This window comes from Callithrix jacchus, chromosome 3, assembly GCF_049354715.1.
Source record: "Callithrix jacchus isolate 240 chromosome 3, calJac240_pri, whole genome shotgun sequence".
In the NCBI taxonomy this organism is placed as follows: domain Eukaryota; kingdom Metazoa; phylum Chordata; class Mammalia; order Primates; family Cebidae; genus Callithrix; species Callithrix jacchus.
The window spans coordinates 191,397,333-191,536,543 of record NC_133504.1 but is presented as its reverse complement, the minus strand read 5'-3'; the positions used below and the strand labels follow the sequence as shown (position 1 = coordinate 191,536,543).

Below are 139,211 nucleotides of genomic sequence, written 5' to 3'. Positions count from 1 at the left end.
GTGGATGGGTGGGTGGTGTGGTGGGTGAGTGGTGAGTGGTGGATGGGAGAGTAGAGATGGGCGGGGACCTGGGCACCCAAGAAGGGGCCAGGGGCTCCTGTTAGCTCTGCAGGGGAGGGGCTCCCAGACAGAGCCGGAGGCGGGTGGTGGGGGCATGTGGAGGGGCCAGTGGACCAAACAGCAGAGACCACAGGTGGTGGTTAAGAAAGGCGCCGTGGCTGTGGCCAGTACACCTGGTCCCTCTACACTGCCCCGCCTGACCACTTTTTTTTGGGGTGGGGGGCAGGATCTCGCTTTGTTGTCTAGTCCGGAGTACAGTGGTACGATCACAGCTCACAGCAGCCTTAGCCTCCAGGCTCAGGCGATCCTCCTGCCTCAGCCTCCTGGGCTCAGGCGATCCTCCTGCCTCAGCTTCCTGGGCTCAGGCGATCCTCCTGCTTCAGCCTCCTGGGCTCAGGCGATCCTCCTGCTTCAGCCTCCTGGGCTCAGGCGATCCTCCTGCTTCAGCCTCCTGGGCTCAGGCAATCCTCCTGCTTCAGCCTCCAGGCTCAGGCGGTCCTCCTGCCTCAGCCTCCTGGGCTCAGGTGATCCCCTCTCCTTCCACCCAGCCCTGACCACTTTCCCATGGCCGTGTCTTCCGTCTTAGCATCTGCTCTGCTGCGTACGCCCTCACAGGGCCAGGTGGCCTCGGAGGAGACGGCCCCTATCAGGCCCAGGCTGTGCAGGCTGGACCTCAGAGACACAGGGACCAGCCCTGCCCTGCGGCCCAGCCCTGGATCGAGGGGCCAAGAAGATCAAGGCTCCTTGATCAGCAGCCAGAGGCCCCCAGGGCCACACCCAGGGTCTGCCATCTTATGGCCTCCATCCCAAGAGCACCCCCTGCCCAGCCCTGCCTGGCTGCCAGAGTAAAGGTGGCGGTGGGGGGTGGGATAATCCTCCAGACCCTGCTCTACTGGGTCAGACCCCACCTCATCCCAGGCTGCCCACGGGCAGGGCTGGAGACCCTCCAGGGGACCTCTGGAGCCGTGCAGGCCTGACACCGCCTGGGTCCAGGACGCAGGGAAAACCTGCACTTTCCTTCGCACTGCTTTCAGGGGGGCCCTTACAATGGGGACAGCAGACAGTGGCCTGGATCTTCCAGCTGCTCTTCCCACCACACTTTGGGAAGGGTCCTTCCACCATCCATACAGCCCTGGGATGAGCAGTCAGGGCGTGTCGGGAGGAGATCTGAGGGACCCAGCCCGTCCCCCAGCTCCTGGGCCTCCTCCTGCCCCCCTATGCCTTGCTGCCCTCTTCCAGGTGCTGCGCCCCCGCCCCTGACCTGGAAAAGTCTGCAGAATAGCCTGAGCCCCATCTGCAATGTGCAACCCTCAAGGCCTGCCAGGAGCCACCGTTCCCCAGGAGCAATGCTTGTCTCTCCTGCCCTCCCCTGGTCACCCCACCCCTGGGCTGCAAGCTCCTTGGGGGTAGGATGTGTCCCTCCTGGGGCCCCAATATGGCAGGGGCTGAGCTGCCTAACCCAAAATGCCCGATGGGGAGGAAGTGCCAAACTAGATGGGTGGGGCCAGTCCAGCTGAGGGAGGACAGGTGGGAGGGTTGGGATGGTGGGTGCCACCCTGGCATCCCAGGGCATCGGGGCTGGTTCATGGTGGTACCGGTGGCTGCACCCAGGGCCAGGCCTGCCCCAGGCACGTCTGGTGGCGGCATCCACAGAGCGGCTGGGCAGAGAAGCGGGCCCTGGCATAATTGGATAATTCCATTTTAAGGGACCTGGAGCAAGACGCTCCAACAGAGGGACTGGGCCCCCACCTTCCAAATTGCCTCCAAATGAAAGTCTGTTTAGGTGCCTGCGGGGGCAGGGAGAGGGTGGGCGCCAGGACGGGCAGAGGTGCTGGCCTCGCCGTCAATTCCCTGGCCAGGAAGGAGGCGACGGGCTGGGGTCTCTGGCCCACAAAAGGCTGCGATGAATGAAATGGTGTCTGCCTGCTTATGTGAAGAGTGATGCTGACCTTTCTGGAATGACAGGTGACCCGAGAGATATCTGAGGTGGGTATCGGCAGCGGCCTCGAAAATTGCTGCTGCTGCCCGAAAATAAACAATAAGAGAATAAATGTGGTTTGAAAAATTGACTCGCTTCAAAGCTGGAGGGAGAGAAAGTGAATTATTTCAGGTCTGCGCCCCGCCGCCCCCCTCCCCGCCAAGCAGGAGCTGCGAGGCCAGGCTGAGCAACACTCCCGTAGGGTGGGTGTGACCGTCCCGGGCCCCCGGGGTCTCGGCCCACCCACTGTGGGAAAGAGGTGCCACTGGAGCCACAAGAGGGGTCTGAAGGCAGCAGGAGCCGGCTCCAGCGGGAGGGGCTGCTCGGAAGCCAACCCACCGGGGCCAAGGCTCACACCACTCCAGGACACCCCTCTGTTCACCGGACAAGCCAGCCACGGCACTCCGGTCAAGGGGCCACTCCCTGGCTGTTCCATACTCCATCATCTCCCTTCTCCTGGCCACCCCGGACACATTTCACAAGGGGGGCGCAGAGTTCAGAGGTTGCATTTCCTGGAGCCCCGTGCAGAAGCTGCAGCTCGGCAGGATCCCAGATGTGTATGAGCAGGTGAGCCAGGTAGTGAGGAGCCTCTCTGTGCCTCAGTCTCCCTGGAGGAGTAGGGGTGTCAGAGGCCCAGGGGAAGATGAGCATGGGAGAGGGATGCCCCACATCAACCTTGGAAAAGCTGTTCAGCCACAGTCGCCCTCTGGCCGCAATTCCCATGCCTCTCCCTACCAGTCCAGTGTGGATGCGGCTTCTCGGGGTGCCTCCTCTGCGCACCCCAGAGACCCAGGCTCCTGTCATCCCTGCAGGGTGAGCTCTGCCCAAACCCGGCACTCAAGGGTGGGGCAGCCTGGGGCATCCACAGCACTGCCCACCATCCTGCAGTTCTTCAGCAGTTCCGAAACCCCATGGCACAGCTTTTGAGGCCTCTGCCTGGCACACCCCTTTTCCCACGCGTCCTGGTGGCTCCCATGCCTGGCCCAGCCCTCAGAGTCACCTTCCCTTTCCGTAAAATGGAGCCTGTCTGTACTACAAAAGGATTTTCTTGCCTTGCCTTTCCCCACCAGAGTTCAGGGGGACCCTCATCCTGCTCCTGTCCTTTCAGCCAGACCCGGAAATGCGCTCTGCTTTTTGGGCGGCGTGACTGACGTTAGCCGGCCTAGCGGGGCTGTGCCGGGAATTATCTCCAAAATGCTGCGGGTTCCTGTGACTCTGACTGGGGTCTGTGCCACTAGACAAAAGCCACGCTCCCAACCCCTCCGCGGTAAGCTCTTCCCCGCCACGGGTTCCTTGTCGGGCTGCTAAGACGGCCGAGAGCTGAGGTCCTGAAGATTCTGGAAGCCCCACTGTCTCGCAGAGAGGATTGAGGCAGACCCCCAGACCCGCAGAGTCTGTGAGGTGCACCAGCAATTCACAGGGTTCTCTCACGATGGCATATTCACTCAGCAGGTGTCCTGAAGGTGGGCCTTCTCCAAGTGCATCAAAGAATCCCACTCTTTTCATGGCCGAATAATAGTCTACCGCATGGCTGGACCACTGTGTACCACCCCTGCCTAGGGATGCGGCGGCCACACCTCCCAGCGGTGCTGAAACGTGCTGCTGTGAATGTGGGTTCCGGCCGCCGTCCCAGCCCCTGCTTCCGACTCCCCTGGGTACATACCGGAGGCGGAATTTCAGGATCACGTGGCGGTTCTGTTTAATAATTTGGAAGCTGCCACGCTCTTCCCCACGGCAGCTGCACCACCTGGCATTCCCACCAACAGGGCACGAGGGTTCCTGCCACTTTCTGGGTTTTTATTTTAATGACAGCTATCCTAATGGACGTCTCATTCCAGTTTTTATTTTATTATTATGGAAACATTGGAAACATGCATGCGTACACAAAAGAAGTGAGACCTGTACCATGGGACCTCGTGCCTCACCCGTGGACTTCACTCGTCAGCTCAGGAGCAAAGTGGCTCCATCTCCCCACCGGCCCCCCAGAGCACCTTGAAGTGAATTCTCCACAACACATCCTTTCATCCGTCCGGCCTAAGTGAGGCCAGCTCCCCCAAACCTCCCCCCTGCCCCGACCACCACTGGTGTTCCCTAAGCCACTTCCCTCCTGTGGAAATGAACTCATGCCAAGCCCTGGCTTCACCCTCCCAGGCTGGGCGCGATGGCTCATGCCTGTAATCCCTGCAACTTTGGGAGGCTGAGGGGGGCGGATCATCTGAAGTCAGGAGTTTGAGACCAGCTGACAGACCTGGAGAAACCCGTCTCTACTAAAAATCCAAAATCAGCCAGGCATGGTGGAGCACGCCTGTAATCCCAGCTACTCGGGAGGCTGAGGCAGGAGAATTACTTGAACCCTGGAGGCAGAGGTTGCTGTGAGCCGAGATCTCACCATTGCACTACAGCCTGGGCCAGAAGAGGGAAACTCCATCTAAAAAAAAAGCCGGACACAGTGGCTCACACCTGTAATCTCAGCACTTTGAGAGTAGAGGCCAGCAGATCACCTGAGGTCGGGAGTTCGAGACCAGCCTGATCAACATGAAGAAACCCTGTCTCTACTAAAAATACAAAATTAGCCAGGTGTGGTGGTGCATGTCTGTAACCCCAGCTGCTCGGGAGGCTGAGGCAGGAGAATCAAATGAACCTGGGAGGTGGAGGTTACGGCGAGCCTAGATCACGCCACTGCACTCAAGCCTGGGCAACAAGAGCAGAACTCCATCTTAAATATATATATACACACACAAATTAGCCCAGCATGCTGCTGCGTGCCTGCAGTCCCAGCTGCTTGGGAGGCTGAAGCAGGAGAATCACTTGAACCTGGGAGGTGGAGGTTGCAGTGAGATGAGATTGAGCCACTGCACTTCAGTCTCAGCGACAGAGCAAATCTTTGTCTCAGAAAAACAAAAGCAAAACCAGAAATTCACCTTCCCAGGACACAGAGAACAAAACCCCAGCTCAGTCACTTGGTGGTGCCCCCATGGCCCCTCCCGGCCTCTGCGGTCTCCTATGCATTCCCCACCCAGGGTCTCTGCACCTGCCGTGCCTGCACCCTGAGACCCCCCTCCAGACCTCCATGTAAACATGGCCTCCTGAGAGAGCCCCATCCTGGGTGCCCCCAGCCCCATGATTCCCTCCACAGGGGTGATGGTGGCCTGAAACTGCGTGGATCTGCTGTTTCCATGTCATGGGCCCCTCCCCATCCAGGCGCCAGCCCAGTTGCTCTCTGCTGTCCCGGGGCCTGTCCTGCTGGCTCCTGAGAGGCTCTGTGGCAAGTCAGGGCCCCTGGTGGGAGGGCACAGTGGTGGGTGAAGCTTGGATGCAGTGAGGTCAGGACGGCTGGTGGCTGAAACCCAAGGAGAGTCCTGCTGCCGCGACCCACATTCGGCTTAGTGACAGCTCCAGTGCCCACCAGAGCCTGGCCTCAGCCCCGTCCATCGCTCCCCGTCCTTCACCCATCCCTGCTCGCCGGAGGGAGAGCCGTTTGGATCTGCCCAAGCTGAACAATGCAATGCTTCTGCTGAGCTGTGAGGTTGATTAATAATTTGGAAATGAAATCAATATGGGCTCTGCTTTTCATTCCTAGTGAATCCTCGTATGCTGGGCAGGCCGAGGGCACACAGGACAGAGGGACCAGGCACCAGGGACCGGGACCATGCAGCTTTGGAGGCGGGGCCCACAGAGGAGCAGGAGGGAGAGACACAGACGGCCGCGGGCTGCACCCCTAAGCAAAAGGGATGGCGGCCGAAGCAGCTCAGGTTCAGCCTTGAATCCCCCCCGCCCCAGAACCGAGCCCAGCGGCGCTGCAGACCCGAGCCTGGCTCCTGCTCTAGAGCCCCCCGAGGCCTGGGGAGAGAGGCCGGTCCAGGTCTAGCCTCATTGCCAGTCTCGGGGTGTGGGTCAGGCAGGGCTGTGTTTCCTGCCTGGGTTCCCCAACTCCCAGGTACAGAGCCCAGGGCCTGGGGTCCATGGCCAGCCCCTCACCCCCTTCGCTCACCAGCCCCCTCAGGCCTCCTTCTGGCCCCCCAGGTCCTGACAGGCTTTGGGGCCTCACGGCTCCCATGGGATGCCAGGCCTGCACCTGCCCCAGGGCCTCGGAGAGGGTGTGGCCGTGTCCCCACCTGAATCTCATCTTGAATCACGATCCCCATAATCCCCACACACCGTGGAGGTAACGGAATCTCAGGTGCAGCTGTTCTGGTGATGGCGAGTGAGTTCTCACGAGATCTGATGGTTTTATAGGAGCTTCCCCTTTACCGGCGGCATTTTCTCCCCTGCCGCCCGGTGAAGAGGCACCTTCCACCGTGATCCTAAGTTTCCTGAGGCCCTTCGGCCACATGGAACTGTGAGCCAGTTAAATTTCCTGGCTGGGCGTGGTGGCTCACGCCTGTAATCCCAGCACTTTGGGCGGCCAAGGCGGGTGGATCATCTGAAGTCAAGAGTTCAAGACCAGCCTGGCTGCCATGGTAAAACCCTGTCTCTACTCAAAATACAAAACTTAGCCATGCATGGTGGTGGGTACTCAGGGAGGCTGAGGTGGGAGAATTTCTTGAACTCAGGAGGCAGAGGCTGCAGTGAGCTGAGATCGAGCCACTGCGCTCCAGCCTGGGTGACAGAGACTTTGTCTCAAAATAATAATAATAAGAAGAAGAAACCTCTTTCCTTTATAAACGGCCCTGTCTCGGGCAGTTCTTTATAACAGCTTGAGAACACACTGATATGGCCTCCCTGGAAGCCAGGGCTTTGTGGTGGCCCCGAGACGGGCATCTCAGCCCCTGTGGCTTCCCTAGGCTCCTGAGCACCCATAACCCCCATAACAAATACTGAGCCCCCTGCAGCTCAGTGCCGAGGGGGCTGGGCATGTCCACAGCGGCTCCTCCCCCTTCCCCACCCCTCCCTATGCCCCTCACTGAGCTGCCCCCACACCAACAGTTTCTCCTGCCCTGGCCCCCGGACCCCTTTGACTGTGGGAAGACCAACCACCTGCCTCCAGACACCCCCATGCAGGTGAGCCCAAGGGGAGACAGAAGAGGGAGGGATGAACAAATGAGCGCCTCTCAGATGCCCAGGCATGGTGCAGGGCTGCAGACACGGTGCAGGGCTGTGGACACGGTGCAGGGCTGCGGGCATGGAGACTAGGGGCCAGAGCAGCAAGAGGTGCCCAACACTGGGAGAGCCGGACCAAGGCCTGGTGGACAGCAGGGAGGGCGGAGGGGACGGCCTGGGGTGGGGATACTGCCAAGTCCCCAGGCAGGGCACGCTGGCTCAGGAGGGACTCCATGACATGAGGGGCGGCCTGGGGCAGGGGATGGAGGCCTAGGCACCCAGGCTGGGCCGGCGGCCAAGGCAGCTATAACCCCAGGCTGAGCTAAAGCGGCATCTCACAGGGTCTCTCCCACTTCGAGGCCCCCACAGGGTGGGGCAGCCAGACACCCCCACCTGCCCTGCCAGGCTCTGCGGCCACAGTCAACACACTGGCCCCTGCCCCCAGCCCAGACCCCGCTGTCCTCTTCCTGCCCCCACTCATCCCTGAACAAGCACCTGCCTGTTGCCGGTACCTGCTGGCCACACAGAGGTGGGCTGGACCACATGGCTTTGAACCCTGCCTGGTGACCCCCGGCAGATCTTGGGGCCCCAGCTGGCAAGTGGGGGCATGGACAGGGCCTCTGGGCCACTCTGAGGTGCATCTCGACCGCCAGACCCAGCCTGACTCACAGGAAGCAGGAGCGCAGTGGGCAACGTCCTTGCTGGGCAGCGACACCGTGTGTGGCCCTCACTTCCCCTGCTCAGCTCAGTCCCTGCAGCACTGCATGGGCCAGGATCTGGGGGTGTGGAGTCTATCCCCGGGCCCTTAGAGACACCCCTGGCTGGAGGGGGGCACCCGCCACCTCAGTTCGAAGCCTTGGTGTTCAGTGGTCAGTCTGCCCCCGCCCTCCTGGTCTGTCCTGCAGAGCAGCCCGCAGACCCAGCTCAGGCCACTAGGGCCGCTCAAGTCACAGAGGCTCCTCACCAGCCCCAGGGCAGGGGCCCGAGCTGATCTACGCTGGCTGGCAAAGCCTCTCCCGAGGTGCCCCAGTGCACAAGTAGACGAGCAGCTCTGGGATTCAAAGGCCTCATGTAGCCCCTGCTGGACCTCCAGACACAGGCAGGCACCACGGCCTGGGCAGGCAGCACTGTGCCAGGCAGCTCCATGCCAGCAGCAGAGAAGCCCCCGTAGGGATCCCGGCTCCTGAGCCCTGCAGTCTCTGTCCACTCGGTGGGCAAGGGGCCCAGTATAGAGAGTGAGGATCCCCACCCCGGCCATGCCCAGGATTCTCAGCGCAGGCTGGAGGCAGTCCCTCTGCCAGCAGGTGGACGGTGGATGGCGGCACCCGCGGAGAGAAGGGATGACTCTGGCCTAGCCCTGCCGTCTGGCCGAGCAGCTCCCCGAGAGCCAAAGTTCCGTGACCCGTGCCGGGCGGGGCAGGCGGTTTTATAGGAGCCATTGACCAGCGGCATTGATCCCCGAGAATGTATCGCACAAATCATTTTGCACTAAACTGCGGAATCGATGGAGAAATCTCCCGGAAAATTTATATTAAAAGTCTCTGTTTGCCTAAATGAGTTCCCTGTGCCCATATTGAATATTTGGCTGATGAATTGAATGGGTTTGAATTTGAACATTGCAGACCCATTAAAGAATGAGTTCTTAAATCAAACCCTGCCATTTATGATTGAAATGAGATTTCCTCTGCGATGGGCCAGCTGCTGTATAAATCAGCTGTGCGTTTTATACTGAACCATAAACAAGATATAATTCTTTTAAATACACAACAGGTGCCTTAAATCTTTTGATGCATCTTGTATTTATCCGAAGTGTGGATTGCCGTATTCACACCGGGTCGTGCGGGACCTCTCACAGTGCCACCAGTGCCGCAGAGCTTCCCGAGACGCCCAGCCAGGGCCGAGTGCTCTCAGCCAGCCCGCTCGGAGGGTGAGCCCCGCGCCCCACAGACACACACACACATCACACATGTGCACAGAAACATGCACACACGGCCATGCCTGCTACACGCCACACGCTTATGCTCACACTGACACAGCACCCACATGCACACAGCATGCACAAGCAGACACACCAGCAAATCACACACAGTGCACACGTGCACCCACTCACCTGCACAAACGTGGGTGCTCGCATGCTCACAGGCATATGATCACACACTCAGTATACACACGAGCGCACAGACACACACAGGCACATGGCACCCACCTGCACACACATGCCAACACACAGGAGATGGCCTGCTATGCGTGTGTGCCTGTCTGTGCAAATTCACTAACACATCTGTGCACACACTTGCACGGCCTCCCACCCTCCCCAGTGACCAAAGCATCAGCGGAGGCAGCTCCTGCTGCCCCCACCCAGCAGGGACCAGCTACTCCAGAAAACAGAGAACAGAAAGCACGGCTACTCCCACGTCTGCGCGCAAGGCACGGCCAACTCCTGCCCTGGTCCTGGCCCTGCTGCTGTAACAAAATGCGCAGACCAAGTAATTTACAAAGAACAGAAACATACCGGGGGCCGGGAGCCCAGATCAAGGAGCCGGCAGGTTGGTGTCTGATGAGGGCCCAGGCTCTGCTCCCACAATGCCGCCCTTTCACTTTCGCAGGTCCTCACCCTGTGAAAGAGCAGAAGTGAGTGACCCAGGCCCTCAGAACCCTTGTGAGGGCCCTAATCCCAGCCAGGGGCAGAGCTCTGAAACCTGACCGTCTCCCAAAGGCCCCTCTCTTCATCCTGCCATCGGGGCTTACATTGGAACATGAACGTGGTCGGGACTCCGGAACCCGGATGACAAGATAAAGCTCTCCAGGCAGCACGAGAGGAGAGCATCCTGGACACGCGTGAGGTGCACACCGGCGTGGGTGGCTGTGCGTGGGCGTGTCACAGGCAAGCTACCGACTGAAGTAAACAGTGCACCTTCAGTGACGCTGTGCGAGGCGGCCGGGCGGCCGGGAGGGCTGCACGCCGGAAGACCCCCCTGTGGCTAGTTCTGCCAGGAGCCACAGGAGGAAAACGGCACGATTGTCTCAGAAGACTTGGAAACGCTTCTCATAAAGTTCACTGGCTACTCTTAAACAACTCAAAAACCAGGAATGAAAGGTCATGGGATCGTTATACGGAGAACAGTACAGCTGCACCTGCACCCCAGGCCCCACAGATGGAGGGGCTGACAGCACATCAGCAGGCTTCAGAAACCCATAGGAAAATGTCAGCAGAGAACCCGGTGATTCTCAGAAGGAGGGCACCAGCTGCCTGGCACGCTCCCGAGGCCGGAGTCGGATGAACGCAGCTGTCCACACTCAGTGTGGAGGAGCAGACGCTGGAGGGACAGGGCACAGCCACTGCCGGCGGGGAAGGGAGGATCGGGGCCCTGCAGGCTGCCCGAGGCCCATCCCAGAGGCCCACCACGGGACTTGCAAAAAGGGTGTCTGCAGACCCTGCCCCACGGCCCCACTCCAGGCCACACGGCTGAGGTCAATGTGCCTGCCGAGGAGCACCCAGGCATCCCCCGCTGGCAAAGGGCTGAGGGGGACGCAGGGACACCAGAACACGAGAAGAGGCACGGCCCCGGGGGAGCGTCACCACAGCAGCAAGAGGACAGGGCGCCGGTCAGCCCTCACTGCCCCCAGGCCTGTCTAGGAAGCCTCTGCACAGGGAGCCGCTGCTCCTGGGGGTGGCGCCGGGAGGTTCCTGCTGCCTCCGGTCACAACAGCTCCATCCAGATCAATACCCAGCCCTGCTTTATGCGTGGCCCTATTCCGAGACACTGTGCTGAGCGTGTTCTATTGATCCCGCAGCATCGAGCTCACAGCTGGCGGTGCCAGAGCTCCCGCCCGGAGGCAGGTCGCCCACACGCATTCTCCATGGGGCACCCCATGGCCGTCCTGTGCTGACCACAGGATGGTGTCTTGGTCCCAGGCACAGGCGCCGCTTCAAACAGCAACATCACCGAAAGGGACACAAGAGCAAAAACAACAGCACACGGAAACCACACAAAAGGGCATATACAGGCTGGGGGCAGTGGTTCACACCTGTAATCCCAGCACTTTGGGAGGCTGAGGTGGGTGGATCACGAGGTCAGGAGTTCAAGACCAGCCTGGCCAACATGGTAAAACCCCGTCTCCACTAAAAATACAAAAAAATTAGCTGGATGTGGTGGTGGGCGCCTGTAATCCCAGCTACTCAGGAGGCTGAGGCAGGAGAATGGCTTGAACCTGGTGGGGTGGAGGTTGCGGTGAGCCAAGATCTCACCTTTGCACTCCAGCGTGGGTGATAGGGTGAGACTCCGTCTCAGGGGGTGGGAGGAAGCATGGACGTTTACAGAGTTTACAGATGAGCAGAGACAGAACACAGGACATAGCCACACCCACCTCCCCTGGGCACACATGGAAGACAGGACACAGGCACACCTACCTCCCCTGGGCACACATGGAAGACAGGACACAGGCACACCTACCTCCCCTGGCACACACATGGAAGACAGGACACATGCACACCTACCTCCCCTGGGCACACATGGAAGACAGGACACAGGCACGGACCCACCTCCCCTGGCACACACATGGAAGACAGGACACAGGCACACCCACCTCCCCTGGGCACACATGGAAGACAGGACACAGGCACACCCACCTCCCCTGGGCACAAGGAAGACAGGACATGGGCGCACCCACCTCCCCTGGCACACACATGAAAGACAGGACACCGGCACACCCACCTCCCCTGGACACACAGGGAAGACTGGACACAGGCACACCTACCTCCCCTGGCACACACAGAAGAGAGGACATGGCCACACCCACCTCCCCTGGCACACATGGAAGACAGGGCACAGCCACGCTCACCTCCCCTGGCACACATGGAAGACAGGACACGGCACGCCCACCTCCCCTGGCACACACATGGAAGACAGGACACGGGCACGCCCACCTCCCCTGGACACACAGGGAAGACTGGACACAGGCACACCTACCTCCCCTGGCACACACAGAAGAGAGGACATAGCCACACCCACCTCCCCTGGCACACATGGAAGACAGGACACGGCACGCCCACCTCCCCTGGGCACACACAGAAGACAGGACACGGGCATGCCCACCTCCCCTGGCACACACAGAAGACAGGGCACGGCATGACCACCTCCCCTGGGCACACACAGACAGGGCATGGCATGTCCACCTCCCCTGGCACACATGGAAGACAGGGCACAGCCACGCCCACCTCCCCTGGGCACACACAGAAGACAGGACACGGGCATGCCCACCTCCCCTGGCACATATGGAAGACAGAACATGGCACGCCCACCTCCCCTGGCACACACAGAAGACAGGGCATGGCATTCCCACCTCCCCTGGGCACACATGAAGACAGGGCACGGCATGCCCACCTCCCCTGGCACACATGAAGACAGGGCATGGTATGCCCACCTCCCCTGGACACACACAGAAGACAGGGCATGGCATGCCCACCTCCCCTGGCACACGTGAAGACAGGGCATGGCATGCCCACCTCCTCTGGCACACACAGAAGACAGGGCATGGCATGCCCACCTCCCCTGGCACACGTGAAGACAGGGCATGGCATGCCCATCTCCCCTGGCACACACAGAAGACAGGACACAGCACGCCCACCTCCCCTGGCACACACAGAAGACAGGACACGGCACGCCCACCTCCCCTGGCACACGTGAAGACAGGGCATGGCATGCCCACCTCCCCTGGCACACACAGAAGACAGGACACAGCACGCCCACCTCCCCTGGCACACACAGAAGACAGGACACGGCACGCCCACCTCCCCTGGCACACACAGAAGACAGGGCACGGCATGCCCACCTCCCTTGGCACACACGGAAAACAGGACACGGCATGCCCACCTCCCCTGGCACACACAGAAGACAGGACACGGCATGCCCACCTCCCCTGGCACACACAGAAGACAGGGCATGGCATGCCCACCTCCCCTGGCACACACAGAAGACAGGACATGGCACGCCCACCTCCCCTGGCACATATGGAAGACAGGACATGGGCATGCCCACCTCCCCTGGCACACATGGAAGACAGGACACGGGCATGCCCACCTCCCCTGGCACACACGGAAGACAGGACACAGCACACCCACCTCCCCTGGCACACATGGAAGACAGGACACGGGCACGCCCACCTCCCCTGGCACACACGGAAGACAGACACAGCACACCCACCTCCCCTGGCACACATGGAAGACAGGGCATGGCATGCCCACCTCCCCTGGCACACACAGAAGACAGGACATGGCACGCCCACCTCCCCTGGCACATATGGAAGACAGGACATGGGCATGCCCACCTCCCCTGGCACACATGGAAGACAGGGCATGGCATGCCCACCTCCCCTGGCACACACAGAAGACAGGACACGGGCACGCCCACCTCCCCTGGCACACACGGAAGATAGGACACGGCACGCCCACCTCCCCTGGCACACATGGAAGACAGAACATGGGCACACCCACCTCCCCTGGCACACATGGAAGATGGCACAGCCTTGCCCACCTCCCCTGGCACACATGGAAGACAGGACATGGGCATGCCCACCTCCCCTGGCACACATGGAAGACAGGACACGGGCACGCCCACCTCCCCTGGCACACATGGAAGACAGGACACGAGCACACCCACCTCCCCTGGCACACATGGAAGACAGGGCACAGCCATGCCCACCTCCCCTGGCACACATGGAAGACAGGACATGGGCATGCCCACCTCCCCTGGCACACATGGAAGACAGGACACGGGCACACCCACCTCCCCTGGCACACATGGAAGACAGGGCACAGCCATGCCCACCTCCCCTGGGCACACATGGAAGACAGGACACGGCACGCCCACCTCCCCTGGCTGCTGCTCCTCACGTGTCTACGAATGACGGTGAAAGCACCACAGGTATTGATTCGGGGGTTGCCACTTTACCAAGGAGGCCAATGTGCAAATGCGGGATCTGAACGAGGGATCAGCTGCACCACAGATGCAGGGCCACGCACTTTTCTCAAAAGCCACGACGCTACAAAGACTTAGCATAGCCACGTTAGGCAGGGCTGGGCAGGGCTGTGGGTGGCGATGTTTCAACAGAGACCAGCCTGCCACAGCTCGAGGGACAGCTGCTGGGAGCCCCTGCCTGTCATCACCCCTGGGGTGCTTGGCCCCAGGCTGACCAGCCCACCGCACAGGCCCAGGCCCTGGCCAGCCTCCCAGCCCCAACCATGGGGCCAGGCCACCGGTCCAGCCACAGCACGAGAGATTCTGGGATTCCAGGAAGGGAGGATGGGGATGTGGGATGCAGTAAGCAAGTTCTCGTGCAGGACACCAAGACAATGGCAAGACGGAGGGGCGGCCCGGCAAGGGAGACCATGGAGCCACGTGAGATGCAAAACCACACACAAAAGAAAACCACAAAATAAAAAAACAAAGCAAATCACAACAATCACAGCAGCTCCAGCGCTGCCAGCGAACAGTGTCAGGAGCCCAGGAGCGGCCACTCGGGTCCCCACAGCCAGAGTTGGAAGTGGGGAGGCTTCGTCCCTCCCTTCAAGCCCAAAGGCCATCTAGAGGGGCCAAGCAAGCTGGTGCCCCCCAGGCTGGGTGATTCGGGAGCCAAGCCACAAGGAGGGACAGGTGAGGGGCACCCACACTAGGGGACAGGCGGTGGAGGAGGGGGAGCCAGTCACCCGTCCCTCCTGGGCCCCTGCCTGAGCCCCTGCTGGGAATGCTCTTCAGACGAGACCCACAGCGGGACTCCACCCCACGAACCCTGAGCCAGGGCCCTGCTAAGCCACATGCAGATCCCTGACCTGGGAAATGGGGTCATAATCGCTGTGGTTTGAGGCAAACGAGGGGGCTAATTTGTAATGCAGTGATAGGCGACTGAGGAATCCACAAAACAGCCACTGTATTTAGCAAGGCCACGGGATGCAAGGTCGATATACAAAAATCAGTTTCATTTCTATGAGCTCGTAGTGAACACTTAGGAAATGAAAAGAAATTAAACCTTTAAAATGAGCACCCAAAAATAAAAGACCTGGGAACGCATCTAACCAAACATGTGCAAAGGCCAGGCTCACTCCTGCAATCCCAGCACTTTGGGAGGCTGAAGCAAGTGGATCACCTGGGGTCAGGAGTTTGAGACCAGCCTGGCCAGCATAGTGAAACCCCGTCTCCACTGAAAATACAAAAAGATAGCCGGGTGTGGCGGTGCATGCCTGTGATCCCAGCTACATGGGAGGCTGAGGCAGGAGAATCACTTGAACCCGGGAGGCGGAGGTTGCAGTGAGCTGAGATGGCACCATTGCACTCCAGTCTGGGCAACGGAGTGAGACTCTGCCTCCAAAAAAAAGGTGCAAAACCCCTCTGCTGATAATTGAGAGAATTCAAGAAGACAGGGAAATGGGAACGAGGACCGCGTTCGTGGATTGAGAAACTCAATGGCGTTAAGATGGAAATCCTCCCCGAAATTAGCATATGGATTTAACACAATCCCAGTCAAACCACCAACAGCCTTTTAAAAAAAAAAAAACTTGCTGGGTTCCTAGATGTAGAAACGCAGAAATTCTAGAACGGCCTAACATTTCGGAAAGGGAGGAAAAAAGTTGGAGCACTAACCCCACCTGACTCCAAGACTTCCTATAAAACTACAGTAATCAAGAGTGTGATGCAGACAGACCAACGGACCAGCAGAACGAAACACACAATCCAGAAACCTACTTCTGTGTGATTGTGTGTCAAAAATAAAATCTAATCATTTTTGAGAAGACAGCAATGCTCTTTAACGGGGGAAGGACAGTCTTCAAAGACGGTGTTGGGACGACTCCATACCTAGGTGGGAAGAAATGAGCCCCAACTCCTGCTTCATAACACACCCCAAGATTAATTCAAGGTGGATCACAGACCCAAACCTAAAAGGCAAAATGAAATTATAAAGAGTTTATTTGAGCAAATACATTCTTTGAATAGAGCAGCTGCAAACCAGAAGAGGTTCAAGAGCTCCGAGGAGGGAATGCAGGTGGAGGCTTTGAGAAGACGGGCGCAGAAGGAAACCAAAGTGGATGGTGACACCCTGTTCCCTGATCTGCTCTGTCCCACTGTAGGCTCAAGTTAAGTTTCACTTATGGGCGGGTTGTGGTGGCTCATGCCTGTAATCCCGGCGCTTTGGGAGTCCGAGGCAGGTGGATCACTTGAAGGCAGGGGTTCAAGACCAGCCCTGCCAACACATTGAAACCCCGTCTCCACAAAAAAAAAAAAAACATAAAAATTAGCCAGGTATGGTGGCACATGCCTGTTGTCCCCACTACCAAGGAGACTGAGGCAGGAGAATCACTTGAACCCGGGAGGCAGAGGTTGCGGTGAGCCGAGATCACGCCACTGCACCGCAGCCATATACCCCACCGCACTTCAGATGACAGACTGAGACTCCATCCTAAAATTTAAAAAAAAAAGGTTTCAGCCGGGCACAGTGGCTCCTGCCTGTAATCCCAGCTCTTTGGGAGGCCGAGGCAGGCGGATCACCTGAGGTCAGGAGTTCAAAACCAGCCTGACCAACATGGAGAAACCCCTTAGCCGGGCGTGGGCTGAGGCAGGAGAATTGCTTGAACCTGCAAGGCAGAGGTCGTGGTGAGCCAAGATCGTGACATTGCACTCCAGCCTGGGTGACAGAGTGAAACTCCGTCTCAAAAAAAAAAAAAAGTTTCACTTATATTTGCAAATGAAGCAAGACTGCCATCACTCATGAGTCCTATGAGGATGTGTCTGCTCAGGATCTTTTAGACTCAGTCTCCATTTTAATTAGCTTCAGCAAACAGGAGAGTGTCTTCATGGCGTGGGATCGTTTGTTGGGTTATTGGTGGTGTTTTGAGTGTATCTCTTCACACCCTGTTTCAGTTGCTGCTCCAGGTTGTCACTTACACGTGGCTCACGACGGTTCACCGATGTCGGCGTTCCACCAGTTTAAGGGAGAGTCGAAGCCTCCCCTCCTAGGGTCCTTTAGTTCTCCCATCTACAACACGCCATAAACATCTTTGCATTTATCGAGAATCACATCAATCAGTATCCTGATTTAGAAAACTCGCAAGGAGAAGGAAACCTGTTACATTCACCCCTAATTCTGCGTGTTCTTTCTTCCTTACCGACGTTCCACGGTTTTCTCTTCCATTGTTTGCATTTCTGCCTCGAGACCTTGCTTAGCCACTCTTCTGGGGAAGGTCCACCAGTGACAAACGCACTTGGTTTTCCTTCATCCGAGAACGTCTTGATGCCCCTTTCATTTCTGAACAGTCTTCTCACTGGGTATAGCATTCTGGGTTGACACTTCTCTTTCAGCAGTGAGGACGGCAGAGCCTCAGGCCTGAGGGTGCCCGTGCCCACCCCTCGAAGAGAGCAGCTGCATGTCAGGCACACCCAGGAGCAGTCAGCAGCTTCCTGGGAACAGCAGAACCCCCTTCACCAAGAGGGAGGTCACTGCGATGGTGCCACCACAGCCAGCACTGACGTGCGTCGAGTCTGCTCGGCATGGAGCCAACCAGTGAGCAGACAACTGAGACACCCCGAAGGTGGGAAGACAGAGGGCTGTGCTACGTCACAGCAAACAGTCCGTGAGGCAACCTGGAAGGAAGACGGGGCAGGTGAGCGCTGCCTCTTGGGGAAGAAGAGGACAGGTGCTGCCTCGCAGACACACAGTAAGGCTAGCCTTGAGCCTGAAGGCCAATCACGGTGGGGGTGCGTCCAGGCTGTGGCCTCCAGGTGGCCACCCTCAATGGGGATGGCCTGAGGGTGGGCAGGTGAGAGAATGGGCAAGGAGCCGGCCAGAATCCCAGGAAAACTAGGCCCGGGCTGGAGCACCAGTAACTGGTGGGGCCTAACCACAGCTCCAGGCCCAAATGTCCCTGCATGGGAAGTGGGCTGGCAGCACAGCCTGGCCCCTCGTCCCCTTCAGACAGCACCGGACATGCCAACAGGGAGGGGGGCCAGGATCTCCTGGCCCTGCCGTGCCCACCTGGAAGTGTGGGCTGGGAGCCGCATGGGGACGGCGGCTCTGGGCTGGCTCCCCTGGGGAAGGAAGATGGGAGTGGAGGCTGTTTGGCAGCCGGAGAGGTGGACTGGGGCTCGTGGCTGTGGCCACCAAAGACGCCCCTCCCCCCGGGCCGAAGCAACTCCATGCTGCCAGCCTCCCAGGCCATGGGGTGTGGGCAGGAAAATGGACCCAACCACAGAACCAGCCACGAGGGCCTGTGTGTGCAATTCCAGCACCACCCCAAAAGGGAACACTGCCACCACACAGGATGAGCCAGCCCCAACTCCCTGCCCCCAGCCCACAACCCTCTCACTGGGCTGGGCTGAGGCGTCCATGGGCTCCCGAGGGCTCAGGGTTTATCTGCAGCAGCCACAGCTCACCTCAGTGAACACAGCACGGAAACACATGAACCTGTACCCAAAACCCAGCAACGCTGCTCCACACTGCAAGCCAGAGGGGGAGGGGATGCCACAGAGGCACCTGCAGCTGAGAGCTGGGGGTCCACTGAGCACCCATGCCAGAGCCGCCCACCTCACGGCCTGAGCTCTCTTCCTCCTGGCGTCAAAGACAGGCAGGCCCGGGGGCCCCACTGCTCACCCCATCCTCCCTGAGCTCCGACGCCTTCCCAGCAAAGCAGGCCACTAATGAGTCACTGAACTTTGTAGCCACAGCAGAGGCTGGGCTGCAGGATCCCACCTCATGGCCTCTCACCCCTGCCCCGGGCTGAGCATACACGGAGCTGGAGAGGGAAATGGAGGCACCACCAGGGCGGCCACTGACCCAGCCTCACCAGGGCAGGCAAGGCGGAGGGCAGAGGCCAGGGCCAGCTGGGGGCACAAGGGGAGGGTGTGGCAGGCAGGGCCTGGGCTTCCTCCGGTGCCCAGCTCAGCATCTCTGGGGTTGGCCCACTTCGAGGCTGGCCAGCCTTCCCGCCCTGTTCCCAGCCTCCCGCACCTGCGGACACCGGCAGTCTCCTCCAAGCTGCCTCGCCCCCCTGCGCCGGGCTCCGGCCTGACCGTGCGTCTAGACCCTGCAATTAGCTGCTTCTCAGGCCTTCACCACCCGGGGCTCCTGAGACCACCCAGCCTCACGTGTCCAGCATCTGTGACGCACGCTCCAGGCACTGGCCTCGCACTCTGTCATTACTGCAGATCTGAGCTCTGCCGGGCATGAGAGCTGCATCTGTGCCACTCGGTGCCCTGGCAGGAACAGGAGCTCACAGGCCCGAACACCCAGGCCTGCCCTGCGCACGTCTGGCCCCTGCGTCTGCCTCATCTCATCTGCCCTGTGATCATCTACGCTCTCATCTCTTCATCTCTCGTCTCATGGTCTCCACATTTCCTTACACTTTATTAAAAAACAAGTTGGCTGGACACAGTGCTTCATGCCTGGATTCCCAGCACTTTGGGAGGCCAAGGCAGGTGGGTCACCTGAGGTCAGGAGTTCGAGACTACCCTGGCCAATGTGGCAAAAGCCTGCCTCTACTGAAAATACAAAACCTAGCTGAGTGTGGTGCGTGCCTGGAATCCCAGCTACTCGGGAGGCTGAGGCAGGAGAATCACTTGAACCTGGGAGGCAGAGGCTGCAGTGAGCTGAGATTGTGCCACTGCACTCCAGCCTGGGTGACAGAGCAAGATTCTGTCTCAAAAAAGAAAGAAAGAAAGAAAAACAAGTCCATGCTTTAAAAAATGTCATCTAAGCCAGGTTCGGTGGCTCACGCCTGTAATCCCAGCACTTTGGGAGGCTGAGGCCAGCAGATCACAAGGTGAAGAGTTTGAGACCAGCCTGGCCAACATGGTGAAATCCCACCTCTACTATAAATACAAAAATTAGCTGGCATGGTGACAGCTGCTTTTAAGGGGTCTTCTGAAAGTCCTGCCCAACACTGTCACTCACATCTCATCAGACAGAAAGTCACGTGGCCACACTCCACGGCCAGTAAGACTGGGAGGTGGGGCCCGGCAGCTTGAGGTGGGCGGACCAGGCTGCACAGCAGGGAGAGAAGATGGTGAGGGGATCAGGATTAGCTCTACCAAGTCCTGGCCCAGGATGCTGAGGCAGCGCCAGCCCCTCCCACCAGACTGGGGTGGTCCCAGCACCCAAGGCTGTTACAGGGTCCCTGCCCTCTCCAGCTCTGAGACCCCAGCCTGGGTCTGCAGGAACTAGCAGGTCACACTCAGCATGCTGAACATCTGTCCCCATGCCATCCCTGGCACTGTGTGGGGAGTATCCCTGCTGCCACGGGGCTCCCACCCACTGTGGCGTGAACGTGTTTCCGGAGGCTCATGTGTTGGAAACCTGATCCCCGCTGTGGTGGTGCGGGAAGTGGGGAACCTCCTGGGAAGTGTTGGGGTCTCAGGGCTCCGCACTTGTGAACGTGAACGGATGGATGCCACCGCCTCGTGGGTGGGGCCGTATTCAAGGGCGGTTCCAGCCCCACCTGCTCTCTTGCCTTCCCCCTTCCCCTCTGCCCTGGGCCACCTGATGGCACAGCAAGGGGCCCTCACCAGATGCAGCCCCACAATCTGGGACTTCCCAGCCTCCAGAACTTTCAGCCCGCCAACCCCGTTCACAATCAGTTAGCCAGTCGGGGTGCCGTCACCGTGAGGACGCCAGCCTCAGCGCGCATCCCCCACGGTGGGGTGACAACACGGACGGAACAAAGGTGGCTCCTTCCCTGAAAGTCACTGCACAGGCCCCCAGGCTGAAGGATCTGGCTGGGGCAGGCACCTTCCCTGAGGACTCCATTGTGGCCCTGGGGACTCCGTTGTGGCCCTCCGGCTCCCAGCCCAGCCATCGCCCCACAGCCTCTCCCATGACCTTCTTCCACTGGGCTTCCCCTCCCCCCAGGGCACTGCGCCGAGGGACCCCCTCTGCCCCATGGCCGGCAGTACAGCCGGTCCCCAGTGCCCACTTTAAATGGCCTCAGACACACACACGGGTGGAGGGGCAGGGTCTCTGGGCCTGCATGCCCGTTTGGGGGTCGAGGGGAGGGCAGGCCTCTCTCTGGGCTGGCTCCTGCGGGTAGGGAGGTCAGAAGCAGCAGCTGTTCGGCTTGGCCCAGGCTGGAGTCCAGTCCTGCCTGCAGCCATCTCTGCCACCCTCACACTCAGGGGCCACATTTCCAAGCCCTCCAAGGGTCTCCCGAAGCCCCCACCAGGCCCGAGGCCAGCAGCAGCCACCCTGCTGCCTCTCTCTGGGGCTGGGCAGCACCGGGGGAAGGAGAGGCCACACGCACGTGCGCAGCACAAACTGCACGATTTGCCTGGGCTGGCCTGCGTGTCCCTCCCTAAACCACAGGTGGAGGCACCAAGGAATCGCTGTCTTGTGCATAGGGAAACCGAGGCACAGGCGAAGAAGCCACCCCCACATCACGCAGCTGAGAGCAGCGCCTGAAGCTTCATGCCTCCCGCTGTGGCCACCAGCCTAGCATCCAGTGACCATGCTGAACAGCAGAGAGTACAGCAGGCCCAGCCCTCTGACGGCCCATGGCCAGGGCCCTGGCGTGCCGGCCCCAGGACAGGGACATCGGCTGTAGAGGAGGCTACGTCCAGCTGCAGGTGGATCCTGAGGCGGGCCCAAGCTCCCCCTGGGTGAAAGGCAGCACTCCGTCCTGGTCAGCGCCTTCCCCACGAAGAGGCCAGGCTCCTGCCACCGCCCCTGCCCTGCCCCCACTGTGGCCCCAGCAGAGGAGGCTGTGGTGGCCTCAAGCAGAGGTGGATTTCCAAGCCCCCAGGGACAGTGGCTGTGAGGCTTGGCCACAGGCCCCAGGGCTCGCCCGTGCTTCCACCAGATGGCCACCGGCTGGACAGTTCTTGGGAGCCCACCCAGCCACCTGCTTCGGAGCTGCCCACCTTCCCCGGCCACCTAGCTGGCCCCTCCTGCGGTGGGTGGCGGCTGCACGGTGACCTTGCAGTAACCCAAGTGCCATCCGTCAGCGGCCAGCCGCCTGCTCGGGAACACGGCGTCAGCTCATCTGAATTCAAATTAGCCCAGGAGCCGCGCGGTGCCAGCCATAACTCAGCCTGCGGAGGAGTACGGCCGCTGCAGGTCGGACGTTACCATACATCCCCGGGGCGTCGGACAGGGCTGCTAATGAAAATATCAATCAAAAACTCGGCTGACTTAATGGTCAATTTAAATTAATTAATTGGGGAGGAGACAAAAGTTGAGGAGGGTGGCGTTGATGGGCTCCCTCTCTGGCAGGCGGGGAGGAGAAGTGGGTGCCCGGCTGGGCACAGCCCCCGGGCCAGGAGATGGGGCCAAGTCTCCCCGGGGACCTGGGGCTTACCTGAGGGCCCAGGGGCCGTGCCTGCCTGGGGCGGGTATGAGGCCTGAGATTCCGTCCCACAGTTCCTGGCTGGCTGTGAGTGGCCTGTCCTGCTCCCGCTGTGTCGCCTGCAGAGACCACTCCTGGCCAAGTGACCGCCACGCAGCTGCAGAAAAGCCCCTTGCTCAGTGGATCAGGGAGGGCTGGCACTGTGGCATGAGTGTGGGCAGCCACTGACTCAGGCCCCTGGGCCTCATCATGTCTGTGACATGGTGGCCATGTCCACCGCCCAGGACACCGCAGGGCCCAAGGCAGGCGGGGGGCAGGGGCTGGGCGCGGGATTCACTAGGGATGCCCCCAGGTCAGGCTCTGCGTCAAGGGAGACACAGGTGCCCCTGCCTCACAGTGGAGAAACTGAGGCTCTGAGGGGGGCAGTGGTGCCTCAGGCAGAAAGCGCTGTGATCCCTCCAAACCCCAAAGTGACAATGCAGAGGCTGACAGGTCATCCAGGAGCCAGAGAGACAGGAGCAAGGGCCAGAAGGACAGCAGGGGCGACAGGGCAGGGCCCCCAGGGCCCCCATTCCAGGCAAAACCTGGTGGAAGAGTCCCACGCAGCCCCGCTGGGAGACATTTACATACTCAAAGGCAATAACAGAGCCCTCCACACTCACCAAGGTGAGGGCACAGGAGCCCGCACCCCTCCTCTGCCCACCTCCACCCCCCCACAGCAGGCACAGCTGCACTGCAGGTCTGGCCGAGAAGGCACCTGGAATTCGGTCCCAGATGCTGACACTCGGGTGCACTGCAGGCTCCCCCAGGAGGCCCTCCTGGAAGAATCACTATAGGACCCAAGGGCCAAGCCCTGAGAGGCAGCAGAAGGGCCCGTGTTCCCACCCTGTGGTCAGGAGCCACACCAGGTGGAGCCTTGAGGGAGGCTGAAGCCACCACCCTGGCCGCCACGGGTCATGTCTGGGCAGCCAGGAGCTGTCCAGGGACCCCAGAGGCAGGTTCATTGGGTGGGATCTGGGCTCCCGACTCCTTCCTCTGGGCCCACCCGTCAGAACGCTACACAAGATACCCCGCAGAGCCTTCCAGAAGGCGGCTGGTGTGTTCTTCCTGCCCCAACTCCAGGCTCTGAGCCATGCCTGCTGGGGCATGAGTTGTGCTGAGCACAGAGCTGTGTCCTATGCTCTGCCCATGCCAGGAGCAGAGCAAGCCAGAGGCCAGAAGGAGGAGATAGGGGTCAGGCCAGAACTGACCTCGAGCCAGGCACCAAGGCCCACGGAGCCCAGGTGGCCGCAGCTGCACGGGGCAGAAACAGACGGCGGCCGTCAGGAGCCACCCAGCCGGGCTCTCCTTCCACAGCATCTCAGAGCAGCAGCTGACCCAGACAGCGGAGCCAGGGAGCCTGACTCAGACCAGAGGCCGCCAGACTCACAGCCGAACAGGAAGACTTGCATCACAAGACCCAGTGGGGGACCCGGGGAGGACCAGGGCAGTGTAGACTCTCCGCCACGGCCATGCCCTGGGCCCAGGGACTCAGCCTGGCAGTGCCAACACACAGCCCTGAGTCTCCATCACAAACCTACCCACTGGCCAGAGCTCAGTCACAGGCTCAGTGGCCTGTAAGTGGGAAGGGGCCAGCCGTCCCCCAGGCCTCCAGGTGAAGAGGATGGGGGCCTGGCCTGGAGGCTGCCGAGGGCAAGGGCTGTGGGACAGGACAGACTGAAGCTTGGCACAGTGACCACCATGGGCCCAGTGAGGCCAGCCAGAGCCACGGGACCAAGTGTGGCCAAGTGCACAAAGGGCAGGAGAAGGGTGGGGCTTCGCTCTGGTGCCCCAGAAGGTCGGCCCCCGGGAAGCCGTCCAGCTCGCCCTTGCAGCCTGACACACAGCCTCCCTGGGCCACCCAGGTCCCCACCAGCCCCAGCACTGGGCATTCAGGGCCCGCCCCAGCAGGAGGAGGGAGTGCCACCACCACCCTTTGACTCCAAGCCACCCAGACTGCTCGGACAGGGCCTGGTCCTGCTGAGGCCACAGCGGCCATTCGGCTGGTGCTTCTGTGCCCCTGAGCAGCTTACACCCTCGGGCGACAGACCAGCCATGAACTGTGACCCATGCACTCACCTCCCAGAACGCGTACTGACCGCAGCCACTCCAGTACTGCAGAGCTGCTCACTCGGGAGCCTCAGACAGAGGGACCCTGAGGTGCCACACACACCCAGCCCCATGCCTGGAGCCCACCCAGCCACAGCCCCTCTGCACACCCCTCCAGGCAGACCGCTCCCCACAGCCTGGTGGAGAGCTGCGGCACCCAGTGGCCCGAGGCCTCCCATCCTACCTGGGCCTGATCAGAGACAGTGTCCACACGGGGGCCCAGTGGCCAAGAGCTGCAGCTGAGGCCTGGAGGGGAAGGGAGGGAGGAACCCAGGGCCAGATGGTCCCACTGCCTCCCTCCGTCACCCTTGTCCCTCTGGTGCTGGTCCCAGCAGCAGCCCCACCTGGGGGTCTCCACTCAGCCAGCAGCCCCTCCTGAGGTCATGCAGGGGGCCTGGGGCTCCCGTGAGCCTCCCACCCACCACAAGTGACTCTGGGAGAGACAGGCTCTGTTTGTGAGCTGGACACCCTCAGCCAGGTCCCACCCACCCATCAGGGTCCACCTGTCAACTGCAGCACTCGGCGATAAGGGGTAGAGGATTCCACAGACACCCCTCGAGTACCTGGACAGGAGGGTGACATGGGGGAGGGTGAACACCTGGGTGGAGAGGATGGCACGGGGGGAAGGGCACACCTGCGTGGGGAGGGTGACACTGGGGAGGGTGGCATGGGGGGAGGGGTGCACCTGATATGGAGGGTGTCACAGGGGAGGGGAACAGCTGCACTAAGACTCCCAGGGCTTCACCCACTGCAGGGTCCCCTACCACAGCCCAAGATAAGGGGCTTGGCCTTGTAGCGCGGGAGTGTGAGTCCATTCTCCCCTGGGGCCCGCGTGCCTTCAGTCCGTGACAGTGCCCCGTGATGGCGTGGTCTCCAGGGGGCCGGGGCCATGGCGTTCTCGTCCCACCACGGCCACCCAGGATGTGCAGCACCTGGATCCCCTCCAGGCGGATACCTCGCCCAGTCCAGCTGGGAAGCGGAAGGAGCAGGGTCCCTGGGGACTGGAGCGGGCGGCACCCATGGCGGAGGGAGCCCGTCCTCACTGCACCCGAGACCCGGGGGTCTGCACTCCGGGGCCCACAGAGCAAGGCTGAGGCTGCGGCCACCACCGAGAGGCAATCTCTGCTGCCACCCAGCGGCCTCCGGGGGAACTGCGGGCAGAGCCTCAGGCCAGGCCGGACCACCAGGCAGCTCACCTCGCCAGGCTGCCAGGGAAAGCGGAGCCTCCGGCCTCGGTACCAGTCTAGGGTGGCCTGAGTCAGTCCTGGGCCTGGACTGTGCCCTGGAGGCCTGGCAAGAGAGCAATGAGGGACACGTCCGTCCTGAGGGCCACTGGCCACAGCCTTGCCTGGCTCCACCAGCTCTGCCCCCAACCCTCACCCCGGGGGAGGAAAGGCCGAGGCCCGTGCATCCTGCCTATGGCCGCTCTCATGGGCCTTCAGCAGACAGGAAATGCCCAGGGCTAAGGCAGAGCCTTACGAGTGCCCAGCTTCAGTGAAGAGTACAATGGGGGGGCTCCCAGAGAAGGCCCCTCAGGCCCAGACACAGCCCCTTAGGAAGAGGGACCCAGCCTGGGGTCCCTTTAGGATGCTGAGGCAGGAGGGTCATTTGAGTCTCCAAAGGCAGGTGGTCCCGGAAGCGGGGGACAGCCTGGGCCTGACACCCAGGTCAAAGCCGAGGTTTACTCAGGCCCTGGCCGGAGCAGGTGCAGGATGGAGCTTCCCCACTCCGGGCCTTCCCTCCTGCGCTCCCATCCTCCTCCTCCCCACATACACCACCCAGCACGGAGAGGCCTTGGTGAGATCCCACTGGATGCCTCACCCGGCTGCCTGCCTGCCAGGGGTGGTGAGGGGAAGGGTCCTGGACGAGGGCACCAACTCCTCACACACAGGGTATCAGTCATCCCTTCTGAGCTGCCCAGAGCTGCCCATGAGGCAGGTGCGCAGGGAAGCCTGGCCCTGGGGCCTCTTGCTGCAGGGGCCTGAGACAGCCTGTCCTCTGCACCACCTGTGACCCGGGAGACAGAGCCCAGCTCGGTGTTGTAAACGCATGATGTCTGCGGAGACCAGTCACCTCTGCGGCTGCAGCCAGAAGAGCCCCAGCCAAGGCCTACACGAATGCACACCCAGGAGTTCCCGTCAAACTCTCCAGAGACGGAGAGTCTGGGTGTGGCCGTGTGCAGATCCTGACCCACGAATCACACATAACGACTGGGTATGGGGACAGGTGGGCAAGAGCAGGGTCTAGAGAAACCCTCGCCGCGGGCCCCGCTTAGCCGGCCTGTCCTGCTCCGAGGCAGGCTCAGCAACTCCTGTCAGCCTCACTTCCACTCCCAAGACATGCCAGGAGCCTGCCTTCAACACCACCGAGGAAGCAGACAGAGAAGGCCCGCACTGCATGATCCCACACCTAGGAAATGTGCAGCTGCAGAGAGACAAGCAGAGGGAGGCCGGCAGGGCAGGGCAGGGTGGGGAGGGCCCACTCACAGGGAGGGGCCTGATTTGGGCGATGGGGAAAAATTGGTTTGGAATCAGATAGAGGTGGGGTCTGCACCACCTTATGAATGTACTAAATGCCGGTGAACTGAACGCTACATTTTATGTTGAGGCTGGGGGCCGTGGCACGGGCCTGTAGTCCCAGCACTTTGGGAGGCTGAGGCAGGAGGATCATTTGAGTCCTGGAGGTCAAGGCTGCAGTGAGGCCTGATCACACCACTGCACTCCAATCTTGGTGACGGGGAGAGATCCTGTCTCAAAAATAATTCATAATTAGCAATGATTAACAATAATTAATAATAAATGTATTAATACTAACAATAAAAAGGCTGTTTCCCATGAATTATTATAACCCTTAAGAGGAGAAAGGCTGGGGAAAGGGTGGCTCCGACTCCTCGGCCTGCAGCAAAGATGCACACGGCTCGGAGCAGGGCTCAGGCAGGCGGAGACCCCGCTCAGGGCTTCCCAGCCGCCTCGCCCCAGGAGCTCCGAGAGCAGCAGTGGACAAGCCAGGGCAGCCCCAGGCCTGCTGTCCAAAGCAGAGGTCTCTGTCAACCCCAGCTACAACTCGCTGTAATCCCAGCTACTTTGAGAGGCGGAGGCAGGAGAATCGCTTGAACCCAGGAGGTGGAGGTTGCGGTGAGCCAAGATTGTGCCATTGCACTCCAGCCCGGGCAACAAGAGCAAAACTGTCTTAAAAAAAAAATTGCTGGGCATTGTGACGGCACCTGTGATTCCAGCTACTCGGGAGGCTGAGGCATTGGTGAGCCCGGTAGGTGGAGGTCGCAGTGAGCCGACACGACGCCACTGCACTCTGAGCTGGGATACGCGGTAAGACGACATCTCAAAAAGAAAGTCTGGGCTCTCTACAGAGGTCATCAGGGCTAAATGAGGTCGTATGAGTGGGTTCTAATCCAGTCTAACCTGCGTCCTCACAGGAAGCGGAAGAAGAGGACACAGACACACACAGAGGGACAGACGGGGAGATGGTGGCCGCCTGTGAGCCGCAGAGAGAGGCCCCGGGAGAAAGTGGCCCTGCTAACACTTCCGTCGCCTACTCCAACCTCCAGAAGTGGGAGGAGAGACGGGTCTGCTGTTACAGCCCAGTGTGCCGAATTCTGTTATGGCCGCCCAAGAAGACGGACCCACAGACGACAGGAGAAATATCACACGACCATCTCAACAGACAAGTCACAAATAATAAAAGCAACACCCGTTTGTGAGGTTTTATAATCAGCACCCTCAGAACGAAGCCTGAGCCCTCTCACTACCATCCTTGACTAGACAGCCGTCTGAAGCCACAGAATGCTCCACACGTGGACACACACATGCGCCCACATGCACAGGCACGTGGGCACAATTTGCACACCTCTGTGTACACACACCACACAGGCTCACATGACACAGTGCTCACACATGTGTGGGTTACAGTTGTACAAGGTCACACATGCCCACGTGCACACAGACCCACCTGCAAACCCTGTGGGCACATACAGTTACCCGGGGACACACACGGGCACACTTATGCACAGACCCCATACAGACAATGCAGGCACATCTGTAGTTACACCTGCAGGCACATGCACACACATGCACAGACATACAGGATGTCCCCACAGGCACACACATGCTCAGGCATGCATTCATGCTCACACACACGAGCACCATCTCCCTAATGTCCCCACAGGCACACACATGCTCAGGCTCAGGCATGCATTCATGCTAACACACACGAGCACCATCTCCCTAATGTCCCCACAGGCACGCACATGCTCAGGCTCAGGCATGCATTCATGCTCACACACACGAGCTCCATCTCCCTAATGTCCCCACAGGCACACACATGCTCAGGCATGCATTCATGCTCACACACACGAGCTCCATCTCCCTAATGTCCCCACAGGCACACACATGCTCAGGCTCAGGCATGCATTCATGCTCACACACACGAGCTCCATCTCCCTAATGTCCCCACAGGCATGCACATGCTCAGGCATGCATTCATGCTCACACACACGAGCACCATCTCCCTAATGTCCTCACAGGCACACACATGCTCAGGCATGCATTCATGCTCACACACACGAGCTCCATCTCCCTAATGTCCCCACAGGCATGCACATGCTCAGGCATGCATTCATGCTCACACACACGAGCTCCATCTCCCTAATGTCCCCACAGGCACACACATGCTCAGGCATGCATTCATGCTCACACACACGAGCTCCATCTCCCTAATGTCCCCACAGGCACACACATGCTCAGGCATGCATTCATGCTCACACACACGAGCTCCATCTCCCTAATGTCCCCACAGGCACACACATGCTCAGGCTCAGGCATGCATTCATGCTCACACACACGAGCTCCATCTCCCTAATGTCCCCACAGGCATGCACATGCTCAGGCATGCATTCATGCTCACACACACGAGCTCCATCTCCCTAATGTCCCCACAGGCACGCACATGCTCAGGCTCAGGCATGCATTCATGCTCACACACACGAGCACCATCTCCCTAATGTCCCCACAGGCATGCACATGCTCAGGCATGCATTCATGCTCACACACACGAGCACCATCTCCCTAATGTCCCCACAGGCACACACATGCTCAGGCTCAGGCATGCATTCATGCTCACACACAGGAGCTCCATCTCCCTACATTCCAAACGGTGAAACACTTAAGGCTTCATTATTTAAACCATAATTTACACCAATGCAATTCACCTAGAAATTAGTGCAAAGATCTAAAGAAGTGGCCGGATGATGGGAAACTTCAGAAATCCCCTTCCAACAACTCTTGGGTCTGACGGGAAATACAATTGGCCACGAGAGACGATCTTATAATTACATGGAAAGAGAAACTGCACGTCCACGAAGCCAGATTCAGGAGGAGTTGCTGGAGAATTCACAACTTTAAATGCTTTTATTACTGAGCAAGAGAGACTGAAAATAAATGAACAAAACACTCGACACAGGAGGAAAAACATCCATAAACCAGATCCTCGGGCGGCAGGAAGGGCGGGACAGAGATAAAGCCGGAATTAATGAATTGGAAACAAGAAGAATGGGAGAGCCCATCCGTAAATCCAAGAGCCGGTTCTCCAAAATAAATAAATAAACAAACTAAGCAAGGCTCCGAGCACCTCATCAACAGAGCGGGAAGCCAGGGAGCCCGGGACGAGAGGGTCAGAGCCGCCCAGGAGATTGAAAGTGACAGCTCGTGCATTCCGTAGTCCTCAGAAAACTGACCATTCTCCAACACCATATAAATCACCAGAATTAACTTAAGGAGGTTTAAAAAAAAATCTATATCCGTAACAGCAGAGAGAGAGGAAAACGGGTGTGACTGGGAGGTTCTGGCTACAGGGCCTCACTTCCCGTTCAACACCAAGGCAGAACCCACCATTTGGAGCAATGATGCCGTGCCAGGGAGCACTCCAGGGGTTACAGGGACACACGGGAGGACCAGCCAAACACCGGGAGGGGCCGAAGGCCAAACCACAGGGCAGGGCAGGGCAGGGCAGGGCCGGGCAGGGCAGGGCAGGACCTAGGGAGGGGCTCTCTGGCAGTGGGTAGCGGGTGGTGGAGGGAGTGAGGGGCTTGCAGCCGGTGAGGGAACCAGGCCTCTTCACTGGGTGTGGGGGTTGTGGAGCGTACAGTGGACTCTGCCTGCCTGTGACCTTGCCCTTGGGGTGTGGCAGGACGTGTCTGAGCTGCTACATACAAACAGGACTCCCCTGTGTGGGGTCCGATGGGGACAGGGCAGGGTGGGCAGTTGGGAAGAGGTCTCTGCTGGGGGCCCCATTACCCTCTGAGCTGTATCCCTGCCCCCATGCCCCCTCCACACCCATCCACACACACAGGGGAAAGCAGGGGAGGGTGGAGCCAGCCCCAAGGTCTGATGTGGCTCTCAGGGCACCACCTCGGCCACCATGTTCAGCCGCCAACCAGCAGCTGCCTCCCCTGTTCCTGTCTGTTTCACATCATGATCATAGGTGACTGGGCCATAATTTGGAAACGGTCTTTTTTTTTTTTCCATTTCTCAACGGAATTTTGAGAGGCCAGAATTTCCTCCCTTAAGCATTTTGTGGAGGGTTGCCTATAAAATCATCTGGGGGCCGGACGCAGTGGCTCACTCCTGTAATCCCAGCACTTTGGGAGACTGAGGCGGGTGGGTCACCTGAGGTCAGGAGTTCAAGACCAGCCTGGCCAGCATGGTGAAAACCCTGTCTCTACTAAAAACACAAAAAAAATTAGCTGGGTATTGTGGCACAAGCCTGCAGTCCCAGCTGCTCAGGAGGTTGAGGCAGGAGGATTGCTGGAATCCAGGAAGCGGAGGCTGCAGTGAGCAGAGATCGCACCACTGCACCCCAGCCTGAGTGACAGAGCAAGACTCCATCTCAAAAAGAAAAAAATAAATCATCTGGGGCTGGGGCTTTCTCGAAGGCAGATTTAAACTACTTGTTCATTCTGGCAAGTGGCTACAGGACTATTTACAGGTTCTCTTTCTTCTTGAGTCAGTTTTTGGCCATATTTGTTTCAGGAATTTGTCCATTTCCTCTAAGTCATTCATCATATTCTCTCACTATCTTTACAATCGCTGCTGCGTCTCTAGTTCTGCCTCTTCTCATTCTTCGTAGTATCAATTTGCTCAGTCTCCCCTTTCCTCAAGCTAAAAGACTTGTGCCAATTATTTAGTCTAGCAAACAAATAACTCGTGGGTCTTCTCTGCTTTGGCTTTGTTGTCAGTTTCATTCATTTCTGGGTTTTGTTTTGTTTTGTTTTTGAGACAGGGTCTCGCTCTGTCATCCAGGCTGGAGTGCAGTGGTGTGATCATGGCTCACTGCAGCTTCCAGGGCTCAAACGATCCTCCCACCTCAGCCTCCTAAGGAGCTGGGACTACAGGCATGAGCCACCACACCCAATTAATTTTTTAATTTTTAGTAGAGATGGGGTCTTGCTGTGTTGCCCAGGCTGGTCCCAAACTCCTGAGCTCAAGCGATCCTCCCCCCATTAGCCTCCCAAAGTGCTAGGATTACAGGCATGAGCCACTGTGCTCAGCTATTTTTCACTCTTATTTCTTCTAATACAGAAATTGAGGGCTGTAAATTCCCTTCTACACACCACTTGAGACCCGCTGCACAAGCACGGCTACGCCGATCACCCAGTTCTGGGTCCTCTCATTTCTGTTGATTTCTTCTATATCCCATGAGTTACTACATGAAGTATATTTTTTGGAAGTTGTTAAACACATGAGGTTTTGTTTGCTTTTTGTTACTGAGTTGTGGTCAGAAAATAGGATCCATCCAACAGTATTTGAAATGTACCGGCGTTTGCTTTCTGGCCTATTAATGGTCCATTTCCTACAGGCTCCATGTGTGCCTGAAGCTAATGTGACTTCCCGGCTGGGTGAGGCCCATTCCGCAGATGCCCCTCCGCTCGAGCTCAGGAGCCAGCACCATCAAACCGCCTGTCCTCTTCTTGTTTCTTTTGAGTCTACTCGAAGGATTATCCACTAAGAGAGCATGACCGAGACCTCTGCCTAGGATAGTGGGCTTGTGAATTTCTCCTTGCGATTGGCTGGGTTTGCCATAGCGGTATCACTTTTGGAGACGGCTAACTTTGGCGTTGCCCAGTTCCCGGGAGCTCCCATCCGTCCTCACGTGTCACACTTCCTGCTGCGTGTGGCCTCACTCGCACACTCCCCACCTGAGCCCAGGGCCTCGGGCCCCTGGCTCACTCCTCCCTCTGGGCCTTCACACCAGCTGTCCTGAGTGAAACTCACCTCCCCAGATCCCATGCCCTCACCTCCTGAGTCTAGAGCAGAACCCAAGAATTGGTCAATCCACCTGTCAGAGGACCAAGAGCATGCCTGCCCAGCACCTGGGTTTTTCTGGATCAGAGGGGTCCATGTCTGCATCCACCAGGCCAGGCCAAGCATTGGGAGGCTACGGGGCTGGCATGGGGCTCAGGCTCTTCAAGGCAGACCTCCCTCCCTCCTCCCAAAGGCCAACCAGGAAGAAAGATGAAATTGCTGCTCTTGCTGGGGGCATCCCATCTGCAGGGCTGGAACAGTGACAGTCCCCTCCAGCGGTCACCCATGGCCCTGGCATCTGCCCCTCCTCCCCAGGGCACTGGCTGAGCTGCACACGGAGCAGCCAACGTGAGAATGAGGTGCTCCCACCGCTGCAGCAAAGGACAGACAGGCCCCTCTCCTGGGGAGTGCCACCTGGCGAGGGCCAGCACCTCAGCCACCACTGCTGTCTGGGCCTGGGGAGTTCCTGGGCAGACGAGCTCTCAGCAGAGGGAGGCCCAGGGCTCTCAGCTGGACTGGGCACCCATGACAAGGGACAAGAGGTTGGACAAGAACGGGCCCTGTGACTGATGGGGAATGGCTGGCCCTGAGGCCATAGCACACAGACTGCCACCCCAGACTGCCAGGGAGGCTCCCAGCCAGGCCATACCCTCCTCCCTGGGTCTTCAGAGGCTCTGGGTAGAGCCAGAGGGAGCAGCGGTGAGGCTGGTCCTCAAGGGGCAGAGGGAGCCTGGGAAAGGATGGAGGCGTATTTAGGAGAAGATACAGGGGTGGATGCCCAGGGAAGGGTGGGGAAGCCATCCCTCTCATCCCCACATCCCCACCCTGCCTCACCTCAGCCCCTTCCCCTCAGGAGCCCTCCACAGGGACAGAAGCCCTGCAGTGGGGAAGGCCCCAGGAGAGGGGGCAGGCTGGGGGTGGGCTGAGGCTGCAGGGCTGGGGGCTAGGGGCAGGGAGGGCCTGTTTGGAGCATCCCAGCCTGGGGACAGAGGAGTGGCCTCCCAGGCCCCCAGTGCAGGAAGGGAATTGCCCCAGGGGCCCAGGCACAACCCCAGCCCTCCTACCAGCTCTGCCCAGACATGGCCTAGCCCAATCTAGAGGATCCTGCAGAGGCTGACACTGAGGTGGGTGCCCAAAACAGGCTCCAGAGACCCAGGGGCTGTGCTGTGCTGCAGCCCCCCAAGTCCCCGCCTACCTGCCCATAGTGCTAAGGTCCCTCCAGAGGGCCCCGGGACCACCTGCCTGTGGCCGGTTGAGGAAGGACCAAGCCCAGGCCCTCCGTGGGGGGCACAGTTGAGCAGTCCCCACCCCACCAGCACTGCCTGCAGCTTCAACAGCAGCTTCTCTCCATCCCCGGGGCCGTGCATCCACCAAGGCAGCAGGCCGGCACCCCAGGCTGCCCCCGGCCTCAGCGAGGAGACCCCACAGGGCCAACCAAGGGACCCAGATGTCCCCAGTGAGGGTCCTGGCCACCATCCCAAGAGACACACAGACACTCCCAGGGAAAATACACCCTTGGGGACAAGCTCTGGGGTCCGGGCTGTGAGCTCACTCCCAGCACACACACGCCACCCTGTGCCAGGCAGATGGGGGGACCCAAGGGTGCCCTGGACCTTCCATCTTAGTCTCCCCACCCAGAGGACACAGCAGGTCTGCACTGCAGAAGAACTGGCCGCACTGCCCGCTAGGGGCCCCACCCCACCGACACCCCAGGTCCCAGACGACCTACCCCAAGGGCACCGAGGGGAACTGCCCTGGGCCTCAGCCTCACTAAGCAGCCAGCCAGGAAGGTCCTGCCCAGGAGAGATGGAGGTTTGGGGAAGGATGAGGTGAGCTAGGGTAGGAGGTGAGATGGGTGGGGAAGCCCTGAGGGTTTGGGGGGAAGGTGGCAAATCCAAGTGCTGTGGGCAGGACCAGAGCCTCATCAAGGGAAGGGGAGAGTCGGAGGGTGAGAGGTGGGGCGGTGACTCCACACACAGATGCCAGCTCACCTCACATCCCCTCATTCCCACACACCCAGGCCAGGCTCAGAGGTGTTGAGGGCCCCAAGGGCCCTGGCTAGGGTGGGAGCAGAGTCACGGGCCCCTTCCTCCTGCCTGTCCTTGAAGGGGACTCAGGTGGTGAGAGCCCCTGGGAACTGTTCTAGACTCAGGTGACAGAGTGGATATGACCCAAACCTGGGTCACCATCCAGCAGGAGGGGACGACGGGTGGCCTCACAGCCGTGCCCTGGAGTGACTGTAGGAAGAGGGCAGGGCCCCAGCCGCCCCAGAGGGTCCAGGCCCAGGTGGGGACCCCAGGCCCTCTGCAGTCACAGCCGATGCCCTGCTTTGTCTCTGACGCCCTCCCCGGCCGCAGCAGAGGGCGCAGCGGGACCCTGGCAGGCCTGACACCACCATGCCAGCCCCACAGCCCCGTCTCCACGGCTGTCCCGCAGGCCGGTGGCCAGTGCCCTGGAGGTCACCACGGCCCCACAGCCGGGCTCTGATCTGAAAGACCCTGCCCTTACGAAGTCATCTCCGAGCGCTGCTCACCTCACCCCACGTCCCATCGCCCTGGCTGGCGACCTGACTACACAAGCGACTGGCTTTTGCTCCATCACCCGGGGCTGATCTCCAGAAATTTACCCAAAACACAACTTCCCCGTGCAGCCTGGCAGCTGCGTCAAAGTCCAATGCCAGAGGCCTCCCTTCCCTCCACATGGGGCCAGGGGTGGCTCTGGGGAGCAGGTGACACCCTCAGGACCCCGAAGCCTCTCCACACTTCGGGGGCCAGCTGGCTCTGTCAAGCTCCTGCTCTGTCAGCCTCAGCACAGGAGCCACCCAGGGCCCGCCAAGGACAGAGGGGCTCCTGACCCCAAGCCAGCACAGCAGGAGTAGGCACTGCCCCAGCGGAGGAGGGCAGGGCCTGGCCAGGGAGGGGCTCCTGCTTGCCAAGGCCCCAGATCCCCCAGCCCCGTCCTCTGTCTCGCAGGGCAGAACCTCACTTTCACCAGAGCAGCTCGGCTCAGGAAGGCTGATCCAGGACCACAGCACTCGCCGCCTTTGCCCACCTTTGCTCTGCGGCCCACATCAGTTACGAAAGTGGCACTGGCCAACTTCAATACCTTTCCGTGAACTTTCCTGGGGGAGAAAAAATCAAGAAAATTCCCCCAAACTGTGAATGTTTTCTTTTGCTATTGCAAACCCGAAACCCCTATGATTTTGTTAAAAGTGCAGGAGGAAGAATGGAAGTCCCTTGCCCCGGCTGGTGCTGAGCCAGACCAGAGGCCCGAGGCGAAGCCAGGCCCACTTCAACTGGTGGAAATGAAAATTCATCAGTCACAGTGCGAAGCAAGCGCCTTTTATTAAATTCAGACTGGGTGCTGCCGGGTGCGGCCAGCAGGACGGCCTTCCCAAAGGCCAGGCACCACGCCCCACCCAAAGGCGCCCGGGCCTTCCCAGGCCACAGGAACCATGGACTCATGGCAGCTCGGCCTGCCCCAAACGGCCTCACTGCCACTGGTAGAAAGCCAGGCAGCCACAGCTGGCGTGTGGGTGACAGGGTGCACGGGCACAGACGTCCTGGTGCAAGTCCCAAGCATAGTGACCCTCTGGAGAGAGGGACGCACAGGGCCAGTGGGGCCCTCACCACCAGGCCTGGGGTTTCCCAGCAACTAAAGCACGCAAGGCGCCCTGCACGGCAGGCTTTTCATGAGGAATGCAGACCCGTGCTAATCTGTTTAATAGAACGCCCTTCTGAAATGCATCCCGAATAGAGAAGCTCTCTCCCAAACTGCAAAAGCCATAAAAATGCGAAATGCTTCTTTGGGAAAGCGGAATGAAAATCATGCCTCAGTGTTCAAAGCAGCGGGAGGCCTACTCTGTGCACCAAAGCAGGTGGGGCACCCGCAGCCCCAGCCAGCTCCCGCCAGCCTCAGTTCTTCTCGATCTGCTCCAGGTCCAGCTCCTCTCGGGCCCTGGGGAAGACGCCCTCCTCCCCGGAGCTGTCCCCGTCACTGGGGTCCCCGTTGCTCCTGCTGGAGCCATCACCGGCCACAGACTCCCTCGAGGCCCACCGGCCGGGGCTGGTCCTGCAGCCCATCTGGCTGCAGCCAGGCATGGCGATGGCCGGGAGGCCCCAGGAGTCACTTGGGGCAGGCAGAGCCGTCTTCACTGGGGAGTCATCCTCGTCGTCATCTTCATAATTGAGGGAGCAAAGGCTTTTTGAATTTTTTAAAGTCTGCAATAGAAAAGACACAGGCTTAAAGCATTTCCAGCAGGTCACCTGGGAGGCAGCGTCCCACCGACCCATCGAGGGCTCCGTGTGCTAGGGGTCTGGCCATCCCCAAGAGCATACAAAGCAGTTGTCCTCTCTACACCAGCCACAGCCCTTGGGGCCCCTTCTTCAGACTCTGCCCACGCCCACCCTGGCCCAACCAGCTGGTACCTCAGCTCTCCTCGGCCCCTGCCCAGCTGGTACCAGAGACACACAGCCTGGCCCTGCCCAGCCCCGACATACCAGGCTGGTGGGCACCTGACACCTGAGCAAGCCCCTCAGACACCCAGGGCTCACAGGTGACAGCCTTGTCTCAGCCAACGGTGGGCTGGCCAGGGAGGGTACCTAGTGCCTCCACTTCCGACAACAGCCTACCCAGGGGGCTCTCAGCAGACACCTCACAGACACGTCTGAGGCCCTGCGGTGGCTCTGTCTCTCCCCAACCTGTGCCCATCAGGTCCCTGGAGCCCCACCTCGTCCATGCCCTCAGGGGCCCGCCAGGCGAGGCTCCCACCTTCTCCATCCTCGCACCTACTCCCCTAATAGTTACACAAATAGAAATGCATGCAAATCATTCTCATCTCAAAACACATGCGACAGAGAGGTGCATAGACAGGGGCTCCCTGGGCAAAGCCCACCCTCATCCCAGGCTGGCAGCTTCAAGCCCCCCACGCCATGCCCAGGCCTGCCCACAGCAGGGCCCTGAGTATCAGGCCCTGGTGCTCCCTCTGCTCTCCAGAGGTGCTGCCACCACCCCCTTCTCACTCTGCCCCTGGCCAAATCTCAGCAGCCCCCTTCACGAGGCCTATTAGGGATAGGGGCTCCCCCAGGCTGCACCCTCCAACTGGAGTGCTCTGAGCTGCTGGCAGAGTCTCCACCCACCCAGTCATCTCCAGGGTCCTGAGACCCAGCAGGCGGGTCCAGTTGGGGCACGAGTCCAAGGCCATGGCCAGGGCAACAGCCCCTCAGCACGCCTGGGCCCTACCCCTGCCACCTTCTGGCCCTTGCCTAAAGGCCCCCATCTGCGGTGCCTAGCACCATCCACGCCACACGTCCAACTCCACCGTGAGCAGCCTTCCTACCGAGCCCCACTCCTGGGGCGCCTCCAGGCCCCTCAGGGTCAACGCTACCCTCCTGGACCACACCCACGCTGGCCTCAGACACCTCACTCATGGCTCAGGCTTGTGAGGGCACGTGGGTGCCAATGGTCACGCCTGCAGGGCATAGAGCACGATGATGCCAATGATGAGGCGCAGGCCACACTGACACAGCAACCCCGGCCACTTAAAATTATGACCTAGAGAGCAAGCTCGCCAACTCCACAGGACCCAAGAAACTCCCCAGACCACCTTCATCCAGAGCAAGAAAACGCTCCACAGACAGGAACCTAAAACACTTCCCTGCCGGGCACTGTGGTTCACGCCTGTCATCCCACTTTGGGAGGCTGAGGCAGGCAGATCCTCTGAGGTTGGGAGTTCAAGACCAGCCTGACCAACATGGAGAGACCCCATCTCTACTAAAAATACAAAAAATTAGCTGGGCGTGGTGGCGCATGCCTGTAATCCCAGTTACTCGGGTGGCTAGGTCAGGAGAATAGCTTAAACCCAGGAGACAGAGGTTGCGGTGAGCCAAGATCACACCATGGCACTCTAGCCCGGGCAACAAGAGCGAAACTCTGTCTCAAAAAAAGTTAAACACTTCCCGGCAACTGTTTTTTATAAAGGCACACGGCCCTTGGGGACAGAGCTACTTTTTTCTAAGGACATTATTGGGCTCTAAAAGACAAAGTGACATATTTTCTGTCTCTGTGGTTCTCCTATAAAAAGTGAATCACTGAGAAGTAAAATTCTAAAGAATAACATTTTTTTCTTTTTGAGACAGGGTTTCACTGTTTCCCAGCTAGAGTGCGGTGGTGCCACCACAGCTCACTGCTGTCTCCACCTCCCGGCTCAAGCAATTCTCCTACCTCAGCCTCCCGAGGGGCTGAGACCACAGGCACACACCATCAGGCCCGTCTAACCTTCGTAATTTTTTTGCAGCGATGGGGTCTTGCTTTGTTGCCCAGGCTGGTCTCCAACTCCTGGGCTCAAACAATCCTCCCACCTCAGTCTCCCAGACCTGGGCTCAAACAATCCTCCCACCCACCTCAGTCTCCCAGAGTGCTGGGATCACAACCATGAGCCACCAGGCCCCACCTCACTCAAATCTTTGAAGATATAACTGGCCACATGTTTTGGTCACAAAATAATTTCTTTTCCATTCAAATCAAAGTGAATTTTCCCATCAGCGTCACTGGTATGTGCAAGCCCCAGGCTCAGCCTGAGGATGTGGCCTCCCAGGCTCCTGCTGGATGGTATGGAGGCCGGGCCTCGACCATGACTATGCAGTCTGGGGCGCCACCAGGCCGAACCACGAATGCCCTGGAGGTGGCGGGGAAGTTACACACCTTCAGGGGCCAGTTTCCTTCCATTTCAAACCACGACAGTTACCCTCAGGACTGACGGTTCTGACCCAACAGATGGCGCAAGAGCCACATCGAGGCCTCGGACGCATGACTCGCCCTCGCGGGCACAAGTGCACACCTAGAGCCTGAAATGAGTGGGCTCTGAAAGCCTCTGAGGACACGGTCAGTGGAGGCGAAACCACGGCTGCCCAGATGCGGCAGCTGCAGAGCCCGCACCCAACACCGCCCGCCAAGGCCGCACAGGGCTGTAGAGACGGTGGGAACCGAGGCTCCTGGGCGGGTGCTGGCCTGGATTGTGCCGCCTGTCCGCCTCCACCCCGCCCCCGGGCACAGTCCCAGCCTCTGCTACCGTCACTGCAGTTGGAAGGTCACCTCCACCTGAGCAGTGAAACACAAAACTCTTGTTCAAAACACAAAGATCACACCTTCCAATTCTTCCAGGCTCCCAAGTGCAGAGGCCTTTCAAACCGTGTGCAAGGCCCTTCCATCAGTCTAGCGGGTGCAGTGGCCCCGGCTGACAGCCAGAGAGCCTCCGGCACCTGACGTGGGTTACCTCAGCCACTGGAAGCCAGTCAAACCCTGAAAGGTCAGGGAACCCTCCCACTCAGCAAACGCCCAGGGCCCCGTCTCAGCCACATCCGTACCTACTCCTTGCCAAGGCCTCTGGTTTTTGTCAAACTCAAACCCTGGTTTTCTCTTGCGAAAGCTCAAGTTCCATCCGCCATGTGGGAGGGGCTCACATGGTCCCCTCACAGCCAAGGTGGCCCTGGCCACTGGGTCACTGTGCAGCAGCCGGGGGTGGGGAGGGCTCCCCGAGGGCCTGGTGGTGCCTGGAACACAGCACAGCACGTGTGTAAACAGGCAGCCGGGCAAAGCCAAGCACCTCCCTCTTGCCAAAGGAGGACAAGGCCAGCCCGGCCGAGCCACAGAGCCACAGGGCATGGGCAGGGACAGAGACGGCCAGAGCAAGCTTCGGCGAGGGTCCGGCGAGGAGGCCAGTGTGAGAAGCACCGAGACCCGAGACCCCTTGCTGCCTCTGCTGAGCGCCCTCCCATCCCTGCAGGTTTCTTCTAAGGAAAGCATGGACAGAACATTCTAGACTGCTCAGACGACCTGCTCGGGCTGCGAATGAAGGGTATGCATATGAGTGAGAAATGAGCCTTGAAATTCTAGGAAGCCGGCCAGGCGCAGTGGCTCACACCTGTAATCCCAGCACTTTGGGAGGCAGAGGCAGGCGGATCACCTAAGATCAGGAGTTCAAGACCAGCCTGACCAACATGAAGACACCCCATCTCTACAAAAAATATAAAACTAGCAGGGCATGGTGGCGCATAGCTATAATCCCACCTACTTGGGAGGCTGAGGCAGGAGAATCGCTTGAACCCAGGAGGCGGAGGTTGTGGTGAGCCGATCTCGCACAATTGCACTCCAGCCTGGGCAACAAGAGCGAAACTCAATCTCAAAAAAAAAAAGCCAGCAAGCCAGAGACCAAAGATCCTCCCTAGCTCCCAGCCCTCCACTCAGAGGCAGGAGAGGGACTCTACCCCAACCGTGCAGCTGCTGATGGCACCGGCTCCTCACCCCAAGAGGCATGGGGCGGCTGGTGTCCCTCAGGAGGTGTGGAGGGAGCACCCAGCAGCACGCCCCCTGCCCAGCACTCGGCTCTGCCACCTCACTCACCACCTCTGACCACCCTGAGCGTGGCTCCTGGAGAGAAGGTCTGAGAGCAGCAGCTACAAGCTCCAGATCTCCAGTCTGTGTTGTCTCAGACACTCCGTATCCTGATGGTCCCTGCTACAGCTTGAGTGTCCCCTCCAAATCTCTACCGTGGCGTTGGGAGGCAGGGCCTTCCGGGAAGCGATCGGGTCCTGTGGGCCTGCACGGGACAGTAGAGCCTTGTAAAGGGCTGGAGGGAACCAGCTCAGTCCTCTGTGTCCTCCATGCCCTCCACCAGGTGGGGACACAGCAACAGGGGCCGACTTGGAGGCAGAGACCAGGCTCTCAGCAGACACCAGACTTACCGGGGCCTGGGTCTTGGGCTCCCAGCCTCCAGAACTCTGAGAAACACATTTCTATTATTTAGAAACGGCCTAGTCTGGGGTATTTTGTCACAGCAGCACAAAGTCAGTCCTTTTCTTGGTACCAGGAGCTGCTCTAAGCATTTGGCTTTTCAGTTTTCACACAGGGAACACGAAGAAAACGGCTCAGCAGGTGCAGGAGGGGCCCATGGAGGCCCCATCTGCTCAATAAACCCAAGACCTCCAAACACAGCGGTCTGACATGCACCTTGGCCTTAGGTTTCTGACCCCCGAGGTATCTGCTGACCCCGAAGCTGACTGCCATTCTGAAAAACTCCTCAGGTTCCAGGTGACCCTGCTGCAGGGCCACACAGGGAGCTGTTTCCAGCTCTGCAGCAGCCTCAGTCTCTCCAGAGATGGCTGACCAAGGTCTTTTTTACATTGCAAAAGCTTTTCAAAACCCTAAAAGCACATGCTTTTCTAGAAACCAGCAGCTGCTCCCACACTCTGCTAGAACCATAACTGATGTGCTTATTTTCTATGGTCATATTTTAATTTCAACTTTGAAATGCAGCTTTGCCAATAAAAGCAGAAAACGGAGCGTCACCAATAAAAGCCAGTTGCAGTGGCTCACACGTGAAATCCCAGAACTTTGGGAGGTCAAAGTGAGTGAATCACCTGAGGTTAGAAGTTCAAGACCAGCCTGGCCAACAGGGTGAAACACCGTCTCCGCTAAAAATACAAAAAATTAGCCAGGCAAGGTGGCGGACGCCTATAATCCCAACTACTCCAGAGGCTGAGGCAGGAAAATCACTTGAACCTGGGAGGCAGAGGTTGCAGTGAGCCAAGATTGCACCAGTGCACTCCAGCCTGGGCAATGAGAGTGAGACTCTGCCTCAAAAGAAAAAAAGCAGAAAATCCTCAATGTTTTCCTGTGAAAACATGCACTGGCTGCAAGGGCAAGGCAGGGAAGGTGGTGCCCCACACCCTGCTCAGTGAGACAGCAGCCCCCCGACAACTCGAGAGGCCTACACTCAGACCAGAAGGAGGGGGTGGCAGGAGAGGGACGATCACCAAACCGTCCCCATGTCATCCCTGACGCAGGAGTCCTGAGGGGTGAGCCCAGCCGCAGACCGCACAACACATGCCAGGGACGCCGACTGGAGCTGGGCCACCCTCGAGTCCTGCCAGGTGAGAGCACAGCACAGCAGAGGTACAGGTGTGAGCGAACGTGAGTGTGCACAGAAGCATGGGGGTGAGTGTGCAGTGGGTATGTGTGTCCACCCAGGGCAAGGACTGATTGTCCACACACACAATTATACAAGTTGTTGAGGACAATCAGAGCATTTATTTTTGGCCCTGAGGTGGAGAGGAGCGTGACACAAAAGGAACTAGGAAACACGCTATAATCCCAGTACTTTGGGAGGTGAGGCGGGACACCGGCTTGAGCCCAGGAGTTCGAGACCAACCCGGGCCAGTGAGGCTCTGTCTCTTAAAAAAAAATAAGAAAATCAGCTGGGCACAGGGGTGTGCACCTGTGGTTCCAGCTACTCAGGAGGCTGAGGTGGGAGGATCACTTGGGCCCAGGAGATGGAGGCTGCAGTGAGTTGTGATTATGCCACTACTGTCCAGTCTGGGCAACAAAGAGAAAGAGACCCTGTCTCAAAAACACAAAACAAAAACAGGAACTGACCGGTAACCCAGGCTGGGAGCCACCTATTCACCAAAGGTGCCACAGGTTCATGTGGGTGTGGGCACAGGCTAGGGGCAAGTGACGGTGGGCGCGGGCTGGGGGTGGATGGGAGTGGGCAAGGGCCAGGGACGGGTGGGGGTGGTGCAGACAGGGGGTAGGTGGGAGTGGTGCAGACAGGGGGCCGCTGAGGGTGGGTATGGGCAGAGGATGTGTGGGGGGTGGGAGTGGGCAGGGTTCGGGTGGCACAGGCAGGGGGCAGGTTCGGTAAGTGCTGGCAGGGGGTATGTAGGGGCAGACTCGGGCAGGGGGCAGGTTGGGGTGGGCTCGGGCTGGGGGCAGGTGGGCTGACAGGGAGGGGTGCACAGGTGGCAGATGAGGAGCGTGGAGAAAGGTGGGGCCCGTTTTCAGGTGGGCTAAACAAAGAGCTGAAAAGAGGGAAAAACACGCAGCCCTGGGCCCTTGGGAGCCCTGGCGTGGTCCTCTGCAGCCAAAGCCCACAGGGCTCTGGGTTTGCAGATGTGGCCCCTGAAGACACTGCCTGTCACTTCATGGGCTTTGCTGACATTTGATGAGGCCCCCTGCCCCATAAACCTGCTTTTTACCAGAAAGTGATGAGTACTGTCACACTGACGACACTAACGAGCAAGCAGACGGAAACGGCTAAATTTAAGGCGGGGCACACTCCAGGGCAAGCAGTTATCACCCAGCACCCACGAAGCAAATAAACAAAAGCTCTGATTTCACGTGAGGCTGAGTCCCAGGAGAGGAGTGGGGCATGCAATACCCATACTGTTCTAGCTCATTAAGAAAGTCACTGAAGGGCCGGGCGCGGTGCTCACACCTGTAATCCCAGCACTGTGGGAGGCCGAGGAGGGTGGATCACGAGGTCAAGAGATCGAGACCATCCTGGTCAACACGGTGAAACCCTGTCTCTACTAAAAAATACAAAAAAATTAGCTGGGCGTGGTGGCGCGTGCCTGTAATCCCAGCACTTTGGGAGGCCGAGGAGGGTGGATCACGAGGTCAAGAGATTGAGACCATCCTGGTCAACATGGTGAAACCCTGTCTCTACTAAAAAATACAAAAACTTAGCTGGGCATGGTGGCGCGTGCCTGTAATCCCAGCTACTCGGGAGGCTGAGGCAGGAGAATTGCCTGAACCCAGGAGGCGGAGGTTGCGGTGAGCCGAGATCACGCCATTGCACTCCAGCCTGGGTAACAAGAGCGAAACTCCGTCTCAAAAAATAAATAAATAAATAAGAAAACAGCTTGTGTGCACGTCACCAGCGACGAGCAGAAAACGGGAGTTTCAGCCCTCACAGGGCAGTGCACTAACTCCCAATCACAAGACATCAGCACCTTTCTTAAAACACCAAAATCTAGTGATTCTGCACACACACACACACACACACACACACAGTCACCGTAAGGTATGTGTAGCTACGCTCACCATGTAACGCCACACCTCCTCCTGGCCCTCTGTACCCACCTCACCACCTGCCTGTGGCCAACCAAACTCTAGCACAAGGGCCGGGGGGACACCAGAGCCAAGGTCAACACCAACACCATTCCACAAGCACTGTTCCTGACCGCACTCCTTACGGAGAAAGAGGTTTTAAAATCACTCCCTTCAAAAAGTGAAGCCCGATCCTCCTCCCACTGGGTAAGGGCTGGGCAGAGTCAAGGAGCAGACAAAACCTCGGCTGGTGAGGACCAGGTCACACAGGGCTCTGTAGGGCCCGCTCGTGCCCACTGGGGTCACCCACTATGGGAAATCCAGCTGCCACGTCGTGAACACGCTCAGGCTGCCCCTCAGAGAGGCCCATGTGGCGAAGAACTATGGCCTCCTGCCAAAAGCCACGTGGGTAAACTTGCCCGACCTGGGCAAAAAGAGCAAAACTCTGTTTCACCTCCAGGTAACGAGAGTCTGGCTGACTGCAGTCCCAGGGAGGCCTGAGCAGAGCCTCACCACTGGCCTCCCAGACCTGAGGTGGCACGGGCCGGTGTCTGACTGTGAGGTGGCACGGGCCGGTGTCTGACTGTGAGGTGGCACGGCCCGGTGTCTGACTGTGAGGTGGGCACTGGCCGGTGTCTGACCGTGAGGTGGGCACTGGCCGGTGTCTGACTGTGAGGTGGCATGGCCCGGTGTCTGTGAGGTGGCACGGGCCGGTGTCTGACTGTGAGGTGGGCACTGGCCGGTGTCTGACTGTGAGGTGGCACGGGCCGGGTCTGACTGTGAGGTGGCACGGGCCGGGTCTGACTGTGAGGTGGCACGGGCCAGTGTCTGACTGTGAGGTGGCATGGGGCCGGTGTCTGACTGTGAGGTGGCACGGACCAGTGTCTGTGAGGTGGCACGGGGCCGGTGTCTGACTGTGAGGTGGCACGGCCCGGTGTCTGACTGTGAGGTGGGCACAGGCATGGTTTGGGTTTTGGTTTTTTGTTTTGTTTTCGTTTTGAGACACAGTCTTGCTGTCACCCAGGCTGGAGTGCAGTGGTGTGCTCTCAGCTCACTGCAACCTCCACCTCCGAGGTTCAAGCGATTCTCCTGCCTCAGTCTCCCAAGTAGCTGGGACTACAGGTGCACACCACCACTATAGGTGCACACAAATTTTTGTATTTTTGTAGAAACAGGGTTTCACCATGTTAGCCAGGCTGGTCTCAGACTTCTTCCCTCAAGTGATCTGCTAGCCTAAGCCTCCCAAAGTGCTGGGATTATAGGTGTGGGCCACTGTGCCCGGCCGGTTCGGTTTTGTTTTTAACATAGACGTGGAGTTTTAAGCCTGGATGGTCTCGGGTTTGCTTGTCCAGGGAGAGGACTAGTGCTCATTGTAGAGAGTTCACTCTGCCAGTGGTATCAAGACTGAGGGTGGGCCAGGCCCGGGGGCTCGAACCTATAACCCCGCACCTCGGGAGGCCAAGGCAGGTGGATCACCTGAGGCCAGGAGTTCAAGACCAGACTGGACAACATGATGAAACCCCATCTCTAATAAAAATACAAAAATTGCCAGGCGCAGTGGCTCACGCCTGTAATCCCAGCACTTTGGGAGGCCGGGGCGGGTGGATCACGAGGTCAAGAGATCGAGACCATCCTGGTCAACATGGTGAAACCCCGTCTCTACTAAAAATACAAAAAATTAGCTGGGCATGGTGGCGCGTGCCTGTAATCCCAGCTACTCAGGAGGCTGAGGCAGGAGAAGTGCCTAAACCCAGGAGGCAGAGGTTGCAGTAAGCCGAGATCGCGCCATTGCACTCCAGCCTGGGTAACAAGAGCGAAAGTCTGTCTCAAAAAAAAAGAATACAAAATCAGCCAGGATAGTGGCGGGCACCTGTAATCTCGACTACTCGAGAGGCTGAGGGAGGAGAATCGCTTGAACCCGGGGGGCAGAAGTTTCAGTGAGCCAAGATTGTATAGTTGAACTCAAGCCTGGGCAAAAAGAACGAAATTCCATCTCAAAAAAAAAAAAAAAAAAAAGGTTGAGGGTGACAAAAGTAGAGACAACAAAGCCACTAGGATGATGTCCTGGTAGCCAAGCGGGGTATGAAGGCCTGAGACCGAAGAAACGGGGTCAAGAGGAAGGAGGGCTCGATCGGACAAACACCGAGAGGACGGGACAGCAGCCCGGGCGATTGCTGCTCGCGTGGACAGGGACAGGCCAGCTCAGCAAGGCGCCCAAAGCCGGGGCTACACGGATCTGAGAGATGGATGCCCCGCACAGCCCCAGTCCTGGGGTCAAGAATCCAGTTCCCACACAGCGGGGGTTTCTCCTCCCAGAGAGAAACCAGGCATCCACCCATGTACCAGACACACACACCACAGAAATCACACACCACACAACCATACACAGACTACACCACACAGACCACACATCACACACACCCACCACACAGACCACACATCACATACCACACACATCACACACACCCCACACACACGATATGACCATACACACCCACCATACACACCACACACCACACATCACACATACCACACACACACCATACATACCACCCACACACCACATACACACATTACACATACCACACACTACCACAGACCACACACCACACGTCTCACACACACATATCACACACCACACATAGATGTCACACACATACATCACATCTACCACTTACACACCACATATCACATACCACACACACAACACAGATGCCACACACCACACAATACCCCACATACATACCACACACACATACCATGCATACCACACACTCCACACACACACCACACATACCACACACACATATCATACACACCACACAGCACATACCACACCCAGAGCACATATCACACGTGCCCACACACATACACACACACCACACGGCATTGGATGACAGCCCTGACCTCCTCTCACCTGTCTCCCCCACACACCACACACCCCGGGTGCCCACAAGCCCTTGTCCTGGGTCTGGAGAGTCCTTGCCTCTACCCACACCTTGCACTCTACCGGGGGTGCCCCATCTCCAGATTGAGCCCCACGCAGCGTCTCCCAAGGGTCCTCAATCACCACTCACCCCCTCCCATCAGTCTGCCCCCAGGCATCTGAGAAACCTAGGGTCGTCTCGAGGGCGCGCTGATGTTGCCCAGTCATCAATGCGCCCCTGGCACCATCCCTTCCCCGCCCAGCAACGTGCAGAGCCCGCAGCTCCCTCCTTTGCTCCTATCCCTCCTGATCCCGGCAGGTCCTGAAACCCATGCCGTGCACACCCAGAGCCCTGGCAAGCAGGAACAGCCCGGTGTGTCCAAAGCTTGCCACCAGCTTTCCAGCATGTGGTGGCTTCCCCAGGTCAGCCCATCTCTCACAGCAAAAGACGAGAGGCTTCTTCTCTAAACCCTGCTCTCTGCAGAAAAGCTTCAGAGCAGGGAAGTCTGGGTTTTCTACTCACCTCAAGCCCACAGGGAGAATCGTCTGGAGAATCCACTGATCAGAACAGGCCATGCTCACACCACCCTTGGCGTGACCAAGCACCAGCATCCTAGAGGAAGCTGGGAATCCCACCCGGCATGCCAGCCACACTGCTCTCTCTAAGCTGTGGCCAGGTTGAGGAGGATCTAGGTCGTCTTTGCCCCTTCTCCAGTCCCCACGGGATGCCCAGGCCCAACCCACCAGAGTAAAACAGCACAGCACACGTCCGAGGGACAGACGCCCCACTCACACCCTGTGCACAGCTCTGCCACATCCATGGCCCTCAGAGGCAGGGTACGGGCAGGCCTGAGGCCCGGAGGATGGGCCTGGGGGCAAGAGGTCGGGGGCTGTCAAGGCCACAGGTTACTGAAGAGAGAGGCTGACACTGACCCCGTCCCACCTCAGCCACAGCCCCACTCAGGCCTGCACTCAAGAGTTGGCGTCAGAAAGTCCTGTTAATTTCTGCCACTGCCCAAAGCTCCCTGAGCGATGCCAGGGTCCCAGAGGTCTCTGAGCACATGGAGGTGAACACACCCCCTTGGTAACACAGAGCGAGACCTCAGGACACCTCCTCAGTCCTGTCTCCTTCCTGAACTCTGTGCCAAGCACGGCCTGTGATGCGGGTGGGTGTGGGCAGGTGGGCGGCACTGAGAATCTTCAGGTGGGTGCAGGCTCTCTCACATATCCTGACAGTTTCCGAAGGAGGTGCCTGTGGAGTACCGAGGTGCAAAGGCGCTGCTGGGCTCTGAGGTGCAGCATGGGCACCCACTGGCTCTCACAAGAGAGGACCCCAGGCTCTGCCTCGAGTGGGGCTCCCAGGATAGCCTCTCACTTCCTGGGACATCACCCCAGAAAAAGCTGGGCAGGGGGCTCCCCAGCAGCCGAGGTAGGTGGCTCAGCTAGGCCAGACACGCACAGATCTGCTCCTGCTGCTTCCCCCAGGCCACACCCCACGAGCCTAGCCGGCCACCCTGGGCCTGTGCGGGGCAGGTGGGGTGACCTGGGTGCTCTGATCACTCCACCCCACTCTGAATGGCTCTCCTCACTCCTTTCCTCCCAGTCCAGAAGCCAGCCAGATGGTAGCAGCCGCATCCCAGGGAATCGGCCAGCCTTACCGCAGCACTATCGTGTTCAGACCTGCCCTCCCTGAGTCCTCAGAACAAGAAAGCCTCACCCGTGTCATTTTCAGGAAGTCCAAGGATGGGCGCATCCACCTGGCGTCCTCCTCGCGCCTCCGTTTGCGCCGGCTCCTCTTCCCACTGAGCACACATGGCTGTGAGCGGCACCGGAGCAGCCCACGGGGCCGGCCCAGCTCAGGTGTGGACGTCGGGCTGCTGCTGGCTGAGGGCAGGGGCGTGCCCGCGCCTGCAAGTTGCTCCTGTGAGAGAGACAGGCGGCGCCTCGCGGAGAGCAAGCAGGGCTCCGTGGAACACCAGGGTGGGCCTGAGCCTACGCTGCCCTCACTGCTGTCCACGAAGCCGCTGCTGGCCGAGGACGGCCGGGGCGTGGCAGGTGAGGTGGGGCCAGCCAACCACAGGGCACTCCTCGGCAGAACGGCACCCGGGCTTCCCTGCAGCGTGGCGCTCCCACCACTGTTGCACCGCCTCTTGGAGACTGGAGTCCAGACCTTGGAGCCGCTGGGACGCCAGGGGGACCGGCAGCGCACCAGCTCCTCAGGTTCTGACAGGGACCGGCAATGACGCTTGGTGGGTGGCGCCGTGGACGGCCCTGTGCCTTCACTGGGGACCATGGTGCTGGCTGCACCCAGGCCCGCGCCTGGGCCCGGGGACTCTGGCCGCCACTGGAGACCCATGGTGTGCGCAGCAGACAGGCCCAGCAGGAAGGAGAAATCAGGGCCTGCGGCTGCCTGGCTCCCAACAGGCCGTCCTCCACATAAGACCTTCCAGGGACTCTGGTCTACAGAAAAGACACAAAGAAGCAGGGGAAGAGACGGGTGAGCCACAGGGCAGGCCCAGCCTCTTCCCACTGCATGGGGTAACAGCCATCCTGGCAAACGGTCCGGCAGAGCCACCAAGGGCAGAGCCACTGCCATCGCCCAGGCGTGCTTCTCAGAGATGTCCATGGCACAGAGTGGGCAACAGCCCCGCCTGCTCTCACCAGGTTGGCTGCGGGACTCGGCTCACTTTTTAAGGGGATGCCGTGTCTGAAGGAGGTCTCAGCCTCCCGGCCAGTGCCTCCCTGAAACAACCACAAGGCTCTGCTCTCCCGACCGCTTTGCTAAAACCTTCCTGCATCCTCAGAACACTTCCCTCCTCTGCGGCCAGGCATCTCACAGCTGTGGCTTCCCTGGCCAGGACGCCCCAGAGCCATGGCCTCCAGGGCATGGACAGCGGGTGTGCCACCCAGTATGCCACAGCACCCTCCAGCTAACACTGAAGCCATGCCAGCCACACCATTCTATTCTTTTAGTGGCCACAGGGTGGGCCTTCCAGCAAGGGCGTAGCAGACCCCTGGGCGCCACCAGCTGAGGAGGGAGAGACCTGGCTGGGCTCACACCCTACACAGGCTGTCCTGCTCACAGACTACTCCTGACCACTGGCCCAGCCATGGGAGGACGGCAGCAGGGACCATCCAAGCCCCCGCGTAGGGCACATGAATGCTTTCCTAGGCTTCTGAAGATCAGGCTCATGTTCTGCGTCCAGGACCCTCCCAGCCAGGAGCCTGGCTCAACCCTGCTCACGCCTCCGGCCACAGCTCCTAAAGCACTCACCACGGAGCTCCAAAGCAAAGAGACGACCACTCTTTTTCAGGGTTTCAGCAGAATACTGAAAGTGACGGAGAAGAGACGTTTCAATACTGTTACTGACACGTGAGAATTCAGCAATAACAACCCTGCGTTCTCTTCACTGCAGCAAGTTCTGTTTTCCCCGCGTTTTCTTTCTAGTTATTAAAATAAAATGCGCCGATCACAGTGGCTCGCACCTGTAATTCCAGCACTTTGGGAGGCTGAGGTGGGTGGATCACCTGAAGTCAGGAGTTTGAGACCAGCCTGACCAACATGGAGAAACCCCGTCTCTACTAAAAATACAAAATGAGCTGGGCATGGTGGCACGTGCCTGTAATCCCAGCTACTTGGGAGGCTGAGGCAGGAGAATTGCTTGAACCCGGGAGGCAGAGGTTGCAGTGAGCCAATACTGGGCCATTGAACTCCAGCCTGGGCAGTAAGAGCGAAACTCCGTCTCAAAAAATAAAATAAAAAGCACAGTTTTATTAAGACCTAACAAAATTCAACTGTGTAAATGGATATTTTTAACCTTTTTTTCTTTATAAAGGAGCTATAACAGTAAATGGATATTTTGGGTCCAAGCCACAGGCATGTGTCCTGTTGCTGCTCCTGAAGCTCAGGCCCTCCTGCCTTTGGGCGGCCTTGGGGGCAGTCCAGAGGGCAGGGTCCCCTCCCTCACAGCAGGAAAGCCACTGGGCATGGTGGCAGCTTGAGGGTCTGCAGGGAGGCAACAAGGGAAACGCCATGAAGTGCCAGGGAGCTGCTTGGTAAGCCATGGCTTGGGGGCCACTCTGTGTCTGCTCCCACATGCTCTCCCGTGCAGGCAGGGCGCAGCGCCCTGCAAAGGATGGGCCCCAAGCAAGCTCCCCAGCCTCCCAGAGCCTCCTGGTCTGTGAGAATGCGGAAGGCCACCTGTGTGGAGGACATGGCTGTCCGGCAGGGTCTGGGCACAGCAGCCCCTCTGCTTCTCTGCCACACCTCAGAACCTCTCAGTTACCTCCTAAGTCCCCCAGCATTGCCCCCTGTGATAACATTTCCAAACATGATGAAATGAAAAGGAAATCCTTCGTTGCTTCCCATAAAGGGAATGAGAGTTGGGTCTGTAACCCGAAAAACAGCCACCCATCCACAGACAGGCCGCCTACACACAGGGTCCCGCCTCAGCCAGCACGGCGGTGTGGAGCTGTGGACGCCTGGCCACACCATGGGGAAAGGGCCTGCTGCGGCACAGGAACCAGATGACCTCCAGGTTCTCCCACCCCGGGAAATGAGGAGAGGTGGCTCTGCTAGAGGTTCACGACACAGACCCTTGTTGCTGTAGATCCTCCCAGGCCTGGGCCTCCCCCAGCAAGCACCAGGACCTCACTCTCTTCCTGCTCCGCACAGCAGCCCATCCCCAGGGCCATATGAACAGCACCCAGCCCCACACTGCCGCAGAGAGATGTCCAGCAAGGAAAGGACCTTCCCATCGGGCAAGACGGCTCCCAAGGGCAGCTCAAAGGAGCCACAGGCCCCCAAGCCCCCGATTTGACCAATTCTGTGCAAAGACACACCAGGGGCAGCAGCTACTCCCAGTGGTGCTGGCCACAGGGAACATGGGTATAGCGGGCAAACAGAGTCGGGGTCCCCGGGAGCCAGGACAGGCCGGCCAGCCAGGTCCCACAGGCTCAGGTGGGGGCTTATCAAAAACACTTATTCCATACAGTCCTGGAGGCAGGAAGTCCAAGTCAAGGGACTAGCAGATTCAGTGTCTGGTAAAGCCACCTCCTGGTTCACAGATGGCCCTTCCCCTTGTATCTATGCATGGTTGAAGGGGCTGGCTTCCTCTCTGGGGCCTCTTTCTTAAGGGCACTTAATTCCATTAATGAGGGCACTGCCGCCATGACCACTAACAGAGCCAGTTGAGTCCGTAGGAGCAGGAGCAGGAGCAGGCTGTGACGGGACCCTTATGACCACTCACCCTGCAGGAGTCCCAGGCTCCTGTCCTAAGGCTAAGGCTGACCAAGGAGCTGCCCGCACTGCCTTCTGTCAGTGGACAAATGCTCCATAAAGGGGTAAAGAATGGGAGGGAGGGAGGAGGCAAAGGCTGAAGAGCTACTTACTAGGGACTATGCTCACAAGCCAAGTGACAAATCTGCACATGTACCCCCATATCTAAAATAAAAGCTGAAAAAAAGAGAGGTGAAGAGTGGTCACCTAAAGCGCGGAGGACATGGGAGCCTGTGGGTCACCCCACACCAGGACATCTGTGCAGACACCTCCCAGGCCCGGCAGGCATGCTGCACAGCCACCTCCCTGGAAAGCCGCCCAGGCCCTAGCTGATGTCCACTTCCCAAAAGTGTCCTCAGAGGCACGCAGCCATCTGATAGACATGTGCTGCTCTGTATCCTTTGGTCTTGCTCTTAAAAATGTTTTCTCGGCCAGGCGTGATGGCTCACGCCTGTAATCCAAGCACTTTAGAGGCCCAGGCGGGCAGATCACCTGAGGTCAGGAGTTCAGGACAGGCCTGACCAACATGGTGAAACCCTGTCTTGAAAAAAAAAAAAAAAGAAAAAGAAAAAAAAGAATAAAAATAAAAGTGTTTTCTCTTTTTTGTTGTTTTTGTTTTTCTTTTTTTTTTTTTGAGATGGAGTTTCCCTCTTTTTGCCAAGGATGGAGTGTAATGACACGATCTCAGCTCACTGCGACCTCCACCTCTGCCTCAGCCTCCCAAGTTGCTGGGATTACAGGCACACACCACCACGCTCAACTAATTTTATATTTTTAGTAGAGACAGGTTTCTCCATGTTGGCCAGGCTGGTCTCAAACTCCTGACCTCAGGTGATCTGCCTACCTTGGCCTCCCAAAGTGCTGAGATTACAGGCATGAGCCAATGGGCCTGGCCCTAAAAATGTTTTCTCAGTTAGCCAGGCGTAGTGGTGGGTGCCTACAGTCCCAGCTACTCAGGAGGCTGAGGCAAGAGAATCACTTGAACCCAGGAGGCGGAGGGTGCAGTGAGCCGAGATCGTGCCACAGCACTCCAGCCTCGGTGACAGAGTGAGACTCTGTCTCTAAATAAATAAATATTTTCTCCTTTTAATCAAAAGGAAAAATGGGGCCGAGTGCAGTGCCTCACACCTGTAATCCCAACACTTTGGGAGGCCGAGGCGGGCGGATCACTGAAAGCCAGGAGCTCAAGACCAGCCTGGCCAATATGGTGAAATCCCATCTCTACTAAAAACACAAAATGTATGCTGGGCACAGTGGCTCACACCTGTAATCCCAGCACTTTGGGAGGCCAAAGCAGGCGGATCGCGAGGTCAAGAATTCAAGACCAGACTGAGCAACATGGTAAAACCCTATCTCTACTAAAAATACAAAAATAAGGGCCTGTAACCCCAGCTACTCAGGAGGCTGAAGCAGGAGAGTCACTTGAACCCGGGAGGCGGAGGTGGCTGTGAGCCGAGATCACACAACTGCACTCCACCCTGGGTGACAGAGCGAGACTCTATCTCAAAAACTAAATAAATAAATGCAAAAATTTAGCCGGGTGTGGTGGGCACCTATAATCCCAGCTACTCAGGAGGCTGAGGCACGAGAATCACTTGAACTCAGGAGGCGGAGGTTGCAGTGAGCTGAGATGGTGCAACTACGGTCCAACGTGGACAACAGAGCAGGACTGCTTCCAGAAAAAAAAGAAAAGAAAAGATGGGAAGCAGCCATGGTATCTGGAAAGAACACAGCTCTGCAGCCAGCAAGTCTCTGAGACACCAGGCAGGCACTGCCTTCCCCGCCTCGGCCACCTCCCACACTCAGCCTGACAGCTGGAAAGGTACTGGCTGTAGGACACGGCCAGCGCTGCCACAGTCACCTTGGTCACAGTGGCCCTGAGCACCAGGCCCCACAAGCAGTGCAAAGGTTTGGGCCACAGGCCACCTCCCACAGCCCAGCACCCACACTCGCCAACTCTCAGGAGGAGCGGCTTCAGCTGGGACCCTCAGACTCTCACTGGAACCCCCTGAGGTGAAGATGGGTCCAGAGGCCTGAGACTTCACAGTTTTCCCACTGCCCTCTCATTTCCGTAACTTGCAAGAGGTTACAAATGCAGTGTGCCCATGCCTCCAGAGCCACATCCAAGCCAGGACAGGACTGGCAGGCACTCCAAGAACCCCTGCTGGCTCTGAGGGCCTGGCAAGACCCTCCCGGCTAGACATCAGCCACCTCCTTCTGGATCTGCCATCTAACCAGGGTGGGAGGCCCTGCAGGTGGTACATCTGAAGTCCACTCACCACGGCTGCAGGAGAATCAACCCACCGGCAGGAAGTCCGAACCCGAAGAAGCTAACATGGTGATGAAATCCAAGACAGAGGCTCCCTTGGCAGGGGGGACAGGAGGGGAGGGACAGGGAGTCCACTGGGGACGCGTGCTGCTGCTTGACTGGACGGTAACAGGCACACCTGCACTTGGGGCTCTGGGGCCCACATGTGCACCAGACACCCCCATCCCTGGCCAGCAGAGCCCCCCAAGCCCCTGAGAACTTAGCCCTGGCCTCCACCTCCCAGGGTGGCCATTCCCCTGTGACAGTGCAGGTGAGCAGCACCCAGCCTCGAACCACCCACAGCTGCTTACCGGGCCAGCCTCGGCCTTGCAGGTGAGGTCATCCAGGCTCTGGCTTTGCAGCTTCTCCGTGATGAGTGTGACCATGGTTGGGGCCCTGTGTCCTCCGTCCACACCAACAGGCACTGAAGTCCTGGAACATCAGACTTGAGAGGGCCCCGGCACTGCAAGGTCCGAGCCAGATCTCAAGGTCACGTCTCCACTTTACTGATGAACGGTCCACACCCACGGGCTCTTCAGGATTTGTATCTGTTTCTCAAAAGAGAGAAATCACGCAAAACCATTTCCCTGATGTTGCTGTCACGTGTGGAGTCCCAGTGTATAAAGTATTTTTGAAATCCCGCCTCACACCCTCCCTCCCATTTTCAAAACTACCATGCGAGTTCTGTTCCGCAAAATCTAATCACAGTGGTCTTCTGGTTAAAGGCAAAAGCATGTCAGACCCACCCTCCGGAAGCCTCCATTGAAAAAAGGCCACCCCAGGCCCCTGCTCCAAAAGAGAAAACAGGACGGGAGACAATGGCAAGGACATCTGGAAGCTGGGAAGCTGCTGGAAAGCCAGTATCAAGCCAGGAATGCAGAAACCCTGACTACCCACCCCCTTCTGCTCCAAGTGGCCAAAACCACCCCCACCCCCACACCAGCCAGCTGGGCAAGCGCTCTGCACTGAAGCTGGGGCACAGGGAGCCTGCCAGGGTCTGCACCCGGCTTGCTGACAGCAAGGGGCCAGTTGAGGAAGGGCGAGAATTCAGAGGGTCTTTCAGGCCCTAAGCGCTCCAGCCCCAGGCATGGGCAGCCCCAACTATACTGCAGGCAGAGGCTGCAAGGCAGCCCTGGGACTGCTTCCAACAGACACTAACTGGTCAAGGCGCCCAGCGTGTCCCCACCTGCCCCAGCTTCGACCCTTCTCAGGGTCCCACTGTTGGGGGTGAGCAGCTGCCATGGCCACCTAGTTCAGACCCAACAGACGCCAAAACAGACGAGGTAGGGCAAACAAGCAAAACCAGCAACTTGGACAAGAGCACCAGGGGGAAGGCGAGACCTTCCCTGGCAGCGGCCTCTGCCCTCAGAGTGATATGGCACCTCCATGAAGACCAGGAAACCCCTAAAAAGGAACTCCAGAGAAAAAGAAAAGTGCCTGGGAATGAAGACCGCAGTGACAGCACCTCCACACAACCTCCAGGGTGTTCTTCCTCAGCTGCTGCCTGGCTCTGGCTTCCCGCCTGTCTCCTGGGTCCCACAGGCTGCCCCTCGGCAAGGATGCTAAAGCCCAGGCTGCACCTTCACCAACAAAGGCAACCCTGCTGGTCAGGCTGGTCTCCAACTCCTGACCCTGTGATCCGCCCTCCTCGGCCTCCCAAAGTGCTGGGATTACAGGCCTGAGCCACCGCGCCTGCCTAAAAACCATTTCCAGTGTTCCCAGCCCACTGGGAAAAAATATGTTTGCTTCGTTCTTTGAACCCAGGTGAGATGCTCGTGGCAGCACCACTCATGAGCATCTGCCCCAAAAGCTTGGCATGTGGGAGCCACGTGAGCCATCCCATCAGAAGGACTGCCTGGCCATGAAAGGCACACTAGGAAGGCAGGCAGCATCCAAGTTCACGGCACCAACCAGTAATGTAAGAGGCCAGAGGAGACTCACATGCACATTTCTGCCAGCGCTGGAAAGGTTTCAACATGGGTAATACCCACGTTACATGCTTAAAATGTACACCTGCTCTCAACAGGAACCAACAGGCACTTCCCCAGAGCCCAAAAGCCAGCATCTTCCTGAACAAGGGGCAGGGCAAAGGTGCCACCACCAACACAGCAGCTTCATGCACAGCGGGCCACCTGGCCTGGCTCGGGGCCTTCCCGTCAGCAGGTACAGCCCCGAGGCTGCCAGGCCCAGGGTACTGGGCCAATCGAACCCAGGCACAGGTCCTGACAGGTGCCATCCACCCATGGGGCTGCTCCAGGCCAGGGGACACACCACATCAGCTAAAGGCTGTGCCTGCCTGGCTCACTGGATCTGAAACTGCACACTCAGTGCTGACCACTCCCACCACCCTTGGCAGCCACCACTATCACCTCCAGCCCACAGCTAAGAACCCTGGACTCCAAGAGGGGTGCCCTGCGCCAGGCCAGGGCCAGCCAGGCCCACTGTGATGCCTCAGAAGAAGGTCTATCCACAGCAGGGGCTCCATTCAAACTGTCTCAAACTAAGCAGCACAGATCAGAGCCAGCCACACTGCATACCCAATACTGGCCGGATGTCAGCTGGGGAAAAGCCACAGCAACTGGGGTGCCAGCTCACAGTCATGGCCCAGACTCACCTCTGTCCCAGCTTCTGAGCCCTCACAGGATGGGGCTCTATGGCTGACAAGCTGGCCTCCCTCCATAATCCCACCACCCACTCCTGCAAGAAAAGGGGCCAGCTTCCTTCAACCATGCACCACGAGGGGCTTGCTCACCTGCCCTCTGAAACCTCCTGGTTTCAGCACACATACAAACACACATACAACCCCAGAAAGGCGACAGCAGCCACAATACAACTTGAAAAAATAAGAACTAGGATTTTATCTTAAAAACAGGCCGCACTGGGCACGGTGTCTCACGCCTGTAATCCCAGCATTTTGGGAGAAGAAGGCAGGCAGATCATGAGGTCAAGAGATCGAGACCATCCTGACCAAAAGGGTGAAACCCGGTCTCTACTTTAAAAAAAAAAGGGGGGGAGAAATTACTACTTATTTAGTCCAGGCACGGTGGCTCATGCCTGTAATCCCAGCATTTTGGGAGACCGAGGCAGGCAGATCACAAGGTCAAGAGATCAAGACCATCCTGGCCAACACGGTGAAACCCCATGTCTACTAAAAAATACAAAAATTAGCTGGGTGTGGTGGTGCATGCCTGTAATCCCCGCTACTCAGGAGGCTGAGGCAGGAGAACTGCTCGAACTTGGGAGGCAGAGGCTGCAGTGAGCCAAGATCGCACCACTGCACTCCAGCGTGGCAACAGAGCAAGACTCTGTCTTAAAAAAAAGAAAAAAGAAAAGAAAAAAACAGGCCTCACACTCATAGTCTGTGTAGAAATGGTAAACGGGACTGATTTCAGGGCTGGGGAAAAGAAAAGAGCTGGAACCCGTCAAGGTACAGGAAGTGAGGATGGCTCCTCAGCAGCCTACAGGTGACACAGAGCAAAGGGAGTGGCTGCAAATGCAGGAACCCAGGAACCCACAAACTAACATAGGAACCCAGGAACCCACAAACTAACATAGGAACCCAGGAACCCACAAACTAACATAGGAACCCAGGAACCCGGGAACCCACAAACATACATAGGAACCCAGGAACCCACAAACATAGGAACCCAAGAATCCACTAACATAGGAACCCAGGAACCCACAAACATAGGAACCCAAGAATCCACTAACATAGGAACCCAGGAACCCACAAACATAGGAACCCAAGAATCCACTAACATAGGAACCCAGGAACCCATAAACATAGGAACCCAAGAATCCACTAACATAGGAACCCAGGAACCTGGGAACCCACAAACCCCAGGAACCCAGGAACCCAGGAACCCAGGAACCCACGGACCCAGAACACACAGACCCATGGATCCAGGAACCCAGGAAATCCCACAGACCCAGGAACCCACAAACCTAGGAACCCACAAACCCAGGAACTCATGAACCCATGGACCCACAGACCCAGGAACCCAGGAACTCACATTCTTAGGAACCCATGGACCCAGGAACCCACAGACCCAGGGACCGAGTGACCCAGGAACCCAAGGACCCAAGAACTCACAGACCCAGGGACTCGGGAACCCAGGAACCCAGGTGAGGTGGGCGGGGCAGGAAAGCACCTCCTCACAGGGCAGTGGGGAGCCACTACTGGGTGCAGAGGGAATGAGGAACGTGCTTTAAAACCACCACCTGACCAACACCCCAACACAACAATCTCTGGCCAGATGCATCCATGCTGCTGGATCTGTGAAGAACGCATGGCGAGAAACAGCACTCACAGCCTCAAAAGATGCTAGTCAGCCACTAAGGATAAACAGTAACAGCAGGGATGCCTGGCAGGTGTCCGAACCCAGCAATCAAGGTGAACACCCCTGAGAGCCTCCTGTGGGAGGCCGAGGACACAGACACAAAAATCTGGATTTTCTTTCTTTTCTTTTACTATGAGACAGAATCTCATCCTGTCACCCAGGCTGGAGTGCAGTGGTGTGATCTAGGCTCACTGCAACCTCCACCTCCCGGATTCAAGCAATTCTCCTGCCCCAGCCTCCTGAGTAGCTGGGATTACAGACATGTGCCGCCACACCTGGCTTTTATATTTGTACTAAAAACAGGGTTTCCCCATGCTGGCCAGGCTGATCTCAAACTCCTGACCCTGTGATCCGCCCTCCTCGGCCTCCCAAAGTGCTGGGATTATAGGCCTCAACCACCGCGCCCGGCTGAAAAGACACGTTCAGTGTTCCCAGTGCACTGGCGAAAAATCCCTGTCTGCTTCGTTCTTCTATCTACACACTGAAATGTGTCCTCTCAGCTTAGAGCCTCTTCCCGCTTCTGCTTCCTGTGCACATCAGTGCATGCGAGCAAGTACCTCCATGACTAGAAAGGCCTCCACGCATGTGCCAAAAACAAAGAAAAAATTCCTTTGGCATTCGCACTTACATACTTCAAGTGGCAAGAGAAACGTTCTGTGGTCCCCACGTCCAACCTAAGTCAAGAAATGCAAGGATCCATCCAAAGGGACGGACCATTACCACGGCCTCGACCAGGGCGACCCTCACGGCGGCAACACAGAGCACAGCGGAGGGACGAAGCTGCAGAACTGAGCTCCAAGGCCAAGGGACAGCACGGGGCCACAGAAGGCCTGGTGCCCAGCGTACAGAGGACTCAGGAGGGGGACAATGGCGCCGGCCAGGGAAACTGGAACTGTCCGAAGACCCGCCACCTGGCTTCCCTGCGCTAACCCAACTTAATGAAAAGCCACTGTTTCCAAACAACGCGGGTTTGCGCTCTGGGGGTAACATTCAATTCCCGGCTTCCTGCCTTCAGGCTGCAAGGCTGCACCTCCCTTCCAGCACCCACTCTGCCGAGCAACAGGGACAGGCTCGGGGTAACATTCATTCAATTCCCGGCTTCCTGCCTTCAGGCTGCAAGGCTGCACCTCCCTTCCAGCACCCACTCTGCCGAGCGACAGGGACAGGCTCGGGCCACAGCAGGGTCTCTAAAGCAGCATCCATCAGCTCAGGTTACACTTCTGAAATGCTGTGACACGGACGCACATTCTTTTCATTTCTGTTTCTGGGACCAGTCGAGTGTAGCAGTGACGGGGAGAGACGGAACAAGGAGCCGGGGCTGCGGCTGGCGGGCAGCGAGCCACGGAGACAGCCCACTCGCTGGCACCGGCCACAGCACATTCTGGAAGCCAAACTCATCCATCTTAAGAAGTTCTCAGCACTGGGAGGTCAGCAGAGGAGCGTCAAGGGCGAGTCCAGTTTGAGTTTAACACGGAAAGTGCTTTAAAGTTACGGAAGCTCAGCCAAGAAGCGGCACCGAGGATGCCGTGGGAAACTCACTAACACGGGCTGCGTGGGAACGGGGCTCCGCGACCGCGCTCCGACCGAGGAGGAACGCTCCCCGCTAGAGTGGGGCGGCGGCGCGTGGGCGCCGAGTGCGGGGTGGGCACCGGAAACTCCGGCGACTTTACCCTCCAGGCCACGCAGAAAAAGCGGCTTCGGAGTCCGCCCGAGTCCCCTCCTCGGGTCTCCGGGCAAGTCCGGCCTCCCGCGTCCGGGCTCCTCTCGGGACGCCCCAAGGCCCCGTTTACCGCTGCGACTCTCGCGCCACCGAACCACGGCGCGCCGCCACCAGGCCGGGCCTCGCCTCGTGCGGGGAAGTCGCCCGGACAGGGGCACGGACCGCGGGGGCTCGGGCCCGGGGGTCATCCACGCGCCCAGCCCGGAGCGCAGGGCCCGCGCCCTCCGCGTGCCGCGGGAAACACCCGCAGCCGGCGCGCTGAGGCGTGGGCGGCGCGCACAGCAGAGGAGGCGGCGGCGGCGCGCTCCGCCCGGGCTCGGTACCTGAGCGCGGCCGCGGGCCGGCGGAGCGAGAGGAGGGCCGGCCGCCCAGGCCCCGCTTAGGGCGACGCGCCCCGGCCCCGGCGGAACAAAACCGCGGCCGCCGCCCCGCCCCCTCCGGCCGCCCTCATTGGCCGCCCGCACCCCGCCGCCGCCGCCGCGAGCCCGTCCGTCAGCCGCCTCCGCCTCCACGCCGGCCCTCAGCCGCGCCGCGCCGCGCGACAAAGTGGGCGGGGCCTCTAGGCGTCCCGCCTCCGCACCGCCCGCTGGGGCCGCCGTGCGCCGTCTACGCCGGCCTGGCCCCGCCCCCGGGCCGACGCCCCGCCCCCTGCGTGCTTGCGTGCCCAGCGCTCAGCGGCGTCTTGCAGCCCCGGAAGGGAGGAACAGCGGCGGCCGCGACCTGAGGCGGCGGGGCGGGAGCGCAGCGGGTCGGTTGCGGCCGGCGCTAGCCGTGGCTCTGGCCGTTGCCCAGCTCGGGGCGCGCGGTCTCGGAGCCCGAGGCTCGCCGCCTTCCCCCCTGCCATAGGCCAGCTGTGTGGCCGTGGACAGGTCACTCGCCGCCTGGGGTCTCACTGCTGCACCTGCACAGTGTGACGGGCAGGGCGGTGTGAATTAGACCTTCGCGCGTGGGCGCCCAGGGCGGCCGTAGGTGGGGTCGGGCGTGGTCCCGTCCGAGCGCACTCCTGGGGGTCCCTGGCGGGCCGCTGAAGGAGGCCGTGCCCCGCTCTCGGGGTTTCCAGCAAAATTCCAGGAAGGGGATCGCGGCGCCCCGCTTCTGCCTCCCGTGCTGGGGCTCGGGTGTGCCCTGACCCAGGGCGGGCCTCTGACGGGTGGGCTACCCCGCCCCACCTCGCGGCCGCCCTGGGCGCCCACGCGCGAAGGTCTAATTCACACCGCCCTGCCCGTCACACTGTCCTCGGCTGGGCGGACAGCAGCGGACTCCGGGATTCCACAGGCAGGGCGGGATTTGTTCCAGGCCAGATGGTTTCTCAAAGGTGCTCCCACCCCTGGAGGGGGACCCTGAGCCCAGTGCCTCCCCAGGTGCGTCCTCACGCCCTGACGGTTTGGTGGCGGTGGTGAGAAGGGGTGGTCTGACGGGGGGAAGAGCTGCCGGTGTCCCTTGGCCACCGTGGGACTTGATGGCCGGGTCCCACAGGGGACAGATGCCTGGAGGCCGGCAGGCCTGAGAATGGGCGATGGCTGAGGCCCCAAAGCACCCCTGGGGCTGGATGTTGAGGAAGGGATCCGGTCTCCCAGGGGTCAGACCGGGGCCTCCAGCAGGTTCGGGGCCTGATAAGGCTGGTCCTGTGCAGGCTGCGAAGCCAGGCCAGCTGACGCCAGGATGGGCTGGAGCCACCCTCACCTGTCTAGAAGAGCAGGAGTCCCAGCAGTGCTGGGGACGGATAAGGGCTGGGGCAGGCGTCCAGGCCATTCTCTCTGCTGGGGTCACGTAATCCTCACCTCCAGCAGTCAGTCTGTGCTGGCCCAAGGACAAGTGGCTTTGTGACCTGGACCAGAACAGAAAATGGCTAGAACAGGATGAGGGCACCTGTGCCCGGAGCGGGGGCTCTGCCCATGGCAGACCTTCCTGAGCTGGGTTTCCGTCCTGGCCCCTCTGGACCTAAGATAACCACCTGAAATCACAAAGTCAAAGCTGTGTGCCTGATTAAGTTATATCTACCTGCCTCTCTCAGCCCATATTTGGGTAATTATTAAGGCCTTCCAATCCTAGCACTTTGGGAGGCTGAGGCAGGCAGATCACCTGTCAGGAGTTCAAGACCAGCCTAGCCAACATAGCAAAACACCTTCTGTACTAAAAATACAAAAATTACAGGGCACAGTGGCTCACACCTGTAATGCTGGTCTTTACAGCATCTCAACTTTGGGAGGTTGAAGCGGGTGGATCATGAGGTCAGCAGTTGGAGACCAGCCGGATCAACGTGGTGAAACTTTGTCTCTACTAAAAATACAAAAATTAGCTGGGCATGGTGGTGTGTGCCTGTAATCCCAGCAAACTGGGAGGCTGAGGCAGGAGAATCACTGAAACCTGGGAGGCAGAGGTTGCGGTGAGCCAAGATCAAGCTCCTGCACTCCAGCCTGGGTGACAGAGTGAGACTCAAAAACATAAAATAAAATGGATTTCATGGCCGGGAGTGGTGGCTCATGCCTGTAATCCCAGAACTTTGGGAGGCCAAGTCAGGTGGATCACCTGAAGTTGGGAGTTCGAGACCAGCCTGACCAACATGGAGAAACCTTGTCTCTACTAAAAATACAAAATTAGCCAGGTGTGGTGGCACGTGCCTATAATCCCAGCTACTTGGGAGGCTGAGGCAGGAGAATTGCTTGAACCCAGGAGGCAGAGGTTGTGGTGAGCTGAGATAGTGCCATTGCACTCCAGCCTGGGAAACAAGCGAAAATCCATCTCAAAAAAAAAAAAGAGAGAAAATGGGAATGGGTCTTTTTTTATCCAGTCTGACAATCTCTGACTCTTAGAGTATTTAAACCATTTATATTTAATGTGGTTATCAATATAGTTGGTTACCACCTTGTTTTTTTTCTTTTTGAGACCAAGTCTTACTCTGTCACCAGGCTGGAGTGCGGTGACTCACCGCAACCTCCGCCTCCTGGGTTCAGGCAATTCTCCTGCCTCAGCCTCCTGAGTAGCTGGGATTACAGGCACGCGCCACCATGCCCAGCTAATTTTTGTATTTTTAGTAGAGACGGGGTTTCACCATGTTGACCAGGATGGTTTTGATCTCTTGACCTCGTGATCCACCCGCCTCAGCCTCCCAGAGTGCTGGGATTACAGGAGTGAGCCACCGTGCCCGGCCCCACCTTTCTGTCTTCTGTTTCTCTAGGTATCCTATCTCTTCTTTGCCCCTTGTTTACTTGTTTCCAGTGTTCTGGATTGTTTTGTTTTGGTTTTTTTGAGAGAGTTTCTCTCTGACACCCAGGCTGGAGTGCAGTGGCACAGTCTCGGCTCATTGCAACCTCTGCCTCCCAGGTTCAAATGATTCTTGTGTCTCAGCCTCCTGAGTAGCTGGCATTACAGGCATGTGCCACCACACCTGGCTTTTTTTGTTCATTCGTTTGTTTGTATTTTAATGTATTTTTGTATTTAGGCTTCACCATGTTGACCAGGCTGGTCTGGAACTCCTGACCTCAAGCAATCAGTCTACCTCGGCGTCCCAGAGTGCTGGGATTACAGGTGTGAGCTGCTACGCCAGGCCTGATTGTATTTCTCACTACTGGGACATTCGTTATATGTCTTTTTGGGTGTGATACTGAAGTTGGAAGCATCAGTTTAAACTCTGGAATATTTTATACACACATATCATACAAACACACACACACACACACACACACACACACAGTTTCTTCCTTTGTCCACCAAAAGAACCTGGAAGCAATGATAACCGAGTAGCAGTTGACACACCTGGTGCCCAGATGCTGGTTTCTGAATACCATTCCTCACTGAAGGAATCGGGGCTTCTTAAAGAAATTGCTGATTCCAGAGAAGGGACAGTCGGTATCAGATGAGCCTGGAGCATTTTGCTGTGACAAAAGTGAGAAATACCTCCCAGCACAGATGAACTTCAAAGATATTATTCTAAGTGAATTAGGCCAAACACAAAGAGACAAATACAATATGAATTAACTTGTATGAGGTACCCAGAATAGTCAAATTCAGAAAGTAGAATGAAGGACGCCAGAAGCGGGGTGGGGGAGGGAGAAATAAGGAATTAGATGGGTACTGAGTTTTGGTTTGGCAAGATAGAAAGTTCTGGAGATAGGTGGTGATCATGGTTACACAACAGTGTGAGGACTTAATGGCACTGAACCGTGCACTGTGAAATAAGAGCTGGCTGCAGCGGGGCAGACCTGTAGTCAGTGAGACCCTGTCTCAACAAAAAAGTTATTCTCATAAAGATACACATCCTTTGTTTGATGTGTGGTTTACACCAGCAGTCCCCCACCCTTCTGGCACCAGAGACCGGTTTCATGGAAGACTGGTTTTCCACAGACAGAGTGGGGTGGATTCCCCATGAAACTGTCCCACCTCAGATCACCAAACACCGAACAGTCATCGGGGGCATGCAGTCCGGATCCCTCCCACGCACATTCACAGTGGGCGGCTCCTGTACAGCAGGGAATCTGATGCGGGAGGCGGAGCTCAGGCAGCAATGCTCACTCACCCAGGACTCCCCTCCTGCTGTGCAGCCCGCTCTTAACAGCTCAGCAACTTGTACACCTGTGGCTTACACATACTCTCCTCTAACCTATAACTTGTCTTTTCATTCTTTTAACAGGGAATTGGGCAGAACAAAAGTTTTTAATTTTTTTTTCTCACTGTCACTCAGACTGGGTTGCAGTGGTGTGATCATAGTTCACTTGAGCCACAAACTCTTAAGCTCAAGGGATCCTCCCACCCAAGGTGGTGGGACTACAGGTCTGCACCACCTTGCCCGGCTAATTTTTAAAAATTTTTCTGGCCGGGCGCGGTGGCTCACACCTGTAATCCCAGCACTTTGGGAGGCCGAGGCGGGTGGATCACAAACGAGGTCAAGAGATCGAGACCATCCTGACCAACATGGTGAAACCCCGTCTCTACTAAAAATACAAAAAAAAATTAGCTGGGCATGGTGGCGCGTGCCTGTAATCCCAGCTACTCGGGAGGCTGAGGCAGGAGAATCGCCTGAACCCAGGAGGCGGAGGTTGCGGTGAGCCGAGATCGCACCATTGCACTCCAGCCTGAGTAACAAGAGCGAAACTCCGTCTCAAAAAAAAAAAAAAATTTTTTTTCTTTGTAGAGATGGGGTCTTGCCTATTGCCAGGGCTGACCTCAAACTCATGGCCTCAGGCCGTCGTCCTGCCTCAGCCTCCCAAAGTGCTGGGATCACAGGCATGAGCCACCATGCCTAGCTGAAGCTTTTTAATTTTTTTTTTTTTTTGAGACAGAGTTTCGCTCTTGTTACCCAGGCTGGAGTGCAATGGCGCGATCTCGGCTCACCGCAACCTCCGCCTCCTGGGTTCAAGCAATTCTCCTGCCTCAGCCTCCCGAGTAGCTGGGATTACAGGCACGCGCCACCATGCCCAGCTAATTTTTTGTATATTTAGTAGAGATGGGGTTTCACCATGTTGACCAGGATGGTCTCGATCTCTTGACCTCGTGATCCACCCGCCTCGGCCTCCCAAAGTGCTGGGATTACAGGCTTGAGCCACCGCACCCGGCCCCATTTTTCCTTTGCTGGATTGTGATTTTGGTGTCCAGTTTATAAACTCTGCCTACCCCAGATCCCAACAGTTTTCTGCAAGTTTTATAGTTTACATTTAAGCCTGTGACCCGTTTTGAGCTCGTTTTTCTGTAAGGTATGAGACTTAGGCTGAGGCATTTTTGCTCTTGGATTTTGTTCCAGCCACGTGCACATTTGTTGAAAATACCATCCTTCACTGAATTTCCTGTGTACCTTTGCAAAAATCAGTTTGCCAGACTTCTGTGGGTCTATTTCTGGATTCCCTGTCCTGCTCCATGATCTAAGTGTCTGTCCCTCCGCTGACACCACAGACTTTTTTTTTTTTTTGAGACTCCATCTCCCATCTGTCGCCAGATTGGAGTGCAGTGACACAATCTCAGCTCACTGCAACTTCCACCTTCCGGGCTCAAGCAATTTTCCTGCCTCAGCCTCCTGAGTAGCTGGGACTACAGCTGTGCAGGCCCAGCTATTTTTTTGTATTTTTAGTAGAGACAGGGTTTCACCATGTTGGCCAGGATGGTCTCGATCTGCTGACCTCGCCATCCGCCCACGTTGGCCTCCCAAAGTGCTGGGACTGCAGGCGTGAGCCACCGCGCCCAGCCCAAACTTTAAATAAGATAGGTTCATTCTATTCACCTCATTTTTCAAAATTGTTTCAGCTATTCTAGTTCCTTTACATTCACATACATTTTAGAATAATCATCTGTAAAAAAATATTGCTGAGATTTTTTAATAGGAATTCCATTATACTTATATATCCATTTGAGAAGAATTGACAAAATGACATCTTTTTTTTTTAATTTTTTTAGACAGAGTCTCACTTTGTCACCCAGGCTGGAGTGCAGTGGTGCAATCTCAGCTCACTGCAACCTCCACCTCCCAGGTTCAAGCAATTCTCATGCCTCAGCCTCCTGAGTAGCCGGGATTACAGGTGCACACCACCACACCTGGATCATTTTTGTGTTTTTAGTAGGGACAGAGTTTCACTGTGTCGGCCAAGCTGGTCTCAAACTCCCGACCTCCCACCGTGCCGGGATTACAGGTGCACACCACCACACCTGGATCATTTTTGTGTTTTTAGTAGGGACAGAGTTTCACTGTGTCGGCCAAGCTGGTCTCAAACTCCCGACCTCCCACCGTGCCGGGATTACAGGTGCACACCACCACACCTGGATCATTTTTGTGTTTTTAGTAGGGACAGAGTTTCACTGTGTTGGCCAAGCTGGTCTCAAACTCCCGACCTCCCAACGTGCCGGGATTACAGGCGTGTGCCACCACGCCTGGCTTTTTTTTTTTTTTTCTTTTTTTTTAAGTAGAGATGGGGTTTCACCATGTTGGTCAGGCTGGCCTTGAACTCCCAACCTCAGGTGATCCACCCGCCTTGGCCTCCCAAAGTACTGGGATTACTAGCATGAACCACCATGCCCTGCTGACCAGGACTTTTTTTTTTGCTCACATTTCTTAACCTTTAGGACCATATGGGTCTCAGGAAAGTGTGTCTACCTGCCCCGAGTTCCCTGTCCTTTGTGTTTGTGAAGCTTCCTAGACATTGGGCTGTCCCTCTTGCCCCCTTTGTGCACTCAGCACCGTCTCCTCCCTGGTGGTCATTTTGGGGATCGCCCAGGACTTGGGCGGCTCCAGCCCGTGCGTCTCCCTCCCACGGCCCTCACCCTGTGGAGAGGACAAAGGCATGGCTGCTCCTCTCACACCAGCCTGAGGGGCCTCCAGAGACACAGACGGCTCCTCTGGGCTCCCCTGTTCTTGGGGCCTCGGCTCTCAGTCACCTCCTCCCTCTACCCTGCCAGTTTCCGCTGCCACGCAGGTCGTCGGGCTGTCAAGGGTTTGCTCTACCACTTGCATTTGGGTTTTGCGAAAATACTGTCGCATGGCTCGGTCATCACGGTTGTCCACGGGAGCCTGGTTCTTGCCACCCTGCTTCTGTTTTTCTGTGGGGATTTGGAGAGCTAGAAGCTGGTGCCCCGCCCAGATCCCAGGTTTGGGTGAGCTTTGGAGGAACAGCTGACAGCAGCCCCGTTAGATTGGACAGGGGTCGGGCACAGAGCAGTCCCCTCTGTGCATTCCTAGTGCCTGCCCTCCCCAAAGCAGGGCTGCCTTGGATCAGTAAGTTTGAGACCCAGGAGAGGATTAGGCAGGTGCGTGTCTTGGAGTTTTGGGGTGAGAAGTCCTAGCAGGACAGATGAGCAGCACCCAGCCCCCAGCCAGAGACTGGCCCTCGTCGGCTCCAAGCTGGATGGCAGAGAAGGCCCACCCTGTCCCTCTGGGTCCAGGGCTGCTGTCCCCTTCCCCTTAAGGTGCTCAGGGGGCCCTCCAAAGGCTGGTAGCAGGGAGATTTCAGGAGGCCAGGGTGTCTGGCAGCAGCACAAGGGCTTCTGTGGGAGGCTGACTTCTTTTTGTTTTGTTTTGTTTTTTGAGACAGTATCTTGCTCTGGTCACCCAGGCTGAAGTGCAATAGACCCATCTCAGCTCACTGCAACTGCCGCCTCCCGGGTTCAAGCAGTTCTCCTGCCTCAGCCTCGCAAATAGCTGGGACTACAGGCGCCCGCCACCATGCCTGGCTAATTTTTATATTTTTAGTAGAGATGGGGTTTCACCATGTTGGCCAGGCTGGTCCTGAACTCCTGACCTCATGTGGTCTGCCCGCCTCAGTCTCCCCAAGTGCTGGAATTACCATCATGAGCCAGGAACCCAGCTTGGGAGACTGACCTCTAAGAGGCCCTCCAGTCCACCTCCTAGGATTCAAGCCCTGCTGTAATCCCCTCCCACTGACAGCAGCCTGGCAGGTGACATGCTTCTAACCAACAGCAGAGACAGGCCATCGCCACCAAATCATGCTGTACACAGCCAGGACCAACCTCATGGTGCCGCACCATCCTGTGCCCTCTGCTCAGAATGATGACAGAGCTGCCATATGGAGAAGCCCACGAGCCAGAAACCTAGGGCCAGTTCAGGCCAGCAGCCACAGCGTGAGCTTGTAGGTGGATCGCCCCGGCCCCGCCTTGGGATGAGGGCTTGGCCTCAGCCAGCAGCTTGAGTGGAGCCCTGTGGGAGCTGGGAGGAGGCCCCTGCTAAGCCACACCCACATTCCTGGCCCCCAGAAACTGCGACCAAGACTGTTCCTGTACACCATGACGCTTTAGGGTGAACTCGGCGTTCGTGACTCACGTGGGCCCGCCCTGCCTGCCCGAGTCTGTGACAGACCCGTACCTCCGCACTTCTGCCCAAGGGGTGGGGTCCTCTGGAAACCCAGCCCGCGTTTTCTGAGGAGCGCAGCCAGCGCTGTCAGCCGTCACCGCTCTCAAAACCGCATCTGGGGCCACTGCGGAATGCCGCGCGCCCCCATGTTCATGTTCACCACAAGGACTGGGTTCCAGAGGCCTGGCAGGGGGTGACCGGGACCCCGTTGGGCAGAGCTGTCCCCTCTCAGCCTCCACAAAGCAGCGAGGATCCCCTGGTGTGGACATCACACTTCCTCGGTGCCCTGCTATTGATATCCTTGCCTGAAGACCTTACCCAGCCATTAGTGCCCTCCAAGGAGTGGAGGGATGAGCGGGGCCCTCAGTTATTATTATGCGGTTGGCATCCTGCCCCTCCCCTCGTTTAATGCCTCCAGCCATCCTCTGCGGTAGATGCTGCTGTGCCCATTTCAGACGGGAACATGAAGGCCATCCTGCAGCTACGAAGCAGCAGAACAGGTCTGTATTCCACATCCCACCACACACAAAGTGCCAGGCCAGGCAGCAGGCGCCAGGAATACCCTACACAGTCAGCGTCTTTGCTGGAACCTCAGCTATGGAGTCTGAGGGTGGCTTTTCCTGAAAACTTTATGAAGTGTGTTTGTTTCCAAGTGGCTTGGGGTCCCATCCACGCATTAAAATGCAAACAGCACAAATAAAGACAAAAATCCCTTGGGTTGGTTGGTTGGTTTTTTTTTTTTTTTGAGAGAGGGTTGCCCTGGCTGGAGTGCAGTGGTGTAATCTCGGCTCATTACAACCTCCGCTTCCTGGGTTCAAGTGATTCTCACGACTCAGCCTCCTGAGTAGCTGGGACTATAGGCATGCACCACCACACCTGGCTAATTTCTGTATTTGTAGTAGAGATGAGGTTTCCCCATGTTGGCCAGGCTGGTCTTGAACTCCTGGCCTCAAGTGATCCACCTGCCTCCGCCTCGCAGAATGCTGGGACTACAGGCATAAGCCACTGTGTCTGGCCAGGATCCTTAAATGTACAATTATATGCTGGCAGGTGATCAAATAGGCATGCTTCTCCCCCGAAACCAACCAAGGCTCAAAGTAGAAGCCAACACACCAAAATGCCAAGCACTTTCAGTTTGCCAGGTACTGAGACCTGACTTCTCCTAGCAGACCTTTCAAATTTGCCTCTGTGGAAAACAAAAGGTCCCTGCAATCTAGCCAGGCAGGTGACTCACGCCTGTAATCCCAGCACTTTGGGAGGCCGCGGTGGGTGGATCATTTGAGGTCAGGAGTTTGAGACCAGCCTGGCCAACATGGTGAAATCCTGTCTCTACTAAAAATACAAAATTAGCCAGATGTGGTGGCAGGCACCTGTAGTCCCAGCTACTCAGGAGGCTGAGGCAGAATCACTTGAACCCAGGAGGCGGAGGCTGCAGTGAGCCGAGATCATGCTGCTGAGTTCCAGCCTGGGCAACAGAACAAGGCTCCATCTCAAAAATCAAATTAGGCTGGGCATGGTGGCTCACGCCTGTAATCCCAGCACTTTGGGAGGCCAAAGTGGGCAGATCACATGGTGACACCCGTCTCCACTTAAAAAAATAATAATATAAACATTGGCCAGGTGTGGTGGCTCACGTTTGTTAATCCCAGCATTTCAGGAGGACAAGGTGGGCGGACAAGTAGTTTGAGACCAGCCTGGCCAACACAGTGAAACCCCAACACATTTATAAAATGTATTTTATATTTTGCAATAACACAAAACTTAGTTGGGCATGTTGACTGGCATCTGTAATCCCAGCCACTCGGGGCTGAGGCAGCAGAATCCCTTGAAACCAGAAGACAGAGGTAGCAGTAAACCAGGATCGTGCCACTGTACTCGATCCCGGGCAAAGAGTCAAACTCCATCTCAAATTTCTAAAAAATTATTTAAATAAACGAAAGGTCCTGAAACCCATCAATTAATCGTAAGAGCCACCTCCACAGGTCCAGAAAGCCAAGGCTGGGCCTTGGGCTCGGGCAGAGGCTGCTAACTCCTGGGAAGCCCCACTGGCATCTGCCTACCACAGGGATGGAGGAGTCAGCAACTTGGCAGCAGAACTGCTGAAAGAGAACCCGAAGGACAGGTTCCCGACAGGCCAGCAGGAAACAAGAACAGCGTCACAATACATGGAAAACCTCGGGGGAGGTGGGATGACAGCCCTGATAAGGTGACCCCAGCCGCGTGTGGAAAGACGATGACTCCCTGACGGGACGAGATAGCCATCCGTGTGGGACTGTAAAGAATTCATCCTGCTGGGCAAACAATTTAGTTCTGACACTTCCTGGTTCCACTACAAGAGTCAGGAATAGACAACTCAATCCTAGCCCATGGGTTATTTGTAACACTCATAAATACCAGATTACGTCAACAGCAGTGAAGAGGCAAGAACTCAAGTCTGAAGATTTGATTTCCCCGTTACTTAAGAGCATTCCAGGCCAGGCGCAGTGGCTCATGCCTGTAATCCCAGCACTTTGGGAGGCCAAGGTGGGTGGATCACGAGGTCAAGAGATCGAGACCATCCTGGTCAACATGGTGAAACCCTGTCTCTACTAAAAATACAAAAAATTAGCTGGGCATGGTGGTGCGCACCTGGAGTCCCAGCTACTCGGGAGGCTGAGGCAGGAGAATTGCCTGAACCCAGGAGGCGGAGGTTTCGGTGAGCCGAGATCGCGCCATTGCACTCCAGCCCAGTTAACAAGAGTGAAACTTCGTCTCAAAAAAAAAAAGCATTCCAAGAATTTTGGCCAGGTACAGTGGCTCACCCCTGTAATCCCAGCACTTTGGGAGCCGAAAGACGCAAGATACACTCAGCCCCTGCCAGGCCTCCAGGTTCATCCACCACAGCCATCAGCCTGAAGTCCAGAATCTCATCTGAATCCGCTCCCTTGTGGATGAGGCTCCTCAGACAGCTCCTGTGTTGAATCTCTTTCCATGTAAAGACTGTCCCCACCCCAGCCCCCCCCGCCCGCCCACACCTTCAGCGCACGCACACACACCCACACCAAAGGGCAGCGACAGAGCTAGGATGCCTGCCGCAGACACTCCCAGGAGTCCCTGGCCCATTAGTCTGAGCTCCCGATGGGCACACGTCACCTGGCAGTCCCCCAACTGCACCCGACGACGCCCAGCCTCACGCCTCCAGGCTTCCTGGCTCGTGGCTCCACCTCTGAATTATCCTTCCTTTTCACGAAAAGCGGCCTGTGCAGCTATAGTGTCATCTCCCTGCTTCCTGCTGGTAGGAACTGGAGGGTTCAGGGCCCCGTGAATTTGTAGTGCGTGGCCCTTTCAGTCCAACCCGGAAGCAGCTTCTGCCCATGTAATTCTGTGACTCTTCATAGGGTTCAGTTCGTTAGAAGCCATACCAGCAGAGCTTTTCAGAATAACTGTTTTGGGCTTCTGCAGAGAAGCAAGAAGCCCTGTTGCTGGAAAGAAAGGTTCTAACAGCCGGGCGCAGTGGCTCAAATCTGTAGTCCTAGCACTTTGGGAGGCTGAGACAGGTAGATCACTTGAGGTCAGTTTGAGACCAACCTGGCCAACATAGTGAAATCCCATCTCTACTAAACATACAAAAATTAGCTAGGCTCACGCTTGCAATCCCAGCACTTTGGGAGGCTGAGGCAGGCAGATCACCTGAGGCTGGGAGTTTGAGACCAGCCTGACCAACATGGAAAAATCCTGTCTCTACGAAAAATACAAAATTAGCTGGGCCTGGTGGCACATGCCTCTAACCCCAGCTATTCAGGAGGCTGAGGCAGGAGAATCACTTGAACCCGGGAGGCAGAGGTTGTGATGAGCCAAGATCATGCCACTGCACTCCAGCCTGGGCAAGAGTGAAACTCCATCTCAAAAATAAATTAAAAATAAAATAAAAATAAAGAAGGCCCCTTACCCAGTGTGTGTGTGTCTGGGGGGGGGGGGGGTGGGCAGGGCTCAATGATCACAATTCTCTTTCCAGCGCCTCGCCAAGTGCCACTCACTTGAGACACAAGACAGACGCAACTCTGACCCTCCAAACATGCCAGCTCTGATGGCAGCTGGCCCACCTGGCAACACCCTAAGTCAGTTAAAGAGGGTTCTTTTTATTTTTGCAATATCCATACAAAAGCAATAGAAACATAACAGTATAACAAGAAGTTTACAAATTAATATTTAAACAGAAAATCTGTACACATTATCATTTACAGCAATTTTACAGATAACTTAACTGATTGTTTTACAATGTTCTGCTGCCCCAACTCGAGTATTATAAAGAGCCTGACTAGTGCTATTTACAAGTACCAAATTAAGACTGTATAATTTACATAAAACCCATTAGTTTAACAGCTGAATTTAAGAATGTCTGACTTCAGAGCTCTGCTGTGACATATTGATAAAAGGCCAAAAATGAAGTCTCCATGAAGATATTAATGTGCCTGACTGAGAACACTTTGGTGCTTATAAAAGGAGCTGACTCTCAAGTGGTCCACGGATTACATGGTTAAATCCAAAACAATTCCTCTCACAAGCAGCAACTCAAGACCGTGGAAAGCCAGTTCAGTATACTTGTCTGCTCGTCCTGGAGGACGACAGGAACTAGGCAACTGCGCCTGCCGGAAGATTGCTTTACGTATAATGTTGCTTGGATTTAGCTCGTTACAATTTAAAAACATGCAAACTACACTCACTATACATAAAATTAACGTTTCTTAAGAAAGTAAGGCAAAAATAAAAATTCATCATGAAATAATGGACTACTAACAGAGACCACCAGGTACAAGTGCACACACATGCTTGGCGCCTGGCCTTCCTTCCACCGGGTCTGGGAGGAGCTGTCTCTCTTCCCGGCCGCCAGGTGGCAGTTAGCTCATGGCCGAGAAGTCTCTCAAGGGTTCAGTTAAACAAGCTTCCAAATCAAACTCGTCCTGCGCTTGACCGTCCATGTGTCTGACTTTGGTGGGTGTGCCAGAGTACATGTCCTGGGAAACAGAGCATGGGTCAGCGGACATTCACCTCACCCTGAAAACGGGCCACTTCCTACAGCCCACAGCTCATGTGGTGAATCACCTGACTTAATGCACAGCCTTAAATAAAGTGTACACCTCACATGCAACCGGAGAGATTTTATTCATGACACTGCGGAGAGAAACCATGTGCTATCTACAGACACTCAAGTTGGGTGTACACACATTTTATTTTTCTTTTGCAGACGGAGTCTGTTAACTCCTAGGCTCAAGCAATTTTTTCCCACCTCGGCCTCCCAATGTGCTGGGATTACACGCAGGAGTCACTAGTCACTACACCTGGCCGTGACACATTTTACCAGTACAGCAAGAATTCTAAAAGCCTAGAAAAAACCATGAATAGCAGCTGTCTCAGGACAGGAGGAGACAGTGTTCAAATTGATACCTTTTAAGATAGTTTTCTTTTCTCTTTTTTGAGATCAACCTGCTGTCACCCAGGCTGGAGGGGCAGTGGCTCAACGTCGGCTCTGCCACCTCCACCTCCCGAGTTCAAGCGATTCTCCTGCCTCACCCTCCTGAGTAGCTGAAATTACAGGCTTGAGCCACCACACCCAGCTAGTTTTTGTATTTTTAGTAGACATGGAGTTTCACCATCTTAGCCAGGCTGGTCTTGAATCTCTGACCTCACGTGATCCACTGGCCTCGGCCTCCCAAAGTGCTGGGATTTCAGGCATGAGCCCTGCACCCAGAGGACAGTTTTCTTTCGTTTTTGAGACACAGCCTGGGTCTGTTGCCCAGGCTGGAGTACAGTGGTGTGATCTGGGCTCACTGGAACCTCTGCTTCCTGGGTTCAAATGATTCTCCTGCCTGAGCCTCCCAAGTAGCTGGGATTACAGGTGCACCACCACACCCTGCTAATTTTTGTATTTTTAGTAGAGATGAGGTTTCACCACATTGCCAGGCTGGTTTTCAAACTCCTGACCTCAGGTGATCTGCCTGCCTCAGCCACCCAAAGTGTTGAAATTAGAGCCGTGAGCCACTGCAACCTCTGCCTCCCGGGTTCAAGTAATTCTCCTGCTTCAGCCCCTCCAGTAACTGGGACAATAGGTATGTATCACCACACTTGGCTAATTTTTTGTATTTTAGTAGAGACAGGGTTTCACCATGTCGGCCAGGATGACCTCAATCTTCCTGACCTTGTGATCTGCCCACCTCGGCCTCCCAAAATGTTGGGATCACAGGCGTGCGCCACTGCGCCCCGCCATCACTGATCTTTCTTTCTATGATCAATACAGTACAGGATCTTACAGAAAGCATGAGAATTTTGTAACAAATGTTTACATTTTCTAGTTTGTTTGTTTTTTTTTTTGTAGAGACGGGGTTTCACCATCCTGGCCAGGATGAACTCCTGACTTTGCAATCCACTTGCCTCGCCTCCCAAAGTGCTGGGATTACAGGACTGAGCCACCACGCCCAGCCCCTTTTCTACTTTTTAACCTGCTTTTTCACTTACTATGCTGGGTGTTTTCACATGCAATTAGGGCAGTCTTCTTTATAAAAATACTAAAGGTTGGCAGGGCACAGTAGCTCATGCCTGTAATCCTAGCACTTTGGAAGGCAAAGGTGGGCAGATCAGCCTGGCCAACATGGTGAAACCCCATCTCTACTAAAATACAAAAGTAGCTGCACACAACGGCAGGTGCCTGTAATCCCAACTACTTGGGAGGCTGAGATGAGAGAATTACTTGAACCTGGGAGACAGTGGTTGCAGTGAGCTGAGATCATGCCACTACACTCCAGCCTGGGCACCTAAGCAAGGCTCCACCACAAAAAAAAAAAAAAACCCATACACCATTAAAGGTATCTTTTTACTGTACATTGGTACACATGCAAGGTCTAGAAGAACATGCTCCCAGTCATTAACTACAGAATTGGACATGAGCCAATCTTGCACACTGCTTTGAACAAACGTATGTTTTCAAAACTGGCAAATGTAAAGAAAATCCCTAGGTACAATGCATCCCTCCCTTGTTGGAACCATTGGCAGCTGATCCCCACACCAGCACAAACTACATGGCCTACCCTTGAATGCTAGTGACAATGCATATGTAGATCCTAGACTCGGAGGAAAAAGCTTTTCTTTTCTTATTTTATTGTAGTGTATTGTAGGTATTTATTTTTTGAGAGAGGGTCTTCTCTGTCACCCAGGTTGGAGTGCAGTGGTGTGATCACAGCTCACTGCACCCTTGACCTCCTGGGCTACAGCAATCTTCCTGTGTCAGCTTAAGTAGGTGAGACTATAGGAACGCACCCCCATACCCAGCTAATTTATTTTTTGTAGAGACAGGGCCTGCATCTGTTGCCCACGCTGATCCTTAATTCCTGGGCTCAAGGGATCCTCCTGCCTCAGCCTCCCCAACTGCTGAGTTTATAGGTGTGAGCTGCCATGCCCAGCTTCTCTCTTTTTTTGGAGGGTCCAGGCCAGCACAAGGCTCCCACCTGTAATCCAGCACTTTGGGAGGCCAAGATGGGTGGATCATTTGAGGTCAGGAGTTGGAGACCAGCCTGGCCGACATGGTGAGACCCCCCCCATCTCTACTAAAAATACAAAACTTAGCCAGGTGTGGTGGCACACACCTGTGTTCCCAGTTACATGGGAGGCCGAGGCAGGAGAACTGCTTGAACCCAGGCGATGGGGGCTGCAGTGTGCTGAGATTGTGCCACTGCACTCCAGCCTGGGTGACAGAGTCTGTCCTGATCCTGAACCTCTGAGCTCAGGCAGTCCTCCTCCTTCAGCCTCCAGAGTAGATGAGACTGCACGCAGACATGTGCCACCACAGCTGGCTCCTTTGACTTCAAATAAATGAAAATGGTGAAACTGATTTGTTAGACTGAACTAAAAACCTTTAAGGTCATTACCTCAGAATTCAGTCTTATGATCCCTGACATTTTGATGGTGGGAGTCATCAAAGATAGAAGTCCTTTCCTGTGAGCATCAGAATCAAACTGCAGGTTTTTGTGGCTTTCTTTGAGACAGAGTTTTGCTCTTGTTGCCCAGGCTGCAGTGCAATGGCATGATCTCGGCTCACCGAAACCTCTGCCTCCCAGGTTCAAGTGACTGTCCCGCCTCAGCCTCCCAAGTAGCTGGGATTACAGGCTGTGCCACCACACCCAGCTAATTTTTGTATTTTTAGTAGAGACGGAGTTTCACTATGTTGGCCAGGTTGGTCTTGAATTCCTGACCTCAGGTGATCCGCCCGCCTTGGTCTCCCAAAGTGCTGGGATTACAGGCATGAGCCACTGCACCCAGCCCAAACTTCAGTTTTTTTGTTTGCTTTTGAGAAAGAGTCTCACTCTGTTGCCCAGGCTGGGCTGCAAGGGCGGTATCTCAGCTCACTGCAATCCCCACTTCTCAGGTTCAATCAATTGTCCCACCTCAGCCTCCTGAGTAGCTGGAACTACAGGCACCTGTCATCACGCTCAGCTATTATTTGTATTTTTGTAGAGACAGGTGATCTTCCCTGAGGTCAGGAGTTCAAGACTAGCCTGGCCAACACCTCAGCCTCCTAAAGTGCTGGGATTACAGGCATGAGCCACCACACCCAACCCAAACTTCAGTTTATAAGACAGTATGTGTTAACAATTCACCTGCAGATCCCAAGTGACTTATCCAAAGAAAGTACTTACAAAGTCATCCTGAGAGCTTGTCTGGGGCTCGGAGCTGCTTCCTGCAGGCTCAAGGTCTACAGGGTGTCTGTGAAATGAAATCCAACAGGCGTGTCAGGCGCTAGTTTAGCAAAGCCAGGAGACAGGGCGCAGATGAATTCTCTGCAGACAAACCCCACCCATGTGGTACAGCCACAACACTGACAGTGTCCCCTAGGCTCCCTGATCGTTCAGCTTTCAGTGACTATTTGCCAGATTCAACCCCAGCCCAGTCAGTGCAGCAGAGAGAAAGCCAACGGCAATGAGAAGCAGCAAAAAGATCTGCTGGGCTCACCACACAAGCATCCTTGGAAACAGAAGCACCGATGAGGCCAATTTTTGAGGGGAATAAACAAGCACTGTGATGAAACATACTTGCAGTATCACTAAGTTTTTCAAGTTTCTATTCAGAGAATGGGACAATGGCATCACACTGGAAAAAACCCAACCCACTTCTGTCACTTCCCTGACCAGGGAGACAGAGTGATCTTGTACCTCCCTTTGTCTGTGTGGGGCTTCTTCTCAGCTCCCCTCTGGTCCTGAGCCCCTCCCTTCCTCAGACACATTCTTCCAACAAACATTTGAATTTCTATTCTGTGCCGGGAAATTTACTAGAGACTAGCATTTTAAACTGAGAAGAAACCCCACACAGACAAAGGGAGGTATAAGATCACTCTATCTCCCTGGTCAGCCCATATTCATTCCCATGATGGAAGCGGAAGTTCAGGCCTGAGACATTTCTACTAGGCACAAGTTTAAAAGCCAACAGGGAAAGAAAACCTTCCTTAATTAAGACCTTTTATTTTCATGGTTGAACAGAAATGACTCAGATACTTTTTAGGATATTTTATACTTGAGAAAACCAAATTCCAGACACTGTTGTAATTTAGGGGAAAAACAACTACAACAACAAACAAACACTGTGTATTCCCAGATTGACGGTGCTCAATCCAGGAAGCAAACTCCTCCCCCGCCGCCCCCGACCCGGCACAGAACTCAGCACTAAGCTACAGCAGCTGCTCGGCTCCCCAGCTGCTGGGGGACCTGGCGTCGGAACCTCCTGTCCGAGTGATACACAGCTGCTACAGTGACTTCAGTCACCAATCAGAGAAACACACAATAAGAATGCAGTAAAGACATACATTTCTTGCAAATCACAGCCTTCTTCAGCTGGAGGATCCCAAAAATGCAAAGCCACCTTCCAGAGTTTGATCTGTTGGTCCCATGAACGTCGACTATACTTCTTAAATTTATTAGGGGTCTTGGGATGAATGCCAGGTTGTCGAAGGTGTCTGTGAGAAAAAGATTACTCTAGCACATGCCACTCACATTTCCACATGAGCTTGAAGATTAACCAAACTTTGAGATTAGTATTATTTTAAAAATTAGAGACCACCAGGCATGGTAGCTCACGGCTGTAATCCTAGCATTTTGAGAAGTCACGCCAAGATCACTTGAGCTCAGGAGAGTTCGAAAATGCCCTGGGCAACACACTGAGACCTCGTCTCTATTAAAAAAAAAAAAACCCAGCAGGGCCCAGGAAATCCCTTGAGTTCAAGAATCTGAGACCAGCCTGGCCAACATGATAAAAACTCAACTCTACTAAAAATACCAAAAATTAGCCACGCACGGTGGCTCATGCCTGGAGTCCCAGCTACTCGGGAGGCTGAGGCAGGAGAACTGCTTGAACCTGGGAAGCAGAGGTTGTAGTGAGCCTAGATCATGCCACTGCACTCCAGTCCTGGCAACAGAGTGAAACTCCATCTCAAAACAAAAACAAAAAACAAACAGGCCAAGCGTGGTGGCTCATTTGAAGTCAAGAGTTTGAGACCAGCCTGGCCAATATGGCAAAACCTGGTCTCTACTAAAAATACAAAAATTAGCCAAGCGTAGTGGCGCTCGCCTGTAGTTCCAGCTACTCGGGAGGCTGAGGCAGGAAGATTACTTGAACCAGAGAGGCGGAAGTTGCAGTAAGCTGTGATTACAACACTGCATTCCAGCCTGGGTGACAGAGACCTGGTCTCAAAAACAAAAAACTTAATAAATAAATAAAATTAAAATGAGTTTCTACAAAATGAACAAAGGAATATATTTAAAAAGCACTAGCCACCAAGAACAGTGGCTCACACTTTTAATCCCAGTACTTTCGGAGGACTACTCGAGGCCAGGAGTTTAAGACCAGCCTGGGCAACATAGGGAGACTCCATCTCTACATAAAATTACAAATTTAGCCATGTGTGGTGGCCTGCACCAGTAGAGTCAGCTACTCAGGAGGCTGAGGTAAGAGGACTGCTTGAGGCCAGGAGTTTAAGACTACAGTGAGCCATGATGGCTGGGTGAGGTGGCTCATGCCTGTGATCCCTGCATCTTGGGAGAGTGAGACAGGCAGATCATGAAGTCAGGAGTTCAAGACCAGCCTGACTAATATGGTGAAACCCGTCTTTACTAAAAATACAAAAATTAGGCCAGGCGCAGCCTGTAATCCCAGCACTTTGGGAGGCCGAGATGGGTGGATCATGAGGTCAGGAGTTCAAGACCAGTCTGGCCAACATGGTGAAAGCCCATCTCTATTTTTTAAATAAATAAATAAATAATACAAAAATTAGTCTGGCATGGTGGTGCATGCCTGTAGTCCAAGCTACTCAGGGGGCTGAGACAGCAGAATCACTTTAACACGTGAGGCAGAGGTGGCAGTAAGCCAAGATCATGCCATGGCACTCCAGCCTGGGTGACAGTGAAACTCTGTCTCAATAAAATAAAATATACAGTGAGTCATGACATGCCACTACACTTCAGCCTGGGTAACAGAGCAAGACTCAGTCAGGAGAAAAAAAAAGCACCATCACACTGAATCTTACCATTCCTTTGCCATCTATGTTCCACAAAAGTAAAAAAAAAAAATTTTTAAGAGACAAGCTCTCACACTCTGCAGCCCAGGCTAGAGTGCAGTAGTGTGATTACTGGTTCACTGTATGTGACCTTTCATTCCACCTTGGCCTCCCAAAGTGCTGGCGCCTGTCCCAGAGGAGTAAATGCTAGCCCATCCCACCAAAAGTTCAGGGAAACACTTCCACCTACTCTGTATCCTTTCGTGTCTGTGTTTGAGGAGGCAGGACAGGGCAAGGCCGCTTTTTCCAGCAGTTAGACTCTGACAGTCTTTAACTGGAACTTCATTTTTTCCCCAACATGTGTTTTAACAATGTAAGTCTGTAAGATTGCTGACCCCTAAGAAATAAAATGTTACCTAACTTTCGAAATCATGAAAAGGAGTGTTAGTTTTTCAGTTGCCACCCGTTCCTTATGTCATAACCCCAGTAAGCCTCTCATAAATAGCTCTTAGCAGGTGTGAACTGTCCCGGCAACTCTTTAAGAAATGCAATGCCACGCCACGTGCCACTGAGACAAGACTACCTCGGGACTTCTTTAATATAACGATCGTAGGCAATTGTGTTCTTCCCATAGTTGATCTGCTTCTGTCTCCTCATCAGGACACTTTCATCTGTCTCAAAGTCAGCCGGCATGGTAGACACAGACTCCTTTGAATCAGAACTGAAACAACAACATTAACAGAATAAGCCCTGTAATTAAGATCCCCACATACGGTAAGTCGAAAAAATGTCAAAACACAATAATGAAGGATTCATTCCACATTCCCAACCATACCTAAACGGCCCAGAGACTCTGTATCTACGAGAATTTAGTACACAAGAGACACAGTATTTCAAATCAATGAAGAATGTATTAATAAATTCTACTGCAACAATCAGCATTTCTGACAGTCACAACTTTTTTTAAAAAACAAATTACAGGTCTGTCAAGTTAGAAAAGAAATATTTATACAGCCTTTACCTTCCTGATGATGATTTTCTCTCTCTTCCAAAGTCATTTATGAGGAGTTTCCTTTTATATCTGAGAGCAAAATAAATATTGCTGTTTTTAAAAAAGGTATAAAATAAAGCAACCAGGTCTGAGGAAGCTCCACCCTGGCACCCTCAGGCACACCATCCTACGTAATGCAGAAGCTCCCTGGGCCAAAAGAAGCCCTTGCTAGGTTCAGTTTAAGTACTGAGATCCACACAACAAAATTGTATCCCCTTAACTTGGCAGCCTTAAATAAAGAAAAAGAAAACATAAATTCAAATAAATTTTTATTTTAAAAACACCAGTTACTAACAGAACCCGTATGCCTACTGGGCACTGCACCCCTTCTCCAATCTTGGAGACCAAGATTGCCCCCTTTTGTCTTGTTCCCCATGAACTTCATAAAGCATCTGCTTTTATTGCAGTCATTACTAGAATACAGCTTTGCAATAAAAAAAAAGCATGACGTCTTCAAAAGGAGTCTAGGGCAATCTAATGTTGAAACCACCAACTACCTTGAGCTACAAGTTCATGCAGTTATCTTTTTTTTTTGAGATGGAGTCTCACTCCATCACCCATGCTAGAGTATAGTAGCAGGACCGTGGCTCACAACAGCCTCTACTCCTGGGCTGAAGCAATCATCCCACTTCAGCCTCCCAAACAGCTAAGGACTCCAGGTACATGCCGCCATACCCATCTCCAAAAAAAAGTCTTCTTGAATCAGAACTGAAAAAACAACAGATTAACAGAATAAGCCGTGCAATTAAGATCACCCTGTTAAGATAAGAAAAAAAAATACAGACATATGTCTTTTTGGAGAGGAAAAAAAAATTTTTTGAGAAGAGGTCTCACTATGTTGCCCAGGCTGCCCTTGAACTCCTGAGCTCAAGCGATCTTCCCACCTCAGCCTCTCAAAAGTACTGAGATCAGGTCAGGCACGGTGGCTCACGCCTGTAATCCCAGCACTTTGGGAAGCTGAGGCGGGCGGATCACAAGGTCAGGAGTTCAAAAGTAGCCTGGCCAACACAGTGAAACCTCATCTCTACTAAAACTACAAAAATTAGCCAGGCATGGTGGCGGACGCCTGTAATCCCAGCTACCTGGGAGGATGAAGCAGGAGAACTGCTTGAATCCGGGAGGCAGAAGTTGCAGTGAGCCAAGACTGTGCCATTGCACTCCAGCCTGGGCAACAGAACAAGACTCCATCTCAAAAAAAAGAGTACTGAGATCAGGAGTGAGCCACCACACCTGGCCTGTCATGCAGGTATCTAAATGATGTCATGGATCACTGTGCCCTCCCTTCAAAGTCTAAAATCCACCCAAGTGTGCTGAGTTGTTGAGTGCAGTGGGAACATCAGAAGGTAATGAAGTAATTTATCTCCTGTGTATCTAGAGTAGTCCTGGTTACACATACCATCCTTGCACAATTCAGAAATTGGTCCTACAAATCATTTTCTGTGGGGCCTCATTCCCTCCAGTACCCCAGATGAGAAAGACTGGTTTTAGGTATGATGAAAACCCACTTTTAAACCCTCACACTGCCAGTTTGTAGTCTTAAAGTATCGTAAGCTGACTTCTCATACCCCTCTTGCTGTCGGGAAGTAAGCTGGTCTGCTCCGTGATGGCTCACCCAAGGGCCAGGAGGTTAAATCACACAGGTCGCACTAAATCCACAGCTTTGGCGGGGCCCGGTGGCTCACTCCTGTAATCCCAGCACTTTGGAGGCCGAGGCAGGTGGATCACCCCAGGTCAGGAGTTTGAGACCAGCCTGGCCGACATGGTGAAACCCCACCTCTACTAAAAATATAAAAATCAGTTGACACGGTGGCATGCGCCTGTAACTTGGGAGGCTGAGGCAGGAGAATCTGAGAGGCAGAGGTTGCATTGACCTGAGATCGCAGCAATGCACCCCAGCATGGGCAACAAAGCAAGACTCTGTCTCAAAAAAATAAATAAATAGAAATAAAAGCCGCGGCTTTCCACCACAAAAGGTATGATCAGCAGAGTGGTCCAAAACAGGACAATTTTCAGGCACAGGCCCATGAGCTTTCTGAAGAACAAATAGGGTCCACCCACAGGACAGCCTAGGCAGGTGGAACCTGCCTGCATAAGAGCTGCAGAGAGTCCCCGACAAGGGGTGACCTGAGGGAACAAGCAGGCTACAGGCATGCAGAGCTGTTCTGAGACTTGTGAATGCAGCACAGATTACACAGGTTAAGTCAGAAACTCTGATTTATAGCTGAGAACGTCAAGAGCAACATAAATACAGCAATTCACTAAGACCTATGTAAACACAACTAAAAACACTGCTACTCACGTCTGTGAACTCCTAGTTCATTCTTCCCACCCAAGCAAACTGCCCACCCACACATTTTGATACCAGAAGAAATTACGAATAATTCCCTCAAATGTTCAATAGCCAATTCCCATATATCCCTGTCCCTCTGCAAAGGAGGCAGCCATAAATACCATCAGTGGCTGCCAAGATGAGAACGGGTAGTCTAGTTATGATTCCACAGCTGACACTCGACACATTTTCCTCACGAGACCCTGTTTGTTCATCAGCCAGTAGTCAGCTAAAATTACCTTGTAAAATACTTCAACTAGGCAGGGCATGGTGGCTTGCCCTATAATCCCAGCACTTTGGGAGGCCAAGGCAGGTAAATCACGAGGTCAAGACCATCCTGGCCAACATGGTAAACCCCATCTCTACTAAAAATATGAAAATTAGCTGGAAATGGTGGCACATGCCTGTAGTCCCAGCTACTCGGTCAGCTGGGGCAGGAGAATCAATCCCTTGAGCCTGGGGAGGCGGAGGTTGCAGTGAGCTGAGATCTCCCCACTGCACTCCAGCCTGGCAACAGAGCAAGATTCCACCTCAAAAAACAAAAAAAAGCTTCAACTAATTATGAGCTACATTTTTAAACTGGGTTTGAATACACCCAGTCCATGCAACTAGGTTTGAGTTATACATCTCATCAAAAGACACAGGACTGATAATATAGTCAAGGGAGATTAAACAATGGTGAAGGATGCATTATCTGAATGACAGTCAACAAAGAGGAAGTAACTTACAGTTAGTGAGAACTTGGACACACACAACAATCTCGTGTACAACTGCAAGAGGTTCACAGAATCCAAGCTCGAGACCTCTCCTGGGATGCTGGCACTTCTGAGCTGAGCGACCTGAGCCAGATGTCGGGCAGCACATTCCTCCATCTACTGTGCCGGGCTGTGTTGGCACAGCACACAGAGGTAGGTGCTAACAAAAGACTGTAGAAAGTTCCTCATGGTCTTCCAGCCCGCGATACCACCACTGTACACCTACTTCCACGCTCAGAAGGATTACCACCTAAGACAGTCGTCTTCAAACCTGAGAGCAGACTCACCTGGAGGGCTTTCACAGGATGGCCAGGCCACACCCCATCAGCAGGCCCAGGGAAGGGTCTGAGAACCCGTATTTCTAACAATTTCCCAGGAAACGTTGATGCCTTCGGTCTGGAGCCCAGACCTTTGAGAACCACTATTCTAAGACATAGGCAAAATGTAATGTGTGACTGAAAACACCACAGATTAACACTTCAAAGTGGTCCAAAATGTGTACCTTGCAATTTCTTTGTTAACTCTGGTCCTCATTTCATCTTCTTCAACTGCACTTGCCCAATCAGGACATCTGGAACGGGGTTTAGGGCCTTCAGGAGTGGTAAAGCTGCAACGGAACAAAAATGCTACTGAACCACGACTCAACCTTGTTTCCTTCCGAACAGTGTGTCAAGAAATATTCAAAGGCTGGTGGGGAACAGTGGCTGATGCCTGCAATACCATCACTTTGAAAAACTGAGGTAGGAAGATCACTTGAGCCCAGGAGTTCAAGACCAGCATGGGCAACATAGTGATACCTCATCTCTACCCCCTACCCAAAAAATTAAAAGGATTACATCAATGAACTATGTGTATCAAGTCATACGAAACTAGAGTTTAGCAGGAAAAAGGCAAACTAGATGGAGAAATAACATATCAGCTGAATCTTATCTACCCAGGGCTGTCTGAACAGAATGTAAGTCACGGAGTTCCTTGGCAGTGTGTCCACTGTGTTTGGGGTGTAATAAAACCAATTAAAATTTAGACTGATAAAGAAATTACGGCCCGGCGTGGTGGCTCAAGCCTGTAATCCCAGCTACTCAGGAGGCCGAGGCGGGTGGATCATGAGGTCAAGAGATCGAGACCATCCCGGTCAACATGGTGAAACCCCATCTCTACTAAAAATATAAAAAATTAGCTGGGCATGGTGGCGCGTGCCTGTAGTCCCAGCTACTCGGGAGGCTGAGGCAGGAGAATTGCCTGAACCCAGGAGGCGGAGGTTGTGGTGAGCCCAGATCGCGCCATTGCGCTCCAGCCTGGGTAACAAGAGCGAAACTCCGTCTCAAAAAAAAAAAAAGAAATGATGATTCCTTTTGAGTGTCTACAGTTCTGCAGTCCTGGGCTATCACGTGGCTAAAATCAAGTTATTTGGTTTATCTGTCGTAGATGTTTATAAAGTCAACTCATCAGCCATTAAGATGGAGTTTTTTTTTGGTTTTTTTTTTTTGAGATGAAGTCTTGCTCTCTGTCACCTAGGCTAGAGTGCAGTAGTGCAATCTCAGTTCACCACAACCTCTGCTTCCCATGTTCAAGCGATTCTCCTGCCTCAGCCTCTTGAGTAGCTGGGATTACAGGCACCCACCACTGCACCCAGCTAATTTTTGTATTTTCTAGTAAAAACGAGGTTTCACCATCTGAGCCAGGCTGGTCTCAAACTCCCAACCTCATAATCCACCCACCTCAGCCTCCCAAAGTACTGGGACTACAGGCGTGAGCCACCATGCCCGGCCAAGATAGAGATTTACTTCCAACTTCTGCAATGTGTGTGGCAGTCAGAAAACCCCCACCTAGTTTTCAGCTTCAGCTCTGGTATTTCTATGTGCTAACCTTATCTGATTGATCCAACATCTAGCCTGATGCTGGAGCTCATGAATTTGACTCAGAAGTCTGGAGAATATAGTTTCCCATCTAGCATTTAATTTGTCACGTATGCCATTAGTCCCAGTTTGAAGTCATTACCAATGTCAGTGTTGACAAGATTGTGACAATATTGCCTTTCATAAAGCTGAGGACTAAAGAATTCCATCATTCCAACAAAGCCTGAGTTTCACAGACTGTGGGCACGTCTAGACAGAGAGATGTGCATGCTTGATGATGCAGAGAAACTACTCACTTCCACCAACCTCATGCTCCCCCTGGCTGGCCATACAGAGAGATTTGCGGTCATACTGAGAAGGCTCTGCAAGATGAATTTCCAAGTGAAGCTCACTATCTCAGGTGGGTGTATCTGCTGTATAGTTCCAAGCCTGTATCCGTATCATAAAAGTGGAGGTCTGGCATTCTTCCAGGTTACATGGCCAGTATAGACTCCTCTATCTGAAGGGAGGCTGAGGCAGAAAACTCGTTGAACCCGGGAGGTGGAGGTTGCAGATGTAAGAATTTTGCAGACACATCTATGCCGAACAGTAGGATCCTGCACTTGCCAAATGTCTGCCTCCTTCTGTTCTGCACTGATCCATTCTCTTTTTTTTTTTTTGAGATGGAGTTTCACTCTCATTCCCCAGGCTGGAGTGCAATGGCACAATCTCAGCTCACCACCTCTGCCTCCAGGGTTCAAGTGATTTTCCTGCCTGAGCCTCCCGAGTAGCTGCGATTACAGGCATGTGCCACCATGCCTGGCTAATTTTGTATTTTTAGTAGAGACAGGGTTTCTCCATGTTGGTCAGGCTGGTCTGAAACTCCCAACCTCAGGTGATCCACCCACCTCAGCCTACCAAAGTGCTGGGATTACAGACAAGAGCCACCACACCCAGCCTGCATTAACCCATTCTAATTTCTATTAAGTGTGAGAATTATCTTCAGTTCTCTCTCCATTATCATTCATGATGAAATTACTGACCCACTGACTGAGAAATGACTGATGCTGAAGAAATGGTATTCTAATGGCGGGGCGGGCGGCTCACCTGAGGTCAGGAGTTCAAGACCAGCCTGGCCATCATGGTGAAACCCCATCTTTAAAAAAAAAAAAAAAAAAGGGAAGAAATGATATTCTATTGGTAAGGCTTATTACCAAATGTCTGATAATGAAGCAAGCTACCAGAAACTTCTCTAGGCCACCCCAGGAATGTTTTGATTTGACCACGGATTTAGCACACACTAAAATCACTGGGACTTTTGCAAAATTAAGCTACTTGTTTTATTTTGCCGGATATCATGGGAGAGTCTTTAACTAGTTCTGAATTATTTGTAAGTCTGAGTACTTCGTAGAATTATAAAGCTGGTACAGCTGACCCCTTCTCACCATGCTGCAAATATTTACTGAGATTGGGTATAGTGCTGAGGGATAACACTCTCCTGATTTATCCAATGCTGACTGTCTAGAGCAAATTGTATATTCTCTTTGTGAATGGTCCTGTAATGTGTATGAACACGTTTCTGGGTGCCTTAGAAGTTGTATTTTTAATGTGTGCTAATATGTGGTATTATACATTGTGAGAAGCAGTTTTGAATAAAAATGTTGAAACCTCATCTCCAAAATAAAATGGCCAGCCAGGCATGGTAGGGCAGGGCTGCAGTCCCAGATCTGTGGGAGGCCCAGGCAGCAGGGTCACCCTAGCCAGGAGGTCAAGGCTAGATGAGTCACGATCCTGGCACTGCACTCCAGTCTGGGCAACAGGGCAAGACCCTATCTCAAAACATAGAAATACAGTTGCAGGGGATGGTGGCTCATACTTGTAATCCCAGCACTTTGGGAGGCTGAGGTGGGTGGATCACCTCAGGTAAGGAGTTCCAGCTACTTGGGAGGCTGAGACAGGAGAATTGCTTGAACCCCAGAGGCAGAGGCTGCACTGCACCACTGCACTCCAGCCTGGAATGAGACTGTGCCACTGCACTCCAGCCTGCACAAGAGCGAGAAAGACTCCGTCTCAAAAAACTAAATGAAATAATGAATAATAGGTAACACAGAATAGCTAACATACACATTTAGCTTTAAGGTGCATGTAGTAATTCAGCATGTTACGTACACTACAGTTACAACGTGTACAGAGTATATGCTGGAGTCCTTGCTGCACTGGGCCTCCGTCTACTGGCAAAGCACCCCCATGCTTGGGTGAAACCAAATCCAGGAGCTCAATTCCATCTCAAGCTCAAGGAAGTCTTCAGTCCATATCAGAAATTTGCGGCCAGGTGCAGCGGCTCATGCCTGTAATCCTAGCACTTTGGGAGGCTGAGGCTGGCGACCTGCCCGAGCTCAGGAGTTCAAGACCAGCCAGGGCAAAATGGTGAAACCCCATCTCTACTAAAATACAAAAAATTAGCCGGGAGAGATATGGCATCTGTAATCCCTGCTACTGGGGAGGCTGAGGCAGGAGAATCGCTTGGACCCAGGAGGAAGTTGCAGTTAGCTGAGATCGAGCACTGCACTCCAAACTGGGGGACAGAGCAAGACCCCTAAAAAAAATTAAACAGATAAATAATAGTCTAGGCATGGTGGCTCACGCCTGTAATCCCAGCACTTTGGGAGGCAAAGGTAGGTGGATCACCTGAGGTCAGGAGTTCAAGACCAGCATGACCAACATGGTGAAACTCCGTTGCTGCTAAAAACACAAAAATTAGCTGGATGGGGTGGTAGGCAACTATAATCCCAGCTACTCAGGAGGCTGAGACAGAGAACTGCTTGAACTCGGGAGCCGGAAGTTGCAGTGAGCCAAGATTACGCCACTGCACTCCAGCCCAGGTGTCAGCGCAAAACTCCGTCTCAAAAATAAATAAATAAATAAAGTAAGTAAGTAAGTAAGTAAATATAATCAGGAAATTTGAAAGCCTAAGGCTTGATACCCTAAATTCTGGCAGTTCAAATTGATGTTATCTGTTATTTATGTATCAGATATAAACTCACATTCTTATTTTTCCACCTCATTTTTCTGTTGATCACTACTGATATTAAAACTAGATATTGGGAGCCGCGGTGGCTCCGGCCAGTTGTCCTGGTGCTTGAGGAGGTGAGCCTATCAGTTCAAGGCCAACCTGAGCAACATAACAAGCTCTCATTAACCAAAAAAAAAAAAATAGCTACTGGGCCTGGTGCAGTAGCTCACACTTATAATCCCAGCACTTTGGGGGGCTGAGGTAGGCGGATCACAAGGTCAGGAGATTGAGACCATCCTGGCTAACACAGTGAAACCCAATCTCTAGTAAAAATACCAAAAATTAGCCAGGCATGGTGGCTCATGCCTAGAGTCCCAGCTACTCGGGAGGCTGAGGTAGGAGAATTGCTTGAACTTGGAAGGCCAAGGTTGCAGTGAGCCGAGATCACACCACTGCACTCCAGCCTGGGTGTCAGAGTCAGATTTCATCTCAAAACATAAATGAGTAGGGAGGGGAGGAACCGGGAAAAAATAAATTAAATAAGCAAATAAAATGAATAAAACCAGATACTAACTTTAACTACAAGTAGGCAGCACATTTTAGCTGCAAACCAAATGCTGTGCTTTTTAGAGGCAACTGCAGTAACAAATCTTATACTTATCATTTCTTCCCTCACAGTCACACAACTCAAAGCAACTTAAATTGGATTTCTAAAAGTAAATTTCCAGATTCTAAAACTGACAGAAAGGTATGAAATCAAATTAGGGAGTTAACTGGAAATTAAACTGACTCATTGAGGCTCATCCAGAATTGGACACAAGCACCCTCACTCGTGTATCAACAGCTTCAAGTCTGGGTGTCTCAGCATAAGTTCCCGAACTCCAGGGATAAATTAAAGAGTGTGTATGTGAATGAAGTAGATACAGTCACAATCTACCCTATCTCGGGACAACAAAGCCTGTTTTACACTCTAAGCTAACACCTTCCCAAGGGAGTACCTTCTAGATCTTACCCATCAGTGAGCTGGCTCTATTTGTCAGGTGCCTCCAAGCATTCTCCAGCGCAAACACCAACTGCAAAGGCCCTAGGACAGAAGCATTCCTACCGTTGGAGGAATGAGGATACCAAGAACTTCCATAACTCTAGAGCATTGTAAGGATTTCACTTTCTTTTTTTCCCCCGAAAAAAAATTTAATATGGAAGCTTCAGGAATTTGCGTGTCATCCTTGCGCAGGGGCCATGCTAACCTTCTCTGTAGCGCTCTAATTTTAGTATATGTGCTGCCGAATTTGAGTACTAACTTTTCTTTTTTTTTTGAGACAGAGTCTCACTCTGTCGCCCATGCTGGAGTGCAGTAGTATGTTCTCAGCTCACTGGAACCTCTGCCTCACTGGTTCAAGCGATTCTCTGCGTCAGCCTCCAGAGTAGCTGGGATTACAGGTGCCCGCCACCACATTCGGCTAGTTTTGTTTTGTTTTGTTTTGTTTTGTTTTTAGGAGAAACGGGGATTCACCATGTTGGCCAGACTGGTTTGAATTCCTGACCTCATGCTGCAGCCATCTTGGCCTCCTGAAGTGCTGGGATTGCAGGCGTGAGCCACCGCAGCCAACCGGGATTTAACCTTTTTACCTTCAGCTAAATGAGAGCACTGGAGAGTTCAGAGCTCGACCTCAGTAAGGTTTGACTGCCTTCCCTTCATACAAGGCCCTTGGACCTCTTCTGTACCCAGCCCTAGTCTTTAAATATCATCTACACATACCGGTAACTCGTGCCCGAAGACGCCTCCCGATGTAGACTCCTGCTTACTAACCTCCCTGACATCTCCCTCTGATTCTCTAAGCACCTTCTCAGGCTCCCGAGTTCCCAGGCCTGGAGGCTCCAGCCCATCGTCTCTGTGTTGGCAAAGGGCCCCAAAATCAAGTGTTCAGACCTACAGCTTCAGTTATTACTGCCTCTCCTCTATAAACCAAAAGGTGCCTGAGACAGTTCTCAGTTTAGTAATGTTAAGGAAGTGCCTGGAAAAACACAAAGTCACAGAAACAGTTTATAGTCTGTGCCTTTCTCCAAAGGGATAGTGAGGGCTTCAACATTTAAAGGAGAAAAATAGACCGGGCACAGTGGCCCACGCCTGTAATCACAGCACTTTGGGAGGCCGAGGCAGGCAGATCACAAGGTCAGGAGTTTGAGACTTGGCCTGGCCAACACGGTTAAACTCCGTCTTTACTAAAAATACAAAAATCAGCTAGGGGTGGTGGTGCACACCTGTAATCCCAGCTACTTGGGAGGCTGAGGCGGGAGAATTACTTGAATCCGGGAGGCGGAGGTTGCAGTGAGCCAAGACCTCACCATTGCACATTGTCTGGGCGACAGAGCAAGATTCCAACTCAAAAAGAAAATAAAGAAAAGTAGGTTGAAGAAGGGAGGAGAGCGCAGTAATCACGTGTTCCAAGAGAAAAGGAGCAGCTCCGGGAATAATCAATTATGTATTTCCGTAACGGCACTTAAGGTGAACAGAGTTTTAACCTTTCGTCTGCAGACACCTGCTCAGAACAAAAGGAAAGGCAAAGGCAGCTTCTTGCAGGACTCGGCCTTCAGCTCAGCTTTTTCCTCCTGGCGCAGCACGTTTGGGCCCGAGTTTTACCTTCCTCTCGGCCTCCCCCTCCCTTCAGCAGCTCCCCGGGTCTAGCCTTCCTAAGTCTGTCCTGAACCACGCAGTCCCCACCCTCACAGCCCCAAGTCCCCGTTCCCTTTCAGTAACAGCCGCAACGAGCCCCAGCGCCGGCCTGGCAGGGCCGGGCCGCCCCCGCACCCGTCCCCCCACGAGGATGCGTCCTTGGCATGCGGACCACCTCGCTCCATCCCCGTCCATACACAAAGCCCTAGGAAGGCTTCCTCCACGCAGCCCCGAAAAGCCCAGCGCCGGGACCGCCGGCGGCCCCCTACCGAGCATCAGCACTGCCCGGCGGCCCCCATACCCAGCATCAGCACTGCCCGGCGGCCCCCGTACCCAGCATCAGCACTGCCCGGCGGCGTCCCTACCCAGCAACAGCACTGCCCGGCGGCGTCCCTACCCAGCAACAGCACTGCCCGGCGGCGTCCCTACCCAGCATCAGCACTGCCCGGCGGCGTCCCTACCCAGCATCAGCACTGCCCGGCGGCGTCCCTACCCAGCATCAGCACTGCCCGGCGGCGTCCCTACCCAGCATCAGCACTGCCCGGCGGCCCCCCTACCCAGTATCAGCACTGCCCGGCGGCGTCCCTACCCAGCATCAGCACTGCCCGGCGGCCCCCCTACCCAGCATCAGCACTGCCCGGCGGCCCCCCTACCCAGCATCAGCACTGCCCGGCGGCCCCCCTACCCAGCATCAGCACTGCCCGGCGGCCCCCCTACCCAGCATCAGCACTGCCCGGCGGCCCCAGTACCCAGCATCAGCACTGCCCGGCGGCCCCCCTACCCAGCATCAGCACTGCCCGGCGGGCCCCCTACCCAGCATCAGCACTGCCCGGCGGGCCCCGTACTCAGCATCAGCACTGCCCGGCGGGCCCCCTACCCAGCATCAGCACTGCCCGGCGGCCCCCCTACCCAGCATCAGCACTGCCCGGCGGCCCCGGTACCCAGCATCAGCACTGCCCGGCGGCCCCCCTACCCAGCATCAGCACTGCCCGGCGGCCCCCCTACCCAGCATCAGCACTGCCCGGCGGCCCCCCTACCCAGCATCAGCACTGCCCGGCGGCCCCCCTACCCAGCATCAGCACTGCCCGGGCCCTCCCGCCGCTCGCACCTCCATCCTCCCGCAGGGTCACCCGCCGGCTCGCGCCACCTCGGACTCCGCTGCCCCGACTTCCGCGCGCTCTCGAAGCTCGTCCGAGACCCCGACCGCCCCCGGAGCACAGCACGGGCTGGACCGCCGCCGGCTCAGCTGCCCCCACCCTGGGCAGAAGCTTCCGGGGTGCTCCGGCGCCTCCCGGCCGCGCGGAAACAAAGGTGAAGGGACGCAGCGCGCCGACCCGACCAAGCCCACATCGCGAGAGCGCGGCGAGGTCCCGGAGCCCGCGGCCTCGACAAGGGCCCGCCGCGCCCCGACCCCCGGGTCCCGCGCCCACCTCTCGGGTCTGCGCTCGGCGCCGCCGTGCTCGGCCTCCTCGGCGTCCTCCGGCCTCCAGCGCCGGCTGTCGGCTCTGCGCTTCCGTCCGAGGCTCCATCGCGCGTGGGACGGCGGGCTGCGGGGAGGGACGCGGTCGGCGAGGCTCGGCAGGTCCAGGACCGCCGCACGACCCCCACCCCGCGGGGCACGCGCTCCCTCGGCCCCCTCGCAGCCCGGCCTCACCTGGCGTCGCCGTCGCAGCGGCTCTGGGACCTGGGCGGGCTTCGCGGGCGGCAGGCCATGGCGGCACGGGCCGGGCGCGCACGGTAGGGCAGGCCCCGGGCCGAGACAGCGAACAGTGCGCCCGCGCCGGCGATCACGGGCTCTCCGCGCCCCGCCCCCAACCGCCTTTATGTGGGCGCCAGGCCCCGCCCCTCGGCCTCCCGCGCGCGCGTCGGGCGAGACCATCGGGCCACGCCGCAGGGGTCCACCCCGGCTGCGCGCGCCTCGCGGGCCGACTGGAGCTGGGCCCAGGCGTTAGGATGGCGGGCCGCCAGGAGGCCCGACTGCCCGGCGCTCGGCTCGGTAGGCGGATGGGCGCCGCAGAATGAGGAGAGCCCTGAGGAAAAAATTGCCCCCCCACCCCTGACATTGAGGCGGCCGGCCTGCCGCGGGCCCTGGCGACGCAGATAGGTCGCGCCTTGGCGGGCGGGGCAGCTTTGGCGGGAGATTCCGCCGGGCGCTACGCGGCGCAGGTCGTGGGGGGAGGGCACGCGGCGCGTTTCTCAGCCTGGGTCGTAGCACATCTCCCATTGGTCCCGGCCTGGGTGGAGCGCGTCTCCGATTGGTCCATACACAGGTGGGGGCGTGTCTCCGCATTGGCGGGAACCGGGAACTCAGAACATGGAACCCGGAAGGCGCGGCCTGTGGCCGGTACTGGCTGCTCCCTACGGCCCCGTGCGCGCGGAGTATTATTTGAGCCGCTGAAAGTTTTGGAGTAACTTTTTAGGCAGCGACAGCTGACCACTACACTGAGTCCTACCGGGACCGCTGCCCCGGTCGTAAACCGCTAGGTTCCGTTGCCGCCGCCTCCCTGCCCGCCTGACGCTCCCATTCTCTGCCCGGAGGTGACGGCCTGAAGCATCCCGGGCTCAGCAGGGAGGCGCCGCCGGGGGCGAGGCCCTGCTGACCCGCACCGTGCGTCCCGCTTCCCCGCCGTCCCGGCTGCAGCTGGGCCCGCGGATCTGGCCGGATCGAACCCCGGCAGGGATTCACACACACCTGGGAACAGGTTCCCAGATTCCCGTTGGGGAAAACGTGAGGGATGCAGGGCAGAGTGGAACCGGCCCAAAGAGGGGGCGGTGCGGTCGGGTCCAGGAGGCTGAGCCCCGGGGATGTCCGGGGTGCCTCTAAGGCCCGGCACCTGCCGCCCTTTGGTGCGCCCACCGCCCCCCTCCTTTTGAACTCGAAAGGTCACCCTCAGACTAGGACGAACACCCTGTCCCCCGCCTCCCCCTGGCATCCCATAACCCTCAACACTGTAAACTAAAAATCCTAAGCCCCCAACAACTGAATGGACCCCGCTGTGGCCAAGGGGACACCGGTGGCAATAAGATACCAAATCATGAATAGCACCTAAGGTCATGCGGGGCAAGGGTTAGGTCACACGCCCAAGCTTAAACTGCTTTCTGCCACTCCGTTTTTTCCTTCTTCATTTTGAGACATAGTCTAGCTCTGTTGCCCAGGCCTCGGCTCACTGCAATCTCCGCCTCCCAGTTCAAGTGAGTCTCCTGCCTCAGCCTCCCAAGTAGCTGGGATCACAGCCATGTGCCACCACACCGGGTTAATGTTTTGTATTTTTAATAGAAACGGGGTTTCTCCATGTTGGTCAGGCTGGTCTCGAACTCCCGACCTCAGGTGATCTGCCCACCTCAGCTTCCCAAAGTGCTGGGATTACAGGCGTGAGCCAGCGCACCCAGCCCGTTTTTCTTTTCCTCTAGTAGCTCAACAAGCACCTTGAGCAGTACCCGATAGCCTGGCTAATGTGGTGAAACCCTGTCTCTACTGAAAATACAAGAATTAGCCGGGTGTGGTGGTGCACGCCTGTAATCCCAGCTACTCGGGGAGGCTACGGCGAAGAATCGCTTGAACCCAGTAGGCAGAGGTTGTACCGAGCTGAGATCAGGCCATTGCACTGAAGCCTGGGTGACAGAGCAAGACTCTGTCTCCAAAAAAAAAAAAAAAAAAAAAAAAGCAGTGGCTGGTATTCTTTTATGCATGCAAAATACCAGTGAAAGCGTGTAATGGAACAGGAGTTAATTACGTTTACAAGTCATGGACAGACTCTATATGTTCATTTCCTTATCATTGGGAGCATTCCGAGCTCAGAATTTTCCCAATGCAAAAAAAAGGCTCTGAAGAGCCGGACCTGGGAACCTGGGCAGTTCCCTGATCCAATTTTTGGTAAACACCTCAAGGATGTTAGTTACATGATGAAGACGTGGACAGTGTCCTGACTTGACCCTTCTTTGTTTTAAAAAGTATAAAAGATTGTTTAGCAGAAGCCGAGCTGAGCTTCGGTGGTGACTTGGTCTGGACTTGCGAAAACCCGTGCTGCTTTACTGCCGGTGTTGAAGTTTGTGAGCGTCTCTAGGTATCCTTGTAAATAAACTCTTTTCTCTATATATCTCGGCTGGTGTTTTTCTTCCCACGAATCTGCCTGAAAAGATTAGAAAATCCAAGCTTGGTACTGAGCAGTGCTCACACAAAATTGGCATAGTCGGCAGGATTCGGGGAGAAAGAGTGCATCATGCCTTTCTTTAAAAAAAATGTTAAAACTGTTGTTAGTGAAATTCCTGGTTGGGAAGATACTGTGTTTGTTTCTGTTGCTCGTAATTGGGCCTCCGGCACTGGCCTAAGTGAAAATTGGGACGGCCGCCTTAGGACGGCTGATCCCGCACAGGTATGTGAAGTTTTGGACCTGGTGTCGGTAGATAAAGGAAAGGAGTTGGCTGCCATTAGTAGACGAGGCCGGATTTTGCTGTCTGCTTATAGGAAACAATACTTAGCTCGCCGAGCCCTTATACAGGAAAAATTGCAGTTAGAAAAAGAATTGGCTGATTTACAAGGCAAATTGTCTACGTTACAATGTCAGAATTTTATCCTTGGTGACCAGGCAAGAATGTATCAGGGAGTAGCCGAAAAGGCTGCTGTAAGGTGTGCACAGTATAAATATGGAAAACGAAAGGGGAAAGTGAATGCAAAGAAGGTGCATGCTGTCATTGCAACTGCTAAAGCTGATTGGGACCCTGATACTTGGGATGGTGACATTTGGGATGATACTGATGAGGAACCTGATTGGGATGAGCTAGATGAAGAAGCTAGGAAGTATCATCCCCCTCCTCTGCAAGCTAAGCCGCTAGCTCGTCGGCACCAGAAAACGGCGGCCGACGGGCGGGCAGAAACTTATTTAATACAAGAAGATTTTACACAGCAAGAAATACAGGATATTCTTTTTAAATTTACGCAGAAACCAAATGAGTCCTTGTTAGATTGGATGGTGCGTATAGCAGATATGGGGGCAGGAGGTATTAGAATTGACCATCAGGATGCTGGTAAATTTATCACATTCTCCACCAGCCCTACGGTGCAAACTGCTTTTAGAGACCATCAGCAGGCAGGAGGCAATGATGGAATGGGGACGATGACTACCATGTTAGAGTTAGCTGCTAGAGGTTGCATAGGACAATATCCCTTAGAGTCAGCATGGCCAAGTGATGAGCGCCCTTGGTGTACATTACAGGATGGCATGAGGAAGTTAAAGAGAGAAGCCATGAAGACAGCTATTGCCTTGGGTCAGGCTGATACCTACTTAACCATCGGCTTAATGCCCACGCATCGTGGTTTGTTAACTAAGACAGCTCCCCCGCCTATAAGCACCTGATGATTACCTTGTTACAGAATGAGACTAGGAACCCTATTGATCGTATTTTAGAAAAGATGGTAGAGCTAAGAGATATAGGAGAGTGGAACCAGCCCTCAAGAGAGTCCAATAAAGAGGAGAAAACTAACAGAGTAATAGGAACGAAATGTTCCAAGCTTTATTAAAAGCTGGAATGAAGCCTGACAAATTAGATGGATTGCCAACTAGTGAGTTGTGGGCTCAGTATAAAGATAAAGTTAGAACTGTGAAGAAAGTGCAATTTGGCAATGATACAGAGAAGACAAAAATTAACCCTTTCTTTAGAACTACTGAAAAGACTGAAGCTAAAGAAACCCCCGAGGTTAAACAGATCCATCCTTGGGATGATGTGTTTGAAAGTAAATGACTTGTTAGCCAAGCCTCAGTATCAAGGAAATACTATGGCATTCGTCCTCATGTCCCCATAACAATTTTTTGGAAAAATGGGTCTATTACAAAAACTCGTGCTTTAGTGGATACTGGGACAGAGGCTTCCCTTGTTTATAGTACTCCAGCAAAATTCAAGGGTGTACATACTACTATGACCAGATTAGGAGGATCAGAAATTAGTGCTAAGCAAGTGGATTTAGAAATAAAAATAGGACATCCTCCAAAAAGAAAATAAACTGTAACGATTGTGCCTATACCAGAGTACATCCTAGGGATGGGCATTCTACGGGGTATGACGTTACAGCGAGAAGATGGGAAATACAATTGTGCTATTGCTAAATTAACCTACAAGACCTTTCCTAATATTGTCATTGGAAAATTGTTGATAGAGCCTCTAACGTTACCAACCCCAACAAAAGTTATCCACTGCAAGCAATATAAAATAGCAGGTGGCCATAATGAAATTACTGACACTATTAAAAATGATGTAGAAGCTGAAGTAATGGTCCATGGAACAGTCCCATGTGGCCAGTTTGTAAATCTGATGGCTCCTGGCGCATGACTGTAGATTATAGAAATTTGAATGCTGCGACACCTCCATTGCATGCTGCTGTACCGGATACTATATACATCACTGAACAATCCAAAAGCACCCCGGTCAGTAGTATGTAGTAATAGACTTAGCTAATGCCTTTTTTACAATCCCAATCAACCCAGACCAATGGCAATACTTCGCTTTTACCTGGAATGGAAGGCAATACACCTTTACCAGACTACCACAGGGATATAAACATAGTCCCACTCTCTGTCATAAAATCATGGCTGAGCATTTAGATCAACAGAATTTTCCCAATGTGATCTTACACCATTATATTGATGATATTATGATTCAAGGCCATGATGAAATAACTATACAACAAGCACTACAATCTTTAACTGAACATTTGATCAGTAAAGGATAGAAGATTAATCCAACAAAAATACAGGGACCCAGTCAACATGTAAAATTTTTAGGACTATATTGGGATCATGGCTTACATGCCATTACCCCAAAAGCAAAGCAAAGAATATTAGATTTTCCCCCTCCCTCTACCAAAAAGGAGGCACAAAAATATATTAGCTTATTTAGATACTAGAGACATCATGTACCCCATTTGGGAATGCTATTACAACCACTTTTTAAAGTAACTAGGAAAAAATACCAATTTGAATGGACTCAAGATCAACAGGACGCTTTTGAGAGAACTAAAGAGGCGATCCAGCAAGCCTTAGATTTATGGCCCCTACAGTCAGGACCTGCTGAATTAATGACTAGTGTGGAAAGTGAACATGCTAATTGGAGTCTTTGGCAAAAGCAGAATGGTAAACGGGTTCCATTAGGATTTTGGTCTCGAAAATTGCCCCAATGTAAAAACCCATATACCCAGTTAGAACAACAATTATTAACTGCTTACTGGGCCTTGTCTGAAACAGAACATTTAACCACCGATAAAGAAATAATCTTACGCCCTCAAATTCCAATAATGCAGTGGGTACTTTCTGACCCGGTATCACATAAGATTGGACATGCCCAAGAATCCCATGTCATTAAATGGAAATGGTATAGACAAAATCGTGCTAAACCAGGCCCCACTGGAGTTTTGCAGCTACATGAAAAGGTTTTTTCTTGCCCAACTGATGAAGGTAATCATGATCAACTCGTTAAACATATTGACAGTAAACTTTGGGCTAATAAAGGATATGACTCTTTAAGTAAGGACCAGCAGAAGCACGCATGGTTTACAGATGGCTCTGCTAAGTACATAGGGGGAAAGCAGCACTGGAAAGCGATAGCGTATACTCCTGCTCTGGATTGTACACTAGAAGCTAGTGGAGCAAACGGCAGCAGCCAACTCGCCGAATTACACGCAGCCTGGCTGTGCCTGCAAAAGGAATATGGGGGAGAATGTCATGTGTCACAGATTCCTAGTCTGTATATATGAAATTATTAACCTGGATTGCACAATGGCAGCATGATAATTGGAAGATTCGTGACCGTGATTTATGGGGAAAGGACTTATGGAATATATGGATTGTATTGCAAAGTACTAATGTTTCTGTTTCCCATGTAGACGCTCACGTGCCTACTGACTCTATTGTTAAATGTACTTACAATAAGAAGACTGACCAATTAACTAAAATTAGCTCTAATACGTACCCTGAAGATCATCCCAAGTGCGCAAAATGGGTGCACGAACACACTGGACACGCAGGAGCCAAAGCTATGTACAGGTGGGCGCAACAGAGAGGCATATACCTGCCATTAGATGTATGTAAAACCATCACAACACAGTGTCCAGTTTGTAACCAAGAACGGTTGCAAAATGTCCCCCCGTATCGTCACAGGAGAATTAGCTCGAGGAAAACAAGCGGCACAAATTTAGCAAATAGATTACGTAGGGCCACTCCCCATTTCTAAAGGGTGCGCTTACATATGCACTATTGTGGATACTTATTCTGCTGTGCTTATTAGGTGTCCCTATAAACGGGCCACACAACAAAATACTCTGAAAACCTTAGATTACATTATTTTATATTATGGAGTGCCATTACAAATACAAAGTGACAACGGATCTCATTTTAAAGGTAAGTTAATTACTGATTACTGTGCTCAATATAATATAGAATGGACTTATCATATACCCTATTACCCACAAGCAGCAGGCCTCATTGAAAAGATGAATGAGTTATTAAAGGAAAAACTACAGAAATTAACCAATCCAATGTATTCAGGATGGAAAACCTTTTTATTACCAGCCTTACAACAACTTAATAATAGACCCCTAAACAGTGGCGAAACCCCATTGCAACGGATGATATATTCCTCTAATACAGTTGAGATCAGATCCCAAGTAACACATGAGCCTGTAACTATCTCCTGGTGGAGATTCCACCCAGATGCAATACAACCTGGGAATGCTACTAGTACTGCTGCAGGTTATGATTTATTTAACTACCCTGTAACTAAATTAAATAGCAAAACTCAACATGTAATACCCACTGGAATAGGTTTACAGTTACCTTCAGGATATTATGGACAAATAGCTGCTCGATCTAGTCTGGCACAAAAAGGAATGACAATCTTAGGGGGAATAATTGATGCAGATCATTACGGTGAAATCAAAGTACTTTGTTATAACCTTGGTGAAGAAGATATCATCTTGCCTAAAGGCCACCGAATAGCACAACTATTTATAATTCCAGTTTTACAAAACACAGTACGGGAATCACAAAGGTTCCCTCCAAAATCAGCTCATTTAGGATTTGGCAGTACTGATGAAAAGAAGCAAATATCAGGTCATGTTTGGGTACAAACATCTCCCCATAAACCATTACAAGCTGGAGAGAGAGTAGTACAAGGAAGAAATAACTGCGTATATGTCCTAATTCCCCCCGCTGATACTCCTATATTAGTACCTACTGATCATTTGTTTCATCGTGTACAGATTTGTGTACTCACAGGTATTATCGTTAGCACTCACGTCTGGATTGCTTGGACCATTTCCCCCGGACAAATCTTGTCTCACCAAAATACTTCCAGCAATGGACACATGATTCTACAGTGGGGATGGGTCAACTCCACAAAGTAAGAAGCCAAGACTCTTACAACTGTTCTGCTAATCAAGTTTGTCACCATACCAATCTTACTATTAGTGGAGACACCAACACTACACTTACCTATTAGATGGGGCAGAAACCTGCTCGAGGCATAATTTATAGTGATGATAGTATTACTATTAATGTCACTTCTAAAGTGAATATTTCCTGTTAACAAGATTTAACTACTATTCTATATACTAACATGTTTTCAAAAGCTATTTGGAGAAACCAATGGTCTTGTAATGAAACCACTACAGTATTTGCATTTAATACTAGTACATATCTCTGGTGTATTAATTCTAGTGCAATCAACAATAGAACCATATGGGCACAACATTTACATGTAATAATTCATAGAACCCCGACATACAGTCAACCTACTATTGTACGTATACCTCATGCTTGTACTAACACCACCTTTTTTGCACAGCAGTATCAATTACAATTAAATGTAACTTTCCCAAAATTACATCCCTGTGCTAGAGGAAGACGAGAATGGTGTGATACATTACTCAGCGGAGTAGGAACAGGTATTGCACTTGCTAATAGCTTTGATTTAGATAGCTTATCATACAAATTAAAAAATACTGGGAAAAATGCCCATTAGCTACTAGCCTTACTGCTAATTGGATCCCTACTGTAATAAGCCCATTAACCTCCAATCTTGCTTATCAAAAGACATTCTTAAAGATATTTAATGGAACTATAGTATCTACTACTAACATTACTGATCTATTTGCCTGGACAGCATGTTCTCTCCAATACTTAGTTAGTTACATACAAACACACAATCTACAACAGGAGTTACAATTAGGAAGAGGACGCTGCTCTGGATTTTTAATAATCTCCAAACAGCGCCATGCAGATATATGGGCAGAAGATCATAATCCCTTTTATTGTACCACCACATATCGTTATGGTATAATAACCTATTAGATACCCCAAAATACTACTATGCTATGTCCCTATCATGTGCTGCCAATGCCATACCCTTATTATTATTTGCACCCAGAATTTTATGGTACCCACATTGACAATAGAAATATAACATATAAAATCAATGCTTGTGCTGTAACTACAAAAGGATTAGTAGGCACTGATTTACAACAGATGGAGCCATGTCTATTGCATTTTTCTGTTAATCACTGTATTTTTACCTTATTACCAGTAAGTGATTACACTGCCCTTTTTGAAGTACAGCCCCATACATTATGTATTGTGTCCAATCAATCTGAAGTATTGTCATATATGCAAGTTGATTTTCCATTTGTTAGATGTATTTATAATATCTCTATCTTTCCCTAGCATAATTCTACTATTTATTTAACCCCAATCATAGACTGAAAATATCACTTTCACCCCAATAAGCCTGCCCCAACCAAAGTTGGAAACCTATTTAAATCTAACTTTTATATTATATGAAAATAAAGCTTTAAATCGGACATTACAGAAAAGAGATCGACAATTAAGTGAATATAGACTACAAACCACCATAGTAAGTCATAAACTGCAGGACTCTTCCCATGCTATAGCGACAGATACTAATCATAACTGGTGAGATTGGGTATTTACACACTCATCAGTGACATAGATTCGTCCCACTGTTCATGACTGTATTCATTTTAATGATTAATACTATATGTAGCTATTACTGTTCTTTGTACTTATATCAACGCATTAAGAATTTATATGATGCATTTACTTACAACTATTATGTGTATAAGTCTGCCCATGCCTAGGGCCGAATTGTAATGGAACAGAAGGAGTTAATTATGTTTACAAGTCATGGACAGACTCTATATCTTCATTTCCTTATCATTGGGAGCATTCCGAGCTCAGAATTTTCCCAATGCAAAAAAAAAGGCTTTGAAGAGCCGGACCTGGGAACCTGGGCAGTTCCCTGATCCAATTTTTGGTAAACACCTCAAGGATGTTAGTTACATGATGAAGACATGGACAGTGTCCTGACCTGACCCTTCTTTGTTTTAAAAAGTATAAAAGATTGTTTAGCAGAAGTCGAGCTGAGCTTCGGTGGTGACTTGGTCTGGACTTGAGAAAACCCGTGCTGCTTTACTGCCGGTGTTGAAGTTTGTGAGCGTCTCTAGGTATCCTTGTAAATAAACTCTCTTTCTTTTCTCTATATATCTCAGCTAGTGTTTTTCTTCCCACTAATCTGCCTGAAAAGATTAGAAAATCCAAGCTTGGTACTGAGCAGTGCTCACACAAAGCACCACACTGGAAAGAATCTGAAGCCACTGAGCACAGAAAACCCAAGTCCACTCGTCATATCTTTCAACAGGATTAGGTATACTACTTCCCCAAAAACCGTCCTGTGGGTAGAGAAGCAGAATGGGAAACAGCGGCCAGCATTCACCATTCCAATTGCTGGGGTGCTCCCCTGCGGGCCCAGTGCTGTCAGGAACCCCAGGTGCTTGGCTGGCCATTCTTGGGCCACCCTGATACACAGTGAGGTCAGAGACAGCCTGGCATTCCTACAGACGCAGCTGCAAGCACAAGTCAACCCAAAGGGCTACTCACTCCTCGGCTACCCATGTGTCCCATCACATCCTGAATCTGGAAGCGGCCACAGCGGCAACCACAGTGACGTCCCCCCCAGGACGTGTCTCTGCAAGAGACTTTGGACCTGGAGGGATCAATCGGTTACTGCCCCGGCCAAGAAGTTAGTTTTATAAAGACTAACCGGCCGGGCGCGGTGGCTCACGCCTGTAATCCCAGCACTTTGGGAGGCCGAGGTGGGTGGATCACAAGGTCAAGAGATCGAGACCATCCTGGTCAACATGGTGAAACTCCATCTCTACTAAAAATACAAAAAATTAGCTGGGCTCGGTGGCGCGTGCCTGTAATCCCAGCTACTCAGGAGGCTGAGGCAGGAGAATTGCCTGGACCCAGGAGGCGGAGGTTGCGGTGAGCCGAGATGGCGCCACTGCACTCCAGCCTGGGTAACAAGAGCAAAACTCTGCCTCAAAAAAAAAAAAAAAAAAAAACTAACTTCTTTTGTAGTAAAAACAGCAACCCACTGACCCTCTTTGGCAGCCCTTAAAACCCATGAGCACGGCTGGGTCTGGCTCCTGGCCACGGCCCCCGCTGCCTTCACCTTCTGAGTGCCCCAGGAAGCCTCCCAAATCCTGGGGGTCAGGCCACCTGAGTCCATCACCTCTGCTGGAATCAGCCATGCCCAGGGCAGCAGGTGTGAGCCACTCCAGTGGCCACACCTGTGTCAGGGCTGTGCCCTGGGGCCTGGACAACGCCTCCCCCTCCCCCTGAACGATCAGGAACCAGGCAAGACGCTCAGCAGAGCCTCCACCATAGCAAGCATGCATACCCTTCTGAGCCCGGTAGGCCCTAGGGGACTGGGTAGCCTGTGCAGGACGCCTTGTGGGTTTGTGTTCTGGATGTCACTGTGACACTTTGGTCTTCAGCTCAAACCCCCACCCCTACCCAGGAGTCTGAGGCCTCTGCCTTCCCTGGACTTCTGGGGGCAGCAGAAGGCACCAAGGACAGGGTGAGAACCCCTGGGGGGACAGCCCCACCAATGAGGGCACTCTGGCCTGGCCTGCCACGCCACCCAGGAACGGCCCCCCAGTGCCAAAGCCACCAGGAGGCCCCACGGCTGCTCCCACACCGGAGCCATGCCCTGTTCTCCACCCCACCCTCGGGACATACCCAGGGATCTCCAGGCAGCCAGGGGCCAGCTCCAGGACAGGGTGGGAGAATGCTGATCTGGGTCTGGCATGTAAATGAGGGCCGGTTTGCTCCAGAGAATTAAGGCAAGTGGTCCAGGTGAGGACCACTGGAGCAGACCAGGGGTCTCCAAGGAATGGCCTCGGGGGCAAATGCTGCGTTGTGTGTGTGCAGTATCTGCCCCTACCTGCAGTAAGGGGACAGGAGGGACGCAAAGAGGAGGTGTCGAGGACTTGTCCCCTGGCTGCCGAGCAGGGTGGGGTGTGTTCATGAGGATTGCTTTTAACCCAAAGTCCTCAGCCTTCTGCAGACCCAGGGCAGAGGCGAGTTGCTACAGATCAAGTGCTTTAGGTAGAGCCCTTTGCCAGCTCAGAGGCCCAGCCACCCCCTCCCCACCCTGTGGCTGGGGGAACACAGAGTCACCAGGATCCTCAGGGCCCCAGCCCACTCAGCGTACGGTGCACACATCCAGGATACAGAAGCGTGCGCGGCAGGTGGGGCAGGGCACGCGGCTGGCTAGCCAGGTGTCGGGGCGCAGGGGGTCCTGGTGGCTAGCAAACCACCTGCCCATGCAAGTGAGGCACCACATGGGTCGGCAGTGGCACTGCTGGCACTCGCCCACTGCCGCCTCCTGGCAGGTCTTCACCAGCTTCACGCTGGCGCGCGTCTGCATGCAGCCTATGCAGGCTTCCAGCTCCTGCGGGCAGGCAGAGCGTCACAGGAGCCCAAGCAGACGCCCATGGGCACCCACCCATCTGCTGGGCCCTGGCCCCTACCTGGCTGCTGGGCACTGAGTAGGTGGGGTTGACCTCTACCACGGAGGCAAATGTCTCCAGGAACAGGTCGCCCAGGCTCTGGTGGATGACCACATGGGCCGCACTGCAGACGGGTGCCCGGAGCTTCTCACACAGCTCCCCGTACTCAGTGGAGTTCAGCCTGCAGGGAGGAGAGCTGCTGGGCCCTCTGCAGGGCAAAGGGGGAAGGGAGAGGGAGGCCACCCCCCCAAGGAATGACAAGGCAGCTGTTGCACCAGGACCAACCAGGAGAGGCGGCCCTAAGGCCAGAGCCCAGGGACCCAGTGCCAGATGGCCCAGCCTGGGCAGGGAGCAGACCAGGGAGCAAGGCAGCTGTCCAGTGTGTGGGCTGCACTGTCCCAAGTGCTCCCCAAGAATCTGGGGGAGGTGGCTCTGGGGAGAGTGGAAGGGAAGACCAAGCGTGCAGGGGGGCCTGAGGGAGGGCCCGTGACTGGGGGAGGTGTCTCTGGGGAGAGTGGAAGGGAAGACCAAGCGTGCAGGGGGCCTGAGGGAGGGCCCGTGACTGTTGTCACGCAGGCCAGCACCTCCCAGGGGTCGTGGTGCCAGAGCCTGGCTCTGACCTGACCTGTCCCCTCTGCGCCCCTCCTCAGCCACTCCGGCAGCACACTCCTACCGAAAGTCAAAGGCCTGTACTGCAGGGTTGGCACTGGCCACTCGGATGGTCAGGAGCTGCACGGGCAGGCTGGAGTCTGGCGAGAGCGCGTGCTGTCGGGACTCTGTCACAGTCAGGTGCACGTCCTGCTGCTGGGCCACATGTACTCGGTAGACAGTCACCTTCATTACCCACGTGTCTGTCACAATCACACGGGCACCTGGTGCGCCGGTGGCAAACTTGTCAATCTGCCGGAACTCAGTGTTGATGGAGGAGGCGACACCCTGCCAGCCCGACTGTGGGAGGGCGTAGAGCGCCAGGGTGCGTGCCAGTGGGTGGCAGGCCCACTGGTCACGGGACCAGTAGTAGATCAGGATGCAGGCGATGGAGGGGAGGGTCACAGCTAGCAGCAGGAAGAGCCGCCAGGCCTCGGGGGCCTGGCTGGGGGAGTGGAGCCACTTTTCTGAAGCCGCAAGGCGCATGCCCACGTAGTAGCCTGCAAAGGACAGGGCGAGCCTCAGGGGAATGTCGGGGACAAGGCCCCTGTCCACACTCCCACAGCGAGCCCATCCGAGGGCCACCGTGCATCCCTCTCTCATCCCCAGCCCTGGGCCTGGCCCTCTGCCCGGGTTCCAGGGCCTGGTCAGTTCCCCAGGTGAGTACACCTTACCCACAGAGAGCTTGCCCAGCCGGCGGGCTCTGTCACTGCCTGTAGCAATGGCAAAAAGATTTCTAATTTGCTGCTTTAGGTTCAAACAATATGTAAGTACTGAAAAACTACTAAAGCCTTTCTAGAAAGGGAGAAATAAACACAACAACCAGTTGTCCTCACGCAGACCTGACCCCTGGCCTGCCAGGACCTTGGTCTCTCAACCCCGATCCCTCTGATGAGGCTGAAAAACATGGCCCATCCCAGACTGAGAAGCTGTGTGCGAGACGGAAGCAAGTGTCAAAGAATGAGGGGCACGTCCAGAGGACACGGAGCCTGCTTCAGGGCCCTGCTGGCTGGATCCGGGACAATCTGAAGGTCCGAATGAGCTCTGGAGCTGGTGAGGAGCTGCAGCAGCAGGTTCCAGTTGGCACATCACAATAGCCCACATCTGGAGTAGGCCAGGTCACTGTGTTTCAAGGTAACATGATATATAACGATAGCTAACTGTTAAGCTTGAAAACTTTCCAACTAAGTTAAAAATAAAAGGAGCTTGATATCCAGCTGTGAGGCCAGTTGGGCTGTCTGCTCCAGGTGGGGCCACCATGAGTCACTTGCGGTCCCTCGTTGGTGAAGTGGGGCGCCCAGTCCCTCAAAGGCCTCTGGGGAGGGTGCAGCTGGAAGGGCTACAGAAACCCACCTAGTACCCTTGAGTGGTCTGGTCAGGGCCCCAGCCCGACTCAGCCCCATCCATCTCTCAGGTGGGGCCCCAGCCCATTGTCTCCATGAGGCAGACCTGGGCACCTCCACCCCACACCTGCCTCCAGCTCTCCTGGGCCCAGGCGGCTGCATCCTCATACCAGGATGAATGGTCACCCCTCTTGTGTCCCCAGAGCGGCAGACCTGGCCGGCCACTGGCCATCCGTCTTCCCAGAGCTGCGTATGCCCCTGTCCTCCTTGGAATCCCCCTCCAGACACTGCTCCCCCAACCTCCCACCTTTCCATCATCCAACCTGCTGAGAGAGGGACCTTCTAGAGGCCCAGCTAGCACCTGTCGGCACTCCGTCACAGTCAGGTGCACCTGGGCCCAGCCCAGCAGTGCTCGGACAACGAGCGTCCCACCTGCATACAGAGGCCCTCCCCAGCCTCCGCCCCTGGGGTGCCCCCAAACTGGAACTGCCTCCAAATCTGCCAACACCCACTTTCCAAGGCCTAGAGCAGTGCCACCCTCAACACAGCCTCTCCGACCCCTTGTTGAAATCAGTCAACCATTTCCTTCTGGCCACTGCCCCCAACCACGGTAAGCACAGGCTGCTCGGTCTTGTGACCCCCAGGCGTGTGGCGGTCCAGGACTTGAGGCCAGGTGGACGGGGGCATCACCTGCCCAAGGTTCTGAACTTGGGCTCCCGTCACCTGCAAGCCAGCGCCAGCGGCGCCCCTAAGCGCGCTCAGCCGACGCCGCGGTCCCTCCGGACTGGGGTACTGACACCTCTCCCCAGCTGCGGCCTCGGGGAGCCGCCGGGGGCCTCCTCCTGGCCTCCCAGCAAGCCCGGCGCGGGAGGGGACGCGGCCGGCCGGCCCGGGCAGCCTCACCGAGCGGCAGCAGCGAGTGGCACAGCAGCGTGGCGGCCGTGCGGCGCAGGTGGAAGGGCACGAAGGCGGCGTCCTCGCTGCCCAGCCAGCCCGACAGCAGGTTCTGCACCGTGAGCCCCGCCGCGTGGAACTCGTTGGGCGTGAACACGAAGCACACGGCGAAGACCAGATAGGCGAGAGGGAAGATCACCTCGGGGCTGTCCATCGCGCCGCCGCCGGGAAGCTGTCCGGCGAGGCCACTGTGCCCAGTCCCGGGCCTGTCGGTTGCGGGAGCGGCGGCCGCAGCCCCGCCACCCCGCCACCCCGCCACCCCGCCGCCCGCGGGGCGCTGTGGGAGACGGAGTCCCGCCGCCCGGCCGCTCGCGGGGTGCTCTGGGAGATGGAGTCCGGCCGCCCGCAGGGCACTCTGGGAGATGCAGTCCCCGTGAGGGTGCGGCCTCTTCGGGGCCGGCCCTGGAGGCGGCGCCGCACCTGGTCCCAATGCACAGCTGAGGAAACTTAGGCCTGAGCGAGCGGCTCTCAGGCCCTGGTCATGACGCCCCGCCCAGTAGCGTACGCTGCTGAGCCGGAGGTTCACCTGGCGACTGCGAGCCAGCGGTCCCAGCTTCAGATGCTCCCAACTTGTCCTCCATTCCGGAAACGAAACCGTCGGCGCACGAGGGGGCGGGGCCGGTGAGGCACGGCTCCTATTGGGCGCCCGCGTTGCTGCGGTCCCGCCCCCGGCTGCGTGCTGATTGGCTGCGTAGAGGCAACCGTCCGCGTTTGAAAGTCGGGCGCGCCGGCGGCCATCAAGGGCTGCGGTAGCGGCGGCGGCGGCGGCAGCCAGACTCGGTCCTCGGCGCGGAGCAGGCGCGGACCCCTCTTTCTTGGCGGTGGCGGCGCGGGCTCAGAGCCCGGCAACGGGCAGCCGGGCAGGTAGGCGAGCGGCCATACGGCCCTGGGAAGCTGGGGCTCCGGGGCGGGGGACCGCGAGGCTGTCCCGCCCCGCCCTCGGCCCTCGCACTCCCGCCCTCGCCGCCGCTCTCCCCGGGAAGGGTCCCCCACGGCTCCTCCCGGGGCCGCCGCCGGAGCCCGTCCCGTGCCCTGTCATGGGACCCAGCCCTGGACTGACTGCCGGGCTGGGCCCCCTGGACGGTGGCCGGCGGAGACTGGAGCTGGGCCGAGCCCGACGGCGGAGCGAGCGCCCCGAGGTCCTTTGTTCTCCTCGACCCTCTCCTGCCTCTCGGCCGCGCACTCTGGCTCTCTGTTGGCTCCCAGTTCGCGGAGCCCCTCGTTGGTTTTTGGTCCCTTCGGGCCCCCGTCCTGGTGTCAACTCCAGCTGGGCCCCGACCGCTTCCACGCAGCCGCAGCCCTCTGTGCTCCCGAGTAGAATGAACGCACCCGCTTGGGGCCGGTCCCTTGTCTGCCCAGAGCCGCCCTCGTGGCTCCATAGTCAGTAAAAGCCCCGCCTGACCAGGCCTGGGCCTGCTGCTCTCCCGCGCTCCTCCAGGCCGTCGAAAGGCTTCCTCCGAGTCACTTTCTCCCTGAGTTCCAGGCTTGCGGGTCCCCCAGCGATCCAGCACCCCTTCCCCTGCGCTGTACCCGGTTGTTAAGGCCAAAAACCTAAGCGTCGTCGGGAAGTCCCATTTGTGCCAGTGGTCGGGCTCGGGTCTGGTCTGGCCTCTCCTCCTCGGGCAGAAGCCTGAGGTTTCCTTGCTTCCCTCCCCACCCACACAGAGCACCACAGTGGGCTTCTGAAGCCACAGCACCGACCTGGCCCGGCTGCCCCTCCTTCTCCAGGACCCTCCCTAACTTTGCTCTTCGAATCACAGCCTCCCAGGTGTCCCCCATCACCAGGTGTCCGTGGGGTCCCTGCCCAGGTCGACACTCAGTTCTCTCTGGCAGCCTTTCTGCCTACGTTTTTTCTTAGACTGGGAACGCTGTAGGCAGAAAGGGTGGCAGGTGTGTGGGTGCCCAGCATGAAGCCCTGGAAGCTGGGCCTGACCGGGGGCCTGATGTAGATGCTCCTTGGCACCTGCTGCTCAGCTCTGGACTTCTCTTGTCCACGCGCCTCTCCCAGCTCCTGCTCTGGACCTTCACCCTCTCAGCCTGGTCTGGTCTTGCTCCCTAGCCTGGTGGGAGGAGCAGAGCAGAGCCGCTGTCCTGCTTTTCTGCCCTCTGCTGCCTGGTGGTGCCTCACGCCACATGCAGAGGCCTGTGGGAAGACCACGGCTTCCTCTGGATCTTCTGGGCTTCTTATAGGCCAGGACTTTCCTGTCTCCTGACCTTTGCCTGACGAAGTAATATGGCAGTAGAGGTTCTGCAAGCCTGGTTTTTCCTTCTCACTGTCTCAGCCTGAAGGCCTTTAGCTCTTGGTCCCAGGAGGCAGCAGTGCTGCCCATGACTTTCCCTGCCAGGCTGGAGAGTGAGTCTCAGTCTGAGGCTTTCTCAGCCTCACTTGGCACAAGACACCTGGGGGAGGTGTCACCTCCAGAGTGATGAGCATGCCTCTGCAGGAAAGGGTTGTGCCCCCACAGCACTGTGGGGCAGCTGGCATGTCTGTCCAGAGAACGTGGTAGTGTTGTTCTTGCACTGACACGAACATGTTCTGCTTTTCCAGAATGAGTCTGCAAATCTTAAACAAAAATGTCAGCAGTGAGAAAAGTACAGAAAACTGCGACTTCCTGTTTTCACCCCTGGAAGTTACCGGAAGATCATCTGTTCTTTGTGAGTCACAGAAAGAAAATGTGCCACCCAAGAACCTGGCCAAAGCTATGAAGGTAAGTGTGACCTCTACCGTGTGTGGCTGGCCAGGTCGCCCTGGGTCCTGCTTTCCTGGTGACCTCTGAGCTGCTGAACACTGCCGGTGTGTCTGCGACAGCTGAACTAACAAACGGGCGCCCTCCCCCTCACTCCCCCCCGACAGGTGACTTTTCAGACACCTCTGCGGGATCCACAGACGCACAGGATTCTGAGTCCTAGCATGGCCAGCAAACTCGAGGCTCCTTTGGCTCAGGGTGACACCCTGGGACTGGAAAACTCTCACCCAGGGCGGACACAGAAGGACAAGTAAGTGTTGGCACTTCTGGGCGTAGTGCAGGTCACCGCTCTGTCCGACAGCTCTTGCAGGCACGCTCTGTCCCGTTGGCTGGATTTCTTCTGAAGGGTGCAGCATGTGGTCAGTTCACTAACAGAAAAGTCGATCATCAAATACTTGGAATAAGTTTTAACTTACTTTTTCTTTTATTTTTTTGAGACAGAGTTTTGCTCTTGTCACCCAGACTGGAGTGCAGTGGCGTGATCTCTGCTCACTGCAACCTCCATCTCCTGGGTTCAAGTGATTCTCCTTCCCAGCCTCCCCAGTAGCTGGGGTCACAGGCACCCACCACACCCAACTAACTGGTATGTTTTTTGGGTGTTTTGTTTTTGTTTTGTGGGGTTTTTTTTTGGAGACAGTCTCACTTTGTTGCCCAGGCCGGAGTGCAGGGGCATGATCTCGGCTCACTGCAACCTCTACCTCCCAGGTTCAAGAGATTGTTCTGCCTCAGCCTGAGTAATTGGGACTATAGGTGCACACAACCACGCCCAGCTAAGTTTTGTATTTTTAGTGGAGATGGGGTTTCACCATGTTGGCCAGGCTGGTCTTGAATCTTGACCTCAGGTGACCCACCTGCCTCAGCCTCCTAGAGTGCTGGGATTACAGGTGTGAGCGGCTCCGCCCAGCCCGTACTTTACATTTTTGCTGTGCCTCTGCCAACAGATTGGCCTCGATCTTTGCCTGTGTAATTTGATGAAACATCTTGACTCCATCTCCGGGAAGGGCGTTCCATAGTTTCATTTCTCTTGAATTCCACGCACCTTAGCCGCTGGAAAGAGCAGACAGACTTGTGGGCAAAGAAACCACATCGTGTGATCTGCCAGTCAGTCTGCATGGTCAGAGGGATCTGTCGGGTGAGGCCTGGCAATCTGCTGGCCGACCTGGCACTTACCTGCAAGCAGATGGCGGCAGCTTCTGTGTGTGCCTGGAAAGGGAGGAGCCTGGAGGCAGCTCTTGGCCCTGCGGCTGAACTTATCTGTCTGGGCAGCCGGGAATACCTCATCTGTATCCAGGCTGGGAAGGGACCCAGAGGCATGATTTTCTGCTGGTTTTTTGCTGATGTAAGCATCTAAAACTGTTGCTGCTGTTTTGTAATGGGGTCTTGTTCTGTCCCCCAGGCTGGAGTGCCGAGGCACTGTCTCAGCTCACTCTAGTCTCAGCCTCCTGGGGCCAAGCAGTCCTCCCGCCTTGGCCTCCTAAGTATCTGGCACTACAGTTCTGAGCCACCATACCTGGCCAAGTTTTAATTTTAATTTTCCATTTTTTAAGACGGAGTTTCACTCTTTTACCCAGGCTGGAGTGCAATGGTGTGATCTTAGCTCACTACAACCTCCGCCTCCTGGGTTCAAGCCATTCCCCTGCCTCAGCCTCCCAAGTAGCTGGAATTACAAGTATGTGCCACCACACCCAGCTAATTTTTTGTATTTTTATTAGAGATGGGGTTTCTCTATATTGGTCAGGCTGATCTTGAACTCCAGACCTCAGGTGATCCGCTGGCCTCTGCCTCCCAAAGTTCTGGGATTACAGGCATGAGCCACCACACCCAGCTAGCCCAAAACTTTAAAACAGATGTTAGGGCTGGTCCGAGTGCAGTGGTGTTTACAACTAACTGATCACAACCAGTTAGAGTTCTTTGTTCCTTCTCCACTCCCACTGCCTCACTGGACTAGCCTTTAAAATATATATATACATATATATACACACACATATAAAGAAAAAACAGATTTCAGATATGCAGAGAAAAGCATAAGGAACAGAATACCTCTAATGCTTGTCACCACCTAAGTGAGGTAAAATGTCACCAGAAACTGCGGGCAGCTTTTCCGGCATCCTTTTCTGGGTCCTGGGTCTGTCTCCTCTCCAGCCTGAGTCTGCAGTTTTTTCCGTGTCTGCTTGACACTTTTCAGCTGTGTTTTCTGCCCTTTTGAAATTTAGTCACACAAGGTGAGAATGAATCCTACGCTGATTTACAACGACCCCAAGGAGGAAGGGAGACCCAGCAGCAGAGAAGTCGCCTCCCAGCTGCCATGAATCTGATCCATCCCAGGGCCGAGGATGCCCTTGCCTCTGCCCTATGGCTTCCGGGCCACCCAGCAGCCTATGCAGGGCAGAGGGTGTGGAGGAGCCAGGAGAGGTTTGGGAGGGCGGCCCTGAGGAGCTCCAGCTAGAGTGACTCTGGGCTTGTGGCTGGGGCTTGGGTGTCCCGCCATATGGCTGTCGTCTCCTTTCTGAAACTCTGCTGAGGCCCACGTGGTGGTGGTTGTTGTGGCGCTCCCACGTTAGTGGGATGAGACCAGGAATAGCCGCTGGGTGCAGCTGCCCACGTATCATTCCAAGATAGCTTAGTGGCCTGGAGGGTCAGGTGGCCCAGCTGGCAGCTGGGCAGGAGAGCAGTTGTGAGCAGTCTGGTAGGTTCCTCACCTTCAGTTTCTCAGTTTTGACATCTTCAAACTTAGAGAAGTGTTGGAAGAGAAGGGCGTGTAACATGCACTGGTGCATGAACCTCCGTCTTCTGAGGGACCTGAAGGCTGGGGAGCAGGTAACGTGGCATTTGCGCCCTCTGTTGTAGTCCAGCCCCAGCTGTCGCCGCAGCTGCCGCACTTGGTAGGCAGCGAGTGCCGCAGGGACGGGGGTCCCTGGGAAGAAGTTCTCTGCACCTGTGGTGCTCCTCTGTAGCAGGCGGGTGCTGGGCCAGTGTGCCCACATCCCAGGGAGGCGTTGCAGAGGCCACTCAGGCCTTTCCGTGCCTGAAGGTGGCATCCTGCACCTCAGCCTTGCCCTTCAGAGGTTTAACTGTCCCTGGCCATAACACTGCCAGTCCCTGACTTGAAGGGGAAAGCAGATTAGTGCAGAAAACCCTTTGTCCACCACAGCCCTGCTGGCCGTCCAGGTTGGGCATGTCCTTGGGAGAGGTGTAAGGCAGAGGACAGGGCTGACTGAGCGTGCCCATTTCTGCCTGCAGCTGTTTTCCTGAGGACTGAAGTGTCACTGGGATGCTCTCAGGTCCCTTTGTGTTAGAATTCAGGGTCTTTAAGATGGTGCACACCCTTCAGTGATGAGGAGAAACACAGGCCGATATAATGATTTTATGACTTCACAGGCCAACAGCAGGCTGGAGGACATGCACACAGGGCTGGGCACAGCTGAGAGCATGGCAGGCGGCCTTGTCTGTTGAGGAGTAGGGTGGGGTCACCGGACACTGGTGGTCAGATGCTCGAATGGTCTTTTTACTAGAAGTGGTGGATGCCGGGCGCAGTGGCTCCCACTTGTGATCCCAGCACTTGGGGAGGCCGAGGCAGGCGGATCACCAAAAGTCAGGAGTTTGAGAACTGACTGGCCAACATGGTGAAACTCCATCTCTACTAAAAATACAAAATAATTAGCTGGTAGTAGGGGCAGGCGCCTTTAATCCCAGCTGCTTGGGAGGCTGAGGCAGGAGAATTGCTTGAACCCTGGAGGTGGAGGTTGCCGTGAGCCAAGATCACGCCACTGGACTCCAGCCTGGGCAACAAGAGTGACACTCTGTCCCAAAAATAGGTTTAAAAATGAAGGAAGTGGTGGGAAATTGGGGAGCAGTCTACCAGGTGGGAGAGATGCCTCCAAGCTTCTCTCTCTGGCATCAGCTTGAGGCAGATGGGTGAGGTGTCCCACATCTGACCCCAGGCAGCAGCTGTCTGGCCCCAGTGCTGCATCTGTGCTGCGGCACCTGGTGCAGACCCTGTGTATGGTAGCGAGCACTGTTTGGGTGGCAGAGGCTGCTGGAGGAGTCTGGGTCCAGCACCTGACAGGGTGTGTGATGAGCGCGGTTGAACAGACAGGCAGCCCAATGGCACCCCTGCAATTTGGAACCCTGTGTCTAGCCACCCAGCCCTCTGGCGGGGGTCAGCGGGGAAGTCACGTGGCTGTGTCCAGCCATTCCACAGGGAGTGGTCCCTGGGAGGACAGGAGGGAATCACATTGAGGAACTGGGGTGGGAAGTGGAGAACTGGAAGCTGTCCTGAGGGTGACTCAGTCATGCTTCTGGTGTAAGAGACCTACACCTGTGTTCAAAATGGATGCCATGGCCGCCTAACCTCACAGGCACTCACTGCTTCATGTTGACTCTGTTTTTAAAAGCCAACAGCTCATTAAGGCAGTGGATGCCAAAACTACTCATGGAATTATCCAGAAACCAGTGGAGGCTGACACCAAACCCCTGGGGGATGCAGGCCCAGCCTTTGGGGATGGCAGCTCCGGTGAACCTGGCCCGGGCGCCCTGGCTGACCTGGACTGCTCAAGCTCTCCCCAGAACCCAGGAAGTTCTGAAAACCAAATGGTGTCTCCAGGAAAACTGTCTGGCAGCCCTGAGCAAGCCTTGGAGGAAAATGTTCGTTCTTATTCCTTAGACAAGGGAACGACACCCACCTCTGAGCCCCTAGGAGACCATCCCAGGACAGAGTCCCAACACAGAGTGGAGCCTCTGCACAGAGCCGAGCAGGAATGCAGGCCTGGCGGGGTCTCTGTGCCCACAGCAGTGGCCACTTGGCCTCCTGGTGTGAACTCTGAGGAAGCAGTCGGAGGAGCGCCCCTTGTGGGTCTGCCTGGCGAGGCCCTGGCCTGCCCCGTGAGTGTGGGTACCCCCATGCCAGCAGATGGCACGCAGACCCTTACCTGTGCGCACACCTCTGCTCCTGAGAGCACAGCCCCAACCCTGAGTCCTCTGGAGGAAGCGGCTTCGGGTCAGATGGTCAGCTCCTCAAGGACTGAACCCATAAAACTTGAATTTGATTTCTCCGATGGCACCACCCCCGCGCTGGCTTCTCAGGGCTCTTTTCACCTCGACTGGGACAAGCTGGAGTACCCAAACTTCACCCCGTTCGGAGGTAGCACGAAGTCTAGTTGCAGAGAGGCCCAGCCTCCAGAAAGCCCCAAGACCAGGCTGGGCCAGCCGGCAGCTGAACCACGGAGTCCCATGGAGGAGCTGGGCTCCCATCTGAGCCAGTGAGTGTGGGATAGGCTGGGGAGCATGGCAGGGGCAGCTGCCCTGCCCTGTTTGTGGTCCCCAACCTCAGGCCAGAGGCATCATCAGCGACTCCTTTGAGGCTGGGTGGGCTCACCCTGAGGAGGGGCCTCTGGGCAAAAACAGGGCTCAGGTGCATCTAAGCTGAGGGGCACAGCTGCCGGGGCCCTGCTGAGGGTGCTCGGCCTTGCCTTGGCTTCCATGAGTCTTTAGCGCTCCTGGCCTAAGGAGGGATCCGATAAGGGTGGGCTCAGGCCAGAAGCCAAATGCACCAACCCCAGGCAGGACCCTCCTCCAATGAACTTGACTTGGGTGCGTCATTCCAACAGCCGGGCAGAGCCTGTTACCGCCTGGGATGGCGTCCCCTGTTCACTGGGGTCTTGGCCTCAGGTCTGCTGCCTCCTGGCCGAAGAGTTACTCAGTGCGGGGTCGTCCTGCCCCAGCCTCCCCACCCGAAGCCTCCGTCAGTTTCAGAGTAAAAGGGATGGGCTCTTCCTGTGGTTCCCTCTGGCTGCGTTGCGCTAACTTTAGAGTTCCCTGCCTGCTTCTCCCAGAGCTGGCAGGTGTGTGTTTGCCTGCTGGGAAAAGGGTGGTGAGGCAGCTTTGTGGCCAGGTCCCCTGGGGAAGCCCCTGCCTGATGCACTCTAGCTGAGTGTTCCCATGACCGGCACAACAGTGCAGGGGAAGGCAGGTGTAGGGGATACCCGGGTTTATGTGGTGGGGGGGACAGGCCTCTGCCAACTGTCTCCCCAGGCAGCTGCTTTCAGCCTTAGCAGAGGACACACCTGTGGTGCAGTTGGCAGCTGAGACCCCAGGAGCAGAGAGCAAGGTAAGGGTGCCTGTGTGGGTGCCTGTGCGCCTGGCCTGCTTCTGGGGAAGAGCAGCAAGCAGTGGAAGGCCCCAGCAATCTTGGGTGGTGGGCGGGATGTCCCGCTGCCCTGGCCCACAGGTCTACTTCCACAAGCTTGTAGGAGAGACAGAGCCCCACCTCCGGTACCTTGACTGCACTGCACAGGGTGACTCTCACCTTTCCTCTAGGAGAGAGCCTCAGACTCTGCTAGCACCTCGCTTCCCATGGGCTGTCCGGACAGTGAGCCAGTGCCCACCCATCAGCAGGGGCAGCCTGCCTTGGAGCTGAGAGAGGAGCACTTCAGAGACCCCGCTGAGGGTATGTTGCCTGGCACAGCCGCACGTACATTGAGTCGCCTGTGTCAGCAGGTGGTCATTCCGCAGGCAGGTGTCCCCGACTTTGAATGACTCAAGCACAAAGTTTTGGTTTCTCAAAAGTTAGGCACCATTAGAACAGGGCTGATGCCTTTAACATAAGAGACTTCTAGGAATGGAAATTGTGGACTCAGGAAAAGGAGCAGAAAGTGTGAACAAGGCAGTGCACGGGTGAGATACAGATGCAGAATCAGCACCTGGGCCTCCTGATCATCAGACATACTGCCGGAAACAAAAGCCTTTTTTAAATTGTTTTATTTTATTTATTTATTTATTTTGAGACAGTGTTCCTCTGTCACCCAGGCTGGAGTGCAGTGGTGAAATCTCAGTTCACTGCAACCTCCACTTCCCAGGTTCAAGAGATTCTCCTGCTCAGCCTCCTGAGTAGCTGGAATTACAGGCACGTACCACCACATCCAGCTAATTTTTGTATTTTTAGTAAAGAGAGGGTTTCACTATGTCGGCCAGGCTGGTCTCAGACTCCTGGCCTCAAGGGATCCACCCACCATGGCCTCCCAAAGTGCTGGGATTGCAAGCATGAGCCACCACACCCACCTCAGCCTCCCAAAGAGATGGTGAAACTCCATCTCTACTAAAAATACAAACATTAGCTGGGGGATTATGGCGTGTGCCTGTAATCCCAGCTACTTGGGAGACTGAGGCAAGCTTGAACCAGGGAGTCAGAGGTTGCAATGATCCGAGATCGTGCCACTGCACTCCAGCCTAGCCACAGAGCAAGACTCCATCTCAAAAATCAATCAATAAATAAAATCTCAATTGGAGAGCCTAAAACCCAGGCACGCATGCCAGGCACGGTGGCTCACGCCTGTAATCCCAACACTTTGGGAGACCGAGGTGGGCGGATCACAAGGTCAACAGATCAAGACCATCCTGGCCAACATGATGAAACTCTGTCTCTACTAAAAACGCAAAAACTGATCTAATATTGACAGTGGAGTGTTTTAAAAAAAGGAAAAAAAAACACAAAAATTAGCTGGGTGTGGTGGTGTGCACCTGTAGTCCCAGCTACTCAGGAGGCTGAGGCAGGAGAGTCGCTTGAACCCGGGAGGTGGAGGTTGCAGTGACCGAGATCATACCACTGCACTCCAGCCTGGCCACAGAGCAAGACTCCGTCTCAAAAAGAAAAGCCCAGGCACGCAGAAAACTGAAGTAACGTGTAGGGATGTTGGCTCGGCTGGGTTGGGCCTGTCGCCCTCGCGTGGGATCCCTGGAATCACACAGCGTGGCCTTCCCTGTCCGGCCTCACCCTCCGGGCAGTGTGTTTTCATGACCCGGCCTTGCTGGAGCAGGTATTGGTGCTCACGTCCTTGCTGTGGCTGCAGACTTCCTGTCTTTATTCATTCATTCATGGGTTTGGTGGTTTCTGCCTCTTAGCTGTCAAGAGTAGCACTGCCATGAATGTTCAGGTGTAAGTTCTGTGTGGACGCGTACTTCCGTTTCTCCTGGATGGGTAGCTAGAAGTGGAGTCACTGGTCACGGGAACTCTGCTTGCCTCTCAGCTGCTGGGTGGCTTACCAGAGTAGCCGCAGCGTTTCGCGTTCCGCCAGCCATATAGGAGGGTCCGGTGTCCGCAGCCTCAGCAGCGCTGTGTGTTGTGTCTTGTGGATCCTGGACCTCCTCGTGGGTAGGAAGCAGGCCTAGTGGTGGTTTTAATCTGCGGTTTCCGGGTGGCTCACGACATCCAAGCGTCTTTTTGCGTGCTGTTGGATATCTTTGAGAAAATGTCTGCTGAGATTCCTTGCCCATTGGGCCACTTATCTTTTCATTACTGAGTTTTATGAGATAAATTCCTTTCACTTAAGAAATGAAGAAAAGGAAAAAAAAAGCCCCTCATCAGATAATGTTTGAAAGTACTAGCTTTTGGCCAGGCACAGGGGCCCGCACTTGTGGTCCCAGCATTTGGGAGGCCAAGGCAGGAGGATCGTAAGACTGACCTTGGCAACATGGCAAGACCAGATCTCTACCCGAAAAAGACGTAAGGAGCTGGGCATGGTGGCACACGCCTGTAGTCCCAGCTACATGGGAGGCTGAGGTGGGAGGCACGATTGAGCCAGGAGGTCCAGGCTGCGGTGAGCCGTGATGGCACCACTGCACTCCAGTCTGGGTGACAGTGAGACCCTGTTTGAAGGAAAGGGGAAAACAGGGGCAGAAGTGAAAACTGACAACAAAGCTATCTGTAGCAGAGAAGACCTACAAGTCTTTTCTAGACCAAATAATTGGCAACCGTTTTTTAGCTTAGTTGAAAAAAGGAAAGAATGAGCAAAGAAATACTACTAGGTGTGAAGAGAGGGACAGAACTAGAGATACCCCGGCCTGGATCTCAGCCAGAGGGAGACCCGGCCTTTTTTTTAATGAGACAAGAGTTTCGCTCTTTGTTGCCCAGGCAGGAGCACAGTTTAAGCAATCCTCCTGCCCCAGCCTCCTGAGTAGCAGGGATTACAGGTGCGTGCCACTCGCTCAGCTCATTTATTTTGGGCTAATTTTTGTTTCTCGTAGAGACAGGTTTCACCATGCTGGCCAGGCTGGTCTCAAACTCCTGAGCTCAGGTGATCCACCCTCCTTGGCCTCCCAAAGTTCTGGGATTGCAGGCACGAGCCACTGTGCCCGGCCAAAGTTTAAGACTTTTAGAGGCTGATGCTAGAGGATTGCTTTTAGCTAGGTCAAGACAGCCCTGGCAATGTAGCAAGACTCCTCCACTACCAAAAAAACTAGTATGTCTGAGATAGTTTTCGCCTTCAGTTAGGTTTTTTATCCACTTTTGAGTTCATCTTTGTATATGGTATGAGGCACTTTTTTTTTTTTTTTTTTTTTTTTTTTTTTGAGATGGAGTTTGTCTCTTGTTGCCCAGGCTGGAGTGCAGTGGTGCGACTTCTGCTGGCTGTGACCTCTGCCTCCCGGGTTCAAGCAATTCTCCTGCCTCAGCCTCCCAAGAAGCTGGGATTACAGGCACACACCACCATGCTCAGCTAATTTTTTGTATTTTTAGTAGAGATGGGGTTTCTCCATGTTGGCCAGGCTGGTCTTGATCTCCCAACAGCCTCAGATGATCCACCCACCTCAGCCTCCCAAAATGCTGGGATTACAGGTGTGTGCACCACCTCGCCTGGCTAATTTTTGTATTTTTTGTGGAGACAAGGTTTTGCCCTGTTAGACTCCTAGGCTCAGGTGATCTGCCCGCCTCAGCCTCTACCCTTAGGGGATTTTGTTATCATTGCTTTGCTTTTTTAAAGGAGTCTTGCTCTGTCACCACGCTGGAGTGCAGTGGTGCAATCTCAGCTCACTGCAGCGTTTGCCTCCCGGATTCAAGCAAGTCCCCTGCCTCAGCCTCCCGAGCAGTTGGGGCTACAGGCATGAGCCACCACACCTGATTTTTGTATTTTTAATAGAGACAGTTTCACCACATTGGTCAGGCTGGTCTCGAACTCCTGACCTCAGGTGATCTGCCTGCCTCAGCCTCCCACAGTGCTGGGATTACAGGCGTGAGCCACCACACCTGGCCCACTCTTAACGTTTTTTTAACCAAAGGTTATATTATCAAAAATTAAAAGATTTGTCTAGGGTAATCTTAAAGACTAGAATTGTTTCAACCAGAGCAGTTTTGCCCCCTCCTTCCCCTAGATGCTTTGGTTGTCATACCTGGGGGTGCTGCTGGCACGGAGTGGGTGGGGGCTGGGGATGCTGCATGGCACCCTGCAGTGCCCAGGACACACCTGCCAGTGAGCAGTCAGGCCTGGAACACGGGCACCTCCGAGGAGGAAGTCCTCCTGTGCTGCAGAGGACCTTGGCCTGGGTCTCAATGAGACACTGCTGGCTGGAATGCTGCTTTATTCGATAAGGAACCATGGTCCTGCCTCACTGAGTCCGTTAGCCCTTGGGGCCCTGGTGTGGGGCGGTGACAGTGCTGTGACTTGTGCCCTCTCAGTTCTAGGCACAGGGGCAGAGGTGGATTACCTGGAGCAGTTTGGAGCTTCCTCGGTAGGTACTGGGCAGCTCTGCGAAGCCTCCCCTGCAGGGTGTGCTGAGGGCAGCCCCGACAGCTCTTCACCCTGGAACGTCCCCTGGTGCCCATGTTCCCCCAGCTGCACATGGGCCCTGGCCCTTCTGCTGCATCTCTAAGTGGAGTCCTATGGTTGTGGCCAGGCCCTCCCCCAGCACTTGCCTGGGATGAACTCTGACACCGTGCTGCTAGGAATGCAGGGCTTCGGGTGGGGTTGCGGTGACCGGAGGTGGGAGTATGTGTGTGACCTCCCTGGCCCTAGCCCCAACGTCTGTGCTAGGGGATGGCAGTCAGACCTGCTCAGTTGCCCTCTTGTCCCCAGTTTAAGGAGTCGGCCTTGAGGAAGCAGTCCTTATACCTCAAGTTTGACCCTCTCCTGAAGGACAGTCCTCAAAGACCAGGGCCCGTGGCCACAGAGACCAGCAGGTACGCAAGCCAGCCCTCCCCGGGCATGAAGTCTTGGGTGTAGGGGGACGGGAGGCTGTTCCTATGTGTGCTGTCTGCAGAGGCTTCTAGACCAGGGTGAGATGACCTGAACTAGAAAAGAGGCGTGGTGAGGAGCGGGCAGGGCGGCGAGCCCAGAGCAGCAGCCTCGTGTGGCAGGGGCCACATCAGCCCAGTGGGAGTGACAGCAGCCGCCCTCCAGTCACAGAGCTACTGCCTTGCTGGTTACAGCCACCTGCCAGGTGGATTAAAGAGCTAAACTTAAATGTTTTTAATGTAGCTCCTCTAAAGCAGAAGTCAGCAAACGATGACCTGTAGGCCAGACTTGGCACCTGTTTGTGTACATAAAGTTGTCACAGAACCATGCCCATCCCTTTGAAAATTGTGGCAACTTTCACACTACAAGGGCAGAACCAAGTAGTATGACAGAGGCCTGACACGGCCTGGCCAGTGGCTCACACCGGTAATCCCAGCACTCTGAGGCCGAGGCAGGCAGATCACAAGGCCAGGATTTCAGCACCAGTCCGGCCAACATGGTGAATCCCCATCTCTACTAAAAATACAAAACTTAGCTGAGCACGGTGACGGGTGCCTGTAGTCCCAGCTACTCGGGAGGCTGAGGCAGGAAGATTGCTTGAGCCTGGGAGGCGGAGGTTGCAGTGAGCCGAGATCACGCCATTGCACTCCCATCTGGGCGACAGAGTGAGACCCTGTCTCAAACAAAAAGAAAATGAGCCTCCAAGCTGTGAGGGCCCCCAGATGAGGCATCAGCGGCCCCACTCAGCCTGCAGTGGGTAAGGAAGCATCACAGCTCTCCAGAAGGATGATCCGCCTTGTGGATGGGGACGTGAGGGAAGGGCTTGGGGCAGCAGAGAGACCGGGCCTGCTGGACGTGGGCCTGCGTTTTCTGCCACCGTCCTGACTTGAGTGGTTTAAACTAAAAAGCAAAGAGCCCGGTTGGCTTGTCCGCATGGTCCTCTGTGTCCTGCTCAACACTGGGAGGGCCTGAGTGACCGAGGCTGCCTCCACTTGGCAGCAGCACGCACGGTGTGGAGGAGCCTCCCTCAGGAAGTCCGCGGGAAGCCACCCTTGTGGAGTTGGATTTCTTGGGAGCACTGGATGCTCCGGTAAGTACTTCAGTCCCTCTTGAACCATCCACCTTGTGGTCTGAGGAGGCAGGTTGTTTTAGGGCCTATATTTCCTATTCCTGGGGGTCTGAAGTCTTTGGCTCTGTCATGGGTCCCCCACTGCACTGTCTGAGGCTCTTCCCTCCCTCACACCAGGTCAGAGGTACGAGAGGCAAGGGTGAAATGGGCTCATGGTTCATCCCCATCTCCCACAGGTTCCAGACCCACCCCCAGGTGTCCCTGCACCTGGCGGCCCACCCCTGTCCACCGGGCCTATAGTGGACCTGCTGCAGTACAGCCAGAAGGACCTGGACACGGCGGTAAGGACACAGGTGGTGGCTACTCCACAGAACCTGCAGGCCACTCGGGCTTGGCCAACAGCAGGCACAGGTGGGGTCCAGTGGCCTGACCAGCTGTCCCCGCCATCCCTGCCCCTGCTGGTTGGGGTGGCATTGCAGAGAGCTGCTGACCCCTGGCCTGTCACTGCTGCCCAGGTCACTGAGGCTCCAAGCTTCCACCCAGTGTCCCCACAGCCAGCTGCCCACCGGCTGCCTCCACAGGGCTCTCCAGCCTGAGCGTGTCATTCACCCCAGCAACCTCTCGCTGCGTTAAAGCTGAGTGCTGCCCCTTCCTGCTGCCCTTCCACAAGTCCAGACGCATCTCTGGGCAGCTTAGGAAGCGCCATCTCCACCCGCCCACATCTGAGGGTCCCCTGCCCGTCTCCCTCTATCCTCCCATACACGCCAGGCTTCAGCCCGTCCTAACTCCAGGTCTAAGTTGTCCCTACGAGAGCTGTGGGCACCACTGTGAGCCAGATAATCCCTGGGGAGGTGGGGACAGGGTGGCTCCGGACGCTGGCGGCAGGGCTGGGCACGAGCCCCCACATCTGAACCAGTGTCGGTCACGGCAACCCCAGGTGTCATCTTGGGCCTGTGACACGATCCTGACCCGGTTCCCCAACACCCCCTTCCTGGTGTTGGAGCCCATGCCGTAACCCCAGAGCAGGCTTAAGGACCACAGCGTGGCCAGCCCTCCCCTCTGCGGGCCTGGGCTCCCCATGCAGGTGGCCCCTGGGGGGTGGACGCAGGGACACACACCCGCTGGGCGCCTGCTGGTTCTACCCAGGAGCACAGCCCACAGCCCCATGCCTCCTGCCCCCTGGCGACTGAGCACATGTGGAGCAGGCAGCCTTAGCGTCAGTGGGGCTCCCAGGGTCCCGCTGAAGGCCCACATGGAACTGCGGCTCTGGACATTGCTCCAGGGACGTCGGGGTGGGCCGGCCCCACGCTGTGGGGAGGTCCTGGGAGGGGTGTCCAGCCCGCCTGCCTGCTGACTCAGGTGTGGCCTGAGCAGGTGAAGGCGGCACAGGAGGAGAACCAGGAGCTGAGGAGCAGGTGTGAGGAGCTCCAGAGGAAGAACGTGGAGCTGGGGTAAGGAGGCCCCGCCTGCCCCTGTCCCCACCCGGCCTGGGGCTGCGGCGCATCTGAGGCCATGGATGTGTCTGCTCGCCTCCCACAGGGTGATCATGGACAGGTTCGAGGAGGTCACATACCAGGTCATGGGTAAGTGCCAGGCCACCGAGGACATGAGGGGCTGCCTGCACCTCAGCCATGCCCTGCCCCGCACGCTGCCTAGGGCCCCACTCTCCTGAGGCCACTCTTCCTAACCCACAAGGCCCTTCAACATGGCCCAGCCATGGAACCACGAGGCAAGCTGGGGGGAAGCTGGCGGTCGGTCAGTGCAGCTCACGGATCCACAGAGCCAGCCTTCCTCAGACCCCAAATCTGTGCAGATGCTGAGCTAGCAGCAGGGCTGGGGTGGGGGCAGATGCCACCCCACACCTGCTCACACCTGTTGCCCTCCTCTCCTCCTGGAGGCTCACACCTGCTGCCCTCCCCTCCTCCTGGAGGCTCACACCTGCTGCCCTCCCCTCCTCCTGGAGGCTCACACCTGCTGCCCTCCCCTCCTCCTGGAGGCTCACACCTGCTGCCCTCCCCTCCTCCTGGAGGCTCACACCTGCTGCCCTCCCCTCCTCCTGGAGGCTCACACCTGCTGCCCTCCCCTCCTCCTGGAGGCTCACACCTGCTGCCCTCCCCTCCTCCTGGAGGCTCACACCTGCTGCCCTCCCCTCCTCCTGGAGGCTCACACCTGCTGCCCTCCCCTCCTCCTGGAGGCTCACACCTGCTGCCCTCCCCTCCTCCTGGAGGCTCACACCTGCTGCCCTCCCCTCCTCCTGGAGGCTCACACCTGCTGCCCTCCCCTCCTCCTGGAGGCTCACACCTGCTGCCCTCCCCTCCTCCTGGAGGCTCACACCTGCTGCCCTCCCCTCCTCCTGGAGGCTCACACCTGCTGCCCTCCCCTCCTCCTGGAGGCTCACACCTGCTGCCCTCCCCTCCTCCTGGAGGCTCACACCTGCTGCCCTCCCCTCCTCCTGGAGGCTCACACCTGCTGCCCTCCCCTCCTCCTGGAGGCTCACACCTGCTGCCCTCCCCTCCTCCTGGAGGCTCACACCTGCTGCCCTCCCCTCCTCCTGGAGGCTCACACCGCTTCCCCCTCCTCCTGTCCTGGAGGCTCACACCGCTTCCCCCTCCTCCTGTCCTGGAGGCTCACACCTGCTGCCCTCCTCTCCTCCTGGAGGCTCACACCTGCTGCCCTCCCCTCCTCCTGGAGGCTCACACCTGCTGCCCTCCCCTCCTCCTGGAGGCTCACACCGCTTCCCCCTCCTCCTGGAGGCTCACACCTGCCGCCCTCCTCTCCTCCTGGAGGCTCACACCTGCCGCCCTCCTCTCCTCCTGGAGGCTCACACCTGCCGCCCTCCCCTCCTCCTGGAGGCTCACACCTGCCGCCCTCCCCTCCTCCTGGAGGCTCACACCTGCCGCCCTCCCCTCCTCCTGGAGGCTCACACCTGCCGCCCTCCCCTCCTCCTGGAGGCTCACACCCGCCGCCCTCCCCTCCTCCTGGAGGCTCACACCCGCCGCCCTCCTCTCCTGGAGGCTCACACCCGCCGCCCTCCTCTCCTGGAGGCTCACACCCGCCTCCCTCCTCTCCTCCTGGAGGCTCACACCCGCCGCCCTCCTCTCCTGGAGGCTCACACCCGCCGCCCTCCTCTCCTCCTGGAGGCTCACACCCGCCTCCCTCCTCTCCTCCTGGAGGCTCACACCCGCCGCCCTCCTCTCCTGGAGGCTCACACCCGCCGCCCTCCTCTCCTGGAGGCTCACACCCGCCTCCCTCCTCTCCTCCTGGAGGCTCACACCTGCCGCCCTCCTCTCCTCCTGGAGGCTCACACCCGCCTCCCTCCTCTCCTCCTGGAGGCTCACACCTGTTGCCCTCCTCTCCTGGAGGCTCACACCCGCCTCCCCCTCCTCCTCTCCTGGAGGCTCACACCCGCCTCCCCCTCCTCCTCTCCTGGAGGCTCACACCCGCCTCCCCCTCCTCTCCTGGAGGCTCACACCCGCCTCCCCCTCCTCTCCTGGAGGCTCACACCCGCCTCCCCCTCCTCTCATGGAGGCTCACACCGCTTCCCCCTCCTCCTCTCCTGGAGGCTCACACCGCTTCCCCCTCCTCCTCTCCTGGAGGCTCACACCGCTTCCCCCTCCTCCTCTCCTGGAGGCTCACACCGCTTCCCCCTCCTCCTCTCCTGGAGGCTCACACCCGCCTCCCCCTCCTCTCCTGGAGGCTCACACCCGCCTCCCCCTCCTGTCCTGGAGGCTCACACCGCCTCCCCCTCCTCCTGTCCTGGCACTGGAGCCCCTTGCCGCATTCCTGGGGCTGTGTTGGCACTCTGTGTTTCAGTCTCCGCCTCCTGAACGTTTGCTTTTCATTTCTCAAGAGGAGGTTCAGAAACAGAAGGAACTTGCCAAAGCCGACATCCAGAAAGTTCTACAAGAAAAAGACCAGCTGACTGCAGATCTGAACTCCATGGAGAAGTCCTTCTCTGACCTCTTCAAACGCTTTGAGAAACAGAAGGAGGTGATTGAGGGCTACCGCAAGGTACGTCCCCGCCACCCGGTGTCCTCCCCGCAGAGGCTGGCAGGCTCACGGGCCAGGCCAGCGGGGCTGCCAGGTGCTGTCTTTGCACCTCTGTTCTTGGCCGAGCCTCCCCTTGTCACTCGGGCCTGGGTAACTTGTGAAGACGCAGGTGCAGGAGTCACAGCCTAGCCGGTTTGCAGAAGGCCAGGTGAGCGGGAGGCCGTCTGAGTTCCTGCCGCCGTGTGAAGGATGACTTGGCTGTGACTGAGTGCCTGTGAGATGCGAGACTGCGTGGGTGCACCGGGGTATGGGGCATCTCGGAAAGGGAGTCAAGCCTGGGCTGTTACAGCGCGACCTGGGCATGTGTATCCCAGGCAGGAGGCCCACACAAAGGTGGGCACACTGTGCCAGGCTACCCCAGTGTCCTGGCCGCAGGCCTCTGAGCCCCCTCCGCCTTCTGTGCTGGGCAAGGCCCACAGGCTTGCTGGAAGGAGGGATGTCTGGGCCACCCATCTGCCCGGAGCAGACCTGGGAGGGGCTGCGAGGCCGCCAGACGCTTCTGCCCTCAGCAGCAGAGTTGGAGCGGAGGTGCTCACCGCCTGCTGTCAGGAGCTGGGCCTGTGGGCACACCTGGAAGAGGGGCTGACAGTGGGGCTGCAAGGGGTTGGGGATGCCAGATGGGGGCCCTGGAAGTTGAACTCGGCTAGAACAGGGGCCCTTGTGGGGCCTGGCTGAGCCACACCTTCTCTCAGTCCTGATGTCAGGTAGGCGCCAGTGGCCGGGGCACAGCTGCCTAAGAGAAGCAGCCTGGAAAACTAGGAAAGAACCTACGGAAAACCACATCTTCCACCTTCAATTGCTGCTACAGAGTTTTAGATCAGTATCTGGCACAGAATCACTAGGTATGAAAGAAACAGGAAAGGTGATTGAAGATCAGAACCAGCTATTAGGGTGAGGCATGGTGATGTATGCCTGTGGTCCCAGCGACTCAGGAGGCTGAGGTGGGAGGACCACTTGGCCCAGGAGGCCGAGGCTGCAGTGAGCTGTGATTAGATCCCTTCACTCCAGCCTGGGCAATAGACCCAGACCCCCGTGTCTAAAATAAAATAAAAAAAAAAAATGTTTAGACCCACGGGATTCCCAGGCGTTGGAGCTGGCGGCAGAGTGCCCACCGCAGGGGTGGGCCCCTCACATGGTGCCACTGGCTTGAGGACACAGCAGCTTCACTGGCCTTCCCTCAGCTTGGGCTGTGCTCCGAGCTGCTGTCCTGGCCTCGCCTCTCCCCGGGGCAGGCCTGCGCCTCCATTCCCGCCGGCCACCTCCCCACTTTCTCATGGAGGCCTCTTTGTACATCTAAACCCATCATGGAGGACCCAGTGCAGACTCAGACTTGAAGGTAACTGTCTTCCATGTTCAGAAGAGCATTGCCGGGCTCGCTTCGGCGCATAGAAGAAAATCGGGGCCGGGCGCGGTGGCTCACGCCTGTAATCCCAGCACTTTGGGGGGCCGAGGCGGGTGGATCACAAGGTCAAGAGATCGAGACCATCCTGGTGGGCACGCGCCACTGTGCCCAGCTAATTTTTTGTATTTTTAGTAGAGACGGGGTTTCACCTTGTTGACCAGGGTGGTCTTGATATCTTGACCTCGTGATCCACCCCCGGCCTCCCAAAGTACTGGGATTACAAGCGTGAGCCACCGTGCCCTGCGAGGGGATATTTTTAAAGGAAAACTGGAGGTGCTGCCTCATGACTGGTGACCCACAGGTCCCTGGACACCAAGCCTGGGTGCTCTCGCAGATCATGTGGTGCCCACAGCTAATGCCTGCCCCTTCCTAGAATGAAGAGTCACTAAAGAAGTGTGCAGAGGATTACCTGGTGAGGGTCACCCAGGCAGGCCAGAGGTACCAGGCCCTGAAGGCCCACGCCGAGGAGAAGCTGCAGCTGTGAGTGTTGGGCCCACAGAGGGAAGAGTCTGGGCACCTGGGCCCAGCTCAGCTTCTGCCCTGCCCCTGCTCCTCCTCCTCCAGGGCAAACGAGGAGATCGCCCAGGTCCGGAGCAAGGCCCAGGCGGAAGCATTGGCCCTCCAGGCCAGCCTGAGGAAGGAGCAGATGCGGGTCCAGTCACTGGAGAGGACCGTGGAGGAGAAGGTGGGTGCGGGGAGCCTGGCCCATGGGGCCCTGTGGCAGCAGCTTCTGGAAGGCCCCTGGGCCTGCTGCTCCCTCCCTAACTCATCTTCCTCCTCCAGACTAAAGAGAATGAGGAGCTGACCAGGATCTGTGACGACCTCATCTCCAAGATGGCGAAGATCTGACCCAGAGCTGCAGCCCCTCCTGTCTGTCCGTCTGTCCAGTTCTTTTAGGTGTCGTTTTCTTGTTCTGTCTAAAGCTAGATTGCTTTGAAAAGATGACTAAATAAAGTTTCCTTTTGGTGTAAACTGAAGCTGCTCTGGTCTCAGTGAAGCAAAGGGTTCTCTGCTCGGCCTCAGGCAGGGACCGCCAGTGGCTGGAGGCGGCTCAGGCCTGCCCAGTCTACCCCTGCCAACTTGGGTCAGCCACACAGTTCTGGCATCAAGTGCACCCATCAGTCCAGACAGACAAAAACCGTGAACAGCCAGGCGTGTGTGATGCTGGAGCCGCCCTGGAGAGCCTCAGCCCCAGCTAGCTGCGCCTCACCTCGGTGTGGGTGCGGAGGGAGGCCCCTGCGGTGCAGCCGCTCAGCTCCCATCAGCCTTCAGAGCAAAGCCGGCTTCCCTGAGGAAGTCCCGTCTCCAGATGGCAGGGTTTCCTCCCCAACCCCCAGCCCCATCTCCAGCAGCCCCGTCCTGCAGGTCTCACACTTGCACAGGTGCACTGGAGCTCAGGCCACTTCCAGGAGCCCTGGCAGAGTCTCCGCCCAGCTGGGGAACCCCAGGAACTCTGGGCACAGAGCTGAGAGATGCTGGCTGCCAGGTTCAGCCATGGCACCTAGGACCCTAGCACGAACCAGAGGGCCAGGACCTCCTAGGGCTGGGTGGGACTGAGAGTGACCGGCAGCTGGTGGTGCTGCTGTGTCAGAAATCCCCACACAGAGGGACTCAGGCCTACATCTGGCTGCAGGAGTGTCTGAGCCCGGGGGTCCCAGTCCCAGGACCTGTTCCCAAGGCTCTGTAAGCTGCCCTGTAGGCCTGGTGAGCAGCAGCCCAGGACTGGCCCTCGGTTGGGCACAACATCACTCCCAGCCACCGCCAGGGGTCGCTGCCACCACAGACCACGCAGGGACCGGACCAGGTGAGTGACACTCTGGAGGGCGGGGCCGGGGTGCTGGGAAGCCACGTGGACCGCCAGGGAGGCTGAGGAGCAGGCGGGGCTTCAGCCTGGGTGGCCACTGGGGTGTCCCCCGGGTGGGGAGGTGGGTTCTTGCATATTTGGAGGAGGGACCCTGGCACAGGGACAGAAGGCCACAGCAGCAATGGCCAGGCATGGCTGGGGCACAGACTGGATGGGCCTCAGAGGGCTCTGGGAGCCATTCCTCTCTCCCGCCATGGCCACCCATGCTCATGCAGCACCTCCTGACGGCCTCATGGGACCATCGCACCCCTCCTCTCCCCAGCAGGGACCCCCCCCATCTCAGCCCTGAGCCTGGGTGACGATAGGGGGCAGTCCTTGGCTGAGAGCCTCTGAGGGCCTGCCACGGCCACTGCACAGACAAGACACTGAGGCACAGGCCAGTGACCATTGGCTGGGGGAGGTGGGCCAAGCACAGGGTGAGGTTCCCTCTCCTGCTCAGGGCTGAGGATATGGGGGAGCAGCAGGGCCCTGGAGCCTCCAGAGGTCACCAGCTGCCTCCCCACTGCCACAGGCACGTCCGGCCTCAGGGCTCCCAGCTCCCTCTGCAGGGTCAGGTCTGCTCTGCTGAGGTCTCAGGACACGGGGCAGCTGCCAGGTCCTCCTCAGCCCTGCCGCTCTGGCCTCCTGGCTCCTCCGACAGCTGCCCAGGGCCCTGTCCCCCACTGGGGCCTCTCTGAGCCAAGCCTGGAGCCTGCTCTGAGAAGGCCATGTGGGGCAGCTGGACGTGTCGGGGCAGCCGGCCGGGCCTGGGGCTGCGCCGAGGACACCGGCCACCGGGCAGCGTCCTGGGCTGGGAGCCTCTTTCCCAGGACAAAGGGGCCTTGTGTGGCTGAATGGGTGTTTATCCTGGAGCCTGAGTTAACTCAGGGCTGCGAGGCCGGGTGGGGGCCCTGGCAGTGGCCTGCCTGGTAAACATGACCTGAGCTGGGCATGCAGCCGTGGCCTGGACTTCCGCAGCCCGGACCCCTGCACGGCCACGAAGTCGCCCTGTGGGCCTTCCGCCAGGACGGGGGCTCAAGGAAACAGGAGCTGCCCTGGGATGGCCTCTGTGGGAGTCCTCATGCACAGTCCTGGAGGCAGCGCTCAGCTGGCTCTGCCCTTCCCACAGCTCAGGGCAGGGCTCAGAATCACTCCCAATGTGCCCCACTGAAGGGAGGGGTGAGGGTTAGGTGAGGTTGTGAGGGTGAGGCCCTGGTCTGCTGGGATTAGTGTCCTTTCGGGAAGAAGGCGGACCGGGACAGTACTTTGGAGGCACCGACCCGCCAGCACCCTGATCACGGACCTGGCACTTCCAGAACGTGGAGAAACGCGTGTCTGTGGTGCAAGCCGGCTGGTCTCAGGCAGGACGAGACCCCGTCATCCAAGGGGCTGCCCAGCCTGATGCCCACCCACTGCCCAGCTGCCCCTGCAGCCAATATCCGAATCCCAAGGGCAGAGCAGGGTTCAGCCCCACGTGGAGAAGCCAGGTCTGTGAAGCACCCCCGCCCCTCTATCCCTAGGAGTAGAGTCCGCAGCTACCTCCCTGGGCTGGTCAAGATCCTTTCAACAGGGTCGGTGGAGCCGCATCGCCAAGCTGACTCCCACGCTCCCGCTCCCCAGGGCTCGCAGGCCACGGGGCTAGATGGAAGAGAGGGTGGGCGGAGAAGGAGATAGGTCAGGACAGGCTGAGCACAGCCCGAGCGTTCCCTGCCAGGTCCTCGCTGTGGCCATCACCCTGCCCTGGCCAACCTGAGTACACCAGCCCCCAGGCAGACTCAGGTCACCCTCCCATGGGCTAGGGGGCTGTCCCCAGTCCAGGCTGAACCCCAGACCCCTCTAGGTCCCTCAAGGTCCACGGCAGTGAGGGTCACTACAAGCCCAAGTGGGTGCCAGAGGTCCCTCCTCCAGCCCATCACTCCACCTTCTGGGAAGGACGCCAGGGTCGGCACTCAAGCCCAGGCTCCGGGCTGCCCTACTGGGCTGAGCAAATGTCCTTTGTCTCTCTTCTGGAGGTCTGCAGGGCAGGAGCACTTTGGGGGAAAGCCCTGTCCCCACAGGGCTGGGGCTGGACGAAGTCGGAGGAGGGCTTCTGCCTGAGCCTGGGCCTTCTTTGGGGTGCACTCAAGTAGCAGGGTTCTCACCGCCTGTGCGGTGGTTGGAGGGGTTGAACCTGTGTGCCCTGGCTGCCCCGGTGGTCTGGGGAGCCCAACTCCTGGGGCTTCTGCCTGAGCCTCTGGGCCCCAGCAGCCTGCAGGGGGTGCCATTGGGCCACCGGAGCCCCTCCTGTGGACCTGGCGCAACAGCGCTCAGGCCCAGCCATCCCCACCGCCCCACGACCGGCCTCCAGGAGGGACCCCCACCCTGGGACGACGAGGAGCCACCTGGGCCTCCACCTGGCCTCCCCACAGGGTCTCCCCACTTGCCCCCTCCCCACCTCCTCCCTCCCCACCAGCCCCTCGCAACCAGCCTCCTCCCCACCTTGCCCCCTCCCCACCTGCACCCTCCTTACCTGCACCCTCCCCACTGTGCCCCCTGCCCACCATGCCCCCTTCCTACCAACCCCCTCCCCACCTCCTCCCCACTAGCCCCCTCCCCACTAGCCCTCCCTGCTGCTTTACCGCCCCTCTGTCCCCTGGACCCTGTGCACTCATCAGGCCCCTGGAGGTTTATGGAGGGCAGGGCTGGGGGCAGCACACCAGGCACCCTCACAGGCTGGGGATCTGGCCTAGCCTGGTAGGCGGACTGTAGGATGGGGGGTGAGGGCTTAGAGCCCCTGCTGGCGTCGGGGGTGGTGGGGCCCCTGCCCTGTGTCCCCTCTGTCCCCAAACCCCATTACACGTAAGGCCCCACCTGGCTGAGCTCACAGGGGGCTCCGGAGCCCACTCTGCAGAGAGAGAGGAGGGGGCGGGGGTGCACTTGTGTTTGCTTCTGAGGGAGACCGGGCTGAGCAGGGCTGTTAGTGAGACACTCAGGCCCGGGGGCTCCGGGCTCCCATGTGGGCCAGGGGCTACCTCAGCTCAGGAGTGGTGGCCCAACCACTAGGTGTGCAAAGGTCCCATGTCCATCCACACTTAAGAGACCTGGAATGTGAAAGGCACTCAGGCAGAGCCACGGTGTGGGCACCATCCTCAAGGGGGTGTCTGCAGAGGTGCACCGGTGTGGGCAGAGCCGGGGTGACCGTGAGCCCAAGGGGTTCCCAGAGGGAGTTTCTTTCCAGCCTGGGGATGGGTCCAGGGCAGTGCTGAGGAGGCCAAGCTGCCAGCATCCTATAGGGCCCAGCAGCAGAGGGGAGTGCGAATGGCTGGGCTTGTGCCCAGGACCCACCCCTGCCCCTGCATGCCCAGCAGCTGAGGCCACACCTCGCCTCGAGCATCCTGACAGCAGGGCCCACTTGGTGCCAGGCAGTCCCAGCTGGGGTGGGGTAGGGGCCATACAGCTGGCCCTGGGTAGATCTTCATCCCGACCCCCCACACCCACCCTGGAGCCATGTCTCCATCTGCCAAGGTGGGGGGAGAGAGAGAGAGGAGGGGGCAGAGCCCTGAGATTCAAAGGTTTCCCCACACACAGTCATTTGTTCACACATCAAACGTGTGCTGAGCGCAGTCTGTTCCCTGCACTGTTCCAGGTCCTGGGCATGGCGGGACCGACCAGTTGCAACAGCTTGTGAGAATCTTCTGGCTTGGGGTGGGGTGGGGAGCGGCAGTGAGAAGAAATCAGAAAACACACAGGTGCAGGCACACACACCCACTCCATGGAGCCTGTCGGCTGGTGACAAGGCCACGGCGGCTTGGAGGGTGAGGAGAAGAGGGAGTGGGGGTCTGGGGTGGGTTCCAGGTGCTGCCCTGTGGCCAGAGGGGTCCTGCTGCTCCCGTCAGTGTTCTCCCCGGCCACACATGGGGGATCACCCACCTCTGTCATGCTCTGCACCAGGGCCCCGACAAGTTCAAGGCCGGAGCAACAGGGCGGTTGGCCTGGTGGAGCCGGTCCCAGGCCTGCTCAGCCCAAGTTCCCGTGGTGCAGGGCTGCGTCGGAACTGGCTCAGCTCACAGGAGCAGATGGGAGCTACATCCGTCCTTCGAGGCCAGTGGCTAGGCCAGCTCTGTGCTCACTCTAGGACCGAAAGTGGCCCTGTGCCCTCTCTGTCCTGGGCCCAGCAACCTTCAGGCTCTTCTGGACAAGGAAGGAGGCCTCATTACCCCCAGGGCCCACCCACAACCCCACCCCAGATGGACTGGAGCTGTCTGGTGGCTGGTCCTACGCCAGGCCTGGCAGCCCGGGCACCTAGTAGGCCCAGGGTGGGAGCACTTCGAACACACACCGCACTGGGGAGGACACGAGGAATGAGAAATATGCAGTTGAGCCGTGCACACCAAGCCACCGGCCCACAGGCTCACACCCACAGCACCGCCAGAGCAGACCCCAGACTGCAGGGACCCCCAGCCGTTCCTCCCTCCACCCAGCGCCATCCTTGCTGGGGATGCCCATCTGTATCCCCCTACCATGCCAGGCTTCCTGGCTCTCCAGGCCTGGAGGTTCGCACCTGTGTCCGCCAAGCAGGGAACTGCTCCCAGGTGAGTTCCCTTTCCCCACCCCCAACCTGTGCCTGGAGAAGCTGGGCCTCCCTGAGATCCACGCCCTAGAGCTCAAGGGCCTTTGTGACCCCCAACGCTGGCAATGAGGCACAGGCCCCAAAGCCATGCTTCTCACCCGCCTCTGTGGGGTCAGCACTCTGGACAACCCAGGACACCACGGAGGGCCTTCCTGGAGGTAGCAGCTCCTGACCTGGGCCCAGAGCAGGAGGGAGCGTGGCCAGGCTGGGCCCTCTCCTAGAGGAGGCTGGGAATTCTGGTTAGTGCCCGACCTGCCTCCCTCTCAGCTGTCAAGAGAGTCCACGGTGTTCCCCTGGAGGCTGCCCCTGGCCGGAGGGCAGCCCAAGCTGGGCAGGTTCAGGCTGGATCTCCCCCACCCCAGCGCGCCCACGACGCAGCTCACTTCCCTCTACACCAGGTGCTGGCTCCTCTGCCAGGAACATGAGCTCATTTCACCCTCTCGGGCAGGGCAGGGCAAGGCAGACCCCAACCTACAGGTGACATGCCTCCCCTCCCTGCCCGAGGTGATCCACGCAGCTGGTGAACAGGGACCCCCCCTCGCCCCAGAGGGGCTCTGGTCCAGGAGCCCAGGACATCAAGCAGAGCCCTGCCGGGCACGGGCTCAGGGGCAACACAGGACGCCTGCTCCACCCGCCTGCCAGGGGCCAGGCCTCGGGAGATCAGGTCCCGGGAGGGCGCCCTCCTCCACTGAGCCTGAAAGGAGGGAGGTTGGTGATGGTTATTGCTGCTATTGACTTGCTTCTCCCACTGCTCCCAGCTCAGACTGCAGAGTCCTGTCTTCCAGCCAAGCAGGAAGCGCCAGGGGCTCTCCCCTCGGGCTGCCCGCCAGGCCTCCTCGGCATTTCTGGGAACCCCCTCCCCACACGCCCAGAAAGCAGGAAGGCACCTCTGCCCCGAGCCCAGGCTTGTCTGGCCCAGGTGCCCCTCCTCTGGCTGGGGGCCGCTGGGTGTGGCTGAGCTGCAGGGCTGGGAGAAGGCTTCATGGAGGAAGTGCCTGGGGCCTCTCAGGGTGCCAGCCCATGGGGATATGGGGTGCTCTTGCTGAGGCCTCTTGGCAAAGGGGAGAAGGCAGAGGAGATGGGAGACAGGCAGGGGCTCTGGGACCCCGGCTGGGGGCAGTGCCCCCTTCTCTTCTGCTGCCCCCTCCTCCATGGCCAGGCCCCGGCCCGTCTTCCCAGTGAAGCCCCCAAGCCCCAAACCCAAAAGCCAGGACTGTGAGAGGAGACACTCTCCAGACCTGCCACCACCTGATGGAGACAGTTATGGAGCCCATGATCTGGAGCTACAGGAGGCCCCAGCCCTACCTCCAGCAAAACCACAGCGAGACACCCACTCCTGTGGAGACCTCAGAGGGATCGTGGCAGGGTCCCCACCTGCTGGGGGCTGAGGCTGGGGATGTTACAGTGCCTCAGACTCCATGAGCCCCTCCCTGGCAAAGCCCACAGAGCCATGCGGGCCCCCACTGGGAGTCCCTTCAAGAACTTCCTGCTCATGGGTCTATGGCTGCCCGCAGCAGCCTGAGACAGGCACCCTCCCTGCCTTCCAGCTGGGACCTGAAACTGCAGGGTCCGGGACTCAGCATGTGGGCAGCTGCCCTCAGGCACTGGGAGCCAGACAGGTGCCCTGCCCTGGGATCTGAGTCAGAAGTAGTGAGCCTCCAGCCCGGGAGGGGCCCAGGCATGGGGCAAGGGTCACTTGGGGTGGCCATGGACAGTGGTCTTCGGGGCCTGTGCTGTGGACCATGCGAGGGGGCCAGGGACCCCTGGGCGTGGCCATCAGATACCCGCCAGGGCCCAGTGAAATGTCCATTGGTCTCTAAGCCTCCACAGATAAGACAGGCTGAGCCCAGCCCCAACCACACCAAACCAGCCCCAAGGCCACTTCCAGGTCCAGCGTGCTGCCCCAGCCTGACGCCACGGGGAGGTGGGTGTCCCAGCCACCTGCTTGCTCCTTCCCTGGGAGAACCTGGCACCTGGAGTCCTCTGGAGACTTCGGGCCCTGCTGCCAGCGGGTGGGGGGATGGACAGTGAGGATCTGTCAGCAGTCCTGGGATGCAACAGGCAGCTGCAGAGTGGGGAGCCGCCCATCATGGGGGCACGTGCTGAAGGTCCCCAGCCACAGCCAGGTTCCTGGGGAGGAGGGCTGGGGGACTCTGAGCCCGGCACTCAGCACCCAGCTCCCAGAAGGGCCCAGCCAGGCTCACAGCAGGAGCTGCCATCTCCTGAGGCCAGACAGCTGGGCCTCAGGTCTTTACTGGGGCCACTTGAGGCCCTGGGACCTGAAGAGGGACAGGGGCAGTGATGGGGAAGCCTCAGGCTCAGGGACAGCACAGGGTAGCACGGTGTCCCCTCAGGCCAGGGAGAGGCCACAGACAGCCCTGTGCTGAGGGCAGGGAAGGTGGCTGCTGCCTGA

General features: G+C 56.2%; 5 protein-coding genes, 1 long non-coding RNA gene and 1 other non-coding gene across 27 annotated transcripts; 1 reads left to right on the top strand and 6 right to left on the bottom strand.

The window, feature by feature from the left end:
• Window positions 1-16,020: 16,020 nt before the first annotated feature.
• LOC118152371 (uncharacterized) lies at window positions 16,021-24,795 on the bottom strand. Its single transcript, XR_004741130.3, has 3 exons — window positions 24,730-24,795; window positions 22,410-22,554; window positions 16,021-17,709 (listed from the first exon to the last, which is right to left on the bottom strand). It is a non-coding gene; the product is annotated as an uncharacterized LOC118152371 (long non-coding RNA).
• An 11,390-nt stretch (window positions 24,796-36,185) lies between these two features.
• On the bottom strand, window positions 36,186-61,865 carry FAM53A (family with sequence similarity 53 member A). Of its 7 annotated transcripts, none has more exons than XM_035294351.2 (5): window positions 61,783-61,865; window positions 55,570-55,806; window positions 50,947-51,001; window positions 49,390-50,132; window positions 36,186-37,080 (listed from the first exon to the last, which is right to left on the bottom strand). In XM_035294351.2, the coding sequence occupies exons 2-5, from the start codon at window positions 55,642-55,644 to the stop codon at window positions 36,775-36,777; spliced, it is 1,179 nt and encodes a 392-aa protein (XP_035150242.1). In that variant the 5' UTR covers window positions 55,645-55,806; window positions 61,783-61,865; the 3' UTR covers window positions 36,186-36,774. The 7 variants fall into 7 exon arrangements, with proteins under 7 accessions (XP_035150242.1, XP_008991969.1, XP_078223861.1 ...); XM_008993721.5 differs by lacking the exon at window positions 61,783-61,865 and adding an exon at window positions 60,227-61,720; XM_078367735.1 differs by lacking the exon at window positions 61,783-61,865 and adding an exon at window positions 60,608-61,720.
• LOC144581694 (uncharacterized) lies at window positions 55,570-62,162 on the bottom strand. Its single transcript, XM_078366078.1, has 3 exons — window positions 62,039-62,162; window positions 61,138-61,973; window positions 55,570-55,812 (listed from the first exon to the last, which is right to left on the bottom strand). Exons 1-3 carry the CDS (start codon window positions 62,160-62,162, stop codon window positions 55,762-55,764), a joined length of 1,011 nt encoding a protein of 336 aa, XP_078222204.1. The 3' UTR covers window positions 55,570-55,761.
• Window positions 62,163-74,204: 12,042 nt separating this feature from the next.
• Window positions 74,205-95,072, bottom strand: SLBP (stem-loop histone mRNA binding protein). Of its 3 annotated transcripts, XM_002746048.7 has the most exons (8): window positions 94,930-95,072; window positions 94,706-94,822; window positions 86,256-86,360; window positions 82,640-82,699; window positions 82,202-82,339; window positions 79,933-80,082; window positions 78,773-78,839; window positions 74,205-75,100 (listed from the first exon to the last, which is right to left on the bottom strand). In XM_002746048.7, exons 1-8 carry the CDS (start codon window positions 94,986-94,988, stop codon window positions 74,984-74,986), a joined length of 813 nt encoding a protein of 270 aa, XP_002746094.1. In that variant the 5' UTR covers window positions 94,989-95,072; the 3' UTR covers window positions 74,205-74,983. The 3 variants fall into 3 exon arrangements, with proteins under 3 accessions (XP_002746094.1, XP_035150233.1, XP_035150234.1); XM_035294342.3 differs by lacking the exon at window positions 86,256-86,360; XM_035294343.3 differs by lacking the exon at window positions 94,706-94,822.
• On the bottom strand, window positions 91,787-91,898 carry LOC118152512 (U6 spliceosomal RNA). Its single transcript, XR_004741272.1, has one exon. It is a non-coding gene; the product is annotated as a U6 spliceosomal RNA (small nuclear RNA).
• Window positions 95,073-101,804: 6,732 nt separating the features above from the next.
• On the bottom strand, window positions 101,805-110,684 carry TMEM129 (transmembrane protein 129, E3 ubiquitin ligase). 2 transcript variants are annotated; one of them, XM_035294341.3, is made up of 4 exons: window positions 110,605-110,684; window positions 107,807-108,281; window positions 107,155-107,314; window positions 101,805-107,075 (listed from the first exon to the last, which is right to left on the bottom strand). In XM_035294341.3, exons 1-4 carry the CDS (start codon window positions 110,657-110,659, stop codon window positions 106,827-106,829), a joined length of 939 nt encoding a protein of 312 aa, XP_035150232.1. In that variant the 5' UTR covers window positions 110,660-110,684; the 3' UTR covers window positions 101,805-106,826. The 2 variants fall into 2 exon arrangements, with proteins under 2 accessions (XP_035150232.1, XP_002746093.1); XM_002746047.7 differs by lacking the exon at window positions 110,605-110,684 and adding an exon at window positions 110,028-110,366.
• A 101-nt stretch (window positions 110,685-110,785) lies between these two features.
• Window positions 110,786-131,318, top strand: TACC3 (transforming acidic coiled-coil containing protein 3). Of its 12 annotated transcripts, none has more exons than XR_013533233.1 (16): window positions 110,786-110,942; window positions 112,627-112,786; window positions 112,933-113,075; window positions 117,220-118,083; window positions 118,856-118,931; window positions 119,141-119,270; window positions 123,270-123,322; window positions 123,667-123,770; window positions 124,828-124,915; window positions 125,131-125,235; window positions 126,269-126,345; window positions 126,434-126,477; window positions 128,745-130,280; window positions 130,720-130,826; window positions 130,911-131,031; window positions 131,130-131,318. XR_013533233.1 is itself a non-coding variant. In XM_035294335.3 (16 exons), exons 2-16 carry the CDS (start codon window positions 112,628-112,630, stop codon window positions 131,193-131,195), a joined length of 2,298 nt encoding a protein of 765 aa, XP_035150226.3. In that variant the 5' UTR covers window positions 110,786-110,942; window position 112,627; the 3' UTR covers window positions 131,196-131,318. The 12 variants fall into 12 exon arrangements, 10 of the variants coding, with proteins under 10 accessions (XP_035150226.3, XP_035150229.3, XP_078223860.1 ...); XR_013533232.1 differs by having other exon boundaries at window positions 124,825-124,915; XM_035294335.3 differs by having other exon boundaries at window positions 128,745-128,905.
• Window positions 131,319-139,211: the final 7,893 nt, after the last annotated feature.

Coding starts and splice junctions, on each gene's coding strand:
- FAM53A (XM_035294351.2), bottom strand. CDS start 55,644: ATGGTCACACTCATCACGGAGAAGCTGCAAAGCCAGAGCCTGGATGAC. Junction 51,002..55,569: donor GCAAGGCCGAGGCTGGCCCG/GTAAGCAGCTGT, acceptor CGTCACTTTCAG/TATTCTGCTGAAACCCTGAA. Junction 37,081..49,389: donor ACTTCCTGAAAATGACACGG/GTGAGGCTTTCT, acceptor TTTCTATTGCAG/ACTTTAAAAAATTCAAAAAG.
- LOC144581694 (XM_078366078.1), bottom strand. CDS start 62,162: ATGGCAGGGGGGAAGGCGGCGAGCCTCGGGCTCCGAGACCGCGCGCCC. Junction 61,974..62,038: donor CTCCCGCCCCGCCGCCTCAG/GTCGCGGCCGCC, acceptor TGGGCACGCAAG/CACGCAGGGGGCGGGGCGTC. Junction 55,813..61,137: donor TTCCCACGCAGCCCGTGTTA/GTGAGTTTCCCA, acceptor CTCTCTTTTGAG/AAACAGATACAAATCCTGAA.
- SLBP (XM_002746048.7), bottom strand. CDS start 94,988: ATGGCCTGCCGCCCGCGAAGCCCGCCCAGGTCCCAGAGCCGCTGCGAC. Junction 86,361..94,705: donor GCCGAGCGCAGACCCGAGAG/GTGGGCGCGGGA, acceptor GTTCCGTTGCAG/CTTTACCACTCCTGAAGGCC. Junction 78,840..79,932: donor GGCTGTGATTTGCAAGAAAT/GTATGTCTTTAC, acceptor TTCATTTCACAG/ACACCCTGTAGACCTTGAGC.
- TMEM129 (XM_002746047.7), bottom strand. CDS start 110,232: ATGGACAGCCCCGAGGTGATCTTCCCTCTCGCCTATCTGGTCTTCGCC. Junction 107,315..107,806: donor GTACAGGCCTTTGACTTTCG/GTAGGAGTGTGC, acceptor TCCTCCCTGCAG/GCTGAACTCCACTGAGTACG. Junction 107,076..107,154: donor ACTCAGTGCCCAGCAGCCAG/GTAGGGGCCAGG, acceptor GCCTGCCCGCAG/GAGCTGGAAGCCTGCATAGG.
- TACC3 (XM_035294338.3), top strand. CDS start 112,628: ATGAGTCTGCAAATCTTAAACAAAAATGTCAGCAGTGAGAAAAGTACA. Junction 125,236..126,268: donor AGAAGGACCTGGACACGGCG/GTAAGGACACAG, acceptor TGGCCTGAGCAG/GTGAAGGCGGCACAGGAGGA. Junction 126,346..126,433: donor AGGAAGAACGTGGAGCTGGG/GTAAGGAGGCCC, acceptor CGCCTCCCACAG/GGTGATCATGGACAGGTTCG.